The sequence below is a fragment of the Cyanistes caeruleus genome, chromosome 25, assembly GCF_971803275.1.
Source record: "Cyanistes caeruleus chromosome 25, bCyaCae1.hap1.1, whole genome shotgun sequence".
Classification (NCBI taxonomy): Eukaryota; Metazoa; Chordata; class Aves; order Passeriformes; family Paridae; genus Cyanistes; species Cyanistes caeruleus.
In genome coordinates this window covers 1,058,151-1,174,900 of record NC_141725.1, presented here as the reverse complement: position 1 = coordinate 1,174,900, position 116,750 = coordinate 1,058,151, and the positions used below count along the sequence as shown (strand labels likewise).

Sequence of the window (116,750 nt, the reverse complement as noted above, 5' to 3'; positions counted from 1 at the left end):
ATTTCTGAAATTCCTCTTTAACCTCTGTGACTCCACCCTGAGCTGTTGTTGCTGGGTGCATTCTCTGAGACCTCTCACACATCCTTTGGACAGCCCGGGAAATACTTGGAGATGGCATGGGGACTCCTGGAAAGAAAAATCCTCCAGCCAGGCATTTTCAGACAAGATAAAAAGCCTTTTCCTGTGGCCAAGCCTGAGCTGCAGGGCTCTGAGCAGCAGTGGTGGAATGCATGCTGTGGGCTTGAGTGGAGGAGCTCGACACAGGAACTAGGGGGCTGCAGCCCTGCTCCCAGGAGGCTCACGTTGGCCAGACCCAGTGAGTGGTAGGAACCAGGGATTTGACTCCAAAATCCGGAGTGGGAGGAGAGGCAGTTCCCTGTTCAAGGCTGCACGGTGCAGAGCAGGGACGGAGCGCTGGGGCAGCAGGAGGAAGCACCCTGTGAGGACGGAGCAGAAGGGCTCCATCTGCTCCAATCCGAACAGAGCCAACGGCAGCTCCATCGCGGTGTGTGAATCCCTTCATGGTGAGAAAACACAGAGACTTGAAAATCCCTTTAAGCCAGCAGAAAAAGGCAGAACAAAAAGGAAGAGCCAGAAATCAGGGTCCAAGACATTGGTAAATAAAATAAGATGCACATTTTTCACAGGGGGTGTTTGAAGCCTTCAGGAGGAGGGGAGTGAGAGATGGATCTATCTATCTATCTATCTATCTATCTATCTATCTATCTATCTATCTATCTATCTATCTATCTATCTATCCTTGCTGCTCTTGGAGACCAGGAATGTTTAGAGGAATGAACATTCAGCTTCCCTCAGGTGTACAGAGAAGCTGACCCTAAGCATGCCCCTTCCCCAGGGCTGGCAGCACCCACCTGTGCCAGGCCAGGCCCCCCCCAGCAGAGCTCTGTGCCACAGGGTACTCCCACCCTGGGTCCAGTGGGTCCCAGAGGCGGCATGGCCTCAGAACACAGGTGCATCCATGGGAGTGGGGAGTCAAGCATCAGGGTTTGGTGCAGATCAGGGTCCCCAGTGCAGGATGAGGGGCAGGACAGTCAGCAGGGATGGGATAGGGATGGGCATGGGGACAAGGATGGGAATGGGGATGGAGACAGGGATGGGGATGGGAACAGGGGTAGGAAAGGGGATAGGCATAGGGCAGGGACTGGAATGGGGATAGGGACAGGGATAGGAAAGCAGATGGGAATTGGGACAGGAGTGGGAGTAGGGATGGGATGAGGAGGGGAATATGAACAAGCATGGAGATGAGGACAAGGATAGGAATGGAGACGGGAATAGGGATGAAGACAAGGATGGGGACAGAGATGAGGACTGGTGCAGGGCTCAGCGACAGGGTCCAAGGTTGCCCCGGGCAGGAGCGGACAAGACTCGGAGCGGGCGGCTGATACGGGGCCTGAGCCGCGGCCGCCAGGGAGGGCGAACAAAGCGGCGGGGCCGGGTGGGCGGGGAGGGGCCGGTACGGGGCCCTCCCCGCCGCGGGGCCATAAAAGCAGGACGGCGGCGGCAGTGCGGGCAGAGGAGCTGTTAAGATGCGGCTCGGCGGCGCAGCGCTGCTGCTGTGCGCGGCCGGGCTGGCCGCGGCCCCAGCGCCGGCACCGGGAGCCGGGCCCGAGCGGAGGGCGGCGGCGGCGGGAGCCGGGCGGGAGCGGCGGGCGCAGTTCGCCTCCTGGGACGAGGTGAACGTGCTGGCCCACGGGCTGCTGCAGCTGGGGCACGGCCTGAAGGAGCACGTGGAGCGCACCAAGGGCCAGCTGCGGGAGCTGGGCGGGCGGCTGAGCGCCCACAACAGCTCCCTGGGGCGGCTGCTGCGGCAGGCGCGGGAGGCGCAGGAGCGCGGAGAGCGGCTGCGGGGCAGCGTTCGGGAGCTGGAGGGCCGCGGCCGGCAGCTGCTCAACCTCTCTGAGGCCCTGCGGCAGCGGCTGGAAGAGGTGGCGGCTGACAAGGACGCGATCCAGGGCCGGCTGGAGCGGCTGGAGGGCCGGGTCCGTTTGGCGCTGCAGGCGCGGCCGGCTGGGAACCAGAGCGCTCGGGATCTGGGGGCGCTGCAGGTGAGCGCGGGGGGAGCCGAACAGACCGGCACTGGCCGGGTGGAGCGGGATAGACAGGATCCGACAGGCCACTGGCACCGAACCGGGGAGCGTTGGTGGGGGGACACCGGGAGCGATGGGGACCCGACTGTCCCGGGACATCGGGAGCAGCGGGCGGGTTTCAGCCTCAGGAGAGCGGAGGGGTCCTGGAGCGCCTCCCGGGAGTCTCGCATAGCCAGACCTTCACTGAGTTTTGAGGCTCACCTGGCTCTTCTCCCGCAGTCCCTGATGGACGCTCAGAACCTGCGGATCGAGGAGCTTCTGCAGAAAGTCAAGCAGCAGCAGTACAAGCTGGACAAGCAGAACCTACAGATTAAAAGCCTGCAGAGCAAGGTGAGCCCTTGTCCTGTGCTGCAGCCCCCACCCTGGCCCTACATGCTGTGAGGACCCCTGCTGTCCCAACTCTGGTGGCTGTGCTGGTGCTCCCTGGATTTGGGGACCCCAAAGGGGCCACAGCGTTGGTCCCTGTGCTGCAGTGTATCATCAGTGATGTCAGGGTAGCAACCTGCAAGCTTCCAGAGAGTTTGTATGGAGCAATAGGAGGAATTGGTGGATGGGAACAGCCTCCCTGGCTTCTGTCTTTGCATTTATCTGCAGAATAAACTAGCTAGCACTGGTGTGAAAAACCACAATGATTTCTGGCTTTGCCAAGACTGGGTATCTCCTGTTCCTCAAGGTTTCTAGGCAAGTTCAGCCCCAGCTCAGGCCACAGGGAGTGGCTGGCGTGTGGCTGACTGGCTCCCCTGAGTAATGGGGTAGAAAACAAGCTGAGATAAAATCGTTCTGACTTGTGCATTTTATTTTAGGTCAATCTACTAATTCCTTTACACCACAACAAAACACAGCCTCCAAAGTGGAAGATAAACCTGAAGAAGAGCCTCAACCTCACCAATCAGAGTCAGAATGGCAGTGGGGAGCCCATGAAGACACAGAGTGAGTATCTGCTTGTGCCCCCCTCTTTGTCCATGCCAGACCAAACCTGTAGTAGCTGCAACCTTTTGGAAACAAAAGGTTCATTTGTCCTGAGTCAGGATGTGAGATTTGATTGAAAAGTTGGAGCTTGGGAGTATGGCCAGAGTGAGGGGTTCTGGAGCACAGGCAGAATCTTTCCCTTCTGGGCCAGTGTTAGTCCAGCAGGAATTTAAAGATTAAAGAGGCTTTTTCCTGCCTGGTGTTAAGAATGCAGCGGGGAGCAGACAAAGCCTGAGAACATTATTTGTCAAAAAAAATTGGCAGGTGTGGGGTCAGGAGAGGAGTGTCTCAGTTCTGTTAACTCTTGTTCACCTGCTCGCACTTCACCAGGCAGGATCTGCTTTGCTGTCTGCGGGAGGAAGGGAGCCCTGGCCTGAGAGCAGAGCTGTGTGCTTGTGTCTCCCTTGGCTCATATTTAGAGCTCATGCTTGAAACACAAGTGTCTCAGCTCACACTGTCCTTAGCTGGAGGTGCTGAGTTGCAGTGGATGCTCACAGCCCTGGGAAATGTGCATTTGAGTAGGTGAGTGGATGCTGCATCTGCAACTCCCAGCTCTGCCTGGAGCATCTTCTCCCCTGGCAGCAGGACTGGAGGGGCTTCTGAGGAGTGGGGCTTCCCCAGCTGTGCCATGTCCTGCAGCCTCCCTCCAGACAGGAACTGATGTTCCTGCAGGGTTTGCTGGCCGGGAACAGCTGCTGTCAGCTAGATCACAGTGCTGGCTCTGCCTGTGCCACTGTCTAGGGATCTTCAGCAGCAAAACAGAAACCAGGCAGCTTGAGGAGGCATGGGAAATTCCTACTCAGGGCCTGATGCAGGGATGGTTATGGGATAAGACATGATAATTTTTCTGTGGAGCCTGGAGCTGTCACTGGTGTGTCTGAAAGCTGAGCTTGTCCACATGGACAAGAAGAGAGGTGGGATGTGGGGCTTCAGACTCCTCTGGGGGCACAGCTCAGCAGGGCTGTGCAGAGTCAACCTTACTTAGAGCAGCAATTCTGAGCCAAAAAACTCTCTCCAAACTTCTCTCCCCTGTTTTTCTCCAAGCTCTGCTTTGTGACTTGCCTGCAGTAATGTGTGTCAAAAAACAGTTTGGGTGGGCAGGGACCTTTAGAGGTTATCTACTATAACCCTTGATTCCACTCTTGGGTTATGCTGAAGGTGGGGTGTTGGGGGATGGGTTGGGACCTTTGCTACTTGCTAGTGCAGCTGTAGGATTTTCTGGCTGATGCTGGCTACAGAAATGTTGTGATGCATAGTGGAAGGCAGCAAGAGCCTCCATGGATGCTTTGTGAGCTCAGCACCTTCCAGCATTGCACTGTCCCTGATGGAAAGACCCTGGACATGCTGATTCTGTCCTGCCAGCTGTGAGTTTCCCCTTTCCTTGTCTAATCCATGATGTTGGTATCACTGACACAAAACAAATTGGCTTCCTTTCATTAGTAAGTCGAGTGAGTTTTCTGGCAAACCTTAAAGCATGCAGGCTGGCTCTGTGCCCTCTGCCTGGGGAGGCTTGTGGCTGCTTTCAGAGCAGGGGAGTGCTGGGGAGGCTTGTGCCGGCGGCTCCCGGGCTATTGTCAGGCAGAGCCTGGTGCCGGCGTGGCCCTGGGGAGCAGCGATGAACTCCACCAGCAGCCTTTGCAGAAAGACCCTTTTATTTGCATCCAGTGAACACAAGTATTTTCAGGGCAGGGCTGGCATGGGGCCAAGCATGTGAAAGTTGAAGGCTCAAGGCTGCCTGGAGAGTGAGAGGTTTAATAGCTTGCAGAAAGAGGATCACGTCTTTGGGCAGAGCCTGTGCTTGCTGGCAGCCAGCCGAGTAGGGGAAAGGTAAAGTCCTACTCATGCTCTCTCTGTGGCGCTGAGACTCCAAAATAATGGGGTTGGTTTGGGGCAGGAGAGGGAGAGGCAGTGCAGGCAGCTCTAGGCATGCCCTGCCATCCCTGATGATGGGTGTTTATACCGGGTTAGTGACCTCCCTTGTGTCGTGGCTGGAAATCCTGTTGGGTGAACATGGAGCCTAAGGCAGATCCAGCTTTGTTGTGCTGCTTGGCTAAATAAAGGGAGAGGGAAAAGAAAACACAGGAGCAGTCAGGAGGACTTGTTCTGCTGGTGCTGTTCGGATGTGCAACATGAACTGGAACTAACAAGCATGTTCCTCAAACAAAAAGATTGAGCAGAGGCTGTTCAAGCAGCTGCATCTCATTCAGCTGCTGGAGAGTCCCTGTGGCATCAAGGGAACAGGGGTCGAGTGCAGCCAGGGCCCAGAAATGAGAAACAGGCAGGGATAGAGTTGACTTGTGCATGCTGGGACCACTAAACATCTGCCTGGCACCATCCCACCAATGCTGGGAGGTGCAGTGGAGAGGAGGTGAGGAGCTTGGCAAGCCCAGCACCTTCCTGCTGTGGCAATATGAGCAGGGGCCTCTGGCTGAGTTCTCTCCTGTGTGCTTCCCTGCCTACATTTAGCCAGAAAGTGGAGCTGTTTGTGCAGTCAGCCCCTGCATTGCTGGGGGTCTCTGTGTGGTTTTGATTCTTGATGCGTGATGTCCTCAGTCCTTCTGTCATGAGTTCAGAGTAGGGCTGGGGCACAGCTTGTCCTCTGGTGCACTGATGGTGGCACCAGACCTGCCCCTGGCATTGCCCTGGCGGTGTGAGGGATGCAACCACCAGCTCTGCTGGCTGTGGGAGAGGGGCTGCCCTTGCCAAGGAAGGGAAATTTTGGGGAGGGGGGAGGAGGCAAAGGGAGGAATTTGTTGGAAATGGTTGAAAGGTAATGGCAGGTGTCATATTTCTGTCTGCTGGGTCTCCTCTGACCATTCCTCTAACTGGGGCTCTGCTCTTCATCCCAAAGCGGGGTCAAGGCTCTGCAGCACCCAAGTGAGGATGGAATGGGGTGATGCTCTGCAGGGGCTGCCTTTGTTCTTGGCAGCTCAAAGGGCCTTTTTTATCTTCCTCCATCTACCCCCAGGAAGCCCCTGGCTATTGGAGAGAGCCCTTCTCCCTGCTGCTGCTCTGAATCATGGTGTCAGCCCTGACCCTGGGGCAGCTACTGAGGAGAACCCCACAGCCAGCACCCCAGCATAGCCCAGGGCTTATCTTGATGTTTCTTGTCTGTCTCAGGATCATGCTGGCAGCAGCTGTGAGCCAGGGTAGCCAGAGCTACAGCCCATCTGCCCTGGCCTGGGGAGAACAGGCCTCCTTTGTCTGGGGGTGACTGGGGCACCTGTCCCTGCTGACAAAGAGCCCCTTGACTGTGCAGCAGCCTGGGGCTGAAGTCCCTGCACATCCTCCTGTGGCCTTTTGACTTGGGTGTTGTAACAGGTTCCCCACGCCTCGTCTCTCCCAAGTGCTGTGGGTGGTAGTTCCTGGATGGACTTTTATCAGTGCTGTTGAAATGGTGCTTTGCTGGCAGCTCTGGGCAAAGTCCCTGTGGGACAGAAGAAGCAGTGGGATCCATCCCCTGGGGGTAGAGGGGGATGAAGCAGGGTGTGGCTTCACCCTGGGCAATCCACTTCTATCCACTCTGCAATGAGCTGGGGCTCCCAGAATCTACCCCTGTTTCCTTGCCTCAGTCACTGTATCTTGGAAAAAGGGTCACCCCAGCCTGGTGCTGTGCCTGCTGGTAGCAGGGCAGGATGTCTGGTTGGGGCCACCGCAGCTGCTGGGAGAAAGAGTTCATGTGCTGGATGCTCAGCCACCTTCCTGATGTCAGGACTTTGTCTTTCTTTCTGGCCCTGAGGCCCTTGACCCTGCTTCAGCCTGGTGTGGAATGGGAATGCTTGGCCTGGGTGTTGCTCCACCCCAAATGGGCTGCTCCTGTCTGCAGGTGTAGAGGGACCTGGGAAGCTTCTCTGTCCCTCCTTGATGGGGAGCCCTACTCTCCAGCTGAGGTCACTCCAGCCTGGCCCAAAGCCTGACTTCTGCCTTGGATGAAAGCCCAAGGAGCTCTGTTTGAATAAAGGGAAGATGTGAGGTCACAGTGTTTAAAGATGCTGAAGTCAGGGGCCATTGTCTCCAGCATGTGTCTAGAGCTGCAGCCATTGCTGTGCACAGCTGACCAGGCTTGTGGCCACAGCTGTAAGTGCTGGGGCTGTGGTAGGAGCAATCTGCTGAGGAAGTGGGGTTTGTGGCCATCTCCTCAGTTGCTGTTTCCTTCCCCTGCAGAGCTCCCAGAGGGTTGCCACCAGCTCTTCCTGGCTGGGCAGCAAAGCAGTGGCGTTTTCCAGGTGCAGCCTGCAGGATCTCAGCCCTTCAAAGTCTACTGTGACATGACTGCAGGTAAAGCCATGCAGTGTCCCGCAGCACTTGCCAGAGTGCTCTTGTAAATGGTAACCATAACCCCAAGTGACTGTGTTTTTCCTTCCCACAGAGGGTGGCTGGACAGTGATACAGAGGCGCATGGATGGCTCTGTGGACTTTGACCAGCTGTGGGATGCCTACAAGAATGGCTTTGGAGACCTTCGTGGTAGGTGGATGATGGTGTCTATGTTCTCACTGTGGGATAAGGGAAGCTTAGCAAAAGTTATTCCCCTTGATGGCCTGTGGAGCTCTCTGTGATGGAGCACAGACATGGGCTGAAAAAGGGGGGACACTGCTTACAGAGCAGGGGTCCTTGATCTTCCTGATGTGTCCTGCAGGTGCCAGACAGTGATTCAAACGTTGCAGCATCCTAGGTTGTCCCTATTTGTCTCTGGAGCTTGCTCCCATTTCTGCTTTTCATGGCATGTTTGTGTCCCTGCAGCCAATGTTATGAGTCTTATTTCAGGTGACTTCTGGCTGGGCCTGGAGAAGATACATCACCTTGTCCAAGAGGGAAAATACAGTCTCCTGATTGAGCTGGAAGACTGGGAGGGGAATTCCCAGGTGGTGCAGTTTGTCTTCAGTCTTGGTGGGGAGAGCACAGCCTACACACTCAACCTACTGGGGCCTCTATCTGGAGAGCTGGAAAACGCCATTGGGGAATTCAGGCAGCTGCCCTTCTCCACTCGGGATCGTGACCATGACCTTAAAGCTGATACAAACTGTGCCAAACACCTCTCAGGTCAGTCTGAGATGTTCTATCCCAGTATGTGCACTTCCCTTTCAGCCTTCCACTCTCTGCTGGTGGTCCAGTAGAACACAGACCCTGTGACACTAGACCCCTTTGCTGTTGAGCTGGTCTTGTCTTCTACTTCCCTGGCACAGCTGCTTCTTTGGGAGGAACTGTGCAGGGAACCTGAAGCTGAGGGAGAGTTCATGATCCAGGTCTTGGCCCAAGCATCTGTCCTCATAACAGGTTTGCTATCTGCCACTTTGCTTGGAATCTTTTCAAGCAGAGCAGAGACCTCCCTTGCCCTGGCTGCTGAAGGTTGTGGGTGGAGTTTTCACACAAGGTGGAGCAGCCTGGATTTGCAGATGCAGCCTGAAGTCATGTATGATCTGTGAAAGGTTCCCCAGGGCACGGGACTCCGTGTCTGTGCATGAGGTAGTCTTGTTAGATCCCGAAGCTCTGAAAAAGTAGGGGAAATAGGGGCATCAGATGCCTTGAACCTGGGTTTTTCTGTCTGGAATTTCTACAAGTTAAATTGTCTTTTCATTGCCCTTGTAGGTGGCTGGTGGTTCAGCACCTGTGGCCATGCCAATCTCAATGGGAAGTACTTCCGCTCTATCCCCCGGCAGAGGCATGAGCGCAAGCAGGGCATCTTCTGGAAGACATGGAAGGGCAGGTACTACCCCCTGAAGTCAACCATCATGAAAATCCAACCTGCAGCACTGGAAGCAGAGACCTAAACTTGCTACTTGATACTTTCTCTGTGGAGCATGGACCTGAGCTCCATCACTCGGTGTTTACAGAAAACAACCTCCCCTTCCTTGGTTAGAAACCCTTTAGAGGCACAACACTGCTCCTCGCTAAAAGTAAAACAGCCTCATGTTGCCAAAACCCCTGGATGGAAACCTCAAACCTGAAGAGGAGCCCCAGGAGGGTGATCTACCTTCAGAGCATGCACAAGGGTCTTTTGACCTGCCATGTGCTTCTGTGGGAAGTTCAAATTGTCTGGTGCTTTCTATCCTGTCTTAACATTTCTGTACTGTGTTGATGATGAGCTGGGCCTGGGGCAGGTGGGGAAGTGTCTCACTGCTCTAGACCACAGCACTGGATATGGAGCCTTGCTATGTCCTGTGTTTCACTGTTGTTCCCAAATGATGTCCCATGTACCCTCCTGTGAGAGCCCCTGGAGCCTCTTTCCTGTGCAGGGGCTCAGGCAGCTCCATCTGTGTGGCCCCTGTCCCCCTGAGGTGCAGGGCTCAGTGGAAGGGCTGAGGGTGACCTGTGCAGAAGGGGACCTCAGGCTCACTTGCCTTCCCTTTGAAGACCTGTATTTCTGGCTGTGCTGGAATTTGCTGGGAACTGGGAGAACTGCTTCCAGCTCTAAAGTTGATGGGGAAGATCCTGCAGCTGGTTTGCCTGAGAGACCAGGACTGGGGCACTGTGTGTGGAGCTCTCCCTGGAGCCAGCCAGTGTTGCTGGGGAGTGGGTAGAATGAGCAGTGGGACAGTGCAGAAGACAGAGCAGGGACTGTCACTGTCAGCCCCCCACAAGTAGGGGCTGCCTTCTTCCACCAGACACCTCATGCTTTGCAGAGTGACTGAACCTGTCCCCCATGTGTGTCCCAGTACTACATGACCAGGGGACAGCAGGGTTTCTCTGCAAGAGCCACAGAGTTACACTTCAGCAGGTGTGTACCATGATACATGGCATCACTTCTGCCTTCAGGGTGGGTGTCTGGGGAGGGGTAGCCAAAACAGGTCCCTGAAAACTTACAGGCCAATCTGCAGTCTTGGGGTTTCCCAAGCATCCTGTCCTATTGAAGTCATATTGACTACTGTGCTAGAGCTCCTAGCTGCTAAATACTGTACATAGTTGTTTGTAGGATGTTGGACCTTGTTGATGAATTCCCTGTTTCAATTTGTTTTCATATTTAAATGCAGTGCTAATAACAGTGTGGTGTAATTTATGAATGTTGATGCTGGAAAGGAAAGCAAGTGTAGTTTGTGTATTTTAAACTTTTTTGTACTAAAGTATCTTTCCTGAAGATGTCTTTTAATAAAAAGAAGCCTTTAAGTGTCCTGCCTGGATTATTTTCCTGATGGTTTACATGTGGCAGGTGTGTGGAGCAGTGTGAGCACTCTGCATTTGAAAACTTCCTTTGATGGAATTGTGACCTGAGCACTCTGCTCCTTTCTGGCTTCCATGTTCAGCTGTGGCCTGATGGACCTCTGAGATAAATTGCTGCTATATGGCCCAGCAGCAGGTTTTAGTCTGCTTGAAGTTTATGGGCTACTAAACATCTTTTCTTCCTGGAAATTAGGCTGCAGGGCAGCAAGTTTGTAAGTGCTGATGTGTTTGGGTTTTTTATTCCCTGCTGCCAGACCTTTGAATGAAGGGGGTATTCCTTGGAGGTGGCTGGAACGGCCTGTGCCAACTCTTTGAAAATGAGCAGAGGCTGAGGTCTGGATGATCCAGACCCAAGAAAGTCAGCTGACCAGGGGAAGCCCCGCTAAAGAGCAGCCTTTTAGCTCTTACCACATGTGTGTAGTCATCTCCAGAAGCATTTATTGTAACTTCTGTGGGGGTGATTATAGATGTAGGAATGAAACAAGCTGGTGATGGAGCAGAGGTCTTTAAGGTGGTGGGGGTAAATTCCAGCAGTGCTCCCACTCCCATCTGTATTTTTTCCCCAGCTCAAATATACTAGAGCTGGAGAAAATCACAGGTGCTGGTCAAGGAAGGAAGAGTGAAAAACTGCTTCTTCCAGGAAGATGAGACTGGTCTAGTCCCCTGACCAGCTCTATAAATACCTGATGTACCTAAATGTGGCCCCAGCTCCCACATTTATCCTGCTTCCCTGGGGGAAATCCCAGGGCTAATGATAGCTCCAAGCACAACTGTGCAAACAGCTTTTACACCCAGCTCTGTGCTCACTCCTGCATTCAGAAATGCATTTTTAATATTCTCTTCGCTTAATTCAAAAGTTGCTTAGTCCTCAAGTGCAGCAGCTGGAGTGCATATTTTAGTCTGGATGCTAAAGTGCTGAGACTGAAGTGGGATTTATGCATCAAATAGAAGCTGGTGAAGGAGCTCTTCTGCTGTGCCAGGTCGTTGGTTTTGTTTTTTGCGGACTTGGGATTTGCTCCCCTGTGGTGCATTTGATCTGCAGGAGGTGCCTGGTGCATGGTGCCAGCCAGCACCAGACAGGGTTTGGTAAATGCCAAATGAGCAAATGCTAAATGACCTTAATCTTGCCTATCCTAGGGCTGACAGCTTTTGCTTTCCTGTGTCTCTCAGTCTTGGCTGTTCTGCTGCACAAGTCTCCACATTCCAGCAGTGTCAGTGCCATGCATTCCTCAGGGCCATCAGTGGCACACTGGAGCATGTGGCACGCTCGGGCCCCTTCAAGGTCCCTCTGCAGAAGCCAGTTCCGAGTCTATTTACATCTGAAATCATCCACCTCTTTAATTTTTAAGAACCACTTCAATCGCAGTTTGTGGCAGCATCTGGGAGCGGCCACAGGGTTCCCTCCAGCTCCAGCGCCAGCACGGCGCTGCCGAAGCACCGGCGTCCTCCAGGTACCGAACGCTGCTGCTCCCCAAACCAGCCGTGGTTCCTGCAGGGGACGGGACCTGATGTGCCAGCAGCTCCTGGTGGCATGAGCCACCTGGGACTTTAAGACGCCCCCAGAAAAAACCCCGGTGAGGGCTGGTGTAAGGGCTGCTTCTGAAGGTGGGGATGGTGTAAGACCAAAGGCTGCAGGGTCTGGACATGGTGGGATGGGGCTTTTGGGGCCAGCAGCACTGTAGGATAGGCTGGGGCTGTGCTCCAATGGGTGGCACGGATCTGACACACCCCTCAGTGCCGAGCTTGGAGCCATCAGTAGAAGCAGATTGACCCAGGATTCTCACAGAGCATCATTAGATCAAGATGAATTTGTGCATCAGGCACCAATATCGAGCCAGCTGTGTTTATGGCCCCAAAAAGTGAGGATAGGCTCAGCCTGCTGCCCAGAGCTCCCTCTGAACAGTAACAACCGCCACCAGGAGACATGATAGCAGAGCCTCAAGCAATTTTTTATTCTTCAGTGGAATCCAAATTGCTATTTGGCAAAAAGGGAAGGTGTTTGTGTATACACAGAGCTGCACCAGCTTGGATGGGCAGGCTGAACCCCTTCATCCATGGCACCAAAGTGCTGGAGTGAGTAAGCCAGAGGCATCACCTGAGCCCCCCATCACCAGTGTAGCATCACAGCAGCGGTACGAAACCAAAAAAGGCAAATTGGCAAATCCCCACTGAGAACAGAAACCCGCCACACAGCCAAGGAACGGCAAACTGAAAGAAAAAGTTCCCTGCCACCAACACTGTCCAGGCACCCCCAGCCCAGCACTAGCAAGGGTCATACTTTCAAAGTCATCCCCTGGCTGCCAATGCCTCAGCATGCCGGGCAGACACAGGGGTGCCAGGACTCTCCCAGACCTCCCAGTAGCTTCAGCTCTCCTGGGGCTCAGCAGCGCTGAGCATAAATTTAGTTTCTTGTGGACATGCCTGGCACAGCTTTGCATCTACACCTTTACCTTGGGACACCTCCCAAGCAGAGTGTTCTGGGGTGGCTCCTTGGGGGTGCTCATGGACTCCTAGGGGTGCAGATCCCAATAGGAGGGTGGGAAAGGGAAATCCTGACTCAAGCATCCCAGGCAGGTGGCTGTATCTCTGGGACAATTCAGGGGCTGAGGCTCTCAAGACAAGCTTCAGCATCCTAGGTGACCATTTTGAACAAGTTTTTTCATGTTAGAAGAAGAAGCAGATGACATAGACCTGACAGCTCTTCAGGGTGTGGACCCCAGCAGAGTTTAACAAAATTTTTGGGGCTAGCAGGACCCCTGCTGGCTGCTGAGGATCACAGGCAGAGCAGGTGGCTCAGTGTGCAGCTGCAGTGAGAGCTGCAGTGAGAGCTGCAGTGAGAGCTGCAGGGTATGCTCGAGGTGCATGGAGAGTCACAGGAGGGCCTCTCTGGAGTCACTGGAGCTGCTGCAGTGAAGGGGTTTCGGTCCCAACAATGACAGTCTGGGGCAGTGAAGTGGGACACCCAGAGTGGCATAAGACCAGTCAGACAGGAAAGTTTCCTTAATAGTTTGTCGATCCAGGTGGGACCCACAGGCCAGCCACCTTTGGAGTCTTCCTTCCCCAAGAACCCAAATGCTGCTACCAATGAGTTCTCCTGCATCTTTGGAGCAGGAAGGAGCCTGAGCACGGCTGTTCAAATTAAACGAGCACATTCAATATAAACGCTTAGGGTAAACCCGGGCCCCTCTGTTGGGGCATCATTTTGTTCAGATTTGGTAACACTCCTGCGGGGATTGGAGCCCCTCGGGAGGCACACACAGAAGGCGGTATTTTCTTTTTAGCATGGAAAAAGGTGGTTCAAGTCCCTCTTGGTAAGCCCCGGTATGAAAAAGAAGCTGCCCTTGGCCGAGGCTGTGCAGAGCAATCCTCCGTTGTGCACTTTAGCATCCAGACTAAAATATGCACTCCAGCTGCTGCACTTGAGGACTAAGCAACTTTTGAATTAAGCAAAGAGAATATTAAAAATGCATTTCTGAATGCAGGAGTGAGCACAGAGCTGGGTGTAAAAGCTGTTTGCACAGTTGTGCTTGGAGCTATCACTAGCCCTGGGATTTCCCCCAGGGAAGCAGGATAAATGTGGGAGCTGGGGCCACATTTAGGTACATCAGGTATTTATAGAGCTGGTCAGGGGACTAGACCAGCCTCATCTTCCTGGAAGAAGCAGAAGTGCGTGGGGCCGGAGCCGTGCCCGGAGCCAGCCCCAGGGGACAGCTCTGCCCAGCCGCGAGGGGGCTGGGCCGAGCTGGGCTGGGGGAAAAAGGCTGAGGGAGAGTGCTGGAAGCATTTTAAAAGATACAGTGGGAACCTATTAAAAATCGTGTGATAGAAACAGTAACGTTTGGTGATTCCTTCAGAACATTTTAATCTAAGAGTTGATTAAAAAAAAAAAAAAAAAAGAAAAAAGTGGGCTTCTGGACTTCTGGAAAGCTTTTATTCCAGCTCCCAGGAGCGCGCTGCCTCTGAGGCACAAACACACTCGAGGGGAGCTGCTCACTCGGGGTTACTGTGCACACGGAGCCTCCTCAAAAAGGGAGATTCGGATAGATTTGCATCCAGAGGCACCTCAGCTTCCAAATGTGTGCTCCTCGTGTCCGTTTTCCTGGAAAACTTTGAGTTTTTTGTGAATTCAGATGTAGTCATAACTATTTGAATGGATTGTTGGGGTGTAAACTAGAAATACCACGGAGCATGTTCTCCATGTGTGTGTCAGCTCCCACAGCACTTTATTTTTTTATGTATGAGATTCCCTGTGTACATGCACATGCTCATAACATTGCTATTTTTGTCTGTTTCTAAAAGAATATTTATAAAAACACATTTTTCTGCATGTACATTTATATTAGGTGAAGGGATAATAAACATACAAATAGTATTTGAAGACTTCCCCCAGAATAAGTAGAACTCTTGTAGCTGTTCTTGAAGATCTGCTATGTTCTATTCATGAAGGGAGGGCATCACCTGTGGTTGGGAATAACAGCATGAGCAAAGCAACAGGAAACCTTCTTACACTAATATCATTTCTATTAACTTGAGAAAAGTTTCATTTTCTTCCAGGATGATGGGCAAAAAGTCCTGCCTGAGCAGGAAACTGGTTCCGTTGCCTAATGATTTGTATTGCCTCTTCAGTGAAAAGGAAAGGAAAAGATTTTTGCCACTGAAAAGAGAGTTATATATACATGTGTGTGGGCACATGGGCATAAACAAGTGGCCGCTGGAGTAGTAACCCAGGGAGTGGGACTGGTCACACATTCCTCAGTTCATCTGGATCGAGTTGCAGCAGGAGCACCAGCCTGTCATAGATCGGTGGTGGCAGCAGCAGCAACATTAGAGAAAAGCCACCCCTTTACCCTGGGACATTCTACAACAGTCCATGTCTCACATGAGGTGGAGATACCATTGGAACAGTATCCACCCCCAGATCTATCACAACAGCAAATCCTCCTAACAGCAGATACTCTTAAAAAGATGCAACACCTTGAATCCAGTGAGCCGAATGCCTCTGCCTGATGATGGAGAAGCACATCTCCAGTCTGAGCAAGGGATGAAGATTTCCATTAACTGATGTTCCCTCATATAGCCCAGATCTAGTTCTGGGGCTCATCCTGCTACCTGCAAGTGTAATTTCTCTCTCCTTGCCTCCTTTGGGCTGAATTTTCTGTGGATATAGCTTTTCCCTAGTCTCTCAGCCTCCTTTGGGCTGAATTCTTTTGGGATCCTCCCTCGTGGGGAGTCCCACTTATCTCAGTCGTTATTATTCGAAGAAAACTCCCGAGCTTGGTAGAATCTTGTTTTTCGTGTTTATTAACAGGTGATCACAAAACTTGACAGATCTCTCCAGGCTGGTTACAAGGTTAATCTCTGCAATTTGGCACATTTCTTTCTTCTGATGGTACAAACAAGGCTTTGTGGCACACTTCGTGTCTGATGCACAAAATGGCCCCGAACTACGCAGTTCTTTTATCTTTATACCTATTTTTACCCAATTAACAGTAGACACGTATATTATTTTTTTTAATGACCCAATGACCCATCACCTCTGTGATGCACTGCGGCATTTTCTATCCAATCACTTACTATTACCCAAAAACCTCCAGGAGAAGAACATGAAGAAAGAAGAAGGGACAAGAGACAACACCCTAAATCCTCCAACTTGTCTCCTGTTCTCTAAACTAACTTTTTCACCCAGTGATTTAAAAAACTTTCTAATCTACACACTTACACTTTTAGCTTTTTTCATCTAACTTTAACATTTGTTTTCATGTATCACCATGAAAACATGCTCATGAATTTCATATTATATGAAATTCAATGTTTTTCTAGATCTTATAATTAAGTATCAGAAACAAGGGCACACACTCTGTAATCCAGACTCCTACAGCAAGGACAGTGATACAGTGATGTTATGGGTAGACCATCCACGGGGATGCCAGGGACAGGTAGCAGAAGCAGAGCCTGTCCCAGAAAGGAGAGCACACAGGGTGCAGCCTTGGCTCATGCTGCACATCTGGGAAGAGGGAGTTAATAGCTATACATTTGATACTTGATATGCTTTTGGTGTTTGTCATACAGCAGGAATGTTCTGGAAAGAGCAGGGATTTTTCACATCAGCAGGACAGAGAGTATTCAATGGAGAGGAAATACACAGTTTTCTAGAACCAGTACAATTCCCTGCAGAAACTGCTGTAGTACCTTGTTCTGCCCACACTAGAGGCATTACTGGGGTTTGCAGGGGCAATGCCCCAGCTGATGCAGTTGTGAAAGCACAGCCAGGCAGCCTCTGGGATGATGTGTCAGACCATCTATCTAATGGTTGTCCAGAGTGAAAGGCCCAATTTGACAGAATTTCAAACTACATATGAGAAAGGCAGCTCAACAGAAGGAAAGAGAGGATGGGAAAAGTGTAGAGGCAACTCAAAATAACGATGGAATATAGTCAGCTGGAGAAAAACTGGTCTGCCAAAGAAATGTTTAGTAACTGTGGTGAGATGGTTTCAGGGCAAAGCCTATAGAGGGTCAAAAAGTGTGGGCAGCTCCAGGAATTTAGGCCACTGCAAAATAAATTACTAATAGCTGCCCATCTTGCCCAAAGTTCTCATGTAACAGACCAAGATCAGAGGTAGGAGGGTTACCATGGGCCTGCTTACCTTTCCAGTGGCTGCACAGAGATTATGGACACTTCACCTCCAGCTGGGGGACAAGAGTTTGATGGTGATGATAATCAGCTGCCAGGCTGGGCAGGAGCCTTTCCAACATGAAGAGTTGGCAAGGGAAGAGTAGTAAATGCCTGGCTAAAGGAAGTTATATCTGATACTCAGGTTCCCAGAGCTTATTGAAACAGACAGGGGTGCTCATTTTACAGCAAATATAATCTATCAGCTGTGCAAGTCTTTAGGGAGTGAGAGAAAATTACATATTCACAGAAAATTACATCATTCACAGTCTTCAGAAGTAGAGAGAATTAATAGAACATTAAAAGAAAATAATCTGAAAATATGCATGTATACTAATCTGAAATGGCCAGAAGACTTAAATTTGGCTCTGTGGGATGTCCAGAATACTCTGTGCTAAGTCATAGGGCTGACACGAGCAGAAATTCTCTTTGGGAGGCACTTAGCTCTGCCAAGATCTGATATCCCAGCTATGTCCAGCTTACTGGATGGAGATTGACCCGGTATCATATATATGTAGAAAGGGTTCAAAGAACAAAGTATGCTCAGTGTTATCAACTCAGCCCCCTGAAATACAGGTACATGATATACAGACTGAAGATGGAATTTTAAACAAGGTATTCTGTAGAAAATCCAAATTTGGACCTAGATAGGAAGGGTCATGTGTTGTTCACTGTGTTCCTATTTTGCTGTTAAAGTTATAGGTAAGAAAAACTGATATGCTATTCTCACATCAAACAACCAGTACATGATCTGTTCAATTATTTTCCCTAGCGGTGGCCAGTGGTCGGTGTTGGACCCAGTCCTGTTCAGTATCTTTACTGATGGTCTGGATAAGGGGATTGAGTCCACCCTGAGTAAATTCACAGATGACACCAAGATGGGTGGGAGTGTTGATCTGCTGGAGGGTAGGAAGACCTTGCATCCCTTGCAGGGGGATCTACACAGGCCAGATTGATGGGCCATGACCAACAGCATGAGGCTCAAAAAAACCAGTTGCCAGGTCCTACACATTGGCCACAATAATCCCCTGCAGCAATGCAGGTTTGGGGTAGAGTGGCTGGAAAGCTCCCAGCAGAGAAAGGCCTGGGGATGCTGATCAACAGTGGGTGAACATGAGCACAGGAGTGCTCAGACCAAGAAAGGCAATGGCACCTGGCCTGTACCAGCCATAGCGTGGACAGCAGGATCAGGGAGGTGATTCTTCTCCTGAACTTAGCATTGGTGAGGCAACACTTTGAGTCCTGTGTGCAATTCTGGGCCACTCAATTCGGGAAGGACATTTTGGTGCTGTGTGAGTTCAAAGAGCAACTAAGCTAGTGAAGGATTTGGAGCAGGTGTCTGATGAGGAGCAGCAGAAGGATTGGGGTTGGGGGGAGGGACTCAGCCTGGAGGAAAGGAGGCTCAGAGGGGACCTTCTCACTCTCTACAACTTCCTGACAGGACGGTGGGAGAAGGTGGGAGTTGGGCTTTTCTCCCTGGCAGCCAGCGTGAGGACAAGAGGACATAGTCTCAAGCTGCACTAGGGGAGGTTTACATTGGACATTAGGAATAATTTCTTCACAGTAAATGTGATTAGACAGTGGAATGGGCTGTCCATGGAGGTGTTGGAGTCACTGTTCCTGAAGGTGCTTAAGAAAGGACTGGATGTGGTGTTCAGTGCTCTGGTCTAGTGGACAAGGTGGTGCTCAATCAGAGGTTGGACTTGGTGGTCTCAGAGGTCTTTTTCAAACTTAATGATTCTGTGATCAACCAGTTAATAAATAACTGACTTCTGAGAATCCTTTGTGATTTTGTGTCAGTAATCTTTTAAGTATTTGTGCACAGGAGTCAATGACGTACTTCACCCTGTTGGCATTAATTCTGTTGTGTTTTTCACTTGTGATAATGTTGTATATAAGGACAGTACTCAAATATCTTGAAAGTTTTTTTCTTTTTCCTTTCAATATATTAGCAGGTGTGCTCCACTAAAACAAAGGGAAGGTTGTTGTGGAATGCTCCACTGCCCAGTTCAGAGAGCTGCAGCACGAGCTCCAGGTTGTGCTCAGAGTGGGGGGAATGGCCAGAGTCCCCAGCAAAGAGCTGGGACCTAGCAATGACCCTTTGCCTTGACCAAGGGCTCAGGGCCCTAGGGAGCCAGATGAGGGGTGGCCAGTCACCCTGGGACTCTGCAGGAGCCAGGGACAGGAAATGTTAAACATCAGCATGAGAATGGGCACAGCCCAGGGGGGCTTTGTCCAGGGTCCCTCCCCAGGGGCACCAGCTCAAGCTGTTCTGTGTCACTGTACCACAAAGGAACTGGAGTCTGGGACTGTGCTATGGGAAACCTGGGGCCGAGCCGGTGAGAGGAGCTGGTCTGACTGGGAGAGTGTGGGGTGTGCAGGGAGTCACACGGGGCCTGTGGGGTCACTGGAGCCACTGGTGCAAAGGGGCTTTGATCCCAGCAGTACCAGTCTGGGGAGCTGCCAGTGGGACCACCAGAGCAAGATCTGAACAGTCAGGGGAGTTTCCTTGCCAGTTTGCTGACCCAGGTGGGACCTCAGGCCACTGCCCTAGAAGCTTGATGGCCTGTGGCAAATTTGAGGACATGTGGAATTTACAGAAAGGTTCTGCAAATGCATTCCCTGCCCCCAAACCATCTGTCACCATTTTGGTGACATGACACTGATTCTCCAATGCAAAACATACCATGAACTGGAGGGACTCTTGGACGTGAAGAAGATGGGGACTATGGACTAGTGCTTCACCCCACATTGCTCCCAGGGAACAGCATCCCTCCTCTAACACCAAGTCATCATCTTCACTCCCTGCAGTCCATGTTAAAACCCTGTCCCAGGGAATCTCTTCTATTGGGCAGTATTCCCCACCAGTCTCAGGGGGTTTTGGAGCTGGATGGCACTCACAATGGTACCACCATCGACTACTGCTCTTTAGAACTTATGGCAAGAGCTCGCAGGCATTAGAAGAAGAAAAGGAGAAAGTGATTTCCATCCAAACTGATAAAAAATAGCTTTGGTGTATTTTTAGGCCTTCCTCCATTAGTGTTCAGTTCAGAACGAATAGAGTTATTTGTAACAATGAAAATAAGATGTTTTACTTCTACTATGCAGAGCAAATCAAGGGAAGCAAAGGCCTCCTTTGTAGACCAGCAAGGAGCTACCCTCCTCTTCTTCTTGTCACATAGCCACTCACTGGGGGCACTCAATGGTGGCAGCATTATCGGCTGTGGGAAACTCAGAACGGGAAAATAGCCCTTCCTAGGAGATTCTGCATCCAGCTTTATTCCTCCTGATGCTATTTAAGTGCTCATCATTGGATGCTTAACACCCCTGGGTGTGCTCTAGTCATCATGCACCACTGCATTTCCCTGAGGTCCTGCAGGAACAGGAACAGCATCAACAGGAGAAAGCGGTAACACCTTCCCATATATCTTGGTGTTAAAGCTCCCTTTGGTATGGGTCGAATTAAAAGTCTGATACTCCATGCTGCATGTGAGTACTAAGACCCCCAAGAAAAGATTCCCTCCCCGCTCCTTCAGCAATCACTGCTTGTCACAGAGGAACAACTGGCCCATTGCTAGGCTGGAGCTGTGTCTTTCCTAGATTGCAGGTTCTGTGAAATTTTGGCTTTCCTTCCCTGCTGCTTCAATTGCCTGATATGCAATAGGGATACCCAGATACCTTGGCAGTGGGATTGCAGTGTACTTGCAGCATGTTGGTTCTCACCCATTCTCAGAGTCTGGGTCATTGACAACCTGGGTGTCACCCCACCAAACTGTCAGACTGGCTGTTGCCTCTTCATCTGCCCCCACACATTTATTAGCATTTAATTTTGGAAATGGGACCCTTGGATACCATGGTCCTGGCGTGTGCAAGGTGTTCACATGTCTGAGGGAAGCTGAGAGCAGCTCAGTGACACAGAGCCTGGAGGGTGTGAGTGTGTTGCCACCCTGACATTGCTCTCACTCTGAGCATCCCCCAAGGCCAGCAAAAATAAGTCCAAACCCAACTTTTTCCTCACCATTGTCTCAGTCTTGCTGCTGCTCCCTCTGTGATACTGCAGACGCACTAATCTTTTAGCTGGATAAACACTCCTCCAGGGAAGAAGTAGGGGAGACCTGTCATGATGAGCACAGCCCAGAAAGAGAGAAGGGTGTGATGAGCAGAGCCACTTCCCTGCACATCGCAGAGGGAGGGAGGGGAGTTTCCCCGCCAGATTTGTCCAACCACAACCAAAGGTGTAGGGCCAGTGATGGGACACAAGTGTGCATAGGTTGTATGGGGTCACGACGAGGGGGCCACAAGGGCAGTAGGGGCACCCTTGGGCTGTCAAATGGCTCTGTGAGGCTGGTCGTGCAGCCTTGACAGCATTCTCAGGATGAGGTGGTGCAATTCTGCTCTCAGGAGGGTGAATAATATCCCACCTGGAGCCCACAAAGCCGAGGTGAAGGGTATCCCGCCGTCACTGCCCGAGTGGCCACGTGTGGCCTCTGGCTGTGGTCACTACTCCGGTCAGGAAACTGCCTAGACACGTGCCAGGAAAAAAAACAGGGAAATGTTTTCCTTGAACAATTGTGTCATCGTGAGGGCATGGTTTTGCCGGAACAGCATTTCAGCTGGTGTTTAGAAGGAAGGTGAGGCCGCGAGCCCTGAGCGGCGTAGGGAGCAGCCCGAGAGCGAAACAAAGGGGCTGGAGCGGGGGCTCTGGGAGGCAGCCGGGTGTCCTGGGGCGCTGCTGAGGGTCTCCCCCGCCGTGTTCCCCAGCCGCTTCTTCCCCCCGTCCATAGATGACACCATCTCCCAGCGATCGGGGGTCACTCTCAAACGGGGCGAAACCTCTCTCCCAGCAATCCCGCTCAAACCGGGGGGTCGTCATCCCCCTGAGGGCGACCCCCCCATCCCTCGTAATCCCCTTCCCCAAAAAGACTTCCCCTCCTCCGCGCCCCGCCCCCGCCCCCAAAGGGGGCCGCGCCCCCGCAGCCCCGCCCCGGCCCTCACACAGACCCCGCCCCCTCCCTGTCCCTGTCCCGGCTCCGGCCCCGGTCCCGGCCCTGCCCCCGGCCCGTCCCGGCCCCGTCTATCAGGTTCCCAGCTCGGGCACCCAAGCACCTCCCCTCCCCAGCTCCCTCCCTTCGATTGGGCAGCATTCCCCGCCAGTCAGGGCAGCTCCCGTCGTTTACTGGCTGTTGTTGATAGGTCTGGCGCACCACCCGCCTCCTGCGGGCTCTGGCGGGCGCTGATTGGTTCCTGCGGGAGCGCCCCTCCCCGGCTGGGCCGCGGTCGGTGCCGGGCAGGCAGAGGGTCGGCGCCGCCATCGCCATGGGCACTCGCGACGACGAGTACGACTATCTGTTCAAAGGTATGTGCTCAGCAGGACCACGGCCGCTGCACGGCGCTGGGATCGGCCGGGACCAGCGGGCCGCGCGGGCCTGGGGCGTCCGCCACGGCCTTGGTGCGCTGGGTGGCCTTGTGGGCCCCCGGCCTGGTCTGCCGCCGGGGGAACCCTGGAGGAGAGGCGGGAGAGCCAAAAGGGCCTCCCCGTCCCGCCTCGTCCAGGTCCGCGTGGGCCGCGTGCCGGCAGCTGGGTGGCTGCGGTCCCCGGGGGAGACCGGAGCCGCGGCAGGGAGCGGGCGGGCCGGGGCTGTGCCCGACGGTGCCGGTGGTTGTCCGGAGATCGCCCGGACAGCAGCCGGAGTTGCAAAACCAGAAGTTTCGGTGGAGGCTCCTTCGGAGGTCCCCACTGAGCGCCGGTACCGGGAGCCTGGGACCGTAAGGGTGTTAATTTGTTTGTGCGGATGGGTTTTTTGCCACGCCTGCCCCTGTGTCTTCCTCTAACATGTCGGGTTGTCCAAGGCTCTGTGAGGACTCAGTGCTGCTCCTCCTGCGCTGGCTTCGGGGGCATCATCGCCCTGGGATGTCCCTGGGGTTTCTGTCCCGTGGGATGTCTCCTCAGGCCGGGCACCTGCCTGTTCAGAGGCTCAAGCTGGCCAATTTCCCGGAGCACCCCACAGCTCTGCCTGTGAGGTCCGAGGAGCAGTGCAGGTGGGTGTAGTACCTTCATCTTTGGTTTCCCAGCCTGTTTTGCCCCGGATCTACTGTTGGTAGAGTGGCTGAAACCTTATTTTCATCCCAAGCATTCACTCTTGGGTAGGGCAGTGCTTAGAGTGCCGTTGGTCGTCTGTGAGGGCTCTGGGGGTCACTTGCTGCTGTGACAATTTCCCAGGCATTTGATGTCTTTGTACCTAGATACTCACAAGGGCAGCAGTGATTCCGAGCTTGTGGACCAAAGGAAAGAAGAGTTAATCACCTGTGGGAAATGTTTTATAGATGTATTTGCCTAATTACATTATTTGCTTTACAGTGGGTTGAATCTTGAAGACAATGGGGAAAAAAACCCCTTATTTCTTCTCTGCCTATAAAGCAGAAGACCATCCTGTAAAAATATACTAAACTATCTGAGTCTAAAGTAGTTTCCTTTTGAAGCGTGTTTCCCAGGTGGTTTAATATCCAGGAACTTGAAAGCCTAAAAGTTGTACTTATTTTTTCCTTTCTCTGAATAGTCAACTAGCTAGGGAGAATAGCATTCGTCTTTTTAAAATACTTGCTTTGAAATGCGTTGTTAATGTTATCTGGAATGAGACTCAACCTGAAGCCCTTTGGTTAGGATCTGTGCTGTGGTGATGCTGGCACACTTTGTAGCCCTTAATAAAAAATGGGTGAGAGAATTGTCCTTTTCTGAGCATCTTTTGGGAGGGGTCATAGTGTGGATTTTTAAAAATAAAAAAGTAGTTAGAGAAGGGCTTCTTTATGGGTTTGATTATTTATCTTTTCCTTCCTCTGAAGCTTTTTGGGACTAGACAAAAAATAATATAAAGGGGACCAAGTGGGATGAGGGCTCTGCTGTGAGACCAAGTCCCCTTCCTTTTCTTTCTACCTCCTTCAGTAATGGAATTAAGCATCAGGGACAATTGTTGTAATGATGTCCTGGACTTTGGTTGGTTTGTGGTTTAGCCCCTTCTTAGCTACACAGACGACGTTTGAACTCTGTTCTGTCAGTGTGTGTTGTAGTCAGAAGTAGAAATAATGATGTAGGAGGATCTTAGTCTGGGAAAGTTTATTTTTATTAAATTTAAGGCTTGACTGTTTCCCCTGCCACCTATTTCCAAAGGACAGCGTGTGGCAGGCAATGACTAACTTAAGGTTTGGGAGCACTCTGGGAATGTGAGTTATTATAGTCAAAGCTGCTCTGCTGAACTAGTGGTTCTTTGTTCCCAATTTCCCTTTCTTTTCTGTGTGCATCCCAACAAAACTGCTTATTTTATTGATCACAGCAAAATATGACTTGTTACCAAAGTGCTTGAGCCAGCCTTTGGGGAAAGAGACAAACTGTGTGCACGGGGCTGCGTGGGGTAGTGAGGCAGTGAAGAGCTTGTGGCTGTGTTCAGTGATGTGACCCAAGTGAAGTCAGCAGCTCTGGCTTCTATTCCCAGTTCTTAAAATTATTACAGTCCTAGTTTTGTAGCAGGGATGGTGAAAAATCAGGGACTTTTCAGGACGAGTTTTGAATGTGTTGATTTGGAATTGAATTAATGACCTTTGAAAAGCCGTTTAAAATGGTGGAAGCCTTGTACCTATTAAATGTGATCTGCACATTAATTTTGCTCTTGAGAAGATCAGCTATTATCAGTGTTTATTTTAAAAAATAAATCTGAGGTCGTGCAGTGTGTGCTGGCTGATGAAAAAGGCAGGAAAAATCAGCCATAGGGAAAAAGAGCTTTCTTTTACTTTTGTGGGAATTTAGACTGCCCTGATTAGTCTCTGCTTAGCAAAGGCTGTGGTTATTAAAAACAAATGTGTATCCTGTTAGTCACCAATATCTGGCAACCTTATGTACTTCACGTTTATCACAAACTCTGGTTAGATGGTCTCTACTAGAGGGAGTCTTAATCTTCTTAATTGCTCAAAAGTATATATTCTTTTTCCCAGACTAATAAATGAGTGTATTTACAATTCTGTCATAAACTTGATCTATTTATTTTCCCTTTCTTACCAATGATGTATGGCACTGGAATTTTAATTCTGACTTTGGCTTGTTTTGTACAAGGGTGTCAATATTCAGGGCAGACATTGAGGGTGGGATTGTGCTGTAGCTTTGGATGTTGTAGACACAGGAAGCAGAGTAAGGGAGGTGACTGAGTGGATGGATGGGTAGTGTGGTGATGGTGGATAACCCACACAGTGGCAGGGGGGTGCTGGAGGAGGGAGAAAAATCAGGAAATACTGAAGGGACAGGATTCAGGATATAAACAGGGAAGTACATGAGGCTTGTCTGTGTGCTTAGAGCCATCTGAAGATGGCTGGTGCTGGTTTTTGGTTCATGTCACTTCCAATATGAAATCGGTGTGTCACCCTGAAAATTAAGCCTTCCGATAATGTTTTCATAGTTTTAGTTACTTTCCTATGAAAGTCCTGTAAACATAAGTTACCACATTCCTTCTAAGAAATGTCTTTTGATTGACGTTTTGCATGACCAGTGTGCTTGGGAAGGTTAATTATCCAATCCCTGGTCATTGTTGAGAATCTTTAAATACTGGAGTCAGAGAATAAAGGGACGGGTTTTTGTTCTGAGAGTGGTTGTGTGAATTTTTTTGTGTCCTTTAGCGTCACCAGTGCATCTTTTCATTACCAGTGTGGCCCTTAGGGCCATTTGTAGAGTGAGTTCCTCTGTTCTGGTGAGATGTGTTTCGGGAGTATTCAGACTCCTAAGCTGTCACTGAGAAGTTTTTTTCCTACTCTGTCATGACTTCTGAATTTGAACAGGCAATAAATATTGTGTGGTGGCCTGTTACCAAATTTAGAAGCTTTCCCAAGATCTAATCACTTAGTACAGAATGTTGAAGGTACCTTCTTACTCAGCTCCCATAGAAAATAAGTTTGTTGTTTCTGTCTGCAGGTGGGGCCCCCAGTCTTGGCATCTTTCTGCTGAAAGTGGAAATGCTCTTTTAGTGCTTAAGATTGAGTGTTAATAAGAGGCACTTGGAAATTTTAAGAATGCTCTTTATTGAATTGGGATCTAGTTGCCTTCGTTTAACTTCTGAAAAATGCTCTCCTAGAACCTCTGGTGGAATGTGGGGCAGCACAGTGAAGGGAATAACCAGCCAAAGAAGTGCCGGACTGCTGGAATTTTCTTCCAGTGACTGATGGAGTTAATGATCTGAGAACTGTTTGCATGGTTTATGCCCCAAATTGATACTTTTAAAATGTCAGAGCCTGGGAGATGGCTAGAACCTGGAAAGGCTGTGCCTTCTCCAGCTGCAAAGTCATGGGAAGATAACTCCCCTTGGAAACAGTTGGAAGCCTCAGGGGTCTTCCAATCTGGTCTAGCTTGTGTGGTAGATATTCTTACTTTTGATTATGGTCAGGGCTTTGCTGTAGGATAGAGCCTATTCCAGTCAGCAGATCCCTGTGCAAGATGGGTGACCTCTGCCTGCTCTTGGAAAGTCCCATGGAATTAGTGATGAAAAACTGTTTGTCTGGAAAATAAAGCTAACAAAATCCTAGAGTTAGAACTGGTAATAAAATCTTTTTTTGTCTATCTATTGTCATACCCTAAAAAATGGTTTAGGCCATTTGCCAGGGAAGGCAGAGCACTGTGAGGAGCTACTTTTAAGTTCTCCCAGGTAGGGAGTTGTGGTGCCCTGCCACAACGTGCTGGCTGCCTGTTCCTGCCTCCGTTGTGTTTTGCCTGTTCAGCTGTGCTAGCACAATTGTCTGTCTGTGCTGTCAGGCAGATGAGATGCTGGCAGGGCTCTCCAGGGCATTTCAACAATGCCCCTGTGCAGCTTGGGAGCTGTCACAGCAGAAAGCCAGGGTACAGCAGCAGCATGGGAATGTGCTCCAGGGGTGGGGTGGCACTGGGCTGGAGCAGGGTACTGCCAGAGCTGCACCCTCAAACAATGACATGAGCAGAGAAAAGCTGTAGAAGCACTAAAAGACAAGTGTGATCCTTGGCCCTGGGAGAACATTGGTGAGCTCATGCTGGAAGTGTGCAATGAGAAGATTCTTCTGTAGTTGCTGGGGGAAATTGGGAATTTTTTTTTCCCCATGTCTGCTTTTCTTTAGGAAAAACAGACCATATGAATGAGGAGGATCAGCAAATCTGTACTTAGAAGTGGAGTAGGAAATATTCCTAAAGTTAAAGAAGCTTGCAGAGGCTGGCTGCCTTTCTTCCTTTTGCTTGAACCAGGACACTTGAATTCCAGAGAGTATGTGAAACACAGTGTTTGTGAGAGGAAGGGAGCATGGCTCAGCTGTTTCAGCACTGTTTCTCTCAGTTGTTTCTTGCTCTCATTGATAAGCCAAAAAGCAGAGGGAGCCTCCTGCCACAAGATGTACCTTTGTTTTCACAATTCCTTTCAGGAAAGCTGGACTTTGTGTGCTGAAGATCTCTCTGCACTTGCATTTTTCTGTTATCATGGCAACACCACGTGTGGCGGCAGAGGTTTCTAGCTCATCTCTTACTTCTCATGCAGTCTACTACAACTTGTTTTGCTGAAAGAAGTTCTGCTTTGCTCTGTATCTTTTGTAGTGTCAAATGTCTCCTGTTTTCCTCTTTCTGTGGTGAACATATTTATTAATTAAGTTATTGAAATAAAGCACCCTACAAGACTCCAACAGTGACTGCAAGTAGTTGTTTACTCACCATGTTTTTGGTTTTTTAATAGAGTACACTTACACTGTACAAAGACTTTTGTAGACAGGAGGCCTGTTGCCATGTTCTTGCCTGTAGTGCTTCTTAAAATGTGGGTTGCAGCCTTCCTGTGCCGAAGGTCAAGTGTGTGAGTGGCATTTCTTACATCTGCCTGCTGCAGTGGTTGGGGCCTCCAAAGCACTGTTTGACTGCCACAGTTTCTGTAGCAATTTCTCATTTTCACCTCTGAGGACCAGACAGCTACTCACCCCAAAACAGCTTGGGGCTCTTCTGGGGTTGGAGAAGCAAGCTGTGTATAGTAAAGACTGTGGTGTTGTCTATGTTGTCTTTTCTGTGTTATCTGACTGTGTATCTCTGGTGGATGCTGCCTGCCAGGCTGCACTGCAGCATGGGGGTCAGTACTGGTAGAAGAAATTAATTGTAAAAATAATATCTCTCCTTTCAGTTGTGTTGATTGGAGACTCTGGAGTTGGGAAAAGTAATCTTCTGTCACGTTTCACACGCAATGAGTTCAATCTGGAAAGTAAGAGCACCATTGGGGTGGAATTTGCCACCAGGAGCATCCAGGTGGATGGGAAGACGATAAAAGCCCAGATCTGGGATACTGCAGGCCAGGAGCGATACCGCGCCATTACCTCAGCGTGAGTACTGTGTCTTTGCTCAACAGAATTCTAACAGAGATGCTGCAGATAAATATATGGGTAGAGAATGAAACATATTGGGTACACATCACAAAGTCATTGCGACAGACTTCAATGTAGATCCAAGTTGTAAGATAGCAAATACTTTTGTGTTCCCTTGATTAATATAATGAAAATAATTTTTAGATTCTTATGTTACTGTTATAGAAACAAATGACAACTTAAATCAAAACTGTGGGAAATTCTGTTTGAGTTTTGGGATTTGGTTTTTTTGTCTGCACTGAATATACTGTGTTCATTTTGTGGAGTGTCATTTCAGATGGAATCTGAGTAGTGTTGGTATGAAGTTTTGGTTTAAATGTGGTAGCTTACTGTAACACCCATGGCTTCTGGTCTCAGTTGACCCCTCAGTCTTGAGATTGAGGGTACTTTTAGGAAAACCTGCAGTCACAAAGTCCCTTGAAATCTCAGTGACTTTGAATTAGTCACAGCCCTGAAAATCAGGTCCATGAGTGCACACATTGAATAGCTAGAAAGTAGGAAGGCAACTATGATAGGGCTGGCTGTGCAACAGTGTCCCTGGAGGTGAGAAGCTTTTTCACCTGTGGCACCTTGTTAATCCACAGAGTGGTTTGAGGTATACCTGTTTCTATGCTGGCAAAAGTATCTGGCAGAGGTCAAAAAGCAAACCCTTTAGTCAGGCCTCATTCTCCAGAACATTTTCTGATCAGTGAGGTGATTTTTTGTTACATTACAGATTTGTATCGGTTTTTAAAGGTAAAAACATGTTTCATGAATCATTGGAGGCATTAAACTCAAGGTAAGGGGAATTTTGTTAAGATGGTAGAAAATCAGGAGAGCCTGGAGACCTAAGGAAGTAATCTTAAGGGAAAGGGATGCAGAAGCAGATGTAAGTGACAATTTCAAATTGCATCTTTTCTGGAACTTTTTTGTTTGTGTGACTTCCAGAATTTTTTTTTTGTGACCCTTGTTCCTGCTAAAAACTGCTAGTCTAGTCTGGGTCAACAGCAACAGGTTTTACTGCTGGGAACTGGCACTGACTGCTGCTTGACACATCACTCAGCCAGTTCAGCCTGCTTGGCCAGCAGAATGCCAAACATCAGGGAAAAGGGAATGTTGTCTGCTGACTTGGTGCCCTGACTCAGTTCAACATGTCAGACAGGTGCTGACAGAACTGAGAAGAAATGGTAGGATCATGTGAAAGAGAGATATGGATGTTACAGGATTGCTGATACAGATTGGTTTGTGTTGAAATGGGCCCAAACATGTGCGGAGGGGGCAACATGAGGTTTGTGGATAGTGACAATATAGCCCAGAGTCCCTTCTTTAATTTGTAGGAGGGACAGCAGATATTTGAAGGATCAGGAACAAATATTGACAATTTATTAGGGGCTATTTTCCTTGCAGAAAGTTAGGCTGCAACTTCACAAAAACCCTCCAACTGTACCAATTCTTCAATGCTGAATTTTCCTGCACACGGTTGGAGCAGACCAGACATTTTTAGTCCTGGTTTCTGCAGCCTCTCTAGAATTTTGGTATACCTACTGGATTTTTTTAGAAATGCCATTAGAAAAAAACCCTACATTTGGAACTTGGTTTTAGGCTTCAGAACCACTCCAACAACACTATCTGCATCAGCACAACTTTTTCCAAAGTGGAAAGCATTATAGCAGAGCTAGGTGGCCTGTTTGCTGGTGTGGCTGGTACTCACTCTTGCTGAAGGGCTGTGCCTCATGGTTTCAGATATTACCGTGGTGCTGTTGGGGCTCTGCTTGTCTATGACATTGCCAAACACCTCACCTATGAAAATGTGGAGCGCTGGCTGAAGGAGCTGCGAGACCACGCTGACAACAACATCGTGATCATGCTGGTGGGCAACAAGAGCGACTTGCGCCACCTCCGGGCCGTGCCCACTGACGAGGCCAGGGCCTTCGCAGGTTTGTACTGGGGCTTTGGGCGCCTGGGGGATGGTGCCTGCTGTGATCACACTGTTTTGTCCAGAGCTGAACTCTCACCTCAAGTTTTAGTTTGAACCCTAAAAAAGACATTTAAGATGTTTTGTGGGGTTTTTTGTTTGTTTTTGTTTTTTTATTAAAATATCTTGACTTATTAACTAGCATGTGTCGTTGATTTGGGTTTTTTGGGGAATTTTTTGTCATTTTTAGTTTGTGGTTTTCTGTTGTTTTTTAAATCTAGTGGTAGTACATGTTTTTGAAACACTGTCCTTGAGCTGCTTGATAGCTGAAGATTAAACACTTCCTCTAACAACGCTAGAAAGAGTAAGCAACATTTAGAAGAGAAAATATCACAATAAAAAAATATAAAACATCACAATACAAAATGTCCTTTCTTCCTAATGACCTGCTTCTGCTCTGTACATATCAATGTGGACAGCTACAAATGAATACTGAACCTTCTCTTAGATGGGGTGGTTGATGCTCTAGAGCTCTGACACATATAAGTAGTGTCGTCTAGTCTCACTTAAAGGCAGCGATCATCAGACTTGAAAATTATCATTTGTTGGGAGAAGTCAAGGGGGTTATGTAAGATCCTGCCACTGCATTCCTTCTCTCCTCCTTACCTGGTGAAGCACTGGTCAGATATTCTTTTGCCCTGAAAGGCCTGGGGACATTCGGCTTTTGTGTGGCTGTCAAGCTTGGAGGTGAACTGTAAATGTACAACTTCTAAAATACCTCTAGAAATACTATCAAGGCTTGCTTATACACACTTTCTGAAGTTTGCTGGTAAGCAAGTACCCTGAAGTATATATAATAAAGCTGCTTCAAATTTTCAGATGGAGGAGAAGTGACATTTATCTAAGATAAGCAAAACAAGTTGGTGGGTGCCCCAGATAGTCTTATTACTTTGGTCACTTGGTTCAGCTTCTTACTCTTTTACCCTGACTTCCTCTTAAGGCTGTTTTAAATTGTTAGTGGTGGTCTAATTGTTGGCTGTTTAAGCTCCATGACTGAAATTTGTCTGTTCCTGGTACCATACTGCTACAGGTATGATATTTGAGTGTTAATCACTTTCTTTTTTAATTAAAAAAAAAAATCTTTGGCACTGTAAGAGGCAAGAAGAAAACAGACTGTGTTCCAGAGGGTCACTGTTATTTGGGAGTGGAGTTTGATTAGGAAAGTATAGATCTATTGATCTTTTTGGGATTGCAGAGGAGAATTGTGTCTCTGTAGCAGCTGATGTGCTTTTGCTCAAAGTACCTCTTGCTCAAGGTACCTCTGCTCAAGGTACCTCTGGGTGTGATCTGTAGCCAAAAGAGAATGATATTTCGTGTTGCTTGATTGAGCAAGGGCTGCAGTGGAGAAAATGTTCTTGCGCTTTGGGAAAAGGAGATGTTGCTGACCTGCACCACCAAGGTATTCCTTGTGCAACAGGGAAAAGGAAAAAAATAGCTGTAGCTTGGCTGGTTTGGCCTAAAATAAAAGATAAAAACTGCCAAGTAAATGTGAAATAAAGTATTATTAAAATTTTTAACTGAACCACTTCTTATTTTTTACAGAAAAAAATAACTTATCTTTTATTGAAACGTCTGCTCTGGATTCAACAAATGTAGAAGAAGCCTTCAAAAACATCCTTACAGGTATGGTTTGTTATGGATTCAGAGGAGCTGCTGAGGTGGTGGATCTTCTTCATGGGCACATTTTGTAGTTTTCTGGAATGTTTTGGAAATGTGTGTTGGGAATGATAGTTAGTTTGCAAGCTTTCTAATCTCACCTGTGTATTCTGCCTCCCACTCCTTTCTGTCCCAAGAGAGGGTTTTGGTCTCCTGGAGGTTTCTATCTCCTGATCTTCCATAAGTTCAAGCTATTGGAATAGCACTGTTTTAAAGGAACTGGTAATTGTACTTCTGTGTGTGCACAAAATCTTGTTAGTGAAGCCCCAGCTATGCTGGAAGTTAAATGTTCCAATATCTTCTCTTGCACCAAAGCAGACTGGTACCATTTTCAGACTACTGAACTCTTGTTCTCAGCTGATAGCAAGGGTTGTAGGGTTACAGGTGATTGCACCAGCAGCATCTTATGTAGAGAAGGACCTGGGGATTCTGGTGGGTAATAGGTTGACAGTGAGCCATGGGCAGGGATACCTCCCACTGTTCTAGGCTGCTCCAAGCCCCATCCAACCTGGCCTTGGAGACTTCCAGGGATCCAGGGGCAGCCACAGCTGTCTGGGCAACCTGTGCCAGGGCCTCCCCACCTTCACAGTCAAGAATTTCTTACCACTATCCCATCTAACCCTGCCCTCTGGCAGTGGGAAGCCATTCCCCCTTGTCCTGGCACTCCAGGCCCTTACCCAAAGTCCCTCTCCAGCTCTCTTGGGGGACTGTAGATGTTGGAAGTCTGCATTAAGGTCTCGCCAGAGCCTTTTCATCTCCAGACTGAACAACCCCAGCTCTGACTCCAAGGTGCCCAAGAAGAGGCAGAAAGGAAAAAAAAGGCAGTCGGGCTGCCTCTATAGGTACAAAGCCTGACAGACGAGGAATGGGTTGTATTTTCTGCCCAGCAGATCTGTGTTATTAGAGCCACTAGTGAAGCAACTGGAGTGTGAGGTAGGGCCAACTGCCCAGAGCTGGACCTGGGCTGGTCTCACACTGTGTGGCAGATTCATGGCTGATCTGGGACACTTGGCTGGATCTGAGGCAAGTTCCCGGGCACTTTGAGACAGTATTTTTTATTTTAGTGCTTTGAGTGTAGTTCAACAGTCACCATCAGTCTTGTCTTCCCTTGCAGCGTTGTCCTGAGACTGACCCTGGTTAGAGATGCTGGCCTGAGGCTACTCTAGGAGAGCCACAATGCTGTAACAACTCAAGCTGAGGTCAGGCCTGGGCAAACTGAACTCAAACCCCTCTCTCTCAGAGCCTCCTGGGCTCCCAGAAGTGTTGAGATTGTCCAGTTTGGAGACAGCATAGGCACACAGATAATAAGCCTGAGAAGTCCTTGAAAGGCTGTTCCTAAAGTGATTACACCTGGGGGGAATCATCCCTCTAAGAGAGGAGAAGGAACCTAGGAAAATGTGCTGTGTAGAGTAGTGAGTTGGGAACCACCACAATGGACTTGGCAAAGGGAAGAGAGTGGGAACAGCAGGGCAGGAGTTTCCGTACTGGCCATTTGTGTGAGGAATCACTAAAGACTGTAAGAAAAACACCCACAAAACAAACCAAAGAGATGCTACCCCAAAGCAAAAGGGGCTTGGCAACAACTGAACAGCTCAAATTCAAATACAGTACTGTGCAGGAGAGAAAGAGAATCTGACAGCCTCTGAGCAACCCTCCTCCTCTCTTTCAGCAAAGATCTGTATGTAGCCAGTGGCAACAAGATTGGCCTTGAGGCCAAACCAAAAGGTTTCCATTTTAAACAACATAAATATGTGCAGATTCTTTTTTTTTAAAAAAAAAGCCTTACAAAAAACCCCCATAAACAAGCCCTGCACAGTCCTCACAGTCCGTGATTTTTAATCCTTACTAAAGGCTTTGGGTGTTGATGTTTTGGGCTTGTGGCTGTATGAATGTGACCATAATGTTTACCACAGACTTCCAGGGAAGTACTTGCCCTTTTCCTGTTTCACAATGGAGGGAAGTTGGAACAAGGGTTTATAGTCAGTGAAATAAGTGACTTCAAAACCTTTCCACTTAAAAGACATCTGCTAAATATGCAGTTGAAACAGTTTGCTTCTGATAGCTTTTAAGCTGGCAGTCTCTCTTCAGTGGTTACAGTTTTGTGGATCTGTGTGCTTTCAAGCATAAGTTAGTTTGGGTCAAATAAATGCATTTGGAGAAGTATGGGCCTTTATGGACCCATGCAGTTTTTTCCTGTCATAGTTAGGAAAACTGATGTGTTGCAGAGAGGAGCATTGCTGTTACTTGGTTGCCAGGCAGGTATCCAAGAGCAGAGGTGGGCATCACGTAACTTGTTGCTGCTGCAAAGGTTTCCCAGCATCCCGGTGATTGGTGTTTTTAGAGTATGCTGCCCACTTTTTTTTAATCACAAAGACAATGATTCCCTGTTTAGAGATGAGCATTCCTGCTCCTTTCCCATTAAAAAAACGTTTTAATAGTCCCCATTTTCGTGAAGTCATTGAAAAAGATCTGGATAGGAAGTGCTGTTGCAGAAGACAGTGAGGACACTTGTCTTAATGACTTTTCCAGACAGAGCTGGTGTATTCATTCCAGAAACTGGAATGCCAGCCAGATGTTACATGCCACATTTGGTTAGCCTAGATTCCCTTTCAGAGCCCTCAAGTTAAATCTTCTCCTTCTTGTGTTCTGGTGTGTTCTTGGACAGTTTGCTCAGTGCTGTGCCTGTGGGAGACCGTGCGCCTGAGGCTCTGACATGTGTGCTCTCCTTGCAGAAATCTACCGCATCGTGTCGCAGAAGCAAATTGCCGACCGGTCTGCGCACGATGAGTCTCCTGGCAACAACGTTGTTGACATCAGCGTCCCACCAACCACCGATGGACAGAAATCCAACAAACTCCAGTGCTGTCAGAACCTGTGACCTTCTCTAGATGACTCTTGTGCCCTCCACTTTGTCTGTGCTTCATTTAGAAACTTGTGTGCACTTCCTATCTCCTGTGATTCAGTGACTCCCTCCTCCTTCCTTTATTCCATTCCCAAATCTCCCCTCTCATACTAGAGCTTTAACTGTAGGGCTAACATCCCCCTGCCTCTGAAACCCCTTCCATGTGGTGACTTCTGGGCTTGAAATGTAGTCACTGATCTGATAGACATGTTTGTGTTGGAACATCTGCTGCTGGATATTATCCCATGAAACACTCTTATCAGATAGGCTTGTTTTGGTTTTACTAGGTTTTTTATTTAGTTTGGTTTTGTTGTTGTTGCTTTCTGGGAGGGGAACAATGGGACTTGACTCTACCAGTTGAAGAAATAACTACATTTAGGCAACAAGGTTTTTTCCTCCCATAGTCAGATATCTTTTTTCTTGTGTTTCTGTAAACATGGGGGAGAAATTAAACTAGCTATCCTGCCAAATGCTCTGTTTTCTGTTCTGATGAAGTCTCACAGTGAGGATTTAGTGGCTGCACACACATAAGAAAGCTGTTGAAAATAACCTTACTTATTCAGTAATTACCCCTAATACAGTTAGTCTGGCTATGTAGTTTACTGTTTCCTGCTTGGGAAATCTTTCTCTATTCTTGTTTTATTTGGGAACAATAAAATATGTCTGCATTGCTTTCTCTGCCACCATGAGTGCTTTTGCAGGCTTTATGAAGTGGCGTAAAACTTATTCATGACTTATGTTAATCAGTTAACATTATTGTACAGTAAGTGCCAGTGTATTGATTTCAGAACCCTTTTGCAGCCGGTACAAGTAGGCTTCTTTTGTACTGTAGGTCAGTGTCTGAAAGCAGGATCTGCTCTAGTTCCTGGTTTGTTTTTTTTTTTTTTTGCATGCTGCTTTTTCTAGATCGCTCCTGCCCCTGTCTGAGTGAGTGAGGCAATATTTTCATGTCACATATATACCTGCACTTGTAAGGGTTTTGGTTGTTGTAGAGAAACACAATACTTTATATATTTTGTAAAACTTCTGCAGATCCATAGTATCTGGAACTTTCTCTTCATGATCTTTCACTATTGACCTCTACTAAAATGCATAATATTAGGATTTCACACAATAACTACTAACCTGTTGCTTTCTTACCGTTTTACTGAACTGCAGACTGCAATTCTTAAATGATTGTAATTCACTGATGTAACAGATTTGTCATCAGCAGGGCTAACTACTCTAATTCTTTGTTGTGCTGAATGGGAAGAATGTTACCACAACTTTGTGTAGTCAGTCTCTTGCTTGCTTGTGCAAATCTCTGATGGCTTTTCATCACTCACTTGCTCTTGCACACTTGTATCCCCTCTGGTTTCCACTGAATGTTCTGATGGCAAATACTGGGTGAGACAAGCTAAAGGAAGAGCTGGAGACTATCTGCTGCTCCCTGAACGCTTGTGGAGCCACTTGCAGTGAGTTTTTGCTCTGTATTCCGAGCCTGTACCTCACTGGATGAGTCCCAGCTGCATATTAGTGAGTTTGATTTTTCTTTACTGATACAAAGCAAATACGAAATTGAATTGTGCTTGAAGAGGAAAGTCTGACATTCCAGCCTCAACTGTTCTGTCTGGTTATGTAATAAAATTAAGGGCAGTTAACTCTGATGGTTTTTCTTTTATAAGATTTCCAGACCAATGCCTTTAATTTTGTACAGTATGCACTGAGAGGCCTCCAGCTCACAGCAAGGATGGGTGTGGTGTCTGTCACTTCCACTCTTCAGCTTTGTTTAGGGGTTACATTCATGGTTAAAGGGTGCATGCTTGCAGCCTAATCCCATTGAATGAGGGCATGAATTCCTCTTTAGGCATCACAGGGCTCTGTCCTAGGGGTGTTCCAGTTCAGGAAGCACTTTTAACACATGGTGTTTACTTCACTAGCATTCTGTTGAGAGAAGGTGAGAACTGAGATGTCATAATGTGCCATCAGTGTTCAGACAGCTGACAATGAGAGAACGGAAAATTCTGAAATACTGAAAATATTTCATTTGAGAACAAATGGACACTAGTGGAGCTGGGCTCCTTCATTTTTGAACAAACTATATAAAGAAATCAGTTGGATAACATGAGGAATTGTACTTTTAAAAAGATTTATTAGTTCAGGGTGGTGTATTAACATGCTTAATCTGCAAGTCCTGTTCTTAACATGAAGTTTCTAGAATCAGTCTGGCCTGGTGTAAGAAGCCAAGAAGCAGTTTAGTCACTTGCTTGTCTCTTGAAAGATTTTCTTTAGTCTTTGACTTTGTGGAAGGCTCTAAACATTGTAGTGAAAGGTCAGTGTCTAGGGCTTAAGTGCTGTTAAATTTATGGGTATTGAAGAACTCTTGAACAATTCCATTGTCCAAAGCCCCCTCAGCACCAGTGGACCTTGGACAACTCTGTTGTGGTTGAGATGTGTTGTGTGACTGGGAAATGCCTCTTAGCCTTTGCTGGGGGCACCCAGGATGGAGGAGTTGTGTGTACGCACGTGTGCACCCATGTAGCTGCTGAGAGCACTGGGAACAGGGTGGGGTTTTAATCTGCTGTGGTCCCTCAGTATGAGACAAGGTTCTTCCCCAGGCTGCTGTGCTGCTTTCCAGGCAGAGCTACAGCCCTTCTGTGGATCTGAGGTGCTCCTGCCCAGACTAAGCATAGGGCTGTTTGTTACAATAGATAAAGGACAGTGGACCAGTTCTGCCAGGTTAGGCCATCTTCCTGTGCAGAGACTGGGAAAATGCTTCTGATCTGGGGTTCCTGGTGTCCTTATGAAGCATTGTGCACTCCTTAGAAGCTGCATCTACAAACCAGCCCACTACTATGCTGGAATTGCTGAGGGGGAAGACTTGGAGGAATCCTGAGGAAGCTGGAAATGCTGAAGAGCTGTCTGACATTCAGAGAAGCTCTCCAGTAGCCCAGACTTCTTATGCATGCTTTCCTGATGTGTAAATTACAGACCACATGTAACCTCAACTAGACTACTTCATCCCACAGCTTTGCTGGCTGTGTGTTGCTCAGTATTACTGTCAGGAAAAAAAAAATGGTTACAGCTCTCTTCCATCTGCCCCAAGGGATTTGAGGGCTGAATTTGGCTTTTGTAAAACTCTTGATAACAGGAAAGCTGCCTGTGAAAAGAAGGAATGTGTGCTCTGCTTGCTTTACTTGGACGTTGAGGCTGACTTCCCTTTAAACTATTGAAAACACTGCAAGGCCCTGAGTGCTGCCACCTGTGTCAGTAACGCAAACATTAGATGATGTCTAGAACAGGTCCCTTAATGCAGAATTAGGCAAGGAGTCTGTCATTGCTGCCTCTCCTCTTACTGATGGGGAGGGTGAAGGCCAAAATGTGTACATAAAAGTGACTTGGTCCTGAGCACACAAATGGCTAATTGGTAAAATAAAGTTAGTCTGGATCTTCACTGGAACCTGCACAGAACAAGGAAGTTTGGTTTGTAGGAAAGTTTTGAAGCACCATACTTGTATGAATGTAAAAATCCAGTTGATGGGTGACTGCTTGCTACTGTGTTAAAAATATTTCCATGTGTGCTGTGGAGGCCATCTAGATTTGGTAGAAGAAAGGCGGTTTGGTGCCTTCCTGGCCCTGTAGCAGGTTTAGAGGCAGTAGAAAGATGGATCCCAGAGATGCCCCCATTTGGGTGCTGTTCTGTGACTCCCTGGTGACCAGGGCCTCTTGTGTGAGCACAGAGCTCTTGGCTGGGTGTGGTAAGGGTTGGGCTGAGCTGTTATTTCAATCAGTTACTTAATAAAAGCTGTTGGAAAAATGTACAGGAGGTATTTTTCCTCCTGGTGCTTTGATCCCTGTATGCTGTATTGCCCCAGAAGGTGGAAGTGGGACCTGTTTCTGGCTGAGTCTGAGGCTTGGTGATCATTTCACTTCCAAGCTGAAGGAAGAACTTGCTTAGAGGTTCTTTTGGACTCTGTAGAAGGAAAGAAGATTCCAATGAAGCAGCTCAGTCACTTAGGGAAGATTTTTTCTCCATGAAAAACTAGAACAGTGTTAAAGGTAGGGGCCTGCGTTTCAGCTAAGGAAAATAAGACAATTGGAGGTGAAGAGTAATTGTCCTTCAAGTAAAGCACAGTAAGTGGGAGATGAAGGATAGATTATCTTCACTTGCAGACTCTTAAATGTTGTTGGTGATTTATGGAATGTTTCCATGGAATGAGTATCTCCAGGGCTGTACTGTTTCAATAAATAACAGCAATTCCTATTTTACACTGGTCAGATAATGCATGGTAGTGTTGACTATCAGGCTTTGTAGGCTATAAGTAGTAGTGGGCTTTTATGTAATCCAGAAGAGAGGTTCCTTTCATTTACTTTTATTCCTGGTTCCTGTGTTAAGTGCAATTCACTTTGTAAATAAACACATCACTCGATTTTTGTGCATGGTTGTGATGTATTGTGGATATAAAGATTTCCAAATCATACTGTCTGTGTAAAATTCTGTTCCAGCCACAACTGTAGAATAATATGGGAGGGGCTCCCGAGCCAGAGCGCGGGCTGGGCCGGGGATCCACGCCCCTGTCGGTGCCCCGGGGAGCGGCAGGACGGGACAGCCGCTGCCCCGGGGCTTTGCCGGGCCGCAGGTGCCGCGTGGGGCGGGGTCCCGAGGCTGGGGGCGGGCTCAGCGTCGGGCACAGCGCGGGGGGCGGGGCCGGGGCGGAGCAAGTGGTGAAGGGCAGGGCCCGAGGCGCCGGGAGGGGGCGGGGCTTGGCCGCAGAGCCGCTATTGGCCGCCGGCTGTTGCCAGCGGGGTCGCGTTGCGACGCCGTCGGGTTGCCCGCAGTCCATTGGGCGCTCGAGAGCTGCGTCAGCGCGTCACGGGCGGGGATTGGCGGGCGGGCGCTGGGGGGCGGGGCCCGGCGCCGCCGCAGCCGGCGCTGGGGCGGCGCGCGCCGCGCTGAGGGGCCGCGGGCGCCGGGAGCGCAGGTACCAGACGAGGGGGGGCGGCCGGGGCGGCCCCACGTCCCGCTCCGCGCCCTCCGGCCCGGGCAGAGCCCCGGCGCGGGGCTGCGGCGGCGGGAGCGGCGTCCCGGCCACGGTGGGCCGGGACCCGGGAGCTCTGACAGCCCTCCCGGTGTCCCCGCCGAGGGGTGTCCCCTGTGTGCGGCGCTGCTCGTGCTCGGGAGCCGGAGCCGCGCTGCAGGTCTCGGGGGCCTCTCCCGCGGAGCGGCTGCCGCCGACCCTGCTGCCCGCACGGGCCCCGTGCGAGACGCTGCCGCCGTTACGGGCTGCGCTGTGTTCGCTGTGCGGGGCCCCCGCGCCTGAACCACGGCCCTTCCCGGCTGGGCCGGGCCGGGCTGGGCGGGCCTGGCCTGGGCCGGGCTGGGCTGGCATCATTCCCCGGGAGCAACGGGGATGTCGCGTACAAATATCACCAGGGACAGAAGAGCCAGGGGTTTGAGAAGCGGCGTTTGTTCATTACATTCGTCTTCCCTCGGTATAAGCAATTATTAAGAAAAGTTTCCTTTGCTCGTGGGCTCCCGTTCCTGTTTTTTCACGTGTTTGGGAGTGTTCTGATTCCTGTTTTGCCTCCTGAGCACACGAACACGCTGCCTTGTGCAGAGATTTCCCAAGAGAATGAGCTCGGTGTCACAGCCGCAGCTGAAGAGGTTGCTGCAGTCCTGGGTTGGAGCAGCAGCTGCTTTCCTCCATGGTGTAAGCTTAGAGTTTGTGATGGACTTTTCATAAATTGGCAGCCTTTAATTTTCTGTTTCATTTAAACTTAGGTTTCTTGAGCCAACTGTCTGTGACAAGCCAGAACTGCTGGTTTGTGGGATTTATCCAAGGGACAAGCCTATAGCTCATGTACAGGAAGGTGGTTGTGACATGGGAGGTGTTTTTGTTGCAGTCTCATGCACTTGCTCTTGTTATATGTTCTAGATCTGTTGGGGGGACCAAGATGACAAACCAAAACGCTGTGCAGTGACCTTGGAGGCTTCTGGAGTGTGCTGTTGCTTGCCTGTAGTGCCCTCAGAAATGGTGCCACCAAGGCATGGGGTGATACATCTGCACTGCATGGTGCTGCTGGACCTAAGAGAGTTCAGGCTGTTGTCCTCTTGGAGGAAGCTGTGCAGAGCTCGAATTTTGCAGGCAGGCAGGTGGAGTGTTGCTCATGTTGGGGATGATGATGGTGAACTGTAAGTGTCAGTGTTATCCAAAGCAGCTCTGGCTTTTTATCCTGCTTGTTTATGTTCATTGTTCTGTCCCTGCCCTGATGTGTGTGATGAAGACCCATCAGTGGGGATGTGATTCTCATCCCACCCTATACCCTTTATTTGCTTATCCCTAAGGGACTGTTTCTGTTCCTCTCTTAACCCTCTCTATTACCAGCCCTTCATTTTCCTTGGCACTCTCATTCTCTTCCTCCGCTCTCCTTCCTACAAGCATTTATCTCTGTGTCTTTCCCTTCTGAAGCAGTTTCTAGCGCTTTCTTGACCTTTTTCCAGGTTCTTGTTGAGAATGCCTGTGATGTCACTGTGGTTGGACAGCTGCATTGGCTGTGGCCAGTCCCCTTTGTCACCCTGCTCATGGGGACTTTATGTCACCCTGCTTGGCCGCCACTCACACGTGTGCAGTATGCACACTTAGAACAGCTGGATGTTAGTCTTGGCTTTCCAAGGCTAAAGTGCTTGAATACTTCTCTGCATCTTCAAAGAATTATGCAGGGAGTGTTTGGAAGCTGGAAGTGCCCTGGTTTTTCAGGTGTGTTTGAAGCTGTGATGGTGTGTCATCCTTCAGAAACAGAGGTTCAAAGGGAAGGGAGCTGAGACTCTAAAATCCCTTTGTCACATGCACCATGACAGTGAATTTCATAATTCTGGTTGAGGACAGAAGGTCTAACTACCCCCAGGCATGCACTGGGGAGCATTGCAGGCAGCCTGCATCAGTCAAGAAGTGTAAACTTTGCCAGGAGCTGACCAGGGAGTGGCCAAGTGTGAGCCTAATGTGTAGTTCATGAACACTATACCAGCTATAAAGCTTGGGGGTGCCTGTGTGTGATTATCTGAAGAGCATCACTGCTTAAGTGGGAAAAGAAAATGGTATTGGAACTAATGTTCCTTGTTTTGGATGTGTTTGCTCTTCTCTGCTGTGGATTTCACAGAGGCTGCAGAGTGAGGTCACCCTGTGCTGGACGCCAAGGGGGCTGTGCAAATGAACAGAACTACAATGTACTGACTGTGAGCAGCTTCTGACAGAGTTCTTGCCTTCATGGATGTTGGGCGAGGGCCTTTCCTCTTCTAAGTGACTGATGCTGGCCCGATCAAGCAAGTGTAGGACAGTTTCCCTGGGAGGAACTAAGCAGTGTTTTCTTGAAACAGCATGACCAAAATGAAGTCAAAATGCATCCATGGCAAGCTGAGACTGGGTATGGACTCTGAGACTCTGTGAGTCTGAGGGACTGTTGCAAGTCCTCAGGATATAATTTTGTAGTAGTTCTGCAGGTAGAGGCACAAAGCAAAATGGACATTTGAGGACTTTTTCACTATTGTTTAAAATATCTCGGTTTTTCACACTAAGAACACAGAAGCTTTTCTTAGAAAATGAATGGAGGAATATAGCATTGTGAGCTATAAACTACAGGATGAGTTTATTTTTTCTCTACTTGACTTTGACTCAGCTTTGGCTAGTCGGAGATTTCAGAGTTTTTGTTCACAAACTGGTTTTTTTTTCCCCTCCAGACTGAAGTTTGAGCTGTTGTGTCTGTTCTCCCTCCCAGTCTAATTTACCCTGGTTAACTTTTGCTTCTGCCTGCTTTTAGCTCCAGCCTTTCCCACAATAGAGAAATGGTCTCGGTTACTGACTCTTGTCCCCTTGGAAGCACTCTGGGCACGTCTAAGTGAGTGACACCTGGGCACACAAGCTATGTGGAGAACTAAGCCCTGGGACTCTTTTCTGTAAAGGAAATGAGAACAGCACCAAACCAGGGTAGGCAAATGATCTTAAAGTCTCTGCATTAGCTTTATCTGGTGGTAAAATGACGCATTAATCTGTGCTGAGGCTTATCAAGCGTGGCTTATCAGCACAGTACATGTCACGCACATAAACAGCAGGATCTCCACCTGTCCAGTCCTCCAGCTGTTCTCTCTACAGCTCCAACTGTAGCAGGTGTTCCCTGGAATCTGTGTCTTTGTGCCATCTCTGTTGTAAGTAGACCAGGTCAGCTCATTGCAGCAGCAATGCAGCTCAGCTGGGAGAGGGAGTTTCCCACTGAAGCTGGTTTGGGAGAGCTCTTGGCTGCTCATGTTGCTGGGTGAAAGCAGGGAAGTTACTACAGTGTGTCTTAGGGTCTTGTGCACCCTTCCTGGGGGTGGAATGTGCCTCTCTCACTGTGCAGTTGCAGCCTGTGAGAGCGCTAAGCACTGAAGGTAAAGTGCAGAATGTCAAAATCCTGAAAGTAGGGACTGCTGGCGTGTCCTGAGGCAGGGACTGAACCCTGTGTGTCCTCCAGTTAAGGGAGCAGCCCAACAGGAGCTGTACTGACCTGCTGCTCTTTCTACCCATACCTTTCCTGCCCCAGGCCTCTCTAGAACTGAATGTTACCATTTGGAATCTTATAATTTGCCCCCATTTCAAATAATAGGCATCTGTAAGTTTTATTCCAGATTGTATGTAGCAGTTCTAACTAAACTTATCAATTCCTGGTAGAACCTGAGATGATTATGCAGGGTTAACATCAAGGACTGAAGTACTCTAAGTGCTGTTGAAATTCTAATCAGTTGTTATGAAATTACTGATTGACTGAAGGAAACATTCTCATCCAATTCCTAAAAAGAGGGAACAAGGGACAAGGAGCAGCACTGGCTCAGGAAATAAAAGTACAAACAAATCAAACTATTTTCTAAAGCACTTTTCTGCAAAAAGGAGAATGCACCAAGCTCGTGCAGTCTTGGCTTGAACAGGGATTTCTTTGTTTGAAGCTTTGCAAGCTTTAGTCCTGTTTCAGCTGAAAGCTTTTTGGGGTTAGATTTGAGAGTGGTGGGAGGGGAAAGGTAAACTTCAATTCCAGACTGTTTTCAATTTATTTCCTCCCAGTTTTTTCTTGTACTTCTCTGCAGACAAATCAGACAAGGCCTGTGTCCAGAAGAACTAGAAATGCAGCCTAAGCAAAACATTACAAATTGAACCGAGACTTTTGCAGCACAGATACCAGTTGTGAAGTTTCACCTGAGGATTGAGGAGGGAATCTGTAGCAGTAAGGAGTGGGCAGAAGGGAGACACTGGTGTAGTTGGCTGGAGTCACTGAGTCCTCTCTGGCTGACCATGGGGATGCTCTCAGTAGGTGTATGCTCTGGAGCTCTCCAGAGCAGGGTGGTGAGTCACAGGCTGCCTTTGGTGGTGCCTTTGCTGGAAAACTCCTTGAAAGCTGAATGTCCTGAAGAGATTTGTGATACAGCTGGGTTGAAAAATATAAATAGTCAAGTTAAATTCCAGATCAAATGTCTCCTGGGAGTTGAGTGTGCTGCCTAGTTTCTTGCAGTGGTTGCACACTGGCTGCACTGCTCTGAGCAGTCAGGGCGAGCAGGACTGCTGTGAGCTGTGTTGGTGGTTTGTTCCATCTCCACTTCATCTCCAAGCAGAGCATTGTTACTTGTATAGCAGTGTAAATGATGCTTTATAAACTGAGAAGGAAAACTGGAGAGAGTGCAGGTTCTTTCTGACCTGGGCTTCCCAACCTGTGTTGCATTCCCAAATAATGTGTTGCATCTTCCCGAGTCGTGCCCTTCGAGGGATGACCAGTTCTGTGGCGTGTGGGTGCTGCTGTCTTGATCTGGTGCATGTGTTACTGCTACACTAAAATTCTGTTTCCTGAGGTATTACACACAGCTGGAAAATCCATTTGTTCTGAACAAACTGCAACTGCCTGGCAAGTGACTGTGAATGACTGGGGGAGTATTTGAGCTTTGACCTTACTGCAGAGGCTCTGTTTAAAGAGCATCTCACTGAAGCAATAGAGCTGGGAGGCAGAAGTGTCTGCTGCTGGTGTTTTGTAAAGCATGTGGGTACAGAGAGGTGTGAGAGGCCACACAGCTCTGGTCCCTTCAGCAAGGCAGGGCTGTGCTTGTGTCTGGTGGGCTGGCTGGTGTCCCCAGTGATGGGTAGCACTCTGCCAAAATTGTTTCATAGGCATGATAATACATTTTTTTTCACCCTGGTTCATGGTTTCAGTCTCAAGTCTTTCTAACGCATCTTTCCTTCCCTGGAAAAAGTGATAAAATGCAGAGGGAGGTGAGTGCAGAGACTGTGTAGTTGCATTATATAGTGAGTTGTGCTGCTTTTCACTTCTAAAAGCTGATGTTTTTTGAATCCTCAGAGGAGTTGCAGGTGTTCCTCGTGCCCCAGCTGGTTTTTGGTTGTTCCCATATGAAACTTGTTATTAAAATGACTGAATTTTGATTGGCAACACTCTCTGCCAAGAATTTTGTTCTAATGTTGCAATTCGTTTTTCCAGATGTTGGTAATTAAAGTGCAATAAACTTTTCTTTCATATGGCCTTGTGGCAGATAGCAAGTCTTGAAAGATCTGAGATAACTTTGTTCATTTTGGGATTCCAGCTGTAACATACAGCCTAATTGTTCCCAAGCACAGCAAGAAAAAAAATCATCCTTTAGGCTTCTTCTTTTTGTACTGATTTTTTTTTTCTCAACATTTAAGCTTGAACCTTTTTTTGCATATTTTTGAATATTGAGTAACTTTATTAGGCAATGAAGAAAGCTTGTTTGAAACACAGTGAGTGAACAACATGATAGGTACCCTGAAATCCAGGGAGCCCTGCTGTGTCCCAGTTCTTCTGTGTCCACATGAGACCCACGCCTTTGGCCTTGTTTAAAAGTTAGGGTTCTTACCTGCTGGGACTTCCACCAAGCTCCACAGGAGCCGTGCCACAGGAGCTTCATCTTTGCCAGCCAATAATTTTCCATTGCTTCAAGACATGGAGATGAAGCGAAATTACTGCAGATGTTGATCCAATATGCTGAAGTTTTGAAGAGGGGGGATGTGTGTGGATGTTGACTTTGGAAAACAGCAATTATTGATCACCAAGGCTTGCTGCAGCATTTTTCTACCAATGGGGAACAGCAGTCAGATCCTGGTAATGTATCTTCTTGAAAAAAATGGAAGTGGAAGACTATATCTTCATCTGTGTCTGCACACCCATTTTCCATAATCTAAATAATCAAGACTTCTGAGATCTTCTAGAATATATTTAAGTAGTTTCTTGATTTAGTGAAGTTATGATTGTTTGTCCCTAGCAGCAGCCAGGAGTGAAACCTTGAGTTACCACTGACGGCCGCTGAGCTGTGTTTGGAATAGTGGAGAGGCAGCCCAGCCAAGTCTGGCTGTGGTCATGTACAAATGTGACAAACACAAGAGCCCAGAAAGACTGTGTCCTCTAAGCTTCTGACCCCCTCCTGGGTGTTACAGGGTTAAACTTGGAGCATATGTTTTTAAACTCAGCCCCAGGAATGAGTCAGGTGAGTCTCTGGAGTCAGCCCAAAGCTTTTGCTGTTAAAGGTGTAGGAGGAGTTTCCTGGTGTGAAACTCTATCAGAAGATTCACAGTCTCCCAGAATGTTGTGTCTCGCTTATTTTTTTCCCTTGTTTTTTGGGTTTGTTTTGAGCCCAGGGACAGGGCTGCCCCTGGCTCTGATCACAGCATTGCTCCACTGGCATCCTCTGAAGAACAAGTTATGGCTGGAGTTATTACAGCATCTCCTTTAGTTGCAATTGCCAACCAAATGTTGCAGGTAGGGCAGGAAATAGGGAAGCTCCTGGAGAGTGAAATGCTTTCCCATGTATTATTTACCACATTTTAAAATGTTTTAGAAGCTGTTGCATGGCATCAGATCTTATTTTGAATGTTGACCATAAAATGCTGTGTCACTTTTCTCGCTGAACAGAGATCCTTGCACCCTGACTTCAGGGCTGTTGTGTTCAGGTGACTTCTGAGCATAGGACTAATGAGATTGCTTCCCCAGCCCTGAGCGATGGGAAGAATTGCTGATGGCTCGATTGTGAGCAGATCCTGTGCTGGCTTTTTGGGTACTTTTAAGGTGTTACATAACCAGCCTGCAGGGTAACTTTGAGGAGTCAGTTGATGTATAAAATCATGTATTCTTAATAAAGAATAAAATAATACTGTGGTTTTCAACCCTCAACAGAAAGTACATTTAAAGAAACAAAACTGAAAACAAAGCTCTGCACAGTTTGGGACTGGTTCTTAGGGGTGGGTTTTGGGGGGTTTTTTGTGGTGTTTTGGTTTTTTTTTTGGTTGTTGTTGTTGTTTTTGGCTTTGGTATTTTTTTCTCTTTAGATTAATTCACTTACACAACCTTTTAACAGTAGCAGGGAGCACTTCAGGCCACTCCTTGCATCCCATCTATGTGTATTTCTGTGGAAATGTCTGAAGCATGTGATCACTTGGGTGTGAGGGTCTAGAGGCCAGATGTAGAAATGGGGGTACTCTATCAGTAACCCAGAGTACACGGCTGCAGATACACCAGTGAGGCCGGTGCCTCAGTAGGCAGAAGTAGTGCTGGAGGATGTGCTGCACACCTGTGATTGAACCTGGGCCATGGAAGTTGTGCATTAGCTGTATGAGATGGGGTGTGTGGGAGCAGGTGCTCAGATGCGTACAGCAACCAATTCTTTGTATGGTCTCTCTTGAGATGGAGAGAGATGTTCAGATGTTCAGTTGTAGAGCCCAGGATTTGGGAAACTTAGTTTTAGTGAATAGGAAAGCACTGATGTTTGGAAATGCCTTTTAGCAGCTGAAAACCTTCAGTTCACTGGTGACATTTGCAGGATCATATGATTAGAAAAATCAGTGTCTGTGTCCAAAGTGGCTAAAAGGGCTCTGGAAAGCAGGCTGGGAAGCCTTGCACCTGGGCTCAAACATCAGCTCATGTGAGCAGGGGTCAGAGCTCTGATCTGCCATGAGTGAGTGGGTTACCTGCTAAAAATACAAAAAGTCCTTGTGTACAGATGGATGGGTTATGTTGGCTATACAACTTGTTTATTTCTGGTGACACCATGGGAGAGGTGCCAGGTCTCAGTTACAGTAATCAGGGAAATGAGTTGCTCAGTGAGAGGAACAGACTCCGCCATTGGCAGCCTCGGTGTTGGGTTTTTTCTTGGTGAAGATGTCCCAGGGAAGCCAGTCTGTTCAGGAGCTGGTGCGTACACGCTGCACCCAAAGCAGGTGGAGCTGGTTCTAATTCCAGTTTGCTCTGGATCCTGTCAAAGCTGCAGGATTGCTCCAAGGCTTTAGACTGGTTGGGATATTCATTAGTGGACAGCAGCATGGCAGAGCCATGACCTGCACCTGACAGTCCCCATTACTGCCATTATTTGACTGAAGCCTTTCCTGTTGTCTTTCTCATCTTGACTGTTTTCCCTTTGTGGCTTTGATCCAGGTGTTCATCTGGCATGCTGTGGTTCCCCTGTCAGGGAGAAATAACTGTTTTGTCCATCTTCAAAGTCTAAATATGGAGAGCAGATCTGGGGGACCCTTTAGCTCCTTGACTTCTGCTTACTTCTGCTGTGCACATCTCCTGTGTGGAGAGCACTCGTCCAACCTGATCTCTGCAGTCTTTTGAGGGAGTTTTGCCTGCCTCATTCCCCATTGGATGATAGAAACTGGAGTACATATCTCATTGCAGTGTGTGAGGACTGACCAGGGGGAGTATGACCAGGGGGAGTATCTTGCAGATACTTAATGTTTCACTTAAGCCATGGAGCAGGATCCTGCACCAGCACCCTGGTCTCTGCCTTGGAGCAGTGACAGAGCACAAACTGATTTTTGAGGAACTGGCTAATTTTGCTGCATGTGTTTGAGTTTTGGAATTCTAGTGTAAAATTTGCTCTTCTGAGACAGCTTTCCACAATCAGGATTTGGGTTTTTTTCAGTTTGAATAATTATCTACAAACTCAGCCCTTTATGTTATGGATCTGCTCAGAAGTTGAGGATGCAAAATATTGATGAGAAGAGACTTTGGGTTCATTTGCTCGTGTCTAGCTGTGGCAGCAGAGGGGATGTTGATAATAAGCCTAGTGTCTATGAGACTTTTTTTAAAAATGTGGACCAGAAATGTATCCCCAAGGAATGGTCTCAGGAAACACAGGTACTTAGAAAAAAAGCAGTGCTTCAACAACAATTGTCAGCCAAACAGTGGTTCAAACCAGCTGTTTAAGTCTTGTTTCTCACCCTGGGATTTTGATGTTTCTGCTGTAAATGGAGCAGCGGAAGGAGCTGGAACACAAATCTGATGATGAGTGGCTGAGGGTTCTGGGTGTTCAAAAAAGGAGGTTCAAGGGGGTCCTTCTTGCTCACTAAAACTCCCTGAGAGTTCAGACAGATGGGGGTCAGTCACTTCTCCCAGGTATCGAGTGACAGGAAGAGAGGAAACAACCTCAAGTTGTACTGGGGAGGTTTAGGTTGAAAAAAATTCCTTCATGGAATGGGTGGTCAGGTACCAGGGCATCAGTGGAGTCACCATCCCTGCAGGGATTTAAAATCTGTGTGGCACTTGGGGACATGAGTTAGTTGACTTGACAGTGCTGGGGGAGCAGTTGGACTGGATGATTTCAAAGGCTGTTTCTAACCTGAATGATTCTGTGAACACTGGGTTTGGGTTGGATGAGCTGTTGACAATTGTGAGAGAAGGCTGTGTGTTGTGATCCTTCAGGGATCAGGAAAGGGAATGACTTGGCTGTACACCATGGTTCATGTTCCACTGGGTATGGACTGGGAATCGAGTGCACTGCAGATGTTGTCTTTGGATTTCACTTACTTTTTTACTAACCATGAAAATCTTGCTGCTTTTCTTCATATTTACTGAATGGCATGAGTCAGATATTAAAGCAGTGACTTCAGGTTCCACCCTGGGCTGAACCCTGACAAGAAAACGCCAAATAACTTGTAACAGAAACCTGGCTATTCCCTTCCAGCCTGAGCAGGACCCTAGGCCATGGGGCTGTGTCTGTCAGATGTGGAAAGCAAAGCACCTCAGTATAAATACTCCCAAGACATAGTCAGTTTTATTCCAGTATACAGAATGGACTTTTTCTTCTGGACCTTAAAATAAATAACATTTTGGCTGAACAAATGGAACTGACCTTTTTACTGAAAGCATATAACTTCTCATGCTTGTTTCAGTAAGAGGTTGTTAATTTTAAATAACTCCTTAACTTGCAGAACAGGCAACTTTAGTAATTCAAATAGCATTTATCATCTTACTTTTGCACCTTGAAGTTGGAGAGTTTGTAACCTTTTTTTATTTTTTGAGGAGAAGAAATAAGAAAAGTAGCTCTGTGTTCTTTGCACACGTGGAGAGAGAGGCTGAGTCTATGAAGTTAATTTTTAAGTTGATGAAAAGATTCATGTTTGTTTTGAAGAGGATTGACCTGCCCACAAGCTCAAGCCTATTCCTGCTCAGATGCAAAGGAAGGATTACAAATAATTATCAAGAGCATCTTAAAAAAAGAGATTAGAAAGTCTTATATTAGAAATTAGAAACTGTTCTGTAAAGTGAGGGGATGATACCAAAGTTGGCATCTGGCTCTGATACACCAGTGAAGGGCTCTCTCCCTCTCGAATGCATGTACATGAAGGAAGCTGTTGTGACAGATGAAGCCCTTGGTTGTGTGAATTGCTTAATTTCCAAGACATGAGAAAGCACTTGTGCTTACCCCAATTAGTGTTTTCAGGGCTTCAAGGATCATGTTCTTGTACCAGCTTTTTGGATTTTTTTTTTGGTCTGTAGTGTGCCCAAGCCTCCAACCAGGATCAAGCCCTTATTTTCTTTAGTTATTTTAGTTAGATTTTGGCTTAGTTGAACCTGTCAGAACTGCTGTTTCATGGGAATGTTTGACTCCCATTGTGCTCAGAGATCTCAAAACAAAAAAAGCCTTTCCTTGGATGGGATGGTGAGGGTTTGTTTGCCTGCTTCTTCCTCCAGGAGGCAAAGATTGCAGATTCTCCCCATTTCCCCAGAATTTAACAAATCTAATTGTTTTCATAGATCTTACTTGGGATCACGGTTATTTTATTTCCTTTTATTCCTCCCCTTTTTTCCTTTTCATTGCTTTCATTTGAACTTCTTTAATGGATTTATTTCATCTTGAAGTCCAGCCACCAGGATGAGGCAGCATTCCAGTTCTGATCGCAGCAGTGCTGGCACACAGGGATTACTGTGCAGGCCTTACATAAGGCAGTCCTGTTTACAGACACAGGGATTTTGGTTTTACCAGCAGTACAGTGTTGTTGGATTGTGTCCGGTGTGACTCACTGTAACCTCAGCTCTTTATTTATGCACAGCTGCCTCTCAGCAACCAGGCTAAAGGCGATTGGCAAAACCAGGATTTTTCTAAATCTGCAGAGCGTACCTGATTTTGGGGATGAGATACCCCCTGCCAGGGAGGAGCGTGGCTGTTTCTGGCAGCTTGGGTGAGCTGCTGCCTTACCTTAAAGGCAGAGAGCTCTCCTGTCCACATGTGGCTTATTAAAGCCACCGCTGATTTGCTGTGTTGGACTTTTCTCTGCATCTTCTCTCCATTTCTTGCATTTTCTGTTCTGTGCCTTCTCTTTGCTGGATAAATGTTGAAAATGTGCTGGTGCGCTTTGCTGTTTGCAAGTGGCTCTTGTAAAAGTCATGATTGGTCTGGACAGTTGAAAGGAAAGGAGGCAGGCTAGACTGCTGCCCTTCACAGGGAGGATCTCTGGTGTCGTTGGGAGGTTCATATCCACCCATTCACTGTTGGGATGTACTACAGTGGATATAGAAATGGGAGCGTGTGCATTTCTTTAATGGAATAAAGAGGAAAAAGATCAAAGATGGGATGGGGGAGCCTTTTGGACTTGGTTTTTCAAGTGCTCAGAAATCTCCTGAAGGCAGCTGAGAAGGGCCTCCTAAACTCAGTCACATAAAGTAGTTGAGGTGCTCTGTTCAGGTGAAACTTTGCTGTATTTATGGAGAGTATAAATATAAGTTTTCAGGATGGCTCTAGCCAGAACAGCACAGGCCCGTGGGGCTTCTGGTTGTCTTCTCCATCTCTGTGACAGCACATTCAGTTTGAAAGGCTTCATTAGGTTAAAGGGTGGTTACCAGGAATTCTCTCTGGAAAAGGCAAATTTGCAATTCTGATGGTAACTTACGTAAGTAGAACACTTGGAGCCTTTATTTTATGGTAAGGTAGCCTCACAAAGCCTGTTAAAGGGGACAGAAGACTCACAAAACGTGTGTATGTTGGGACCCTGGGGTGCTGCTAGTGCGAGTGGGGCTGGAGGATCGTGAGGGGTTGGGCACTCCAGGGTTCTGGGTTCTGACTGTGGTGCTGTTCCTGCAGGTCTCCAGGTGCCGGGCCCGGGACAGAGGGGCCCAGAGCTGCCATGACGACTGGCGACTGCTGCCACCTCCCTGGCTCCCTCTGCGACTGTCCGGGAAGTGCTGCCCTCTCCAAGTCGGTGGAGGACTCGGACATCGGCCGCCCTCAGTACATCACACAGGTCACCGCCAAGGACGGGCGGCTCCTCTCCACAGTGATCAAGGCGCTGGGCGCCCAGAGGTGAGGCTGCTGCAGGGACAGGGCTTGGAGCTGCAGCTGGGCTCTTCCCCTGTTTTAGTGGCTCAGGGGTACAGGGAGACATTAGAGTCTTGTTTTGTGAAGGAGTTTGCCCTCACGAGCTGGCCGCTCCCAGGCCTGTGCCCTGCTGGGCTCCCGCTGTCCTGTGCCTGGTGGCCAGGGGCTGGCATGTTCATGGAAGCCCCAGAGCTGCAGCTGCTGTCACAGCCTCGGGGGCAGCATGCTTGCAGGGCAGTGTGCTGTTCATGGAGACATTTGAAGGGCTGGAAGGGGGAGCACAGCCCTTGTTCCAGGAATGTCCATGGAGTAAAGGCGTGGTATTTATCTTCAGCCGCAGGGAGGGGAGGGTGTTTGTGTTGCAGGAACTACAGCATCCAGCTATTGCTAGAGGGGACACGTGGCAGATTCACTGGCTCAGACTCCTCCTGGTGTGATTTCTTGTCATTTATTTTCAGCAGTTTCCAGAGCAGAGGACATTTTGTGGCGTTGTTCAGTCCAGCTATTGAGAGCTGTCACATTTTGTGTTCATAAATCCTGTCAGAATAGCTGTTATTTTTTTCAATGGGTTTGGTCAAACATTTATGTGACATGAAAACAGTGATTGCAGTCATGGGATGCAGGGAAGCTGGATGAGAATAAGGGTGAACATAATTGCTGCATACAGCAAACCTGGAGCAGGTCAATAAATATGTGAAAGTAACTGGGATTGCCCTCTGGCAGTAGATAGTCTGGGTGAGAAGTTGTTTAACTCTTTAGAACTTATGGGGGCGTAATAATTGTGTGGGAAAACTGGAAACAGGTTTAAAAACCTCAAGAGGATTCCTTATGTTCCTACATGGACACCAGTTTGTTTCTTTTGGTGATGGGTTTCAGTGTCTTCATTGTCACCAGCACTTAGCTCAGCATAGCCAGGAGCATGTGACTGCACTGGAATGTTGAATTACTGATATGGTGTCTTCAGCTGTGTTTGAGTGTGTATCACGTGGGAGTGGCCCCCACCCAGGGGGGGAAAGGAAGGAAGGAAAATGAAGTCTGATAAGAATTTTTTTTCACACACTGTCAGCAAATTTTTTCATTTTGGATTGTTTCTTGGTAGCCAAGGTTATAGTAATGCTCTGGAAATAGGAAACTTCTCAAACAGGAAGAGAACGGATGAAATATCTTACAGATGCTTTTCTTAGGAAATGCAGATGCTTAGAGCTCTGGAGGCTCTCTGTGTCACTAGGGTTCTGTGTACGGGCTGTTCTGGTACAGCATTTTATGTCAATAAATGTTACAGAATCATCAAATAATTTGAATTGGAACAAAATTCCATAGCATGCCTGCTCTAGCCTCCTTTTAGAGCAAGCCTGCTCAGAGTCTTGTCTGATGTAGTTTCCAGGATTTCTGAGGAGGAAGATTCCACCACCTCCCCAGACTCCTGTTGCACCTTTAGCAGGGATTGTCTTGGCTGAAGAAGTCCCCTCAGTAAAAGGCATGCAAAAAGGAGGAGAGAAAATGGGTTAGCGGTTCACCAGTGATGTTTGGCAGAGAGAAGGGAATGGTTTACATTGGGTGTAATTTGCTTCACAGTCCCAAATATGAGTAAAAGTCCAACTGGGATGAAACCAGCTAAATATTGAACTGAAAGTGGTAGAGATCTCCTGTGGCCCACAGAGAGGAATCTTGCTTCTCCTTTAGCGAGCTGACATGCACTTCCTTGCTGGCTCTTCTCTTTCCTTCATGTCCCACTAACCGTTTTCCCCAGTGTGCTCATTTTCCTTCAACTGTGCTTCCATGCCTCACTCTTGCTTTCTGTGCAGACTAATTGAAGCGGTGCTGCTTGCTTTTGAAGATTGCTAAGTGCTTGCTCTGACTGTTGTGTTGCAATTCCACAAACTTCTGCAGTCAGGAAGGGTTTTTTGAAGTCAAAATAGCAGTGGAGTGTGAACTATGATATGGGTTCAGTGTGGCTTTTGTTCTGTCAGCGGTATCTAGAAAAATGTGATACCTGATACTGCTCACCTGGATTTCAAGAGGACCTACAATAGGGTCTTTGAAATAAACCTGTTCCTTTTTCACCTTCTCTCACTCCCCCAAATCTGGGCAGCTTTGGATGTAAGAGGAAAACTGTGTGTAAGAAAAGGCTATCTGGAAGGTGGGAAGTAAGATACTAGTGAGGGCCTGGTTCCCATGGTCCAGGAAAGTCAGTCCTGCCCTGGGCCTCTGCTCTCCACCATTTTATTCTTAAATGATTTCAGTGATTGATGAACGCTGAAGAGATGAATTGAACTACTGAGAACAGCAAACTTTGGTGTCCAGAGCCATCTAGGGCTTCCTAGGGATCCTCATCATGGGGCTGGTGTATGTCGCACAGGGCTGCTAAGAAACCTGTGCCTTGGGATGCCAGCTGGGATGCTCCATCCCTGTAAGTGTTCCAGGCCAGGTTGGCTGGGACTTTGAGCAAGCTGGTCTAGTGAAAGGTGTAGCACTAATTGTTCACAGTCAGTGGTGCCAGCTGAAGGTGTGAGGAGTATCTTGGGAACAGATGGATGTTTTGAGTGTGATGAGCAGCTCAGGCCTCCTGCAGGTAAGGTTTCAAGTGTCTCTGAAAGTGTTTGTTACTTTCTTTGGTGGGTATCTCTGAGTCCGTGAGATTCTGTAGCTGGAAGCTGTGGCCAAGGAGGTGTTGTTCCTGTAGTACCAAAGCATTTCTGCAGCCACCAAGGCTGAATACTGCAGAGCAGTTGTTTCTCTGCAGAGGGTGTGCCCATGGGATGCTGGAGAGCTACTGTGCAGTGATGGGCAGAGGGTTTGTATGCTGGAGACCTTGGTCTGGGTGCCTGCTTGCTGTGAAATTTGTTATGTTCTTGGAGAGATGAGCTTCCAGGGTCAGTTCAGTTATGTCTTGACATAATGCTGTTCCATGTGCAGTTCCTGCTCAGCCTAGGCTGCAGAGCCAAGGTAGGCTGAGAGTGGGTAGGTGATCTGGTAAATGTGACCTGATTGCCAGCCTCTTGAGTGGCTGCAGGTGGCTGGGGCATACTGTGACTACTGTGGGTCATTTGGCTTTGCTTTGGGCTTCTGGATTTGCATGAGTGCTTCAGACTTGGTGTTGGGTCCAGTATTAGCCCCTACCCACTGTGAGCAGAACAGAAGACTGTGGAATATGAACTGCAGTCACTTCTGGGGCCAGCTGAGCTGGCCAGGCTGATGTGCCATCTTCTCTTGTTGTTACGGGTCTTCCAGATTTTAAATTATCTAAATTGTCCTGGGCACCTCCATGGTCCCCTGAGGCTGGTTTCTTGCCTGCAGCAGGCTCCTGGCTTGCTGTGCCACACACTGCCTGCTGTTCATGTGTCTTTCTGGGACTTGGTGGGACCAGACCCTGTGGCTGTGTTGTTCTGCCTGCTCTGACTGTGATTTCATTCTGTTTGTCTCTTGTTCTGCCTCTTTAGTGATGGTCCCATCTGTCGAATCTGTCATGAAGGTGGAAATGGGGAGGGACTGCTTTCCCCATGTGACTGCACAGGAACACTGGGCACCGTGCACAAGAGCTGCCTGGAAAAATGGTTATCCTCCTCCAACACAAGTTACTGTGAGCTCTGCCACACAGAATTTGTTGTAGAAAGAAGACCAAGACCCTTGACAGAGGTACCATTTTCTTTCTGTTTCATTTTTATTTCCATATAATTTGAGAGAAAATGTCTAATTGCCCTACTGTTGTAATTCCTGCTGTCTCCTCCTCCTTGCAGTACCTTTGTACTCACAAAGAAGAGTTTATTTGGAGAGATCAAATCCCTTGTCAGACCAAGGGATGTAGTTGCAAACATGCAGTAGTGGTGTTTGGGGCAGCTCCTACCTGTGACCTGCCCACGTGCCACCTTCCAGTGGCAAGCACTGTGCTTGTGGCTGTGCTTTAATGCCTGAGCATCAAAATGCAGATGTCACAATATGACTACTGAAATATAAAGTTCTCATAAATATTCTCTTTATTTGCTGCTGATTTTAATCTTATCTCAGTGTTGGATTAGTGCAGCTCTCTTGCATGTGCCTTCCTTGTCATGTTCTGTTCTGAAAAGTGAGATGTGGTGATACTGTTTGTAAAAGACCTGTCTTCCCATGACTAATACTGATGTGTACTTCAAAGCCTTTAGGCCTTGCTCCTTCTTCCTGCTCTATGCTCTTCCCAGTTGAAGGAGAAAACAGGACAGGACTCAGCTGGTCATGTTCCTCTTTGTATTGGCCATAGGGAGATCAGTCCATCAGCCTCCCAGAGCTGGAACATACAGCACAGGCTCTGGCTGGTGGGTTGGTTTTTTTAGTTCTGGCTACAAAAGCAGCATGGACCAGGCCATTGTCTTACCTCAGGGTTTGAGTGTACATCCCCGGAAGAGGAATAAGTAAACCAGTGGGGTACAATACAAAAGGCTTAAGGATTTGTTTTAGAAGATTGGTTTAATATGTCTGCAATTGTGTGAGCTCTCCTGTGTCAGCTTGGCTTGGGGTTTCCTTCAACACACACTGTGTGACTGGAGAGAAGTGTTGCTCTGCAGCTGGGCATTTACAGTTAACAATTCTGGGAGCCCCACATTCCTGCAGTCATCAGCAGTGGAAGGTCTGGGAGCTGATTCTTAGCAATAGACCCCTGTTACCTGTCAGCTGTTGGAGATTTGTTGCTGCCTGCCACCAGAGTGTGTGTGGAGGCAGGGTTATTTTCAGATTTGTAGTGGTGACTGCTTTTGTTCACTCTCTCCTTCCCCCTACCCCATCAGTTGAGCAAAACTGAGTTGCAATTGGAATTCTAAGTTGCTTTTCACATTTCTGTTTCCATTCCCATCAGTTCCAGAGGTTGCTTCTTTTCTCTTCCCGCCTTCTTCTGGAAACAATATTTGTCCCCTCCTCCTTTCCACAGTCTCCAGCTCTTTTTCTCACACTCTCATGTCCTCCTAGTGAACCTTGGAGTGGAGGAGGGTCCACCAACTGGGGAAGCATTCAAGCTTCAGTTTGCAAAATGGATATTAAGTTTTAATGACTGTTTAACTTACAGCTGAGTGTGGTGGACTTGACAGTTCCTAACAGGAGGAGGCTTTAGCCTACAGTGCTAACCCAAACCATGTATCTAGCACAGTAATTTGTATGAGCAGTACCTCAGTGGTTACTGCTGTTGGGGTCTTACTGCTTCTCTCCTAGCTGCTCAAACATATAAATGGCACTTTGGCCAGTATCTCTCAAATGGTTGTTTCAGAGGTTGCAAAACACTGCTTCAAAACATTTAGGAAGGGCTGTATCTTGGCTTTGAGAACACAGTGCAGGCAAGCCCAGGGGCAGTGATCTTGTTAAGGCTTATGCAGGCCAAGCTGTGAGTACAAGTCTCAGATGTTTTAGCTGAAGAGCTGGTAAAATATTCCTGTCCAGAAGCAAACACATGGGAGTGTGTTTAGCCATCTTTCACAATGCTGTGGCACCTCATAACAAGCATAGGCTTAGAAAACAGCACACTGAAATAAGAGCCAGTGTGTATTGGAGCTTTTCCTGTGACACCGACTCTGTGCCTCCATCTGGCATGAGGAGCTTGGTGGGAGAGTGGGACAGAAAAGTCTTGTCTGTACTCCAGTGTGGGTGAATGAGCATTCTAGGATAATCAATTTTAATTCCTGTTGAAATTTGTGAAAAGCCCTTCTGGACTAGAGCCTGTAAGGAGTATGGTAATCAACAAAGAAATTGTGAGTGCTGAGAAGTGGTGGGTGGGCAGCATTTAATAAACTCAAACATAGGAGAACTGCCACTGTGATTTCAGAGAGGAATGGTCTCCTTGAGCCATTACTGCCAGCTGGCAAAGGCTTTGGGATTCCAGTGATTTGTTACTTTAGGGACTGTCTGTGAGCAGACTGGAGGGGATTATGTACTCTGTTGTGGTGTCTGCTGGGGAACAGCTTGCCTGAAGTGCCTTAGGCTGGTAAGCACCTGATCAAAAGTTAGCAGGTAGGTGGTGGGAGTGATCCCTGCTGCAGAGCAGAGCCTAACATGCAGCTTTCCTTCATGGTACAGCCCCAAAGCAGTTCCCTTGCTAGCAGCTCAGGGCAGTGACGTTTTCCCTGGCTTGGAAAGCAGCACATAGCCTGGCTTAATACAGCTCATGGCAGCAGGATGCTCTTGCCCCTCTTTCAGGCCAGAAGGTTGAAAAGAGGCTGGATCCCAGGCGATGGAGTGTGGTGGGTGCAGTTATCAGCAGTGTGTGCTGTGGCTGCAGCACTCCAGTGTGCTGGGGCCCTGCACAGCACCTTCAGCTCGTCAGCCCATGTGCTCTGTGCCTGGCACACCACGGCTGGAGGGCTCCTGCTAGAGCAAAATGGCTCACCTGGCTGGAAAGACCACCTGGTTTTGTTTTATTACTTCCACTGTGCTATAAATGCTCTGATTCTTGCCTGGAGTCTGAAGAAAGTGACCTGGAGTTCAGTTTCTCATTTTCCTTGGGAGCTACTTCAGCCACTCTGAGCTCCTGAACCACTTCAGTCTGTGCTGGGCAGAGGCAATGACAGTGAGTATACTTCATCCCGTGAGATTTGCCAGGGCTTAGAGGTCAACTGACCAAGTGTGACCACTTTGGGAAGCTCTGGCTGGTAGCAGAGGCTCTGCCCTTAGTGCAGAGCCCTTTGGAAGGAGCTGATAACCCCTTGGCCAGCTGGCTGGCACTTTCCATTAATAGTCTGCCTGCAGTCTGGTGCAATCTCATCCTCATATCAGGTTGGGTTGCAGCCCTTCACCAAATACTTTTGGGAAACGTCATCTCCAGGTTGTTCATCTTTTTCTGAGAAGAGGGCTGGGGAAGGAGGCTGCTTAGTAATTTAAAAATGTCGCAGTTCCCACAGCTGCCTTATCTGGGAAGTTCTCTGCCTCTTGATTGTGAGGAGGGGTGGGGAGTGTTTTGAAACTTTGGGGGAAATGATGTTTGTAGTGAGTGTGCTGTTGAGGAGCCCTGCTAACAATCCACTGCTCACCAAGTGAAGCTATGAAATCAAAATAGAAATTAAGAGCAGAGGATAAATGGGTGGAGACTAGGACTAGGGATGATGCAGGAGCATGCTGCATGGCAGAAGGGTCTGTTCCATGTATGAAAGGCTATCTAAGCATTCTAGCTCTCTTTCACTGTCACCTGCCTGCAAGGGAATTTGATAGCATGGTACCTGCTGCTGCTGGCCTCTGAGGAGAAAGCAGCTCTTGCACGAGGTTCTGCCATGTGCTGCCTTTCCAGCCTAGGGAAACTTAGAGCTGGCCATAGTGGCTGTGGCAGTCACTGGTCAGCACAGCTGATCTCTGGGAAGGGACCATCAGCTTCATTAAGAACTGGCTTTGTCCTTGTGTTTTTGAGATCCTGCAGAAGGAGAGGGCCTGAGGCTGATTTTGGGCTGCAGGAGACATTTTGGTGAGTGCTAGGGGTACATGGCCAAGTTGAAATGCTTCTGTGTAAACTTCCTGATTTCTTGGAAGTCAGGAAATGTCATGACCAAAATTGCCTTAGTTTTTACTTCAGGCCTCTTGTCTATTTGTGTTACAGTGTGGTCTTCATTGTCACAGGCTGTGTCTTCCAGAAGCAGTGCACGGATGGAAGATGGTCACTAGCTGTGTTAATCCTGCTTTGATAATCCTGCTGTGTCCCTGCTCACCAAGACCAAACTATTAATTTTCTCATGAGCTTCTCTGGGGTTCTTATTACTGTGACATCCAAGCACTTCACAAACAGTAATTGAATTTTTCAGCCCCCTTTACAGAGGAAAGGTGTCAACTTAGTCCAGTATGGATTAAAGATAATTTGTTAATAGAATTGTATTTTTGTTTTCTTTAAGCAGCCATTGATTTATGTTGCGGTCTGTTCAGTGTAAAAACAGTAACAATGTGTTGAGCAGTGTGTCTGCTCTCTGAACCCAGAGTAGGGAACTCATCTGAGCCCAGAGCCACCTCTGGTAACCACAGGCTGGCCCATGGGTGTGGGGGAAATAACTCCTGCAGTTCAGCCTAGCTGAGCTATTTTTTAACTAAGAATCTGGTCAAAAAACTAAAAAAAAACCAAAAACATGAAAGGCTTTTGAAAACTGTCAGGCTGTGAGATTACTGGGCTGAGTGGGGACATGTTTTTGGGGGCATGTTTTGACCACCTGCAGGTGGAGATGGAGAATTAACCTGCAGCCCTGGGCGCAGAGTTTTGTAGCCAGAGGTGCAGGATGCTGCTGCCTTTGCTGTGAGAGGACAGAATTGCTTCTGCTTGGGTCTGAAGTGGTCTCCAGTACAAGACCAGCATTCTTGAGTGAGGAGCATGTCCCCAGCAGAGAACAAAATGGCCAAGCCTTGGAAGAGGGATAGTTTTCCAATACTTGATTTTCCTATATGATTGTTAATTTAATGGACTTCCATATGTTTACAGGGAAAGTGATCTGACTCTGAGACACTCTAGCCAGCATGGCTGGCATAGTCAAAAAAGGCAAAATACTTACTGTGTTCCCTGGAAGATTTTGGCATTTGATATTTAAATGAAGTGTTTCAAGTGTAAGTTGCAGCAGACACAGCTTTCCTGGTGGAAGTACTTTCCTCTTTGTTCTAGTAATATGCACAGGGAATGCCTAGTTACTGCCCAGGATTCTTCTTCAGGGAGTATCTCTACCTTTGCTGTCCAGAGGATGGTAGACGGAGGAGCACAGGCCTTTGGACCTGAAGGATTGCTGCAGCCTAGACAGCTCTTTCTCCAAGGCCACAGGTGGTTATACAGTTCTCTAGGCATGACTGAGTTTATTTGTTCTAATGTTTTATGCCTTAAATGTGTCTCAGCCAGACCTTGTTCTTTGAAGTCCTATGTGGTGTAGGGAGAGAAGGGAATACCTCTTGTGATCAATTAATTCCTGCCTCCTTAGAAGGCTAAGTTAGGATGTGTCAACTTGTCTGGAGCAGCCTGCCTCTTCGTGGCTGTAGGAGAACCAGGACAAGTGGTCTTGCAGGCAACTTGTGTATGAGTCAAAATATTGCCTCCCGTACTTCTGTCCTTAATGTTCTCCCTTCCACATAAACTCTTCTCTTTGGTCTAGGGCAAAATCCATCACAAACCTATTTTCTGTTGCAAAGTAGTCTTCCTGCTGGAGATACTTTATCCTTTGGTATTTCAGGAAGAACTGCATGGATGGAGGCATTTGGAAGTGTTTTGGATGTGTTGTGTATTTCCAGAAAGCTTTACCAAGGGTGACAGTGGGACTGTGTTTCTAGAGCCACAAGCCCTTCTGCACACCTCCTGCCCTTCTCCCTGGCTGCAGCTGACTGCCCACAGAGGGGGAGGTGGGTGTGTGGGTTAGTCTGTATTGGTGTACCTGAGCGCACTCCTGCCCGTTTTTATTTTCCCAGGTTACCAGCAAAAGTATTTCCTTTCCATGGCTGCCATGTTTTGTATGTTTTGCTGTGGCACCCATCCTCTCATTTCTCTGTTCAGTTCATTAACTGCTTGTATAGTGTTTTAGCTTCAAGGTAGTGTTAATTTTGTCCCCTCTGAATGATTCTCAGTGGGCTGAAGAGAAGCACCACCTTGGCAGGCTAAAGACTCCTGTTTGGGCCATCTGCCCCTGCTGTGAGCCAGCTTTGATTTCAGAGGGTCAAGTCTGTGCAGACCAGCGCAGGTCTCTGCGGAAATGTCCTGGGCTTGCAGGTCAGGCAGGTGTCAGAGCAGCAGCTGTTTAGTCCCAGCAAAGATCACTCCATACTCTAGAGGAAGGGTGTATTTTTGTTCACACATCATGTAAATACCAGGGAGAGGAGCCAGGAGGTTTCAGGTCTCTGCTCTGAGAGAGGACACAAACTGCAGAGACCAAAGGCTGTGGCTTTGCTGAAATTACTGGGAAGTTGAAAATGAACACACCCTCATGGTGGAAGCTAACAAGTATAATGCAGGACTTGATCATAATGCTTCTGCAAGCATTTAATACCTTTGCTAAGGCAAAACTCATTTAAGACATCTCACTAATTCAAAAAAAGATTTCTCTGGTGAATCAGTCATTGTTGGAGCAGTCCAGCCACACCTTCTATTTCCCTGTTTCTGTCCTTGCAAGCAAATCTTGTCAGGGAGTCCCAAGAAAATTCTGCTTCCATGTCTTTAGTGCTGATGTTTTCCAGCAATGTGTGTTTTAACAACTTAATTTATAAATGGGCTGCTTTAGTGATTCTGGTGTGCTCCTGTGCCTCCTCAAAACAGCTCCTCCTTCCAAGGGGCTGTGGTGTTCAGGAACCTGACAGTTTTTTGCTCCTACTGTTTTTCTTGGAGTTCATGGTGCAATTTTTTTAAAGATGATTACATTTCAGTGATTGCTAATACTTTTGATTTGCTCAAACTGGATATTTTTTGTGAGTGGATTATTTTTTTTGTCTCTTGAAAGTACAACTTTCAAACACAATGTCACATGCAACAAAATGTCTTTGAAATTCTCTGAGGAGCTGCTTAACTGTGGGTCACACTAGAGTAGGGGACACCTCCCATGGGTCTATCATGTGAAGTCCTTCTGCTTCGTCTCCTGAGTCTCCTGCACCTCTGTGGCTGTGGGAAGCACTGCAGAGATGTCCCTGGAGATGCTGGTCACAGGTCCACCATGAGATCCTCTTGGTGCTTCTCTGTGCAGTCCCGGACACTGCTCTGCATAAAGCAATGGTCTGTTTGGGGCCAAAATGAGAAATACTTCACCCCTGCAACCTTGGTACTCACCAGCACTAGTCTTCCTTACCTGTCCATCTTTACCACTTTGTCCAGCCCTGGCTGTGGCTGTGTTGTGCTCATCCAGAAGACCAGTGAGCTTTCTCTGAGGTACAGCTGCTGGCAGTGCTGTGATCCTGTATTGGCGCATGTTGTGGTGTGGCATTTGCCATGGTGCCACCAGCTGTGGAAGCACATGCTGCTCTGGAGGAAACTGTCTCAGTGACCTGCAGCACTGCTTGGGTCTGTTCTCTCCTGTCCACCATTTCTAGTGCTCCTGAATCTCTTGGGTCAGCTCAGAGCCCTGTACTTCCTAGCAGCTGAGGCTGTAGGGAAAGCTTTCATGCCCATACAAGGAGAGATTTGGTTTGTAGAGGTTTTTGGAGCATTGGTAGTTGCGGAAAGGCGGATGAGGAGGGGGAGCTTTGTGCTGCAGCATTTAACAACTTGCAGGGCTAGGGGCATTTCTGGGTCTTGGCTTCCTGAATTCTGGGTACTCTGTCAGAAAACATCCCTTCCCACCTTGGTGAAGGAAATAGGACCATACTGCTAGGGCTGCCTATGGAGCTTGATGGCCTGCACAAAGGTTTTGGTGCAGGCTCAGAGAAGGGATGTGAGAGTTGGTCATCTGAAGTTGCTCATCTGTATTTTTTTGATTCAACACATTTCTCAGGACGGGGACGGGCTAATAGTGCTGTTGTGACCAAGTTTATGTAGTTTTTTTCTGGCTTTTATAGTCAGGCACCATGTTAGCAGTGGAAGGAAAATCAACAGGCACCTGAGAAGCCATAGGGTAATTGTTTGGTGGGCAGAAAGCATGTGGGATGTTTTGTAATGCAGCCAAATACTTTTGTGGTGCTGTGGCTTGACAACATGCTGTAGCAGTGAAACACACAGGGAACTCTGGCAGGGTCAGCTGGTGAGACTGGCAAGTCACACTGGTTCTGACTCATGCCCACTAGAGCGAGTGGTCCAGCTGCACAGCAGGGAGAGATAGGAGCATGTGCTGGCTGGAGAGTGCTGGTCCCTCCAGTGCCGTGCTGACCTGAGTGCTGCGTGGGGTGTGCTTGTGAAATGGGCTGACACCGCATGGCCGTGGACATTTAGCCACACAAGGGTAAGTCAGCTGTAACAATCAATGAAAACTAATTTTTAAAACACCCATTTACAAGCCCCCAGACAGACTGCAAGGTGCTGAGTGCTGCTGGGAGAGTCCCTCTTCTGTCCACTCCCCTAGGTGCCAAGGGGCAGAGTGCAGCCCAGCTTTGAGATATTTGGAGCAGCAGGTGCTGGGATGGACAGGCTGAGAGACTGTTTTGATATGCTTTGAGTTCTGCTTTTGGCTTCCAGAGGAAGCCAAAATGATGATGTCCTGGTGCCTTTTACTGCCTACTCCCCTCCTGCTTTTCATCACCTGGGCTTACCAATCTTCTTGGCTTCATGGGCACTGCAGCACCCAAAGCTCAGCTTCTTATCATCCCATAGTCCTGGTGTGGCTCTAAGAAATGAGCTCCCTTCCACAACCCTGCTGATCCCAGTATCTGGAAAAGCCTCAGGATCGTGCTGGAGGACAAAGAAGTATGGTTGTACCCAGAATTCTGTCACACAAGCAGAGAGAAGTTGTTTCAAGCAGGATCTAGGACTCAGCTCATAGCCCAGTTGGCAGCAAGTAGCCACCTCTGCCTCCTTCCTTTCAGTCTCAGGCATTATTGCAGTGTGGAAGCTGCTGTAAGAAGACCAACTTGTGCTTTTGTTGTTTTCCCATGCTTACTTGTTAGTTTTCCCTAGAAAAAGTGTTTAATCTGCCTGACTACTTTATGGATTGTTTGCAAAATTTATTTAAAGTCCCATATGCACCAGTGTGTTGCTGTGTCAGAAATGCTGCACCCTTAGAGTGGCTTATTGTGTTCTATTTTGTTACTGTGTCAGTGCATACTGGCTAAGTAAATCAACTACTTCAAAAGGAAATTAATTTGCTTCCTGCCTTTGTATGTTTGTCTCCCATCTTGGGGAGGAGGAAGGAGTTTCAAAAGTCACAAGGAATATAAATAAAGATGTAGTAAAATACCTATCTGCCTGAGCTTCAAAAAATGCTCAAAAGTGCCCCAGTATGTCCTGTTGCAGTGAATGGGGTGCTCTGGGCTTGCTGCTAGAGGGAACTTTGTCCAGATGGGGTCATTTGACACTCCTTCTGAGTGTTGTGTCACTAGACAGCCGTGTCATGCTTGGACTGGAGAGAACCTGGCACGTGGCTGGGTTTGAGTGCTGAGGCTGCCCAGGAGGTGCTGTGTATGGGAGCAGCTTTCCTGTGCCAGTGAGTTGCTGTCCACCCTCACTTCCTCCCAGGACTGCTCAGACTGCATGTGTGGTCTTTATTATCCCCATGCAGCTCATCACACTGATTCCTCTGCAGAGCCATACAAGGGGGCGACCTGCAGATCTGCCTCCCTTTTCCCATCTCCTACCCAAATGACAGTTCTGCCTGCTCTGAAAGCTGCCAGGTGGAGAAGGACATGGTAGTGCTGGTCAGCAGCGGCTGAACACAAGCCAGATGGCCAAGGAGGCCAATGACACCTGATCTATACAAGGCATACTGTGGCCAGCAGGACCAAGGCTGTGACCATCTCCCTGTGGTGGGCACTGGTGAGGCCCCACCTCAAATCCTGGGGTGGCCCCTTAGTCCAAGAGTGTCCAGAGAAGGGCAACAGCTGGGGAGGGATCTGGAGCACCAGGAGCAGCTGTGGGGGTTCAGCCTGGAGGAGGCTCAGAGGGGGCCTTCTGGCTCTGCACAACTCCCTGACAGGAAAATGCAGCCAAGTGGGGGTCAGGCTCTGCTCCCACGGAACAAGGGACAGGATGAGAGGAAAAGGCCTCGAGGTGTGCCAGGAGAGGTTTAGGTTGGATATTGGGAAAATTTCTTCATCGAAAAGGTTGTCAGGCATTGGAACAGGCTGCCAGGACAGTCATGGAGCCACCATCCCTTGAAGTGTTCAAAAAATGTGTGGATGACTTTGAGGGCATGGTTTGGAGGTGGTTCCGGGTTGATGGTTGGACTTGATGACCTTGAAAGTCTTTTCCAGTCTTAATGATTCTGTGGTTCTTTGAGATTTTCTTCTGGCTGACTGCCCATCAGTTCATGCTCCCAAATGGATTTAGAATCAATGGAAGTTCCTTGACTGTTACCACAGACAGCAAGTGTTCAGATGATTCCGGTCACATCCCTAAAATACTGTGGGTATGAGTCCTCCCAGCTGAAATTCCTGGCCAGGCTCATACCTGTCACTGCAGCATCCTCTCCTCTGCTCATGGCCAGCTCAGTGTCCCGTCCCAGATGTTGCAGAACCTCTGTGACTCTAACCAGCCCAGTTCCCACCTATTCCATGCCCAGGTTTGCCTGCTCCCCCTTCTCTTACCCATTTCCACAAAAGTTAGCTTTTCTTCCAGTCCCATTCTTGCCCTCTTGCTCTGTCTCACTGAACATCCCTGCTGCAGTTAAATCTGCATGTACCTATGTGCCACCTGCCCTGCTTCCCTCTGGGCCTGCTCTCTCTGCGTGCCTCTGGCCAGCCATGTCCTCAGGTTGCCTGTGCTGAGGCCTTACTAATTTCTTGCATACCTACCGCCACCACTTCCATATTGCTCCTTAAATGGTGGTTTGGAGTAGGAAAGGAGCTTTGTGTGTGGAGTTCCCAGATGGGTCCCTTCCCAAGCTGTCTGTTCCAAAGCAGGCCCCATACTCCAAGTCTGGAGTACTGGATTGGCCTGACAGCCCAGAACCCGATAGTCTCTTCCCTGCGCTGCCTGTGCCTTTTCAGTCATCTTTGTGAGGAAATGAAGGAAGAATCTGCAGGCCAGCACATACAGATTCCAGTAAGGATGTGCTGTAATAGTTTGGTATGTTTAGGAACCACAGCTTCTTGCTATTCTAAAAAAGGAAATGAAAGGCTGAAAATAGCATAATCCCAGGAAAACAGAACAATTGCTGTTGCTGAAGTTAAGTATCTAAACCTGCACTGAAAGCAAGTCAGGATTCCCAAAAGAAGGAAACATTTGGGGATTTCCTGTGAAACTCTAAAATGCTCTGATTCTCCCAAAAGAACCCGAGGGCTAGATTTGGGACAGATGCTCTTACAGCTTGGCCTTGCTGCAGACCCTAGTGCCCCTGTTTCCCACAGCCCCTTCACCAGTTTAAGAGTCCTGGGTCTGTTTCTGTTAAACCTCAGTCCAAGACCTGTCAGATCCGTATTAAGCTAGGCTTTACTGAAATGACATCCTGCAGTGCCTGTTCCTCACTACTTCACTACAGAAGCCCAGGAGCTTCTGTATTCATGACTGCCTTCCCCTGTACACGTTCTTCAGCTGTTTCTTCCATTTCCCTTTTTAGTTGTTAAACCTAGACTTGACACTCTCTGGTTCCATTTTGGAGAAGGTTTCTGTGGGTCAGGCAGGTTCACCCAGACTGCACGGTGCAGGTGAGAGCTCTGCCCACCTGCTGTATGCACTGCCTGTCCCAGACTGATGCCCTTCTCCCATCCTTCCCGCAGTGGCTGAAGGACCCTGGGCCCCGCAATGAGAAGAGGACCCTGTTCTGTGACATGGTGTGTTTCCTGTTCATCACTCCACTGGCGGCCATCTCGGGCTGGCTGTGTCTGCGTGGGGCCCAGGACCACTTGCAATTCAACAGCCGACTGGAGGCCATCGGACTCATAGCACTCACTATAGCACTTTTCACCATCTACGTCCTTTGGACACTGGTAAGTGCCAGCTGCTAGGGTGCTAGGTTCCTGCTCAGACAGGAGCTGGAAGTACTGGCTCACACCTCATCAGTGCCACCTGCTATTTCTGCCTCCCTGTGTGACAACACCTTGGGCTCTTCCACTTGAAAGTATCTTCGTGTGTAAGCTGCTAAAGTTGTTGCTGAGAATGGAAAATCACTTCCTGGTCATCTGCTTTCCAGACTGTCACAGTGTTCCCCAAGTGTCACGTATCTGGCACAGATGTGCTGGAGCTGGGATGGGGCTGGGGCTGGGTGGGAAGGGCTTGGGACTGGGTCAGGCAGTGGCCCATCTGTGGTTCAAGAAGAAACAAACTGGGCGGTGCAGAGGAAAAGTAAAATTTGGAATACATTTGACTCCTAAATAATTTACCACCATATCCATCTGTGCTTTTGCTGCTCAGCACAGAGTGGCTGTGCCCAGCTGGCATGCAGACTGGCCTTGGAGGGGGTCTCTGGCCACAACTAAACAAAATCCTACACAGTATTTTTAAGGTCTGTAGAAGGAGCTCTCTGGCTCTGGGGAATACTCTGGCTTCTCTGATGCTGGGTTGTGTAGTTGGCCCTAAGTCAATGCTTGGTAGCCAGCTCACCCTGGCCCATTGCAGCATGGGGGGCACTGGGGATTGCTGAGAACTTGCACTTGAGCCAGTCTGGGTGTTGAATTGATCTGTGCTGGGAGAGAGCTTCCTGCTGATGCCTTGTTTGGCATCTCTGGATGTGCTGAATTAGGGGATGAGGAGTTTATAGCTTGCAGGGAGCCAAGAAGAGCAGGACAGGGAATGTGGGTTTGGGTGTGGCACAAGCAGAGGATCAGTGGGGCTGCCTGACCCCTCTCCAGGGCCCCGGGGCTGCCAGGCCAGGGACTTCCCTCTGTTTCCCATTCACTTTTTTTTTTCTTGTGTTGCTGAGTGGACTTCTGGGTTTCTATCTTGATTTTGGCTCTCCTGTTACAAGCCCTGTGTGTGCTCATGCCCTTTCAATGCCCTTTTCCAACTGCTTGCAGGGAAATACCATTTTGGGAAGTGAAGAAGTGCACTTGATGCAGGAGAAATAGTGGGACCCCAAAAAGCTGGCAGCCCTGTAATAGATACAGCAATTCCCCAGTCCATTTCCTTGTTGTCTCCCGTTCCAATTTCTCAGAGTAACCCCTTCCTCTGGGGCTGGACATTCCTTACAAGTCTCCTCCACCGACCTGGGAGCCAGGGCAGGTATTGCAGCAGCCCATGCTCTGGGGACAAGAGTGCCTGAGGGCAAAGCTGGAGCCACTCCGTGCATGGGAGCCATGGAGGAAGATGCTGTGTGTTCCTGCATGAAGCTTGTTTCTGTAGGAAGCCAAGCTAAAATTGGAAACGTTTAGAGGAAGTGTTACATCTTCTCTGTCTCAGGATCAGTGGGGGGGAGCTGGAAACCTGGAGGAAGTGGAAAAATGTTTGTGCAGTAACAAGTCCTTACTAAAATGGCTCTAATTCTACTGTGCTTCACTTTTCCTGGAGCAGAGGAAGACATTAGGTGAAGCCCCTTTATTCATATTCATATTCAGCTCATTCAACCCTGGGCTTTGCAGTACAAGGGGCTGATGCGTGGGAGGAGGTTCATGGCTGTAACCAGTGTGAGGGTTGTGAGAGAGGCTGTAGCCAAGCCTGCAGCATCTTCGTGAGGAGCAGGAGCCTTCCGTGAGGGTTCCGCCATCAGCTCCCCATTCTCTGAACTCTGGGACTGTTTGTCAGTGAACAGTCTTATTGCCACAGTCCCTCTGCAGCAGGAAGGAGGGGTGTGCACAGCTCAGTAAGCTCAGCTACCTCAGTGCCACAATGACACAGCTTCATTTCTTATAAAATATGTCACAGACCCATCCAGAAGTAATAGTTTTACTGAGTTTTCTGTGTCAGATGCACTTCCTGGTATGTCCTAGTTGCCAACTAAATGCTTCCTGTAAGAAAGCCTGATTTAGATCAGTGGCTGACTGGATTCTGTATTTAAGCTGAGCTTGAAGCTCCCCTCGCAGGGCTGCTCTGAAACTGCAGGGCCAGCTCCTTCCTCTGCTGGGCCGCTCTGGGTCCCTCTGGCCTTTGCATCCTCTCCGTCCCCCTCCGGGTAAGCAAGTCTCCCTGGCCACATTGTTATCAGGAAAAAACGAGTCCAGCTGCTGTCCTCTTGTTTCAGACAAAGGAGGGAAGGGTTTTGTGCAGGTCGAAGAAGGTTCCTTGGGATCTGTGAGATGGGAGGAGGCTGGTTGGATTCAGACCCTTTTTTTGCTCACCCAGCATGCCGGCTGCAGCCTGAGGCTGCATGAGTTATAGCTCATTCCCACCAGATTCCACCAGTCTGGACCTAAACCCAGCTGAGCCAACCCCGTTCCACTCTGCTGGTGCTGCCCAGAAGGCCCCTTTGTCTGTGCCCCACTCAACCTGGTGTCACCAGGAAGGGATTCATTGCTTGTCAGAGGCTGGGGACGTGGAGTGCCCCAAACTGAGCCGAGGTCAGTGCTGTCTCCCTTGCCTCGGGATAAGAGGTCCCCAGAGGCAGAGGGGTGCTGGCATTGGGCTGTCCCTGTGTGTGCTCCGTCACGAGTGGCAGGGGTTGGTGACAGAGCGCCGCGTTCTCGCCCGCCAGGTCTCGTTCCGCTACCACTGCCAGCTGTACTCGGAGTGGCGAAGGACCAACCAGAAAGTCCGCCTGATGATCCCAGCCTCGCGGAGCCCTCACCCCATGCCCCACTCCCTCCTCTCCGCCAAGCTCATGAAGAAGACCGCGGATGAGACCACTGTCTGAGCCATCCCGCAGCCGGCCAAGGTGGAGGGTTGAGTGTCCCCACAGGCCCAGGGAATGTGGCTGCTGTGGGGGCACTGGAAAACAATCATCCCACCCAAAGGGACTCTGTGCTCAGCACATGCTTTAGACCTTGGCAAAGAGACGCATAATCAACATCTGTGTGTGAAATGGCCCAAAAGAGCCTGATGGCAGAAAATGCCTGTCTGCAGGGACACTTTCCTATAACGAAATACCATATGTGGAAAACATCTCCCTCTCTCTCTCTCTATATATATCTATACATAATATTATTTTTTAATGGCCATGCATATTGTGTTTCAATCCTTTAGTGTTGATGTTCTAAGCTTCAGGATAGAAGCTGGTAACCTGATCTCATTCAGAGGTTAAATCAATGCCTTTTCTCCAAATGAGCATATGAAGAACACTTTTCATCAACCATTCTTGAAAGTCCCCTTCTCCTTTGCACTAAATTGGTTTTGATATACTGCAGCAGCCTTCCTGTTACTCTTTGGTCTCTTTTGTGGTGTTCTGTCCTTTCTAGAAAGTTGAGTGTTTTTAATAATTATTATAATCCCAGAAGGAGTAAAATGACGTAATACCGAATGGAGACATTTTGTATTGTAAAGTACTGTAATTTTGAGAATTTCAAAATCAGTTTCAGAATGAGAGAATCTTTTCCGGTGCAGACATGATCTCACCAAATGCTTTCCTTGAGATCCTGGCTCATCCCCAGGACTCCGATGCACTCAGCCCTTGGTCTGTCTGGCAAAGGTAGATGGAGGATGCAAGGGTGGGGAGAGATGGCTCCATACGAGCTAAACCCACCATTGCCTTTTGCTTTGAAAAGATTGAGAAAGGAGCTTTTCTGAACCCAGAAGGTGGGAGTTGGAGTCTCTGTTTGCTGATGTCCTTTTGCCACCTTGAGGCTGGACCTCCCGTAGCATCAGTTTCACACGTACCTTAGGGGACAGGCCATGCCCTGCAGTGCTGGCAGGATGCAGGTGCTCTTGGCTGTCTCTGCGCTTTATTTGCACATTCCAGAGGAGCTGCTGGGATTGGATTTATCCCTGGTAGCGCTGCCTGCCTGTTGTATCCTCTAGTGAAACTCCCCCAGTTTGCTGATTCCCAGAGAACAGGCTCTGTGTCCCTTGTCCTGTGGGGCCAGTGTTCCTCCTCCTCCTTTCACCTGCATTTCCAGCACATGCAGCTCTCAAAGCCCTCTGTCTTGGAGTGCCCCCTCTGCCAAGAGTCCCCCTGGTTTGGCTTTGGTCCTTGCCTCTGCCATCTCCTCACCCTGCCAGACAGTGCTTGTACCTGGTGCTGAGCTTTCCTGAGCCTCCTGAGTGGCACAGGCTGTGAGGATGCTGGCAGTGACACTGCATTTCCAAGTGCTCCAGAGGTGTGTGCAGCTGCTTTGCTGGAGCCTGGGCTCTGGCTCCATGGTGGTGAGGGTAGAGAGCAGGCAGGAGGCAGGTTCTGAGGGGCCTGTGTGGTGGTCATGCACTATGTCCCTGTGCCCCTTTGCTGAAAGCAAGTGGATCAGTGCAATGCCCTGCAAGATGGACATCTGTAATTTCCTGAATTCAAAGCACCTCCTCCTCCTTTCTAGCTGCAAAGCAGGATGTGTTTCCTTATGTGTTCCCTCACCCTGAACTGGAAGTTACTGGTGGCCTGAGCAGCAGCGACCTGTGTGCCATCTTCCCCAACAGGATTGCTCAGCCCTGGGCCCTGGTCTCTGTCTCCTCACCTCTTATCTCCTCTCCCGGGGTTCTGGTGCAGCTTGGGGATACCCTGATACATCTTGCAGCAGCCTCTCTGTGCCCTGGGGGCTGCTCTGAACTAGTCTCTCTTTCAAGTGTGAGGGGCTGGTGTGACTGCGGGGTTAATGTCCTCTGCTACAGCCAGGCTTCACATCTCCACTCCCCTTTCTTAGTCAGCCACCCGACTGTCCCTTCCCTTCTTCCACATACTCATGGGTGTCTGCCCTTTTCCAAGTCATGCACTCATGCAGGGATTACTCTGCTCCTGGTACTCTTGGTGGAGAAGCTGCTGCAGCCCAGCTCCAGTCCCAGTCCTTGCTCCAGTCCCATTCCATTCCCACACAGGCGCTCCCTGCTCTGCACACCCCTTCCATGGCAGCAGGCTCTGCACCACTGCTCTGTGCCTTGTCCTGGGTGTCCCTTCCTTCAGCCCCTTCCCAACAGCCCCCTTGTCACCAGGACATCACCAGTGAAGAAAAATGGGGGAGGGGAGATGGTTAAACCTTCCCAGCCCTGGCTGCCTCCCAGGAGCTTGGCCCCACAGTGCACCAAATTCTGGCAGGTGATGAGGAATGCTCTCTCCCACAGTACATCCTCAGGCTAAGGACTTAATGGAGCCAGTATTCCAGTTAAGAAACCCACTGTCAATCCAAAAATGCAACTGTGAAAGCCAGAAGCCCCTGGCTGAGGCAGTGGGGGCCCAGCCCTGTGTGGCTGTGGCTGCACTCAGCATCCTTGGCTTTATTGTCATTGCAAATAATGGGAGTTGTTGCATGTGCCCCTGTAAGATCTAATAGTGACTCTTTGAGTCTTGTCCTCCTTCCCAGAGGAGATGTTCAGCTCATGGATGTGGGCAATCGGTGTCTGATCCACCAATTCCAGTGCATTCTGGGGAAACGGGCTGTGCAATGATGTAAATAAAAGTGCGACAAACTTTGGGCTGTTGTGTTGTTATTGGAGGAAGCCAGGGTTGCCTCCCTGAGAGCACCCTGGTACCTCCTGCCTGGGGCAGCTGCCTTGGCCAGCCCCCAGGGCCCCAGCAGAAGGTTTCAAAGTTGGACAAAACTCAGGGCTTTTGTCATTTCTGGGCAGTTCCCTGTCAGTGTACAGAAGCTTGCGATAATGTTTGGGCCAAGTCAAGAGTCCTTTGGCCCCTGGCCGGGCCGGGGATGTGTTTGGGGCTGCATGGGGAAACCCTGGTGCTGCCATGATGCCGCCCCACAGAGGCTCCTGATGCTGCTCCTGTGAGTTATGTGACCCACGCCTGCCCACCACCCTCCAGCCCAGCCCCTTGCTCCAGGGCTGTGGGAGATGTGGACATGTCTGCAAACCCACGCTCTTGCTTGGATCATGGTGGGGTGTGTCCAGCTGTGTTCAAGTGCATCTGAGTCTGAGCTGTGTCTGTGTTCATGCTGGGTCCAGGCTGTGTCTGAGCTGTGCCCAAGTGTGCAAAAGCTGCTGGCAGCTAGCTGCAGGGCAGGAGCCTTGCTCTGAGTGCTCACTACCAACTGGCTCTGAGAGTCATCCAGGGCCAGCACCATGGCAGGGGCTGTAGAGCATGGAACCTTAGGGCAGAGACTTGGGCAGCCATCGTTTCCTGTTCTGTGGGGCAGTGAGGAGGCCCAGCATCCCCTGCAACCTTGGCCCCCGGCCCTGGATCTGTGTTGCAAAGCTGGTCACACCATACTTGTAGTGAGGGGTTGGAAATTGTGAAGCTGCTCATTTAAAGTGCCACTCAAAGCACTGCAACCAAAGTTGGATGCATTTCCAAGGCCCTGGACAAGGCTTTAGCCTTGGGCAAGACCTTGGATGAGTTTCCTGGGTAAGCTGTCAAATCAAGGGTTTTCTGGACTTGTTTATCTTTAAAAAAAAAAAAAAAAAAAAGTTTTAAAAAAAGGGAGTGCCCTGGTTGGCTCAGCCAGTCCTTTAAAATAAAACTGTGATGCCACACAGCAATCTGGCAGGGTGGGGGGAGAGAAAAAGCAGGATCTGCAATAGCAGTAAGTGTAAAAGGAGCAGATGTCCCAGAGAAAGGGGGCAATGGGGAAAAGGAAACAGTTTCATGGGAAGGGTGTTCAGTCACAGTTGCATGGCTGATGTGCCAAATCCAGGCAAGCTTTGTTTGGAGCATGTCGACAGACCAATGCTGAGAAGAGCATGTTCATTGGGGTGCCCCCACTGCCCAGTTCTGCAGCCTTTTTCTGTGGAAAAAGGAGGGTTCCAGGGGTCTGATCACACCCTCCTGTGGACCAAGGGCTTTGGGAGCTTGGGAGTTGCTCTGTGGCCTCCATGTCCAGGCACCAGTTGAGAAGGCAGCAGTCACTGCTGTGATGTGCTGTCCCCACTCCTGGCCCCCACTGTCATCCCAAAACCACTCAGAGCCCATGTGAGTCCAGCCTTGCTCAAGGACCCTGGTGTTCCTTAAGCCTTCCTACCTACCCCTTGTGGCTCTGGCATGCAGAGATCTCTAGCACATGAGAGCTGAATTTAAACTCTCCTGAGTCTTTGCGGTGCAATTCTGCATGAAATTGTTTATTTCTCACACAAATGCTGCAATTACACAACTCAGCTCCCAGAGAGCTGATTTTTCAAAATTACATTTTTGAGGGGCATATCAAAAAGGAAACACAAAAAAGCACAAAGTCCGCCTCCTCCAAACCACAAAATTCCAGTGAGGAAGTTCCCAGACACCAATCTGTTGAAAACCCAACTTTTCTCCAGTCTGAGGGACTGAGCTGGCTTTCAGAAAGGATTTTCTTCTTGGTTGAGGTAGGTGTCCCTAAATACACAGCACAAGTCTTTTGGGGTGTTTTGCATTACAAAAGACAAAATACAGAACTAAGTATCTGCTGTCTCCTTATACCAGCCTTCTGCTGTGAACCTCTGTCATGGTGTAACCCCAGCTGACAACACTGCATAGTCACACACCACCCTCCAAGGAGGATGGGGGAGGGGGGGAGGAAAAAAACCTTTCTATTTGAAGTAAAAACAGTATAATAATTGAGACAAAGTAGTACATAATAATCATAATGATAATAATAATTGTAATGAAAAAAAAATACAAACCCCAAGAGGAACAAGTGATGCCCAGTACAGTTGCTCACCACCCACTGATCTGTGCCCAGCCTGTCCCCCAGCAGTGATTGGCCCCTTCCAGGCAGCTCCCCCAGTTCACACACTGGGCAAGACATCCTGTGGTGTGGAATATCCCTCTGGACAGTTCAGGTCAGCTGTCCTGGCTGAGCTTCTCCCGGCTTCTTGTGCAGCTCCTTGCTGGCTGAGCATGACACACTGAAAAGTTCTTGGCTTGGGTAAACACCACATGACTGATGGTTTGGTTGTTGCTGTCAATATTATTGTCACCCTAAATCCTAAACGCAGCACTGTGTGAGCTACTAAGAGAAAAGTTAACTCTATCCCAAGCAAAACCAAGACAGTCTGAGGCTTCTGCCCATGGAGAGTAGGAAGTACCTCACGGAACAGAGATCCCTGGGTTTCCCTAGTCTTGGTGCTACCACAGTGGAAGAGGCTTAGGGGGCAGATACCTGGGCTTGACCCAGTGGTGCAGCTCCTTGCAGCTCCTGGAGTAGAGAAGGAAGACCAATACTGCTGCCTGTGTCCTGATGCCACCACAACAGTGACAACTGAGGTGGCACTAAAGAAGGTCCAACCAGAAAAGTGTTTGGAGATGAAATCTAGGCTGGACCCAGGCAATGTCCCCCTTCATCTACATCCACCTTCTCCTCTCCTAAGGATAGAATCTAGGAGGATCCTGTGAGGTGGGACCTTGATGGGGCAAGATCAGCAAATGGCAGATCTGTGGGAGTTGCCTCTCCTGTGGATTTCAGACACAGCTCAGCACTGAGCTTTCCTTTCTGGGCTGCCCATAACTAATGCTCCTGCACTGCTACCAGTGCTCTGCTGCAAGAAATGTGCTTGGTGCACATCAGGCAAGGAGAGGCTCTGGGTGCGTGGGGAAGATAAGTGTTATCATGAGTATCCAGCTGTGTTTGGGGTTTTTTAACTTAATTGAAAAAAGCCAGAGGCAGGGCACTACTCCAGCACCCTTGGAGGAGCTGGACTTTGCTATATTTTCCAAGGCCTCGTACAGAGCAGCTCTGCAGTGCCCTGGCACTCAGTGGTGGTCCCTCCCATGGGAACACCAGGCACCAAGCTCCTCCCTGCACCGGGTCTCTGTGCTCCCTGTTGTCCCTGCAGTCCCAGCTGAGGGGTGGGGGACTGAAGGAGGCTGTTTTGGCATCCAGCTCCATGACCTGCCAGTCCTCCCCTTGGTGGCCAGAGGATCCATATGAGGAGAAGCCAGCAGGATGCACGACCCTCCCAGCACCAATCTCAAGGTGATGACATTCGCCTTTCCAATCTCTCCCCTTCCCCCCCAATTTCCCTCCCTGTCAGGGGCACAGCTTGAGCCATGAGTCCATCCCCACCCAGAGCCACGGGCGCAGCCTCTCCCCAGCACATGAGGCCAAGCAGAAAGCAAAGATTGGGGCTTCACTCTCAGCATCAGCAAAAGTCACCTGCTTGTCTGTGAAGTCCAGGCAGACCTGGATGGCCCTGGGGTGGCAGGTAAGGTGCAGGGGGGTCCAGTCAGGATCACTGAAAGCATAGTACTGTCCAAACCACTGCCCCACAGCCCAGATCCCCTCCTGGGGAGTAAAACTGAGGACCCCCTTCCTCTTGACAGACTCCTGGGCCACTCCCACGGCCCACCAGTCCCCTGCCTTGACCACCTCCACCTCCCAGCAGTGTCTCCCCGCAGCAAAGCCCTGGCTGCCCAGCACACATGGCTCCGTGTCAAACCTCTCCGGGTTGTTTGGCAGCAAGGTCCACTCATCCCCCCGTCCAACCCCTCGCTGGTCACTGGCCAGAATGAGGAAGGCATTGGCGGTGTCTGGGTCCAGAGTCACATCAGCTGGGGACAGAGGAGGAGAAGCTGCTCAGAACAGGCAGCCTTGGGGCTGCACCCACCCCAGCAAGAGAAGGGACAGGATGAGTTTCTTTTCCCTGCAGTGTGAAAACTCCCCCCTAACTGGACTGTCCCTGGCTCCCTGCTGCCCCAATCCTGTCCTTGCCCCAGGGGCCTGCACACATCCTGGCCAAGAAGACCTCAGTTTCCTGGAGGAGGAGGCACCTGAGTGGGTGGGTGCACACCTGAAGTACAGCCACCTGGACCTGAGCTGGGGTGTCTCTGGTGCTGAAAGAGGAGAACAGGCAGGTCAGGGCACAAACCACTGCCAACCATGGTAGATGTTACTCCGAGACCCATTACCCATGGCCCCAAATCCACGTCTCTTTCTGTGAGCAATGGAGAGGGCCAAGGATGTCAGCTCAGGAGCCTTTGGTGCTGGAGCTGGGTCTACAGAGAAGCACCAAGAGTTCAGCTGGGAGTATTGCAGCCACCAAGTCCCAGCCCATGAAAAGTCTACTCTGGGGACAAGATCCAGTGTTTTGACCTCCAATAGTTGTCCCACAGCAAAAGCAGGATGCATTTTCTTCTCAACAGAGAAAGAAATTCCTTCCTCCCCTTCTGAAAACTCACCTCTTCCACTCATGTCCTCCACCTCATCAATCAGGGTCTCACTTTCTCCGTCCTGGATGCCAGCACATCAATCCAGCACACCACAGTCAATCAGCAGGAGAGGAAACAGGATTCACTTCTGAAAGTGGGAATTGCAAGACACAAGGGCTGAAGATGATAAAGCAGAGAAGAAATGATGGAACGGTCACAGCATTCAGCACTTTTTAGACAGCCGGTACTCACCTGTTCAGCCTGCAGGTTGGCTCCAGGAAAGCAGGTTTGGAATGGTTTGGAAGGTCTTCAGTCTGCTCCCCACTCCTCTGATCCCCTCATCTGCTCAGGGCTGGACTGAGCTTGCCCAGTATTTCCAGTTTGTGTGAGCAGGGCACAGTCCAGAGGGCTGGATGGCCTGGAGAACAGAGCTGGGAGTCTGTCTGGGTACCACCCCACTGAGCTTCTACCTCCCCTCCTCTGGGCAATGACCTGCTATGCCCTGAAGCTGCCAGCCCACGTGGGACCTCATCCAACACCTCATCCAATTTGGCAATTCCTCCTGTTCCTGCAGTGCCCAGTCCTGTTTACATCACAGGGTCTACTGCTTCTCTGCTCCCTTGGCCCAGCTGCAGGTGGGTGATAAGAGCCCCTGAGTGCTGGAGGAGTCTGTATCTCCCTGTGCAGGTCGCTCAGAGACCTCCTGGGCCACGGCACCACAGGTATCTCCAGCCCTTTGGGATGGCACCTGGGGACACCAGATGCAGAGCAGTGGCCCATGCTCTGCATGTCAAGGTTGCATTCTGTGAAAAGGGGAAGTCTGGCTCCTGTCCTGGCTGTTTGCCCAGTTTTGTCCTGCTGCATGGGTTCATAGTGGAGATGTTTGCAGGGCATGTGCCACCTTGACTGCTCAACTGGTAAATGGCATGTGCTGGGCTTTGTATTTCACCACCTCTCTGTTCTCCAGGCAACTCTTCATGTGTCGAGGGATGATGGCCTTATTCCCAGTCCCAGGGAACACAAGGCATTCCACTCTTCTGTGTCACATCACTCTGGAAGGCACCAGCTGAGCACAAATAAAGCAGAATGCAAGGGCAGCTGCTGCCAGGTGGCTTTGTAGACACCTGTGTGAACCCTCTACCTGCCTGAAATCCCTGCCTGGAGCTTGGCTGCCTTGGCCAAGCTCACTGACTAGTTCCACTTTACCCATGACCAGCTCCTTTTGCACCTTTTTGGTTTGTCTGATGCCTTGTCCTCCCCAAGTCCTTCCACTCCACATGGTTTTAGTACTCACATCCTTCCCTTGGCACACACAATTGTCTGGGACACCCAGATTTGCACACCTACGCAGGCTGGATTTCCCTGGAGCCATGCCCATGGAATTGTGATCCCATCAGTAAGTTAAGTTACAAGGTTCAATTATTACACTTCTTTCTGCTATCTTTTGTTGTTGTTGGCGGTTAGGATTTTTCCTTTTTTTTCTCTCAGTGAGTTTTCTCCCATTTATTGCTAAGAGACAATAGCGACCGATACTTAAGAGACACAAAGGATGTGGCGGAGGAGAAGGGGGAGGAGTGCAGCTGGCTGCTAAGGCAGCTGAGGGCATTCTCTTGGGAAGGGCAGAGATCTGGTCTAGCAGGAAGGGGCTATCTTCTACTCTCTCGCTATCGACATCAGAGGCAGGCTGCGGTCACCGTGGGGAGAATTCGCCACCACTGCGGGATGCTGTCTCCTGCTTCCTCCTACCGTGCGTGAAACTCCGCTCCTGAGGGCAGCCTTTGTATTGGGACCTTATTAACATCTGCCTCACCAAACAAAGGACCCTCACCATCTACTCGGGTGCCTCAGGGGAAACCCCGGGATCCCCAAGACCCCTCTGCCTCCACAGGAGCCTCTCCAAGTGGTGTTCCAGAGCCAGGCGGCTCCTGCCCAGCCCTGCCACTTCTCTGCCACTGCTCCGGGTTTTCACTACACTGAGAGGAATGACGGGTTTGTATTTACAAACAAGCTGTGGGTCTGCTGATAAGATAAAACTTTCACTGAGAGATAACAGAAACAATGGGATGGATTCCACTGAAGGATGAAAAAGACACTGAGGAAACACTACGAATTCCACAAGAGTTCAGAATTAAGAAGAGGGTTATGCACTGGGGAAGGGGGGGGGGGGGGGGGTTTCTCAGATATTAGGCTTTCCAGGGAGTCTGTACCTCTCAAGTCCCTCAGCCCATGGGGAAAGAGAGAAGGGACAAGCGGCAAGGAATTAGGATAAAAAGGAGGCTGCGCCCTCGAAAAATTTGAGAGACCCCAGGGGAATGCCCCATGGCCTCTCCCTTTATTCGAATAAAGAAAAAAGGACTCCTCTGTCTCCTTTTTGGACATAAACCTCTGGTGTTTGTGGATTAATTTTCCAGACAACTGTAACCCAGCACCCCTGCCTGCCTGGACGCTCCTCAGCTCATGCTACAACTGTGGAGTTTCTGTTACATTTAATTTCCTCCTCTGGAGTTTGCTCATCCCTGCAGCTCCAGCTGCCGCTCCATGGTTCCTGCTGCAGCCCGTTTTGGCCATTGCTGTGTGGAGAGGCGGCCGAGCTCGCGCCACAGCGCCCCCTGCAGGCGCAGGGGAATCATCGCACCTGCCCTGCCCGGCCGGGAGCCAACAGCGCCCCTGCTGGCTGTGAGCGGAACTGCACCAACAGGGAAAGTGGCCGCGAGAAGGCCGGGACCGGGTCTGAGGTTCTGGCTGGGACCGGGTCTGTGGTTCTGGCCGGGACCGGGTCTGAGGTTCTGGCTGGGACCGGGTCTGTGGTTCTGGCCGGGACCGGGTCTGAGGTTCTGGCCGGGAGCGGGTCCGAGGTTCTGGCCGGGACCGGGTCTGAGGTTCTGGCTGGGACCGGGTCTGAGGTTCTGGCCGGGACCGGGTCTGAGGTTCTGGCTGGAACCGGGTCTGTGGTTCTGGCCGGGACAGGTCTGAGGTTCTGGCTGGGACCGGGTCTGAGGTTCCGGCTGGGACCGGGGCTGTGGTTCTGGCTGGGATTTGGTCTGAGGTTCTGTTTGTTGCTGCTGCTGTGGTTGTTTGTTTGCCTTGTTATGCACACATACATACTGCTAAAGAACTGGTATTCCTTTTCCCATATCTTTGTCTGAAAGCCCTTTGATTCCAAAGTTATAATAACTTGGCAGGAAGGTGATCACATTTTCCCATTGCAAGGGAGGTTCCCACCTTCCTTGGCAGACACCTGTCTTTCAAACCAGGACAGTTGTCCAGGTCTGTCTGTCTGTACAATTTCATTTTTGCTTCCGTATTTTCCTTGTAACCCCTTTTGGCCAGGTCCCTGATCAGGTCTCTCTCTGGACACCCAGCAGGTGTCCCATGCCTGGCTGGGCTGAGAGGGTGCTGCACCTAGCTGGGCTCCACAGGCACTGCGTTCACCTCTCTCAGGGCAGCAGATTTCCCCAAAGCATCCATCCTCGATGGCCTCACCTCTCAGCAGGGAATTGCTTTCAAGCAATTTTTATGCTACTGCTGGGCTTTGCTGCCACTGTGGCACTGCCTCTGGGTGTGAATCCCAGTTCCATTGCCTCCCTCCTTCCCACTGCCTCCAGGCTAATGCCAGGGATGTGCAAACTGCTGCCAGTCCAGGCAGCGCTGTGGGAGGAGGCTGTCACGTCCAGCCCTGGAGAGTCTCTGCAGCAAGGGTGTGTCTGTGCATGCTGCCAGAAGGGCATATCCAAAGCAAAAGCATTACCAAAATTCCCCAAATTACTCAGCAACTTTCATTTTGAAGCAGAGGCAGCACAGGAGGAAACAGGTGACATTTTTTTTTCCTTTTCAGGCAGGGAAAGACTTAGCTGGGACCAGGGGATCTCCCCGAGGTTCTGGGTGATGGCCGAGCAGCTCCTCCTCCAGCTCAGAGTGCAGAAAAGAGCTCAGGGCCTCCAGCTGCGTGGCATTTTTTGGGAATCTGCAGATGGAAATCACCCTCTGGCGTCTATCAGAACTGCCCGTGGTTTCCTCCTCTTGTTAGCAAAGGGGAACCAAGTCAGTGGGCAAAAAGGGGGATGTGAGAGCAGAGCAGGGTCACATCCTGTCCTGTCTGGGCCTAGGATCAGTGTTTTGGGTATTTTGCTTCCCCTGGTCCAAGATCACTTCCCACTCTCTGAGGTGTATGGATTGAATCCTGAATTGCTCAAGACTTCTCCTTCTCATTCTGTACTTGTTTTTCTCTTTCTTAATGCTGGATCAAAAAAGCCAGAGCAGGCTGTCCTTTGCTTTCCCCTGGAAAATCCCCACAGCTTTTTATACCAGTCTGGTACTTTGTATAAAACACTAATCAACGTCAGGCTGAAGATGGAAAATCAATTTCAACCTTTGGCATCTGAGGTTCTTCACTAGGCTTTACAAAAAGGGGCTGGTTTCAGCAACGAATCCTTTAAAAGTGAATTCTGCCTTTCTTTTTTTTTTAATCTTCCTTTGGTTTTCCTCCCTTTTGCCCTTTCCCTCTCCTTCCTCATCTCCAGGTGGTGCTCCAGTAAAGAGGATGCTCTCCTGTTCCTAGCTCCTCTACTCTCTGCTGGCTTTTGTCATTTACAGTTTAGTTTTCCAAGTTCATGAGCAGCACTAGGTAAGAATCCTGTGGATCCTGCTGATCTCTGTGGCACAGCTTCCAGCCTGAGTATCTTCCTGGCTGCCAGTGCAGCAGCTCCCTGTGAACAGCAGAGCTCAGAGCAGGGTCAGGCCGTTTCCATAAACCTTCTCCACTTCTGGGAACACCAGCATCCCTCTGGATCCTGGTGCATCCGTCCAGCCATGGCAGCACAGGTGTTGGAACTTCACTGAACCTGGGTAAAGATTAGATGATACCAAAGAATTGATTATAATTTGCTGTCATTTCCCTCCCTGCTTTTCTTATTTCCTGCAGGTTCCCATTTATTGTGCCAGGGTGTGTTGGACCCTTAGGAAAACCAGATCAATAAAGGAAAAAAGCCAGCAACAACAAACTTGTCCTGGTGTCTTTTTTTTATATTGCTGACCTGAAGCTTCTTCAAGGCAGCCCTGGCAAAGGATGCAGCAGAGCACTTAACTCAAAAGTGATCTTGTCAAAGAAGTTAATTTGCTTTTGTTTCCCTTCAACCAGAACCATTTTCTCAGTGAGCTCAGTGGCCAGTTTATTATAAGCCTTTTCCTTTAAAATTTTCAAAGATGCCAAGAGTAGCTGAGACATTTCTAGCTTTTTAATAAATCTTTGTAAAGGATGAGAAGATATAAGGATATTTGAATTTTATTTGTAGCCAAGTTGTCACTTGCTCTAGCCAACCTCCCAGAAACCTTCCAGCTACTTCCATAATTCCTTGTCCTGCTTTCTGCCTGCCCTGAGCTGCATGGGCACCACTTATCCCCTTGAGAACCAGGGGTTTGAAGAACGCTCCTGGCAGCATTGGACAGGGAAGCAGAGGAAGGAGTGGTGGCCTGGCCCCAGCCCACTGCCAATGCTGCAGGGTAGGGTCCCTCTCCCAGCTCCCCTCAGCACCTCTTCTGCCTGGCATGGGGACACTGCCAGCACGGTGACCTGGTGTCTCAGTTTTGGAGACAGATTTCAGGAGGAAACACCCTGGAATGGGTGCTTTCTCTAGAGGGAAAGGGCTTCAATAACTCTCTTCTGCCAATGCGAGAAATGGATACCAGGGGATGAAAGTGAAAAAAAAGTAAAACTATTAACAAAGCAAGATACCCAAAAAGCACAGGTGAGAAAAGAAAATTGAACCTTACACCCCATCCCCACCTTGCTGAGAGGCAAAGATGGTGGCTGCCCTTCTTTGTCTCTGGGAAGCAGGGAGAAAAGAGTTCACAAAGTGGCTGGGAACCTGTTGGATTTCTGGTGTGGATCTTCTCCTCACAGCAGGCAAAGTTGGTGTCCCTTCTTTCACTGCTCTTTCTGGGGCTTGGACCAGCCAGGGGTACCCCTGCGGGCTCCTTGGGCCAAAGGACAAAATAAATCAAAACAGTTCAAGGAAAAAAAACAAATAAAACAAAAAGCTACCAATGAAAAGCCTCCAGGCCAGGGCAAGAAAAAACCAAAAAAATAAACAAAAAACCAAAACAAAAAACCAAAATCCTGGGGCTCTCAGGCTCTGGTCCTGCCCCTGGTTCAGCTTAAAGATCCCACAGACATTTCTGGGCATAAAGCAGATAATTGGGAAATAAGGTATCATTGTAAAATCACCCCAAGACACCTGGCCTGACAGCACACAAACAGTGCTGAGCAGCATCTGCTGTGCCTCAGCTCAAGTGCCACGGCAAACTCACAGCTCTCTCTTCTTCCTCCAGCTCTGCTCAACATGAGGGGACACCCCAACCCCATCACCATGGCCAAGGGCAAGAACGTTGTGCTGCCCTGCAGCTTCTCCCCAGAGCAGCACGCACAGGATACAAAGGTGACCTGGTTTTGAGAACAGTTCTCACCTTTTGTGCATCACTACAGCCTTGCCATGCCCTGTCCAACCTGGATGAGCAAGGAGGTTTTGGAGGAACTTATGAACAAAAAAAGTATGTATCATCTTTGGAAGAGTCAGGTCTCTCAGGAAGTATTTAAGGGGGCTGCTAGATCATGTAGGAAAAAAAATTAGAGAGGCCAAAGCTCAGTTTGACTTAAAATGGTGACTTCTGTAAAAGACAATAAAAAATGTTTTTATAAATATATTAATGGTAAAAGGAAGGGTAAGACAAACCTTTGTTCTTTATTGGATAAGGGAGGGAAGTTAGTAACTGCAGGTGAGGAGAAGGCAGAAGTGCTTAATGCCTTCTTTGCCTCAGTCTTTAGTGGGAAAGCTGCTTGCCTTCAGGACAACTGTCCTCCTGGGTTGGTAGATGGTGGCAGGGAGCAGAATAGTCCTTCTGTTATCCAAGAGGAGGCAGCCAGAGAACTGCTGAGCTGCTTGTATGTTCATAAATCTATGGGACCAGATGGGATCCATCCCAGGGTGGATGAGCTTGCAAAGCCGCTCTCTATCATTTACCAGCAGTCCTGGCTCACTGGTGAGGTTCCAGATGACTGGAAGCTGGTCAATGTGACACCCATTCACAAAAAGGGTGGGAAGGAGGATCCTAGTAATTATAGGCCAGTCAGCCTGACCTCAGTACCTGGTAAGGTAATGGAGCAGTTTATACTGAGTGCCATCATGCAGCACTTACAGGATGGCCAGGGCATCAGACCCAGCCAACACGGGTTTAGGAGAGGTAGGTCATGTTTGACCAACCTAATCTCCTTTTTATGACCAGGTGACCTGCCTGGTGGATGGTGGAAAGGCTGTGGGTGTTGTCTATTTGGACTTCAGCAAGGCCTTTGACACTGTCTCCCACAGCATTCCCTGGAAAAGCTGCAGCCCTCAGCTTGGACAGGAGCACTCTTTGCTGGGTTAGGAACTGGCTGGGTGACCAGGCCCAGAGAGTGGTGGTGAATGGTGCTGCATCCAGCTGGGGGCCAGGCACCAGTGGTGTTCCTCAGGGGTCTGTACTGGGGCCAGTCCTGTTCAATATTTTTATTGATCACATGGATGAGGGTATTGAGTCCTTCATTAGTAAATTTGCAGATGACACTAAGCTGGGAGCGTGTGTTGATCTGTTGGAAGGGAGGAGGGCTCTGCAGAGAGACCTGGAACATTTGGATGGTTGGGAAAGTCCAGTGGGATGAACAGGATGAATAAGTCCAAGTGTCGAGTCCTGCATTTTGACTGCAATAATCACCTGCAACACTACAGGCTGGGGACAGTGTGGACAGACAGTGCCCAGGTAGAAAGGGACCTGAGGGTGCTGGTGACAGCAGCTGAACATGAGCCACCAGAGTGCCCTGGTGGCCAAGAAGGCCAATGGCTCCTGGCCTGGATCAGGAATGGTGTAGCCAGCAAGAGCAGGGAGATCATTCTTCCACTGTATTCAGCACTGGTGAGGCCGCACCTCGAGTGCTGTGTCCAGTTCTGGGCCCTTCAGTTCAGGAAGGACATTGAGACACTTGAGCATGTCCAGAGGAGACAACGAGGCTGGTGAGGGGCTTGGAACACAAGCCCTATGAAGAACGACTGAGGGAGCTGGGGCTGTTAAGCCTGGAGGAAAGGACACTCAGGGGTGACCTTATCACTCTCTACAACCTCCTGAAAGGTGGTTTTAGTCAGGTGGGGGTCAGTCTCTTTCACCAGACAGCAACTGACAGAACAAGAGGACACAGCTTTAAGCTGCACCAAGGGAAATTTAGGTTGGATGTTAGGAAAAAGTTCTTCACGGAAAGAGTGATAAAACACTGGAATGGTCTGCCTGGGGAGGTGGTGGGATCACCATCTCTGGAGGAGTTTAAAAAAAGACTGGGAATGGCACTCTGCCATGGTTTAGTTGAGGTATTAAGGCATGGGTTGGATTTGATGATCTTGAGGTCTCTTCCAACCTGGTCATTCTGTGATTCTGTGATACAAGGCAGGCCAGAACCAGTATGGGGAGCAGATGCTTCAGCACTGAGGGTGCACCAAGCTGCTGAAGGATGGCCTGCCCCAGGGCAGCACACACTATAAAATTTTTCATGTTCAGCTCTCTGACAGAAGGAATTACACCCATTTTGTTCAACATGGCTCAGCTTATGACGAGGCTGCAGTGAAGTTCCAGGTGACAGGTCTATAGTTCGTGTCCCTGGTACTTCTAATTTACTTACTTGGAGACAGTGCTCTTTTTCCCTGTCCTCCTGTCCAGAAGTAGTTTGAGGTGGCTGCTTTGGAAATAAGGTTTTCTTCAGTCCTATGTTTGAAAATACCAAGATTGTCTCAGAGAAGTTGAATTACCCACCAAGTGGCCATAAGGAGCTCGTGAGATATGCTTCCTCCTTCAGAGGTGTTCTTGCTATTGTTTTCTTCATATAAGAAGGTGTAAGAAAAAATTAGGCATTGGGTAATAAAGGAAGGATGTTATAATTTGTGCATTTATATTTTAATATCCAGGCCTGTGGTTTATTTTGCTGCAGAACTGGCCTCCAGAACAGATCTCTATGTTATGTGAAGGAGATTGCAAGAAATGTCCTGACTCCAGGTGACACTTGTCTGAAAAAAAATCATTGATTTGTCTGTGTCAAAGTTTGTCCTTGTCAGGGAGAGAAACAGCCAAACCATCACATCTCCCAATATCCAACAGCCTGGAGGCTCACCTGGGGTCTCTGTTCCCGCAGCCAGTGGCTCTGCCCCGCTCATCGTACTAGAGTGCTATGAGGCTGGGGAGATCCAGGTGTCCTGTAGCTCAGCCAGCTGGTGCCCATGGCCTCAGGCGCTGTGGCAAGATTCCTGTGGGTGGCAGCTCCCATCCCACTGGGAAGACACTGCCCTGGATGAAAATGGGCTCTTTGCAGTAGAGAGCAGCATCACCTCACCAGGGGTGTGACCCAGGAGCTCCCCTTTTGCTGCAGCACGTCCCACACAGACTGGAGCAGGGGTCAGCCTTTTACAGATCAGCTCAGCTGAGCACAGGGCATCATGGGGAGCTGTGCTCAGCAGAACCCCCCAGGGCATTGGCCCAGCAGTGGGCTCAACATTTCCATTTCCATTCCATTTCCATTTCTGTGTGCAAACAACTGTGGTTTTGGTGGGGCTCGTGCAGCTGTGCTCCTAAATCTATCACTTCCATCAGGAAGTGCAGGGTGGGGGGGAAAAGGAACAGCCCTCAGTGTGGCAGAGTTTCTGCAGACACCTGGCTGAAAAAAACACTGGAACTAAATGAAAAAGGGAAAACCAATCCATGCCCTTAGTCTCTCCCACTGTGAAATCCTGTCCTACAGGTTTAGTATGAGAAATAAATCCTTGTGTCTCATTTTAGCACCTGCAGATAATGAATGTATTTTTAATTTTCCCTTGTGCCACAGGAAAGCTCCTTTTTCACTGGATAATTGATTTGGGGCTGGAAACAGAGCAGACATGCAATGGTGATCTGGACTAACCATACATCAAAATGCACTGCAGCAGCACATGCTTTTCCATTCTGTTTTGTTCCTCTTATACTTTGGGAATGAACAAGACTTGGAGATTTTATTTTCCTGAGGTGTCATTATCTTTCTCCTGGTGGTACTGTCTTGCACTGGAGTGCTGCTGTGTACATGTTACCCTATTTCTGATCCCCTATTGACTAATGAAATACAATGTTTGTGTTTTTTCTAAAAAAGGAGAAACCATGATGTAACTAGAAATAATGTGGTTAGAAATCCATCTTGCATTTGAAAATCCTCAAAAATACAGACAAAATGTCATCAGCCTCAGACAAGTGCTTGATTGCCAAAATGTGGGGGTACTTTTTGTCATTTTTTGCCAGTTTTTGGAGTATAGTGAGGAGCTGATTTTCATTCTCAATGGGATTCAGATGGAATGACCATGTATGAAATAGAAATAATCTCCTTCCCATTGCTAGTCTCAGAGTAACCTCTCTTTCAGGGATTTCATTCTTCAGATCCTTTTTTCCATGATGCCCATTCTTGGATGATTGGCTGCTTTCCTTTATATCCTGTTTATCTGTTTATCTGTTTAAGATGAAAGGTACCATCCTGGGGCAGGAACTGGGGTGGAGCTCAGCTGTCCTGCTAAGCCACCTCTGGTCCTAACTGATGCGAGGGGTTGAGAAACACCCAGATGGAACCAGGGTCTTGTCCCGATAACTGGGGCACACATTTGGTGCCAGGGAACTTAAAGACCCAGGGACCTTTGACTTCTGTCAGCAAAAGAAAGGCTTCTTTTCTAGCAAGAAGGCAAGGAATGAAGTTGGCAGTAGAGCCACATAATTCACTCCTCTGCCCCATCATGGAAATGCAGCAATAATTCACCTTGCCCTGTAAAGAAACTGACACTTTTGGGTGGTCTGGCACCACCCAAGGAAAGGGCCTCCTTTCCTTCTGACTCTGATGGGAGGTGATACAGAGGATTGAAGGAAACTGAAATCCTCTTTTTCTTACTCAGGGAAGATGGGGCTGGTGGGTCATGTGGGCACTGAGGCGCATCTAGACTCTGCAGCTCTTCTGCCATGTGGGTGATTGTAACCTGCTGGGGGTTATTCAGTGCTTGTTGGGAGAGATGATTTTTAAAATTTTTTGCATTTCTTTCTTTTCTTTATGGGAAAGCATCAGAAAAAAATAGGGAAGTTTTACTTTCCATTTTCCAGAAATTGGAGAATTCTTCAAATGGAAGAATTCATGGGTTGCATTTCTGGGGCACATTTGGGATGGAAATTACTTGGATACATACAATTATGCAATTAATTTGAATGAATCAATTTTCTAATTTTAAGAACAATTGTAATGCGGTGGTCGTGGGTGAGGAGATGAAAATCCACACTCATACTCCAAGTGCTCATGAGACAGCAGCCTCGTTTATTATTCAGAGCTCACTTAAATACTTAATTCAAATCTCCTGGGCTTTACAGCCATTGGCTGAGATCTCTCTCCCTGCCCTGCTTCTTGACCAGTCAGTCATGTGCTTTCTTCTCAGCTTGGATGGGGCTGGCTGAGGGTCCCCTATAATGTATCCAGGGACATGTTCAGACATGAAGTAGGCTAGCTGAATTGGATTTGTGTTATGGTCAGATTCACTGTGTTCACTCCAGGCCAGCTGTACCATGACAATACCTGTGACAGACAATCATTGCAGAACCACAGAAAGTGTGAAGAGATGTACCAACAGTGAGCTTTGCTCTTCAAAGTGCTCTCAAGTGTCACCCTGAAAATTAAAGCTTCTGATAATGTTTTCATAGTTTTAGTTACTTTCCCATGAAAGTCCTGTAAACATAAGTTGTTTATCACATTCCTTTTAAGAAGCATCTTTTGATGGACATTTCACATGACCAGTGTGCTTGGGAAGGTGGTAGCTTAATTATCCAATCCCTGGTCATTGTTGAGAATCTATAAATACTGGAATCAGAGAATAAAGTGACGGGTTTTTGTTCTGACACTGAGAGTGGTCATGTGAATCATTTCATGTCCTTTAGCAACACTCAAGGTTCTTCCTTCCCAAGGCCAGAGGATGTTTTGAGGTAGCACATTTTGTTTTGCAGAGGACTCAGATTTCTCAGCACTGCAGAGCTCAGGCTTAGGGCAGTTGTGTACTTCTGCAGGTGGCATTTAACCTTGTGTCTCCCTTGTTGAGGCAAACCTGCCCCTTCACAGCTGCCCTAGAACTGGAGCCCAGTCTCGGGTCTCCAGCAGGGTGGTGCTGATCTCTGCGCATGGTGGGGTTAGGGTGGGTGGGTGAGATCCCAAAAGTCTTGAGAAGAAAGGCCCCAAGGAGTTTCTGGGCTGAAGCTTTTCTTTCATGATCAATTTCAGCTTCCTCCCTACCCCAACAAGCCTATCATGGGAAAAATGCACCAGTTTGGTGGTGATACTCTGGTCTGGTTTTGTTTTCCAGCGACACAAGCAGCAGGACTTTGTAAGTCTCACTCCCTGTTTCCTTGGTGAAATGCTCTGTGAAAAATTCCAGGCTTTTTCATTCATACTCACATTCTGTCCAGATGTTCCTTTTAGGCAGATATTTTCCTTTGCCATCCTCTGGCCTTGTAATCATGTGAAAATTCACCCCAGTCATTAGATTTTTCCCCTGGGTAGCTGTCAATGCTTTCTGACACTCCTTTAATTTAAGTATTGAAATTCTGAACAGTTTTTTTTTTTTTTTAAGGGAAAATTACAGAAACCTGAACTTTTAAGACATCTCCTACATAAATACAGATTGTTCAATCTAAATTTAAAAAAACTTAACTTGAAGAGCAAGCAAGTTTGCTTGTTTGTTTACTTGCTCATAGAATTCGTCAGGAATACTGCTTTGGCTATTACAAATTAACTCTTGGTAAATTGGTGCCAATGAAGGGGGGAAAAAATTATGTGGGGAAACTAAATACAGGTCATCTGTCCTTGCAATTGGAGCACAAGCCAGTGTATCTGCCCCCTCCATCACAGCCTGTGCAGTCAGGACAGCGGGGTCCTGATGGTCCTGACCTGTCCTGGGGTTTAGTGGGGTGGGAGTCCCAGGGAAGGGGCTATGCCACACTTGCATGTGTGTTCCTTGTTCAGGGGACTGCAGTGCAGAAATCAGTGAGTCATCTCCTCTTCCTTACAAAGAATTATTTACAGAGTCTCTCTGGGGTGGTGGGTTTGGTTTTTTCACTTTAAAAGTGTAAAGTAACCAGAAAAGTGGTTGGGGTTGGAGGGAAGGAGGATTAATTTGAAAATCAAGAATTTGAGATGACTGGAGATGATGTCTGGGGCTGGGAATGGGTGGCAGCAGTGGTGATGCCAGCAGATTGGGAGTGTCCTAGTCCCCTTGGAAGTGAGGGACCTCTGAAAGAACATTTCCAGCCCCAGATTTGCACAGGACAAACTGCACCATTCCTGAAAGAGCAGAGGTCCAGGATGGGGGTGGGACAAGGCTTTGGATGGCTGAGCTGTGGCAGAAACCCACCCTGGGGCACATGCAGGTGGTTACAGGGAAGGGGACACAGGGTATATCCAAATCAATATCCCACAACCTACCTGTGCTGGTTTACCTTCTTTTTCAGAGAAGCAAGCCAAAGAGCTCGGTATCATTCTCTTTCTAACGTGAGAGACTTCTCAGCTGGGCCTTTATCTCATCTGAGTTTTGGATGTGTGCCCTGGTTTTGGTTTTCCCTTTGGGAAAGGAAGAGGTTGCAAATACAGAACTTGTTTCAGAAGTTACTTTCCATTGGTCTCTGTGTGGCTTTACACTGTTCCCTGTAATTATTCTATACTGAGAAGAAAATGCCTTCAGTTTTCAAAGTACAAACTGATCATAAATGTATGTCTGAATCATACATCTGAATCAGGACTGGCAGCATGGTTGTATTTGTAGAAAATGGATGGAGCCCTTTCACATAGTCAGACACAAAAGTTTTGAAGCAACACACTGACTTTCACAAAGATAACAACTCAGAAAATGAGCAGCAACACTGGCATATCATTACCCTGAGTTAATCCAGTACAAGTGTGTTTGATTAGCTTTCACCTGTGGGTTGTTTTTTTTTTTTTTTTGTTTGCTTGCTTGTTTGTTTTTAAAAAGCATGGAGAAGATATGCAGTGCCTATAGAAGAAGGTAATTACAATTTGTTTTTTCAGGGTGCTGAATCATTTTCCTTGCTTTATTCTCCCTCCCTGGCAGTTCCCCTATTGCAGGCTGTTAGGGGTACCAGGGGTGGTTCTGCCAATCTCCCTTTAGCAAAGGAAGTGTAACACCCAAATTCCTTGTACATTTGGTGCATGCTCCAGTTTCAGGCAAATCTGGAGAGTCCTGGTCCTCAGTGAGCTGTGTCCTCACATTTCACCCATCTAGAGTCTTCAGCCTGAAGGTCTGCTGACAATCTTCTCATTTCTCTGCATCTTTTTCTGTTCATTGAACCAATATTGTGATCCTGTGCACCTTCCCCTGCCACAATCTGCCAGCTCTCACTCCCACCCTGCTTCTTCCTTAGGCAACTCCAGCCAAGAGCTCCCCTGGGGTGAGCTCTGCCTTGATGTATTGGTTCCATCTCAGCTGCAGTGAACATGATTCTGGATCCAGACACAGCCCACAGGAACTTTGTCCTGTTTGATGATGGCAAAGGTGTGAAACAAGGTGACACACAACAGGACATCCCTGACATCCCTGAGAGATTTAACCCATGCTGCTGCATGCTGGGCTGTGAAGGCTTCACCTTCAGGGAGACATTACTGGGAGGTGAAGGTGATGGACACAGGAGGATGGGCCATGGGGGGGTCTCTACAGAAGTTGTTAAAAAGAAGGATGATATTGAATTTAAGCCTGAGAAAGGTAGCTGGGAAGTGAGGCTGTTGGAATGGTACTTCCTAGCTCTCACATCTCCTAATTGCACCCTCCTTCCTGAAGTCAGTACCCCCGAACAGATCTGGATCTATCTGGATTAAGAGGGATGGGTAGCATTTTTCAGTGTTGATGAGAGTATTTCCATCTTCACATCTCCACTGGTACTGTCTGAATGGAAAAAAATACACTTTTGGTTCTGTCTGGGTCCTGGGACATTTCAAAATATGACTGTGATGAATGGAATGGAGTAAGAAAAGGCTTTTCTAGGAGAACTTGTTAGTTCATACTCACAGAAGGATTGAGGTTAGAAGGAATCTGAGGAGGTTTCTGTGGCAACCAGCTGCTCAGAGCTGGGTTAACCTGAGGGCTACGTTTGCTGTCTTTGGACCTTGTTTGGCTGAGCTGTGTAGGGTTTCCCAGGGCAGAGATCTCATTATGTCTCTGGAGCTCTCTCTTTGCAGAGAGCTGCATCTCTCTCAAGGGTCTGAACCAACCCTTTCTCTTTGGTCAGAATTCCTCCAGTTGCAACTCATGTTGTCAGAGGTTCCAGGAACAGAGATATTTTGGGAATGCTTGCAATAAAATTACTTTGGTGTTATTTGTCTGTATGCATGTCAGCATCAAGACTCTCTGAGCAATATCTCCTCCTTTCAGCCTGTAGGATTTGCCAGCACTTAGGAGAAATTGGCTCACTGTATGCTGCTGGAGCCAATGAAGTTATGTCAGCGGGGCAGTTATGTCTGTTGGGGCAAGGAAAGGGTTACAGAAAGAACAGCAGCAGCAACATCAGGGGTTTGAACAAACTACACAAGGTGAACAAGAAACCGCTTCAACCAGAACATGAAGAAATCTGAAACAAAATGTTTTTTCTGCCCTACTGACTTGTGACTCTGGAAAGAATAATAGATTGTTAATAAATGCCAAGAATACAGATTTATTGTAGAACTGTGATTAGTTTTAAGCTTGCAGTCAAAAATAGCTTTTGGGCTAAGGATGTAAATTTGGCAAGCTTCATAAATAAAGTAGATTCACTTTCACCTAGCTTGTGTCTCTCACCTTCATACATCACACAAATCTATGGCTGTACTTGTCCTCACACCTGCTAGCAGCACAAACCCTGGGGACAAGTTCACCTGCCACCTGGTGGGCAACTCCAGATTATTTTGCTGTAGGGGAAGCTGCCCTCTGCAAGAGGAGGAGAGCAGTGCATTCTTTCTCAGACATGCTTTCTCACCAGATCCTCCAGTCAACTGTTGTCCAGCAGGCATGGACCTTCCCAAGGGAAGGCTTCACACATACAGCTGGTAAGGAAGGAGACTTCAGTACAGGTACAGGTGGTGAGTTGCAACAAATACCCAGACCTTTCTCCTGGAGAAAAGGTAAATACCTTCATAAGGTGTGCACAGGTTGGATGATCTGTTATATGATCAGGAACAGGAAAGAGTTAAAAGGCTATGCAGTATTAGAGGAGCTAAGATGGGTGTGGACAGGTGTTTTCAGAACCATGTTCCTCTGGCAGGCACTGAGGATGAGGCACCTCAGAGCTGGTGACCCACAAAAATAGAGTTCTACTTCAGTCTCTACCCTCCAGCATCACACCAGACCCAGAATTGGCACTTTATCAGCTCTAGACACCCATGAGCAAGGTCTGCAAGGAGAAACTGTACCAGAGGAACACAGGGAACACTGTAAAAGAGATGAGTGCTCACAGTGAGTGACTGTTAAGGGACCACGAAACCTTCAGCAGAGAGCTATGTGAGGTAGCCCACCTTCTGGCAGCTGAGGTCTGAGATATGGTTGAGAGGGTGCCACAACCTCTCAAGAGCACAGACTGGTCTCCACTGCTGCTCTTCCATGTGGCACAAATTGCACATCCAGAACCTGGGCAAAATCAAGAAAGATTATAAAGCCCTGGGGGCCCAAGTAAAAAATATTGGTGCCCAAGTAATCTTTTCCTTCATTTTACCCATAAGAGGAAAGGGGATAGCCAAAAATAGATGTACAATGCAAATTAATTTCTGGCTTTGTGGCTGGTGCCATCATGGGCATTTGACTACAGCCTGTTAGGAAAGGATGGAATCCACATGTTTGGAAGAGGTCAGGGAACCTGACATCAGGCTGGACATCTTGGACAGCTGGGCTTTAAACTGAAGGACTTGGGGGTGCTTCCAGCATCATGTCCAAGAATAAGCCAGGACCCCCAGAGTAGTGGCAAATGTTCATTTGTGGCCTCCCAAGATGAGAGCAGAAGGCCAACCACCTCAGGGCTGTGTACGGCTGTGGTGTATTCTCTTGGACCTCTGCTGGGAAGGTTGCCTGCTCCATTACCTCTGAACTGCCTGCAGAGCAATGAACACAGCATGGGGAACAAACAGGGAGTATTAGTGAGCTGTGTGCAGTCACAGGGCCATGGTCCCATTGCAGTTACAGAGATGTGGTGGGATAGTTTGCATGACTCAAATGCTGGTGTGAATGGCTACATACTAAGAAAGACAGTTCAGCAAGGTGAGGTGTGTTGTCTTTTAAGCAAGGCAGACACCCTGGTTCAGGAACAGCACGGTGACCAACACCCAGGCCACTCGGTCCATTTCACACAGACATCAATGTGATGGATGGCGGAAATGGAGTTTATTGCTGGAGAATCTGACATTTTATAACCTAGGGTCACTGTGTTACTCCCACCTGCTTTCATCACAGCTAGGTGCTATTGGCTAATTGCAGGAGGCATTACCATACTAAAGAGGAGGGGTGGGGGTTACTATCTTTCCGTTACATCCTGATATCTTCCGAGCCTCCAGGCCCTGCCTCTACATATTCCCCCCTCTTTATCCCTAATCAAATTTGCTAGAATATAAGGTGTATTAGTCTTAAAAAGTTTTAATGTTATTTTCTATATATCTATCTCTAAATATTTTGTCTAATTTATCTATATTATAAAAAGTTTTAAAAGTAGATATTATAAACTTGAGTAAAGTATAGGGTACACTATACTTAACTAAAAGGCTAAAAACTTATAAAATAGACACCGCAGTTTTTCATTAGTAAGCATAAGGCACATGTGGTGACCAAGTGTATTTTTAGAGCATCTGTTGCCTTTCTATAAACAGAATGTTAACTCTTTCTAGTCAGCTCTTAACAAAGGACACAAGCTTATTTAAAATACATGGTCCAAAGATTATCACAAGTAAGATCATCACAACTGGCCCAATTAGGGTAGACACCAGGGTGGTCAGTCACGGAGACTGGTCAAACCAGGACTGGAACAAGCTTTGCTGAGCTTCTCTCTCTGCCTTCCTTTGAGATAGCCTGTCTCATAGCTCTACCATGGTGTCTCTCACTACTCCGGTGTGGTCAGTGTAGAAGCAGCACTCTTCTTTCAGGGCGATGCAGAGGCCTCCTTGCTGCATGAACAGAAGGTCGAGACCTCGCCTGTTCTGCAAAACAACTTCAGAGAGTGAGGACACTGATTTTTCTAGAAAGGATATGGATTTCTCAGTTCTCTGCAGATCTTCATCTACAGTCATCTGTAGCTGAGAGAGACTCTGACTCTGGGTTACCAGGGTGGAGACACCCGTGGCTGCTCCGGTCGCTCCCAAGCCGAGCAGCATTGCTATTGACAGTTCTGTCAGCAGCTCTCTTTTCTGAAGGCGGCCTGCTCGCTCAAGATACTGGTTCACTTCTTCTCCGGAGTGATATAGGACCCTGGGGATGATAACAGCTAATACACAAAAGTCAGCAGAGGAGTTAAAGCTTTGGGTATAGATGCAAGGCCTTAGCCCACTGCCGTTGCAAACCCACATGCCAGACAAGGGGGTGATTGCCCATTTCTTGGACCTGTCCACCTGCACAGTGGTCGCACAGACTTTTTTGTCAACAACAGTGGCTTTGCCTACGCAAAACCTCACCCGGTCACGTGGCTGATGGTGATTGTGTGAGAAGGTGACTCACTGCAACACTGGACTGGGGCCTCAGTGTTAGACCACATTGGCCGGTTGTCAAGGGCCACAGCCTCATAGAAAGGGGGCTGTGTGTCATAACACAGCCAGCAGGATTCTGTGGCATTGGGGTTGGATTGATTTAGAGGTAAAAAGGTGGCATCTAACATTCGATAGAGCAAATCAAAAGCAGTGGCTTCAGATCTTTGGGGAGAAGCTTCTCGCTTATGCAGCGGGTACAGACTATTAGATCATGGGTTCTCAGCCTGTACTACAAGGTTGGGGCTAATTGCTTCAGGTGTCATGACTGGGAGTCGGATAATTTGTACTACTTCACCGGGATTTTTACCAGGTTTGTGCAAGAATACTGACCACATTCTTCTGGTGGTCCAGCCCACATCTGCTGGCTGCAGGACCTGCATGATCATTTGATGACAGACTTTAGATTGGTCATCATAAAAGTAATAAAACACTTGCCCTATGGAGTTGAAACTGGGACGCATACAGCCTGCTGGACCCCAGGTTACTTTCAGAAACTCGTCTGCTTTTGGTGGTGCCCACCTGTTACTCAGGACTATTGTTTCGCACCCCCAATAGCCACAAAACCAATACCCTGGTTGGTGGCAGTAGTCTTTGCCTGGGTTAGAGGCTGGGCACCAGTATGACTGGTACAGCTCAAAGCGAGGGTGGATGTTATGAGTTACTATACCAGGGAAAATGTCTCGAATGAGCACAAAGAACCTTGGGGTGCCTGCTGTGACTACCTCTTTAATCACCTCGTTCGAGGCACGGCGTAAGATCCACCTGAATGGTTGATGTGTGTTATGTTCTACACTAACCTGCTCGCTGCTAACAAGTCCTAAAAGCAAGATTACACACCGAAGTCATTGCCGCTTGGGTTTTACAGGCTCAGGAGTTTTGGGCATCTTCAGGTTGTCTGGTGGTTCATCGCCTCCTTCCAGCACTGAAGCAGATACATCACGCGGGCGCCCAATGATCCAGTCCTGCAAACAAAACTTCAGAGTTCTTGTCAGTTTCATTTTGAAGGCCTGTTTTTATTGACTTAAGTGGACACCACTTTACCATCTCTTTTAACTGCAGTGTACCCTCGCCCTGTGAGTACAAATCTCCAACCTTGCTCCCACTCTCCTAACTCATTTCTGATTATGACCTGCAGGCCCTCTTCCAGAGCTCGAGTGGCCTAGTGTTTTTCGGAGGGACTGTTTGTTTCATCTCCCCTAGGGAACTGGTTCAGTGCTAACAGTGCAGTTGCTAGCAAGCGCACTGGTCTGCCTGGGGAATGGAATTGTTAAAGCCTTCTGTTTTTGCTAACACTTCTAGCTTGGCTTTCAAGGTCTGGTTTGCTCACTCAACGATGGCTTGTCCTGTGCTATTGTACGGGATGCCTTGCACTAGCGTGATGCCCCATTTGGAGGCGAATTCCTGGCTCGGCTTTGAGATAAAATTTGCACCATTGTCTGTTTTGATTTGCTTAGGGATGCCGAGCCAAGCCATGGCTGTTAGCCAATGCTGGATAGTTACTTTGGAGTTGGTTTTCAGGTGCTGCGTGCCTACAATTATTCCGCTGTAGGTATCTACTGTTACTGCAAGCCATGCTCAGGGTTTCAACAGCTGGCACAATGCAAAGTCTGTTTGCCATATCTCTGAGGCTTTTAGGCCTCTAGGGTTGATTCCACAGGACCACAGCAATGCCTTTTGGCAGTGGGGGCATGAAGCTACCACACGTTTTGCATCAGCAACTGAGATTTCACATCTCTTTGCTAGTGCTTTGGCTCCGATGTGCAGGGCTTCGTGTAGCTGACGAGCTTCTTGTAGAGTCCACAATCCTTTTGCGGCAGCATCTGCTTTGTCGTTGCCGACTTGGAAGAACCCTTTGATCGGGTTGTGGCTGTTAACATGGATGACTGATATGGTACCTTTTCGAGAGGAGAGCGCTTCTTCCAGCATTAGAGCTGCTGTAGATGTCGATATGCTGGGTCTTGAGATAGCCAGGCAAAGCTCGGCTACAAACATTGAATCAGTTACAATGTTAAGATGCTCTGTTGGGAACAGTTCACATGCCAGTACCACAGCTGCTACTTCCAGTTGCTGGACTGAGAGTGTACAATCAGTCACTTTGACACAGTGCCACTCGTCCTCTGATTGCCACACTGCAGCTGCAGTGGAGGTTGTCGAGGATGTGTCTGTGAAGACTGTTGGTCCTGGCGGCCGGTCCGTGACCTTTTGTGGTAGGTCCATGTTGATAACAGCCAGCATCTGAGTCCAAGGGGGCTTTGCAGAATACTGAATCTCTCCACTGAATCCGACCAGGGCTGTTGGCAGGTATTCTGACATCACTGTTGACTGTGTAGAGAGTTGCTTGTGGAAAGGCAAGAATATTCTGGCTGGTTCAATGCCAAGATGTCTCAGGGCAAGTTTTCTGCCTTTCATAATGAGGCTGCTGAGGTATTCAGCTCCTGGGGAAAATGCACGTGTCTGTTTTCCCAGGACTATCCTAGTATTGGGTAAGCTTTTTCTGGGGGGCCTTGAGCTAGTGCTCCTACCCCTCCTCCCTTTGTGACGTGCACGTACAGATCGAGTGGTACCTGGGGCTTCCACCTGGCGAGAGAACTTTACAGATACTTGCTGTTCCATAAAGTCAAGAGAGTTCATTGCTTCTGCTGTCAGGGCTTTGTGTTCCCATGGATTTTTCCCTCTCAGGAGATCATACAGGGGGGCCATCTTCTCGGGTGGGATTAAGACGATGTTGCGGAGCCATTGCAGGGATCCCACCAGCTGCTCCACGTCATGGAGCGTTTTGATGTCCCGACAGATCTTTATCTGGGGAGGGGATATGTAAGAGTCTGTGATCCCCACCCCCAAAAAGGTTACACATGGCCCCTTTTTTAGTTTTGCACTCGCAATTTCAAAGCCATTTGCTTTTAGAGTCTCTGTGATTGTTGACACTAACTGGTCTACCTGACCTCCTGAGGGTGCAGCAATCAGGATGTCGTCCATGTACTGGATGATGGTCGCAGTCGAATTGCTATGACGGATCGGTGCTAGTGCTTGATCGACTGTGATTTGGCAGATTGTAGGTGAGCTGACCATCCCCTGAGGCAGCACTTTCCACTGGAAGCGTAGGTTGGGGCGCTGGCTGTTTGGAAACACCACTGAGAAAGCAAACCACTCTCTGTCTTCTTCATGTAAGGGTATAGAAAAGAAACAGTCTTTGATATCAAGAACAGCACAGGGTTGGCCCTCTGGCACCATAGAGTTCATGGTAACAGTGTTTGAACAGGTCCCATGGGTTGAATTTTCTTATTTACTTCACGTAAATCGTGGAAGAGGCGAAACCCTTCTCTGGATCGTTTAGGGATTACGAAAACAGGAGTATTCCACGGGCTAGTAGATGGCTCTATGTGACCTTGTTTTAATTCATGGTTAACTAACTCAAGAAGGGCATCTAACCAAGGCTTGGACAGGGGCCACTGCTTGACCCACACCGGGTCGGATGATTTCCAAGAAAGCCTGATTTGTGGCAGCAGGTACACGGCAGTGGCCCTTAGGGTAAATTTGTCACCCTGGCTTTTAGCAAGGCAAGGGCGTCTCTCCCTAGCAGGGCTGGGATTCCTGTCACGACATACGGGAAGAGGGCAATAGTTTTCTCTGGCCCTTTTTCTGTGTGGAGTGTAATGGCTATTAGCTGTGCGCTTCTCCGAGCCCATGACAGCCCTCCAACCCTGCCTACCATGGGGGCATCCTCTAGTTTCCAGAGTGGAGGCCAATTTGTCTCTGGAATGACTGTGACATCTGCCCCTGTATCCATTAGAAAAGGAACACTGATAGATCCAGAGGGGATACTTTGATCACCTGAGGTATCATAAAGGGAGCAGATCCCCCATACCACCAGCGGGTTGTCACACCTTACTGCCAGGGCCACCCTGGGGTCATGTCCCCCTAGTGTGATCCCTGCTGCCCCTGAGGCAGGTAAGGCAGGGTTGGCTGAGTAACCGGCTGAGTCATGAAAGTGGTCGCCTCTCGTGGGGGTAATGGATTTGGGAGCACCTCGGTTCTTGCAGGATTGGCATAACTGGGCCGCCTTGCAACACAAGTGGGAGAGGACTGTGTGCAACCCTGCTGTCCTCTCCCTCTCCCGTTTCCCTGAGCCTTGGATCTGCATTCTCTGGCAAGGTGCCCCTTTTTCCCACAAGCCCAGCACGACCCTTTACATCGGTTTGCTGTGAGGTGGGCGCTGCTAGAGCCCCCCCTACTTTGGGGCAATTTGCAGCAACATGACCTGCCTGGTCGCATTTGAAACACGCCATCGCGTTAGCGATTGCTGTGCACACTGCAGTTTGAACTGGGGCTACACGTTCCTCCCTCGCGACATGCTTAATCACGTCTGCGATATTTGACCCTGCCGGTAATGATCGGAGGATTTCCTTGGTTGTCGAATTGCATTGTTGACGCAAGCAGTCTGCCATGACTGGGTCTTTTGCCTCTGGGGGCAGGGTTGAGGAGTCAACAGCTGCCTGAAGGCGGTCTACAAATTGTGCAAAGCTCTCACTTTCGTTTTGCTTTATGGTAGCCCATGGTGATGGCTTAGCAATAACTCTAGAGGCCGAGCGAATAGCTTCTCTGGCCGCACGAGTGGTTGTCATAACTTCGTGGGCCCGCATAGCCTGGGCTTGTGCCTGAGATGTAACCATGGCTGGGTCTGTGCCCATTAACCGCGGCACACTGGAGCCGTGTAGCAGATGGTGTGTCCCAGTTATTTGGGCTAGGTATCTGGCACAGTTGTCTTCCCAATCTTGTTTAAAAACAATCATCCCTGCAATCTGCAAGTATGTTTTATATCAAAAGGGAGCAGGTCGTCACCTCCAAAAAGACCATCAATAAGAGAGGTGACCATGGCAGAATTAAACCTTTTTTCTGAAATTGCTTTAACAATCGTTTTAACTTCTTTAGGATTTATCAGTGAGTAAACTCTCTGTCCCCCCTGTCATGGAGTTACTTTACCTTTAAGGGAGTTGGAGTTGCTGGGAAGTGCTTGGAGTCTTTTCTCCTGACCAATTATCGGTCATTGCTGGGAATTGACAGCAGTTTAGGCCATTGAAAAGTGGGATCAACTTGTGAACCCTACCTTAAAATGTAAAAGCAGAGCTCTCTGGGTTCTCTTTGTTTTCTGGCTGTGGAGGGTGGCGGAGCTCCAGGCCTCCCGTCCCTGCCCAGGCCATGCGGCCGGGCGGGGATGGGGCCGGGCCTGCCCCGTCTCCCGGCCGGGAGATGGGGGGGGCCTGGGGAAGGTTTTCCTCGGGCCCGGGCCGGGCCGAGCCGATCTCTGGCTCGGCTGCAGGTTTTGCTGTAACTAATTCACTAGAAACTGCCCAGTGAAGAAAGAGAGAGGCCCTGGACTTGCAGCGGGTTGGAACAGCGACCACACGCTCCAGAGCAGCCATGAGGAACTTTCCATCACAGACAGCTCCAGCTCCTGTTCGGCAGAGATCTCCGAACCATCTACAAAAGCCTGGGCAAGATGTTAACTCTTTCATTACCCAGATGAGACTTGCGGATTAATCTTTTTATCCAGAGAGAGAGAGAGGTATCAACATGAAAAGAGACTTTATAAACTACCAGTGACAAGAAAGAAAAGAAGCTTCAAGAAAGGTAGAGAATTAAGAAGATGCTTTAATTAAGCTGAAATATCTCCCTGTTAAAACTATGAAGATGGACAATGAAGTCCTGAAAAGAACTCCTTTAATTCATGATATAGGATCTAGAGAGGAATAGTGTTCAAAGTGTAAATTTGAGTAAAGAGTAATTATAGTATAGTGAAGTGCTGGGAGATTAAAAGCCTTGAGAGCCAATGAGAAAACTGTTGAGAGATTTGAAGCCCTGAGAGGCAATGAGAAAACTGTTTTCTGGTGAAGCTCACAGAAACAGATGAAGAAGACTTTTTTTTTTTGCCTTTGAATAACTTATCCTTAAAAATGCTATCTCTAGACGCATGGCCCATACATACTTCAGAGTGATGTGAAAATGGGAGGAGTGAACTCTAATAATAGCAGCTCTGAGCAGCTAACATTAGGGCAATAGAAAACTATAACAAAAATAGTTTTCTTGTGAGAAACTCCATAAATTAACAGGAAGAAATTTCTGTTTCTCTATAAAGACTGCTAAAAAGACTAACAAGAATTGGGACTGTTTTAACCATCAGAGTTCCAGAGTTTTTGTCTCTGTTGTCATGTGAACAGGGGAATAGTGGGTAGATAGGGGATGGAAAGGTTTTTCTGGAAGTTTATTCTGGTGTTCTTATTATTGTGGTTTGTCAATAAACTTTCTTTTTTTTCCCTTTTAAGTTGTATGCCTGTTTTGCTCTTATTCTAATCCATACCTCACAGGAAGAAGTAAGTAATTTTCTTAGTTAGTGGTTTAAAACCACGACATGCATATATACCAATTTGGATTTTGGATTTTAGTTAAAAGATTGGACTTGATGTTTATGAAAAGTGCTACAAAAGCTGAATGGCAGCTTGCCAAATCCTGTGTTGTTGTAGTTTTTCTCTAGAAAAACTGCACTTTCAAATCCTAACCAATTTAAGCATATACTAGGCAAATTCCTGTTATGAATAAGTGTTTTTAGTAACATTTTCAATTATTGTGAGTTATTTTAAAGCCGTGGTACCCCTGCCCAGATTGCATCTTGTCCTTTCCATTCACATATACACAGGACAGGGAGGTGACACTGACAGATCATTAAGAAAACATTTAACAGGAAGATATAAGACTGGACATCCTCTGCATCCTCTTATCATTAGCCTCTGGAGAGACCATCAGTTGGTCTCCATCAGAAGTGGTGCCATCAGGATGTCCATCACTCCAGCTTCTTCAACAAGATTGGATGTTGTCTTGGTTCTAGAAGACAGGTGTCTGCTAGGGAAGGCAGGAGCCCCCCTTGGGATGAAAGAATGTAGGCCCCCCCCTCCCTCCAAATTATTATAATTTTGAAATCAAGGGGCTTTCAGGCAGAGATCTGGGGATAGGAATAACAGTTCTTTACTAGTATAACCAGGCAAACAAACAACAATAACTACAGCATTAACAAGAAAACAGAACCAGGGACCCCGTGACAGCCTTCTCGGCTGAGACGGGATGGAGGAGAGGCTTTGTTTCACAAACCCCTCGGGCAGTCCCGGTGCTCCTGCAGGGCTCCGAGGAACAGTCGGCTGGAAACAGCAGGGATGAGCTGAGATCCTGGGCCAGTGGCTGAGGTGGATCAGCAGGGATGAGCTGAGATCCCGGGCCAGTGGATGAGGTGGATCAGCAGCTCCGTGGCGGTGGCTGGCACTGCCACACGTCCCGGCAGGACAGGGTGTGCGAGGCCACCAACAAAGAGGGAAGAAGGAGAAGAAGCAGCAGCTCCGTCTGGGTGATGCCGAAATTCCCTTCTCTCTACTGCAGAAGCTCTGTGACCCAGAAAACGAATGTCTTTTCCCTGAAGCTGAAGAAAGCCAGCCAAAAACTGTCCCTACCCTCCTTTCCTGCCCCCTTCCCCTCCCTGGGCCCGGTCACTCTTTGTCCTTTGTCGAGCACCCACTGAGTACCCACGGTTAGGTTGTCTCCGCAACTAATGGGTAAAAATTCCACGGGCAGGCCAGAACAACAACAAAAAAGGTCACCTAACCCTCAACAGATGGGGCAAATCCTCCTGTGCCATCATGCAGTTCTCCCACTGTTGCCCTGAAAACTCAGCTTCTGAGCTTGCTAACATAGTTTTCTAAGGAGTTTCCCAGGACAGTAACTGTAAACATAGATCTGTGTACATTCTTTCTGTTCCACGTCTTGTGATGGGCATTTCTCATGGCCAGTGCAGTGAGAAAGTGTTATCCTGACCATCCAATCCCTGGCTGTGGTCAGAAGCCTACAAATCCTGGGAGGAAAAATAAACTTTCTCTTCTTTTCACCACACCTCGACCTGTGTCCGTGTGATCTATTCATCTTCAGCGACGAAATCTGGTGACCTTGATGTGTCTTGCACGTGACGGTTACACGGTACTATCTAGCCTGTGGCTATGGCTGGTTTTGGGATCTCTCTTACAGAGGGCCTGGTTATGGAAATATGGCGTGCGGTGTTTGATCAGAGAGGGATTGATGTTTCGTATGCTGATTTTCAGCAATTGTGTGAGTATGGGAGAACTGAGGGGTTTTTCCCTGTGGTTGAGGCCATGCTTTCGAAGTCAGGTTGGGATGCTTTAGGCAATTCCCTGCTCGAGGCTCTGCTGCTCAATTATGAGCCTTGGCTGCTCTGGCTGCTGGGGATCTGGCAAAGGTGCGGCGGCGTTCTGAGGTCGGGTCCCGAGGTCGGCTCCCCCAGGATCGCCGGGGCCCCCAGTGGGTTGAAAGGGGGCGCCACGGACCCAGGGGGTGTAACCCTGGCTTGGCCGGTGCCCCGGCGGTGTAGGCCTGAGGCGGGGTTGGATCCTTGCCAATGGGCGGTCGGGGGTGCTGTGGACCCGGGGGGTGTAACCCTGCCTTGGCCAGCGCCCTGGCGGTGTAAGCCTGAGGCGGGGTCACCTCCTTCATGTGCCCTCCTGGCACAGACCGATGGGGGGGTGCTTGAACAGGGGGCACCGCCGCCTCTGGGGGATACCTCAGGGTCAGTCCCATGTCCCTGCTGTGGCTGGACCGTGCCCTGCCCGCAGTGGTGGATGGGACGGGCCCGGGCCCCGTGCCGGCGGCCATGCACGCTGTTCCAGTGGAGGAGCAGTCAGCGCCGCTTTTTGGACCTTTCGCCCCTGAGGAACCACTGTTAGGGGCAGTTCTGAACGCTGCTCCCCCCGTGCCGGATTCGTGGGGCGTGGGGATGGGTGCTGCGGGTGGTGCAGATGCCGGGCCGGGTTCTGCCAGCCCCATGCTGCGGGATTCCCCTCCTGCGAGCCCAGGTTGTTCCCTGGCAGCAGAGCAGGATGGTGCCACGGCTTCGCAGGTTGTGCCTCTACCGGCGCCTCGGTTCCCACCCGTGCTGGGAGCGGGCCATGCCAAGCTGGCTCCAATTCACCCCACCTCAAGTTCCTGGGCATTGCCCGAGCCTGCAGCTGGAGCCAGCCCTCCCCTGTTGCCTCCTGCGGCCGTGGCAGACCAAGGTCCTGCGCTGTTTACCACTGGCTCCAGTGGTGATGCCATGGGGACGAAGCCGGTGGCCTCCACAGGCAGAGGGTCCCAGGCTGCTGGAGCTTCTTCAGCTGGACTGTGGACTTTGTCCTCCTGTAAAATGACTGTGCAGCTGAGCATATCAGGCATTCCATGTGCTCCTGAATGCTTTGGTCCGATGGGTGAGGGCGTGAGTGCTCTTCTTGTGGTTGAATATCACTGCTCAAGGCATCATTGTTCACCTAGGGGATGCTGATTTGGAGTTCCTGGGGTGCATTTCTGCCATGGGTTCCACACTCACCCCTCCTGTTCCTATCCCTGCGGGACCCGGATTTGCTCACCTTGTGCCTTTTGAGTTTTATGTTCGCAGAGCTGAGACCCAGCTGCGGGGAGATGGTGGCTTCAGGTTCCCTGGACCTCCCTGGGTCACTGGACTGCTGTTCTGACAGCCAGGGATCATCCTGAATGGGTCTGCACCCTGTCCATCCTTGGTGAGATGCTGTCAGAGATTAGCTTCCGCGGGTTTTTTACACTGGCATGGACATCACGATTGTCAGGTTTGCTGACAGGCCCCCAGAGTGACCCTTGGACCCGATGCTGACACATTCTACGCAAAGAAGAACTTGAGACTGACTCTTTGTTCATCATTTTCTGTTGTCTTCTCTCATGATAGACTAGTCACCATCCGTGACTTGATGCAAGAACAGCTGGATCACAGTGATCTGGAGTTTCAACCAGTCCCTGGGACATTCCTGTTTTCTGTATCAAGAAGAAGTCTGGGAAATGGAGGTTGCTACAATACCTCCAGAAAGTTCATGCTATGATGGAAAGCATGGGGATGTTGCAGGCTAGCATGCCTTCACCTGCCATGCTTCCTGCTGATTGGCTAGTCCTCATTGAGGATCTGAAGGATTGTTCTTTACAATTCCTTTGCATCCCGATGACAGACTGAAATTTGCCTTTTTGGTGCCAGCTGTCATTAATGCTGAGCCCACACAGAGATATCAGTGGAGATTTTGCCATAAGGCCTGCAAAAATTTGCCGGCATTTGCCGATGATATGGAGCTGCAAGTGACTCCAGAAACAACCTCCTTGAAATTATTTGAGGGTCAAAATAATTTTTGGGACAAAGAGTCCCACATTTGGAGGTGCAATTATTTTTTTTTGCATTCAGTGCAGACACTGCATGAATGATGTCCAGATATTAATGGACTTTTACATGGTTGTGTCCCTATATGGGACTGACCACAACACAACTGTCTCCCTTGTTTGGTCTATTAAAGGGAGACTCTGATTTTAAAGTCACTTCTGACACTGACCCCAGAGGCACAGTAGATGCTGGAGGAGGTTCTGGGAGCAGTTTCTGCTCCTCAAGTATATTACATTAACCTTTCCATTGATGTCACTGTTTTTTTTCATTGCCACTCCAGATTTGCATTCCACCGGTATCATTGGCCAATGAAAACATTGGAAATGCCATTGCTACCTGGAAGGATGGATCTGAGTGGCAGGTTTTAGAGAGTCATGAGGCTGGATCAGCCCAATTGATGGAATTACAGGCTGCTGTCATAGCATTTCATAAGTTTTCCCAGGCACCTTTCAATTTGGCCATGGATTCTGCCTCCGTGACCAAATTGAGCGCCATCCACAAGCAGGTGTTGATGCTGGACATTTGTTTAATTTATTTTTTGAGTTTCTGTTGTTTTTCTGGGGTTTTTTGTTGGTTTTTTTTTTTGTAATAATGAAAGGGTGAGATATCACCCTGAAATTATAGCCTTCTGATTGTATGGAGTATTGTATTTTCCTATTACTTATCCTTTTGATTGTTTATAATGTTGCTAGTTTCTTTGTTCACTTTTCTTTTTGTTAAACCAAAAAGGGTGAGATGTCGCCCTGAAAATTCAGCTTCTGAACTTGCTAACATAGTTTTCTAAGGAGTTTCCCAGGACAGTAACTGTAAACATAGATACGTGTACATTCTTTCTGTTACACGTCTTGTGATGGGCATCTCTCATGGCCAGTGCAGTGAGAAAGTGTTATCCTGACCATCCAATCCTTGGCCATGGTCAGAAGCCTATAAATCCTGGGAGGAAAAATAAACTCTCTCTTCTTTTCACCACACCTCGACCTGTGTCCATGTGAGCTATTCATCTTCAGCGACGACATCCCACATACCAACCATCTTCATCCATGTCTCCAAAGATGTAAATATATTGTCCAGAAATGAGAGGAAGCTCTAATTCAGGCCACTCATTGGGACTATCAAAAGTATCATAGCTGTACAGAGCTACAAATACTCGAAGCTCTTCTGGTTGCTTTCTCATAGCCTCCAGGAGGCTATTCCTTGTCTGCTTCCAGGTTAGCCTGCTGCAGCCTGGCAATGACAGAGTTGGATCTTTCTCTTTCCAGTTGTTCCAGTTCCTGAAACAGCTGCTGACTTCTTTCATTTAGCTTCTCATACTCATCATTCAATCGGCCAGGCTTGAATAATTTGCAGGGTTGCAGTGGAGCAGCAGTGCTGCTTTTTGGGTCCAGGACCACTCTTCCTCCAACTCAACCCGTGGTGCTTCCAGCTCCTACCTCCTCACCTCCTTCTACACAAGGCTGCCCAGGGGATGGTCCAGGCCCCAAGAGGACAAAGGGCGACTATGTGCAAGAGGCCCCCAGCCACCAACACACCATGTCATGGTGTCAGCCACCAAGCTGGTGCCAAGGCACCAACGATTGTGTTCCCTGGCTCTGTGAGGGGTGCAGACCTCTGCCACCTTCCACAGTGTGAACTGTGGCTGTGGTGGGAGAATGTGGCCTTCTAGGCATATTCTGGTTCTGGTCACAAGCTCTTAATGGGTGGGTGGGGCAGTATGGTCTGAGATGGAATATCTGGCATTTAGCTCATAACGGAATTATGAGTCTTAGATGTTTTGTTGTGGCACCTCTCCACACCAAAGAGGGGTACATTTGACATAAGATAATGTCAAAGACAGATTGCTTCCAAGACATGCTCAAGACAACCTGACCAACTGACCTCTTTCTGTGCAAGTGAGTTTGCTGCTGGAAGAAACCAGAGCCAAGTGGATGAAAGCATCAAATTTGCAACAGAATTGTGCAAACTCAGCTCATAACTATACCATTAAGTGGGTAGGAAATAACTTCATTTGTGCTATCTCTGATACAGGCCACGTGCCACTGGCCTTCTTGGCCATCTGGGCACATGTCAGTTCATGTTCATTTGCTGCTGACCAGCACCCTCAGTTCCAGAGAAAGCATTAAGTATTTCAGCCTCTTCCTCATCCTTTGTGGCAATTTTTTCTCACCACATCCAACAAGTGATGGAGATGCTCCTCAGTCCTCCTGTTGATGATGTATCTAAAGTGTAGAAACACTTTTTGTTATCTCTTACAGCAGTGGACAGATTCATTTCTAGCTGAGCTTTGGCCCTTCTAACTTTCTCCCTGCATAACTTCCCAACACCCTCATAGTCCTCCTGAGTTCCCTGCCCCTTTTTCCAGAGGTGATAAACGCTCTTTTCCTCCCCGAGTTTCAGACAAATTTCTCGGTTCAGCCAGGCCAGTCTTTTCCCCACTGGCTCGTCTTTTGGCACATGGGGACAGCCTGCTCTAGTACCTTGAAGATTTCCTTCTTGAAGAATGTCCAGCCTTCCTGGACCCCTTTGCCCTTCAGGGCTGCTTCCCAAGGGACACTCAGTCTCCTCAACAGACCAGTATGAAACACTATGTCACTTCATTATCATGGTGTCCCAACAGCCTCAGCTGTGACATCCCCCACCAGTCCATCTCTGCTCACAAACAGCAAGTCCAGCAGGGCAGTTTCCCTGGTTGTCTCACTTTCCAGCTGTGTCAGGCAGTTCTCTTCCACACACTCCAGGAACCTCACAGACTGTTTTGTTTCCACTGTGGTGTATTTCCAGCAGACAACTGATAAGTTGAAGTCCCTTGTACACAAGAACAAGTACCAGTGATTGTGGGGATTTTTCCAGCTGCTTATAGGATGTTTTGTCTGTCTCTTCTTCCTGGTTGGTCAGTCTATGATGGCCAATGATCTTTCCCTAATCCTTAACCATGAATCTAGTCATTTAACCTTATCATTGCCATAATCAAGCTAGACAAAGTCAAAACACTCACACATAGGGTTACTCCAACTTAGTTACTTCCTTGCCTGTCCCCTGTAGACTCCCCTGAGTCTATAGCAACCCATTGCAGTGCTCCAGTCATGTGAGCTACCCCACCATGCATCCGTGATGGTAACAATGTCTCCCAGAGTTAATCTTCTTTCCAGCGGCAGTTCTTTTGATTCATGAAGAGAATTATCTCGATCACACACTGATTTTGTTGTGTCTTAGTTGTGCTCCCCTCAAGTCAAAGACTTTTTGGTGTTTCATGCTCTGCTAGTGAGGAGCTGCACAAGAAGCTGGGGGGGAGCACAGCCAGGACAGCTGGCCAGGACCCAAACTGGCCACAAGGATATTCCACACCACACAACATCCTGCCTGGTATGTGAACTGGGGGAACTGCTGGTGAGGGGCTGATTGCTGCTCAAGAATGGGCTGGGCATCGGTCAATGAGTGGCGAGCAACTCTGTTGGGCGTCACTTGTTCTTCTTGCATTTTATCTGTTTCCTTTACACAACAATTATTAGCACTGGGTTTATTATTATTGGTGGGGTTCTTTTGTGGGTTTTTTGATTGTTAAACTTCTTCTCTCAGCCCATGAGCTTTAACTTTTCTTTCTGATTCTTCCCACCAAGAGCAGGATAGAGGTGATTGAAGGGCAGCTGCGTGGTTGTCAGCTGGAATTTGGCACATGACACAAGCTCAGTGTCACAACACAGTCCCTTCCATATGTCCAAACATGGGTCTGATAGATCAGCAGGCATCAGAAGGCAGAGTGAGGCTATAGACTGTGTGGATTTGGCACAGCCTAGTTTTTAGTATTGGAGAGGGGCCACAAAAGTAGATTCTGTGAAACCTGTTAGAAGCTTCACCATGACAGACAGAACCAATCTCTGATGGCTCTAAGATGGACATGCTGCTGGCCCAACTCAAAAGCTTCATAAGGCCTCTGTGAAGACGTATTTAAGAAGGAAATCAAAACAGCATGTGGGCAGTTTTTTTCTGAAGTGTGGTGAGGCACCACTGCCAGGGGTGATCCCAGTGCCAGGTGCAGCCATACAGCCACCAAGACCACCACCATTTCAGCACAGCCCATGGTGAACTTTGCCATCCTGGTCACCCCTAGCCAGCTGTGCTGCGGACAGAAGGGCAGAGGCAGTAGTGGCGGCTTCTCTTGCTCAGCACCCTGCACAAAGAGAGGCACTGGATGGTGCCAGCGCCGCTGCGGGCACCACTGCCCATGCAATGGTGGCAGGGCCACCTGGTCAGCAGCGGAAGCATGATGAGCAATTCCCCAATGCAGAACTAGACTAAATCAGCCTCTCAGCTCTGCAAGATGTTGCAGAAATCTGAATTGGTGGGATGTGTTGGCAATGGTACTTATGAGCAGTAGCTTTTTTCCACCTAGTTGGAGAAAGAGGAAGAAGTGAAGACGTGGAAAAGGACAACATGGCATCACCAAGGTCAGTGGAAAGGGGAGAAAGTGCTCCAAGTGTCGGAATCAAGATTTCTCTGCAAGCAGTCATGAGGACTACGGTGAAACAAACTGTCCCCTTGTCATGCATGATATCCACAGGGGATGAAGAGATCCACTCACAACCCATGAGAAAAGGTGCTCACGCTGGAGCTGGTGGATGTTAAAAAAACTGTGGTCTAGTGGGAGACCTGAACAGAAAGAGAGGGCCGTTGCTTCCAAACTACAAAGCTTTAGTTGTAGCTTTAGAGTGTAGCTTTAAAAGACTACACTCCATGGGCTAGTGACCCATGACGTGACAATTTAGGGAAGACTCTTTTGCCCGTGGGAGGGACTCACATTACAGAAAGTTGGGTGGGACTGCTATTTGTGAAATTAGAACCACACTGAACCACATTCACAAAGAACTGTCTCCCATGGGAAAGACCCCACAGCACAGCAGAAGAAAAAGACTCCTCTCCCTAAGCAAACTGAAGAAAAATCACAAGTAACCAATTGAAAGGTTTCTTTTACTCCTCATTATCCTCCTCTGACTCTGTTAATATTAAATTTACTTTATACCTTTAAGTCTGAGACTGTTTTGCCCTTATAGTGTTTTCTCCCAATCTTTATCTCAACTCATGAGCCCTTCATTACGATTTTAATAGGTGCCTGGTGTCTTAACCAGTGTCAAACCACAACAGAGACCAATTCCTTTTTCTTGAGTGCCCCCAGTCTATAACAGCAGGGAATGCAAATAACACAGGATTTATGAGCTAAAACCTATGCTTTGAACTACATTTGAAAACAAGTTGGTAAGCAGTACAGTTTAAGATCATCCTTCCCCCTCTGCAAAGGGCAGTACACTGCCAATGAATGTTGCCACAGCATATCCTGAAACAATCGACTATAGCTGTGCTAACTGCATTCCTGTTCTGTGTCCCCCCATAGAATGGGAATGCAATCCCATAAATTGGGCCCCACAATTTAAAAAGGATGTGAAGGTCCTCGAATGAGTCCAGAGGAGGGAAACCAAGCTGGTTGGCTGGATGGCATGCCCTTGAGGAGCAGTTGAGGGTTCTGGTCTTGTCTCCTTTGGAGGCTGAGGGATAACACTGTTGTTCTCTGCAGCTTCCTGAGGAGGGCACATGGAGAGGGAGGTGCTGAGCTCTCCTCCCTGGGATCCAGGGACAGCACTCCTGGAAACAGTCCAAAGCTATTCCAGGGAAGGTTCAGACTGGACATGAGGGAGCATTTCAATATGAAGAGGGTGGTCAAACTCTGGAATGGGCTTCCTTGACAAGCAGTCAATGCCCCTGGCTTGTCAGTGTTAAAGAGGCATTTGGACAATGGCCTTAAGAACAAGCTTTAACTTTTGGTCAGCCCTGAAGGACTCAGGCAGTTGGATGAGATAGTTGTTGTAGGTCCCTCCAACTGAAATATTCTAGTCTGTTCAGTTCCTAGGGCTGGCTGCAGGGCTGCAGGGTACCACCTGTGCCATGGCAAGGCTTGGTGAAGCTCTGGAACTCTCTGGAGCAAGACCCTCAGGATGGGTATGAAACGTGTATGCAAAATACAGCATATGGCCACCAACTCATGAAGAGCAGAGAGATGTGATGAGGATTCATCAGCCAGTGTTGTCTGTTCTTGGTGTTACCTCAACACTTGCACACATTCATCTCAGTACTTCTATATGAGTGTCAGAGAACCTGTGAATGAAATTCAAAAGCAAATGAATGGAAATGAAGTCAGTTTTGTTTCTAACAAAATCAGCTATTCAGTATACCATCCTGAGTTTTGCTGCACTGGAAGGGGAAGGGGAGGATGTTCTCATATTCTGGCAGGCTTGCTTGGGACACTTCACCCTCTTCAACAAGAATATCAGCAAGGGACCCATAAGTGTCCAGTGACATGAGTCCTGAGGTCCTGACATTCACCCTGATAATGGTGCTATGGGATGAAATCACAGAAGGAATGGGCAGAGCCAAGAAGTACAGAAAGGGCACCGGATTACTTGCTGAAATTGCAGTGTCTAATATTAGCCACAGACCAGACACTTCAGAAATCCTTTCAAGAAGGACAAAGATCCTGGGATGGCTTTCCTGCCTGTAATCCCCTGGAGCAGCACATTCAATAGCAGGTCTTTGAGGCTTGTAACCCAAATCCTGCCAGGCTGCACGGAGAGGACAAATGGGTCTTGGATACTTTGGTCTTTACTTAAAATAGGAACAAAGCTGCTCCCATGTGCCCCTCCCCAGAGCCAGGGGAGGGGTTTACATGGTATCTGAGAGTGTCCATGATGTTTGCATCTCTCTTTTTTCTACTACACTCACAGAGTTCTACCTTTCACTAAAGATACTTAACTTTGCCACCAGGCAATAAGCCACCTTCTCTGCATACCCAAAGTTCTAAGGATATCCAAGGACAACCAATTCAGGCTGATACGTGTCAGGAAAAATGTGGAAGTAAGACAGTGCAGCAGATGCCAGCAGCAGGAGCAGGTGAGTGAACTGCAATATGCAGCAATGGGTATGGGATGTAGGATGTGCTGTCTCTGCATAGAGAATCTGAGGTCCCTCTGTGGTCCTAAACATTAGGGTCCAGAAACCAAATGACACAGTTGGGGCAGACAGCAGTGTCATAATATTGGGGTGGGGGTGTCAGAAGGAAGGAGAGGAAGTGGAGCTGTGTCAATGGGCATCACCTGACACTGCAGGATTTAGAGTCTGGGTAGTAAACAGCTGCTGAGAGACAGATAAGGAGGACCTTAGGACATCATGCAAACAAAAAATTCTGCATCAGGCTTGAAAAAATGAAGAAACTAAATGCCAGAGTTCAGGATTATCTAAGTGGGGAAAAGGAAATGGTGCTGACAGGAAGCTGCACATTATCTTCCTAGAGTGTGATCAGCAGTAAAGGCATGTCTTGAGATGGTATTGATCCTCAAAGAGGAGCTGTTATTCCAGAAAATTCATAGAAGACATCGCTTTTACAGGAATAGCCATTAGTAGATGGAAAGAGACCTAGAAGATTTTCAAATTTTTCTAATCAAGAACGTTCTTTAAATCCCAACTGGTACTCTGAATTTCAGGGTAACTAAAATGGCAGAGACCTGTTCAAAGCACTCCGAGCACACTCCCTAGGAGATTATGTAATTTATAAAGGTCCTGTGAGTAAAACAAAGCTCTTGCTGCTATAATGTGCAGGCTTCGATGGCATTCACAGACCCAGGCTCTGCACCACTGGCTCATACATTCCATTCCATTACTGCAGTACAGTTTTTTGAAATGTTGGACTCCTTCTGCCTTAGTCATGTAAAACCCAATACCCCATTGGCCACAGTCAGTGTCAAAATGGTGCCATGAGCAAGCAGATGTGGAGGCACCCAGGTGGAGCTAGAATTCATAGCCTCTACAAAAGGAATTGACAGCAGACTTGGAACAGAGATACCTGCTTTCTGTGAAGACACTGAGGATTTATTTTAATGACCTGGCTTAGCTGATGACATGAAGACTTTAAGACTCCTCAGACTGTAAGTGTTAGGACTGTTGGCATGAGTAATGTCACTGATTCAGAACATGAGCATTTCCTGAGAGGAGGTTTGGTGCAGTTAATCATGGTTGGGCTCTTATTGAGATGCATCAGTGATGTGTCAGCCATAGTATCTATCCCCTGACACCCTCATTGCCTGACTATAAGCTTATGTCTCACCATGATCTTTAGGAAAGTCATTTTCTGATTTTGCTGCTGATGGCTCCTTCAAAACTCCCAACTTACTCTGCTCTGACAAAAAGACATAAAGTGATAATCAGAAAGGCATGTGTCTTGGTTCTAGAAGACAGGTGTCTGCTAGGCAGGGCAGGAGCTTTTCTTGGAATGAAAGAATGTAGACCCCCTCCCTCCAAATTATTATAATTTTGAAATCAAGGGGTTTTTAGGCAGAGATCTGGGGATAGGAGTAACAAACCCCCTCGGGCAGTCAGTCCCGGTGCTCCTGCAGGGCTCCGAGGAACACTCAGCTGGAACAGCAGGGATGAGCTGAGATCCTGGGCTGGTGGATGAGGTGGATCAGCAGCTCCACAGTGGTGGCTGGCACTGCCACACATCCCGGCAGGACAGGGGGTGCGAGGCCACCAACAAAGAGGGAAGAAGGAGAAGAAGCAGCAGCTCCATCTGGGTGATGGCGAAATTCCCTTCTCTCTACCGCAGCAGCTCTGCGCCCAAAAAAGAATGTCTTTCCCCAAAGCTGAAGAAAGCCAGCCAAAAACTGTCCCTACCCTCCTTTCCTGCCCCCTTCCCCTCCCTGGGCCCAGCCCACAGCTAATGGGTAAAAATTCCACGGGCAAGCCAGAACAACAACAACAAAAAAGGACACCTAACCCCCAACAGCATGTTCAAAAGGATAGTCCTGTTAGCAACAGCATCTTGTCAGATTTCAGGTGTAAATAATTGCATGTTCTTCCATGAACTACCTGTGCAGTTCCAGTTATATACTGTCTCACAGCATCCTCTCTCAAGACCTGAGGAATTGCAGTATCTCTTGAAGCCAAGCCTTCCCCTTTCTTCATAAACAGTAGATGTTTCAAGAGCAGATGAACTAATACCATGAAAACACTGTGTCCTGGTCTTGAGTTATAATGGCTTTGGAATCCTCATTAGGATTGAGAGGCACATGAATAAAACAGTAGGATGAGAGTCTGTCATGAGAGTCACAACTTAAGAGTGACTTAAATGCAAGAATCTTCACAAGGTGAGATTTGTTGATGGGCAGATGGACCAGTAAGGCTGCAATGCCCAGCAGCTCTGCCCAGATCATGTTCCACAGCAGGCACAAGCATTCATCCACCATTGCCAGACCTGGGCACATCCAGCTCTGGGGGTACCACTGCTCAATTGCATTTTGAATTTCATAAAATCACAGAATGGCTTGGGTTAAAAAGGACCTTAAAGTCCATCTCATTCCAACCCCTGCCATGGGCAGAGGCAACTTCCACTACCCCAGGCTACTCCAAGCCCCATCCAGCCTGGCCTTCTGCACTTCCAGGGATGGTGCAGCCACAGCTTTCCTGGGCAAAGTGTGCCAGGCCTCACCACTTTCACAGGGAAGACTTTTTCCCAGTATCCCACCTAACCCTGTCTTCTGGCAGTGGGAAGCCATTTCCCCTTTGTCCTGTCCCTCCAGGCCCAACGTCCCTCCCAAGCTCACTTGGAGCCCCTTAAGGGACTAAAAGGGCCTCTGAGGTCTCCCTAGAGCCTTCTTTTCTCCAGCTTGAACTAATTTTGCTTAC

The 116,750-nt window shown here is 48.5% G+C and overlaps 4 protein-coding genes, 2 long non-coding RNA genes and 1 pseudogene across 20 annotated transcripts; 4 read left to right on the top strand and 3 right to left on the bottom strand.

Moving 5' to 3' along the window:
- Nucleotides 1-1,547: 1,547 nt before the first annotated feature.
- Nucleotides 1,548-10,179, top strand: ANGPTL4 (angiopoietin like 4). The gene is made up of 7 exons (XM_023942769.2): nt 1,548-2,066; nt 2,328-2,438; nt 2,912-3,038; nt 7,242-7,355; nt 7,447-7,542; nt 7,843-8,118; nt 8,665-10,179. The coding sequence occupies exons 1-7, from the start codon at nt 1,548-1,550 to the stop codon at nt 8,844-8,846; spliced, it is 1,425 nt and encodes a 474-aa protein (XP_023798537.2). The 3' UTR covers nt 8,847-10,179.
- On the bottom strand, nt 4,712-21,411 carry LOC111940371 (uncharacterized). Of its 2 annotated transcripts, none has more exons than XR_015279211.1 (3): nt 21,325-21,411; nt 20,922-21,018; nt 4,712-8,565 (listed from the first exon to the last, which is right to left on the bottom strand). It is a non-coding gene; the product is annotated as an uncharacterized LOC111940371 (long non-coding RNA). The 2 variants fall into 2 exon arrangements; XR_002869486.2 differs by lacking the exon at nt 4,712-8,565 and adding an exon at nt 15,517-20,276.
- Nucleotides 21,149-39,266, top strand: RAB11B (RAB11B, member RAS oncogene family). 2 transcript variants are annotated; one of them, XM_086862860.1, is made up of 6 exons: nt 21,149-21,534; nt 22,097-22,259; nt 28,057-28,252; nt 30,017-30,210; nt 31,791-31,871; nt 34,637-39,266. In XM_086862860.1, exons 2-6 carry the CDS (start codon nt 22,220-22,222, stop codon nt 34,780-34,782), a joined length of 657 nt encoding a protein of 218 aa, XP_086718986.1. In that variant the 5' UTR covers nt 21,149-21,534; nt 22,097-22,219; the 3' UTR covers nt 34,783-39,266. The 2 variants fall into 2 exon arrangements, with proteins under 2 accessions (XP_086718986.1, XP_086718987.1); XM_086862861.1 differs by lacking the exon at nt 21,149-21,534 and adding an exon at nt 21,931-21,984.
- Nucleotides 39,267-39,690: 424 nt separating this feature from the next.
- Nucleotides 39,691-73,362, top strand: MARCHF2 (membrane associated ring-CH-type finger 2). 7 transcript variants are annotated; one of them, XM_086862854.1, is made up of 5 exons: nt 39,691-39,767; nt 52,184-52,402; nt 55,858-56,053; nt 67,664-67,873; nt 70,510-73,362. In XM_086862854.1, the coding sequence occupies exons 2-5, from the start codon at nt 52,227-52,229 to the stop codon at nt 70,666-70,668; spliced, it is 741 nt and encodes a 246-aa protein (XP_086718980.1). In that variant the 5' UTR covers nt 39,691-39,767; nt 52,184-52,226; the 3' UTR covers nt 70,669-73,362. The 7 variants fall into 7 exon arrangements, with proteins under 7 accessions (XP_086718980.1, XP_023798846.1, XP_023798849.1 ...); XM_023943078.2 differs by lacking the exon at nt 39,691-39,767 and adding an exon at nt 39,797-40,496; XM_023943081.2 differs by lacking the exon at nt 39,691-39,767 and adding an exon at nt 39,809-40,278.
- Nucleotides 62,055-78,527, bottom strand: LOC111940408 (E3 ubiquitin-protein ligase TRIM7-like). Of its 3 annotated transcripts, none has more exons than XM_086862859.1 (4): nt 77,989-78,105; nt 77,250-77,361; nt 63,151-63,303; nt 62,055-63,062 (listed from the first exon to the last, which is right to left on the bottom strand). In XM_086862859.1, the coding sequence occupies exons 1-4, from the start codon at nt 77,999-78,001 to the stop codon at nt 62,882-62,884; spliced, it is 459 nt and encodes a 152-aa protein (XP_086718985.1). In that variant the 5' UTR covers nt 78,002-78,105; the 3' UTR covers nt 62,055-62,881. The 3 variants fall into 3 exon arrangements, 2 of the variants coding, with proteins under 2 accessions (XP_086718985.1, XP_086718983.1); XR_015279205.1 differs by lacking the exons at nt 62,055-63,062; nt 63,151-63,303 and adding exons at nt 75,101-75,207; nt 78,211-78,527 and having other exon boundaries at nt 75,495-77,361; nt 77,989-78,106; XM_086862857.1 differs by lacking the exons at nt 62,055-63,062; nt 63,151-63,303 and adding an exon at nt 78,211-78,527 and having other exon boundaries at nt 74,940-77,361; nt 77,989-78,106.
- Nucleotides 77,358-103,085, top strand: LOC147649317 (butyrophilin subfamily 1 member A1-like; annotated as a pseudogene). Its single transcript, XR_015279206.1, has 2 exons — nt 77,358-80,741; nt 80,790-103,085. The product of XR_015279206.1 is annotated as a butyrophilin subfamily 1 member A1-like (transcript).
- On the bottom strand, nt 93,707-108,007 carry LOC147649316 (uncharacterized). 4 transcript variants are annotated; one of them, XR_015279210.1, is made up of 3 exons: nt 98,665-108,007; nt 97,607-97,731; nt 93,707-97,143 (listed from the first exon to the last, which is right to left on the bottom strand). It is a non-coding gene; the product is annotated as an uncharacterized LOC147649316 (long non-coding RNA). The 4 variants fall into 4 exon arrangements; XR_015279207.1 differs by having other exon boundaries at nt 93,707-97,731; XR_015279208.1 differs by having other exon boundaries at nt 93,707-97,731; nt 99,712-108,007.
- Between the last annotated feature and the right edge of the window lie 8,743 nt (nt 108,008-116,750).

Excerpts from the sequence above, each read along its gene's own strand:
- ANGPTL4 (XM_023942769.2), top strand. The coding sequence starts at position 1,548 with ATGCGGCTCGGCGGCGCAGCGCTGCTGCTGTGCGCGGCCGGGCTGGCC. Across the intron at positions 3,039-7,241 it reads GGAGCCCATGAAGACACAGA|AGCTCCCAGAGGGTTGCCAC; the intron begins GTGAGTATCTGC and ends CTTCCCCTGCAG. Across the intron at positions 7,543-7,842 it reads TGGCTTTGGAGACCTTCGTG|GTGACTTCTGGCTGGGCCTG; the intron begins GTAGGTGGATGA and ends GTCTTATTTCAG.
- RAB11B (XM_086862860.1), top strand. The coding sequence starts at position 22,220 with ATGGGCACTCGCGACGACGAGTACGACTATCTGTTCAAAG. Across the intron at positions 22,260-28,056 it reads GTACGACTATCTGTTCAAAG|TTGTGTTGATTGGAGACTCT; the intron begins GTATGTGCTCAG and ends CTCTCCTTTCAG. Across the intron at positions 30,211-31,790 it reads CGAGGCCAGGGCCTTCGCAG|AAAAAAATAACTTATCTTTT; the intron begins GTTTGTACTGGG and ends TATTTTTTACAG.
- MARCHF2 (XM_086862853.1), top strand. The coding sequence starts at position 40,818 with ATGGTGCCACCAAGGCATGGGGTGATACATCTGCACTGCATGGTGCTG. Across the intron at positions 40,979-52,183 it reads GGGGATGATGATGGTGAACT|GTCTCCAGGTGCCGGGCCCG; the intron begins GTAAGTGTCAGT and ends CTGTTCCTGCAG. Across the intron at positions 52,403-55,857 it reads AAGGCGCTGGGCGCCCAGAG|TGATGGTCCCATCTGTCGAA; the intron begins GTGAGGCTGCTG and ends CTGCCTCTTTAG.